At 39.6% G+C, this 144,179-nt stretch overlaps 1 protein-coding gene and 1 long non-coding RNA gene across 3 annotated transcripts; one reads left to right on the plus strand and one right to left on the minus strand.

Annotated features, from left to right (window-relative positions):
* Nucleotides 1-15,732: 15,732 nt before the first annotated feature.
* Nucleotides 15,733-69,113, minus strand: LOC131255411 (uncharacterized). Its single transcript, XM_058256122.1, has 5 exons — nucleotides 68,585-69,113; nucleotides 68,390-68,489; nucleotides 43,453-43,552; nucleotides 16,643-16,734; nucleotides 15,733-16,467 (listed from the first exon to the last, which is right to left on the minus strand). Exons 1-5 carry the CDS (start codon nucleotides 68,775-68,777, stop codon nucleotides 16,191-16,193), a joined length of 762 nt encoding a protein of 253 aa, XP_058112105.1. The 5' UTR covers nucleotides 68,778-69,113; the 3' UTR covers nucleotides 15,733-16,190.
* A 41,597-nt stretch (nucleotides 69,114-110,710) lies between these two features.
* Nucleotides 110,711-111,736, plus strand: LOC131256288 (uncharacterized). 2 transcript variants are annotated; one of them, XR_009176725.1, is made up of 4 exons: nucleotides 110,711-110,792; nucleotides 110,875-110,967; nucleotides 111,050-111,521; nucleotides 111,636-111,736. It is a non-coding gene; the product is annotated as an uncharacterized LOC131256288 (long non-coding RNA). The 2 variants fall into 2 exon arrangements; XR_009176724.1 differs by having other exon boundaries at nucleotides 110,717-110,967.
* Nucleotides 111,737-144,179: the final 32,443 nt, after the last annotated feature.

Below are 144,179 nucleotides of genomic sequence, written 5' to 3' on the forward strand. Positions count from 1 at the left end.
ATACATAATAAGTTGAATTTCATGGTAACACTCGAGAACTTTCAATAATCAGGTATTGAAAAGTTCGGGGTGTTACATAGAGTATTAGGAGAGATATTTACCTTTAAGTGATGATGATCGGGAGACTCTCGCTTATAAAAAGCCACCTAGAGAGGAAAAGGGAATTTAAGAGTTCTATTTACAAGAAGCCATATGTACATTTACCTTTTATACATGAATGGCTGAAAAAGAGAAACTTATTTTCTTTTCTTTTTTTAATTTTTTCAAAGGGATGAGATTATATACGAAAAAACAAAAATGAAATGAAAATTTTTACATCATGTCTCTGTGTGTGTGCTTGTATTTGAACTTGTGCCTGGATAGTGAAATCGGAACATTTTGGCTAAGCCCACGTCGAATCCGGTATTCTGAGTTGTTTATTAGGGATCCCAATTCCCTATGAGTATTGCGTACTGGATATTCTATCCCTCAAATTGGGCAAAGTCTAACAAAATTTTGATTAAAGACTTATCTTTTCATTACGCTTTTTTGTTTTGCTCGTTGCCTTGGCTTCCTCTTGTTGGAGCACGAAAATACACAAAATCTACATGAGATCATCTTATTGTGCGATCGCACAAAAAGAATGCGTTGCATGGCTGCGCAACATAGAGTATGTGCCCCAGAATGATGAACTAGAAGGCAGTTTGCCTAAATAAGCCATATACCTTATTGCGCGATCACGCAACAGGAATGCAATGCGCGACCGTGCAACAACACATTGTTATGCGGATTTGTAGCTCACACATGTGGAAGCCTATAAATACCCCCTCCCCCTCTCGTTTCATTCATTCACAAGTCGGGAGCTCCAAAGAAGTCAGAGAGATTCAAGGATTTCTTCGAAGGCTTCTTCAGGTTTTTCGCAGCACGATATGGGAAGAGAACAAGAGAAGGAGAGAACTTCGAGTTCGAGGCAAAGGCCTATTGTGTGGACGCACAACAAGTAGAGAGCACCCATTACATGACCGTACAATAAACACATTTTATGTGTATTTCGAGGTCCAACGATAGTCTTCCTTGATATATGTGATCTTCTGTGAGTTAGTCTTCTGTAATTGCGTCTTAAGCATATCGGTGAAGAACAATGGGTCTTCGGACCCGCACAACTCCTTTATCATTACAACGGATTCTTCGCAAGTCGGAATGTTACCGGAATTTCCATTTAAACTGATTCCCTTTCTTTCATTGTATCTACTAAATACACTTTGTTTTGGAATCAAGGGAAACACGAGAGGGATGTAATTAGAACCAAGAATTAATAAAATTAACGATGATGATCGTTCTTCTATCTTTCCATTGTTATTATTGAATGTGGATATTCCTATCGTAATACTTACTTTCTTGTCGAAACAAAATGGCGACTTTGCTGGAGATCAAACCCAGAGTCTTTAGTTGGAATATCTTTGTTTAATACTAACCTCAGAATAATCGAAAGACTGCTTATCATCAACTGGCGCCGCAATGGCGTCAAAATGGTGACTCTTAACAGGAATATCCTCCTCTCCATCTCTAAAACAAAGTGTATTATCGCTTAGCTCGAATCACTAATATGTTATCACTTCTTCAGGAACTTCAACTATTTGCAACTACAATGAATTCTCTCCCGATCAACATTTTTTACTTCACGCCTAACAAGTTTGCCGTTGACTAGGTTAATAATATGCAAACAACACCCAAAGGTCCAGTAAAGAGTAGACAATGGTAACATCCAGAAATAATGATGAAGAGTGGACAATGGTAACATCCAAATAATGGTATCGTCACCAATTACACAGAATAATGATGAAGAGTGGACAGGTAACGTCCAAAAAAGTGAAGGCCCGGTCTCCTCCAGCTAGAAGTCTGATCCCACTACGAACAGTCAGAGGGCGCATTACGTGTAATGCCACGAGACAGAATCATGCATTGGCTACACCTGCACTTTATTTAGGATAGGCCGATATTATCTCCTTTGCTTCGCAGGACTTTACGACTCTTCCAATTGTAGCTCCACGATGGACATGGGTTCCCTTGATGAACAAATCGTCGTCTCTAGGATTTACAACAACTATGCCACTGCGTACACTGACACTGGATATTCCCTCGCCAAGATCACCAAGATCACCAGGATCACGTGGGAGTGTTAACTCTCTTAACTCTCCTTCAGCAATGTATCCTCTCACCCCTCTAACAACTGGGTAATCAGGAAGTGAGGAAGCGACCCTTTACATGGTAGGGATGAGTCGAACTCGACTGACATCTACAGACAAAAGATTAGTTGAGATAGCTCATGTACAGACCATTTTAATGGAAGAGTGTAGGAACCTCACAAAAGCATTGGCCACGCTAGCTCGAAATGTGGCCCAGGTTACCGCCCCTCCCATGATGGCCACAGTAAATGGGCACGAACAACAAGCAAAGGGTTCCCAACCATCAAGGGCAGGATCAAACGAGCCAGCACTTGTGACTCACGCTATAACCTAGGATGAGATGCGTGTTCACAGCCCCAAGTGTAGGGTCACAATGTAGTAATAACTCGGTGAGACCGAGGTCGAATCCACAGGGACTAAAGTTGTACGTATTCTGAAAATAACTAGAACTAGAACTAGAACTAGAATAAGATCTAAATCTAAAATCTGGAATAAATTAGAGTAATTGTGAATGGCATTTTCATAATCAAAAGGAAACTAGAGCGTCAAGGATCCACTTGTAGCTATCAGGATGCTACCTTACTTGATTCAAGACACACAATTGAAATTGGAATCCTATCTTATCCAATTGGAAGATGAATAAACTAAACCAACTATGAAATTTTTATTAACCTAGCCACACATGAAGGAGTATTGTTATGATTGGAAGAGATTTGATCATCCTACCATGCCCAGGAGACGATGATGAACAACAAGATTTACCAATCTCACAACCTCAGAATGGAAAAGAAGATATTCAAAGCTATCACAACATCTATTGTAATTTGAGTCACAATAAATTATAGAAAACTGAAAATATTCCTTAAATTCAAACTAGAAATCAATGAGGTTGAAGAAAAAGAAGAATCAAAGCAGGAAAATCATCCCAACACGCTACAAGCTTCACCTCTTAGCCCTAGCTAAGAGGTTTAGCCAATCATAGGCATGATTGAAACAAAATCTCCTAAAGAAAGCATTAAAAATAAATAAGGAAGGAAGAAAAACTCTTGGGGGGCTACTCCACCCTTTAGCTCTGCTTCTTAAAACTAATTAATGTTTAGAACTCCTCAAAGTACCCATATTTATAGCCTTTATCCGATCGTCTTTGAAAATCGCCTCAAATTTACGCACTCTACATAACGCCTTTGATGTCATCAAACAACCTTCGATGTCATCGAACGTAACTTGAATTCGGAAGATGCACCTTTTCACACTGCGTAATGCCTTTCACACTGCGTAACTCTTCATGTCATCGAACCTTCCTTTGATGTCATCAAACAATCCTTCGATGTCATTTAATGGGTGTTCGATCAATCGAGAATGTGTCTAGAGTGTTCTAGCGAGTTGCTCTAGAAATCTTCAAAAATCTCGATGTCATCGAACTACCTTCGATGTCATCGAGCAAGTCTTCAAGCAATCGGACAGAGGTTCGATGTCATCGAGAAATCCATCCAATTTGTCCAGCAACCAAAGTTGATTTATTGTAATTCTGGTTACTAGTACTTAGCCATCCCCAGGTGTACTTACCATATCTCCCTTGTAGTAATACATCATGTCAAAAGGAATCAATTCTTGCTACCTTCCAACGCATCCATAATAACTGCATTTATATCTTAGAGAGCTCATTTGACGCCCTTCCATTATGTGCATTAACTCTCCTTTGCTTCATCTTGTCTATAAAATGGGAACTTTAGGCTTCAGGTCTTCATAACCCAGCAATCTCTGGCATACTTATCCTTATTTAATATAGATTTCCTCTCTCGGGTTTCAAAACCATAAAGGTGAAAACCACCTTTAGTCCAGCTCTTTCCAAAATTTTCCATGCCCATTATCTCCTTCTTCCTTCAGAGTACCAACGACTGTTCTGTAAATGATCGGCCAACATGGACAGTCACGGCGGCTTTTCCAAATTTCCCAACAATCCATGAATGACAACGCATCGGTCGAGTGTCGACCGCTTTACCATTTCCTCTCTCCCTCTAGATTATGGAATTCTATCAGCCCATCGAGAAATGGCTTGGTAAAATGTAACGGAGAGGTCCCATGGTCATGACTCTATTAATGAGAGGCCATGGTCGATGGGGCTTTCCCTTAACATTGTGGCTAGTGACTTGGCTCAAATCCAAGTGCTTTACCTAGGCCTGCCAAACATCGAAGGGTTGGTCTCATTGACTAGATCCCTGGTTACCTTTTCGGCCAAAAATTTCAATCTCCAGTGAGATTGATCATGTATAGGCTGAATAGGAGATTAGGGATCAGGCCATCTGGGGCCATTAATCTTGTCGAGAGATGGCTCAGCAGAACATAATGTATAAGGTCCTAAATAAAACTAATTCATGAGAAACATCATGTGTGGTAAGGGAGGTGGGCAAGCATCTGACCGAGAAGAGATGCATGGTTGAAGTACTAACCATTTTCTTTACCATAACTTGTCCCCTCCATCTTCTTATTCTCTATCTCAGTATCTTGTAATGAATCAGCTTGGGCCTTCATGTCATCCTTACTATTAGGAAGGTCCTCCAATCTTATGTAATCATGCGGTTTAAAACCATCAAAGTAATAAAATGAAACGACCCTGACCTGTCAAAACCCTTTTTATGTGTTTTCCTCACAGTCGTAAGAATGAAACGATCATGTCCAATCCTCTCATAACTTGGCATGACTAATAGACTAATTGGTCATTGGTATGATGAATGTAACTATTTTGGTGGAAGGTGGGTGGCCCTGTTCGTCTAGATTAGTCGCCGACCCTTAAGGAAAGCCATGGTTCCTTAGTTAAAACCATCTACTTTAATTGCGTACACCCATCAAATTTGTATGATGCATGTTCAGCGTTTCACGCCGTAGATACAACATTTAAACATTTCAAAACTTGTGCCATTATTTATGGGTAAGGCTCCGCTTATCCAGCTACCTTCCCACGATCCCAGGAATGGCTCCTTTAACCTCGAGAACCCATTCACCACTCAATTAGGCGTGCGCATTAATTGTCGTCCTTAAAACTTAGCCTATAAAAACAAGGCTTAAGAAACAAATAGGTTGACCTCAAAGAAAAATCATATCTCTCATGGATCACTCTACTTCATCCTTTAAACTTCTGAAGGAAATTGTAGACGAAGGTATATAAGCCTTCTTGCACTCCTCGACAAATGAACATTTCTCCTTTGTCTAGGACATCAGCAAGATCTCTGAGAAGGAGAGGTTTACTTAGGAAGTCTTGAATGCCTTCTCAGAACTCCTGTCACGCCCCAAATTCGGAAACCGGGATCACAAAATTCCCGATCGCCGAATCCAGCGCCAACAGCCTCCGTAGTACTCCATTCTCGGCTCCCGGCACCCATACACCAGGTTCTGGTCCTGAGATTCTACAAGGAGAATTTCTAACATGATTTTGATTCGTAATGAGCATAATCATAAGCATAACCTATGAACAATAACCACAAGAACAACATCACAAAATCCACTATGATAAAAAACTTTGAATACACTGTGTATGAAGAGAAATACAAGATAGTGATAACAATAGAAACTCCTTAAGCTCGACTGTATGCTCCAACTGCGGTGAGACTACAGCTGCGTCTCAGCGTCACCTACACGCATTAATCGTGCATAAGCTTATAGAAAGCTTAGAGGGCAGTGTAAGTGTGTGCGTAGAATGAAAGTGCTCAAAATGCAATGCCAGAGTAATGCGAAATCATGTTAATGGGTACATGAATGCAATCAGCCATACCAAGACTATGTGGTGCAAGATTGAATATTATCGGTCATATCGAGACCATGTGATGCGAGATGCAACTCAAGCATGTCAATCCTCATCCAAATCCTCATACAGCTTATCAGATATCAGTACGGTTCTCCTTCTGGATAATCACCAGGGTCTAGTACACTCTACACCAGCTTACCGCCACTATCCGAACGCACAACTGGGATAGTGGAAGAGACCTCACTATTCACCTACCAATATTGGGCCCAGCTCGTCGATAGCGGGCCCATTCCTTAAGTTGGTCAAACTCAACCTAGAAATTGCCCCCTCACTCAGGCCGGTAAGGTCACACTCCTTTCCAACTGACCACGACACAGTGGGAGACGCGGCCTACTGGTATACGGCCCTCGCGCACTCATGTATCCACTTGGTGTCGACGTTGGAGTCATCCTCTGGTACCATCGAGTTTAGAGATTTTCACCCAGGGACATTTATAGCGCCCTGATGCTAGAAACAGTATTTTCGGTATCCAATCCAGCCACCCACGATGTATCTGTGAGGCTATGGTCTTGATGTCGTTAGGGCATACAATAATCACAATCATACAAATGCAAGTGCATGAATCATCCTACCAGACATGCAACAATCCTGCGCGTACCGCGTGCTTATGAAGGGCAACTCCACCTATCAGGGAGCTCATAAACAATCTGCCCGAAGGCATATGCTATGATCAGTCACTCCTCATATCAAGCATACATATGTTGCGTATGAGCATGAATCATGGATCTATACTAAACATGTTATATGGTAATGGGCTCTGTTCATAATGACAATGGGCCTAGACGGCTTACACACTACAAGTATGGGCCTATCAATGGGCCTTAGGGAGAGTGACAATGCGGACATTTAACCAACATCATCCTTACAATGTGGACATCAAACCATCATTGCTCCCAAGGTGCGGCCTGCCATGAACATAATTACATAAACCATGGTGGAATCACACATTACAATGGGCCTTATGTACATCCCGTTGGGCCTCGACCCAGGGGCTCCAAATACATCACATGGGCCTCTTATATATCTAGGTGGGCCTCAACATCGGGCCTCATATATCACATCGGGCCTAATCAAATGGGCCGAGTTCAAATAGGCTGAACCCAACTCATCTATTTTTAGAAATCAATATATATATATATATATATATATAATGAATCATATCAAAAGATCAACTGGACTACACTCCAAGTAACAGTGGTGACAATGATTTCCACCATTAAAATCCTTAAGGCCCACCATAACATTTATTTTCTATCTGATCTGATCATAAGATCAAACAGACCTGAATAAAAAGGAAAACAATTTCCCTATTGGTCCGAGACTTCAAGGATCCAAGGGTTTCAATGGTAGATATTCAATCCCACTATATCTATAGTGTGGTCCACATGGTACTAGATCTGTCTTTTTTTTTTTTTTTTAATCTCAAGCCTTAAAATGAGCTTTCAAAATGGTTGGACGGTTTGGATGCAACACATGGATCATGGTGAGTCCCATAGGGATGGACGGCATAGATAAAGCACGTACCTCATGGTGGGGTCCCCTACTGTCCAGCAGCCCAACCAAAATGGCTGGACGGTATAGATAAAACACATACATCATAGTGGGTCCCCCGTCCAATGGTGTGGACGATGTGGGCAAAACACATACACCATAGTGGGTCCCACGTGGGGCCACCATAACGTTTATTTATCGTCTAATCTGTTGGTAAGGTCACACGGACTGGATGTAGAGGAAAAACAAATTTGATAATGACCCAAAACTTCTGTGACAACCTAAAAGGGTTTCAATGGCAGATGCTCAATCTACTGTTTCCCACTAGAGTGCCTCAAACGGCTGATTTTTGGAGGGAGCCCACTACCCTAAAGGGGTCGTCAACTGCACGGTGTGGATGTTCGACACACATCACGGTGGGGCTCATGGTTGGGACTCGTGCTCCCTAGCCTCAAACGCAGCAACTTCCTGCTGCAGCAAGCGCTGCATGCCATATAAAAAAATTGAAAAGGGAGTTTTTCCACGGTTTTTCATATGTGGGGCCCGCATCAGTGAATCTGACCCAACCATTGCATTCCATGGCTCAATACCGACCAAACAAGCCCAATATTCAGTATGTTCTGGGGTGTAGAAACACCAGAGTGGGTTTTAATGGTAAAACCACTGTTCTCTATGGTATGGCCCACCAGATAATCGGATTCACTTCAGTTTTCGGCTCAACGCCTAAAATGAGCTTAGGAATGGGATGGACGGCGTTGATTAAACTTATACATCAAGGTGGGGCTTGTATGAGTGGCCCACCCAATAAGCTTTGAAATTAAGCTGATATCTTTTTGGGGTTTGCACGTCAGTACACCACACTCTCAGTTCATACTTCACAGTGTAACAACGTCTAGCATCCCACCACACTCTCAGTTCATACTTCACTGTGTAACAACGTCCAGCGTCCCTGGACGCTGGACGGTTTGCACACAACACAAATTCAAGGTGGGTCCCACATGGACGTGGCCTACTTGATTTGGGTCAACCTTATATTTGTGTTTTTCCTTCCACTCAGGCCGCTAATGGGCTGGACAGTGTAGAACCAACACATCCATCAGGTGGGTCCCATGAAGATGGATGGCGTGGATAGGTCACATACTTCATGATGGGGGTTTATTCGAGTGGGCCACATGGCCACATCATCGCAAAGAAATAAGGAAAGAGAGAAAGAGAGAAAAATGAGAGAGACGACAATGGAGGGGCCCCACCACTATGGGCCCCTCATGATTACAACACATACATCATAATGGGTCCCACCTATAAGTGGGCCCTCAAATGCAAATTGACGGTAGATCACCCACCTATTGGCCTCCTTCTTGATCCCTTAGCCTCCTTGCTCCTTACCTTCAATGTTGATGAAGGTAAATGATGAATGAATGGTTGAGATGTGAGATGAGAGGGTGGGCCACACTTGTTGTTTTGGGAGAGCTTGGAAAGGCTTGGACGTGTGGTATTTTGGGTTGCTTGGGAGGTTTGAGAAATGAGAGAGAGAGAGAGAGAGAGAGAGAGAAGTGATGGCATGATATGGGATGGGTGTGATGGGTGATGGGTGGAGTGATGGATGAATTGATGTAAGAGTTGACTTTGGAGTAGCTTGTGTAAGAGAGAGGTAAGGGTAGGGTATGGGTTACTTGTACTTGACTTGATGTGTGATGTGTACTTGATTGATGGGATTGATTGATTGATTGATGGGATAGGTCGTAGAGATTCTCTCAGAATTCACAACGCGTGGCATTTCCCTCGAGATGAACATGGGCTCACATCTCCTGTCCTGGGTATCGGTTGGGTGTGCGAGTCACGGCATTGAAACTGCAGCGACGACATAGTCGCTAAGATACAAGTTTCGGGTTGAGTCGATTTAGGTATGCAGGACTCGACTTAGGATCGCGCGCAAACGTCGGATATGGGTCGAAGGTTGCCAGAATTCGACCGGAAGGACCGCAGAAGCCTACGGAACGGTACGGTCTAGGATACGGGCCTTACAACTCCGCCAGCTGGGGAATCAATATGTAGCAGCAGAAGCAATGATTGAACGATGAACGACCGCTTTTGACTGATTGTCTGCCCTCAGTGCTTAATGTAGAACTTTACCGGCCCGCTACCAGGAAGCCTGGAAGAACCACTTGCATTGGGCTCGTGAAAACGAGTTTAACCAATGGATGCCACAGGGTTTAAAGTGCTCGTTCGACCGACTCCTTGACGACCTGGCCGACACCAGCAGGATCTACCCCCACCGCGATCGGCCGAAGAGTACCAAGTTAATTGCATTTGTGGAGGCCCAAATATCTCTCTACGAAGAGCGCGTTGCAGTTAGTGATGGTGAAAAGCGCTCGGCCGATTCAGAAATGATCGACATTGACCATCATCTGAATTATGTGAACGTGCTACGGAGACACTTGTGAGTCAAGAAGCATCCTAGAGCGAAAGGAGGAACTGGGTGAGGGATGCAAAACTTGCTGCCGCTCGGGCCTTTGCCCATGCAAAGTGGGCTAAAAGGGCGACCTCGCCGTTAGACCCCATCCTTGTGTGTGTGTGTGTGTGTGTGTGTATCTAAAACTCTTCCTACTCCAATGTAGGTAAAACTTATGGCCTTTGGGCCTTTATTTTAAGCATATTCACTAGGCCACCCATTGGGGCTTTTATTTAACTGCAATTCTATTTTTCTTATTGAACTAGTTCAGCCTGATTTCTTATGACTTCCCAAAATGAAAGGAAATATTGTTTCAAAAATCGACCGTTTATAAGTGATGGAGCAACATTACCATTCAAATCTCTAAAGAAGATATGCTCCTACCATTAAAACTTGCTCAATGATGTATGGTTCATCCCATGTATGAGACCATTTTCCCAACGCTTGGTCTTTCTGACTGATGGAAAGGATCATTTTTCAAATCGTGCCTCCTTATTTAAAGGCTTTTCCTTTAACCATTTTGTTGTATGCTCTAGCTACGGCTACTTTATTAGCCATGATAGAATTTAACGCCTTGACACAAATCTCATTCAGTCCGTCAAGCTCGGCCAACATTTTTTCTGTAAATTCAGGCAAGCTTAATTGAGATTGATGGGCAATTCATAAAGATGGGACCATGATTTTCAAAGGTAAGACTGCTTCATCCCTGTAAGTCAGCATGAATGGGCTAACTCTTGTACTAGTACGAGGAGATATCTTGTAGGCCCACAAAGCTTTAGATAGTTTAAAGTGCCATTCTTGTGGGTTTCCTCGTATCATTTTCCTCAAGATATTTTTAATCACTTTATTGTTGGCCTCGGCCTGGCCATTAGCCATAGTGAGCCATGGAGTAGTTTCAACGGTGGGCCCCATGGTTGTTGGGCAGCAAACACACATCACCGGGGAGCTTGGAAGATCTTAATGGAGGATGTGATCATCACTGTTGCTCCTATGGTGGGGCCCATCTGAGGGATGAAACTGTCTCATCCTTGGACACGTGGATGGGCTAGAAAAAAGATGACCAATGTGGATATCAAATTCATACAAAAAGATGGGCCCTCTCCCGTAAAGTCTACGATGGTAGGGATTCAATTACCATTGTTCTCGTGTAGTGGGGCCCACTAGAGATATGCAACTGCCTTATACATTAAGGTGGGTCCACGGATGGTTTCAATAGTGGGTAGTCTCCCTGTGTTTTATATAGTGAGGCCCACAAAACTTCGAGTCTGAACTGGTACTTGTGCTTTCCCATCATCCAAGTCTATGTGGCCATATCAACATATAGGATAGAAAGTAAACATCATGGTGAGCCGCTAGCCACACCACAGTGGGCCCTACAGTGTGGGAACCTACTATCTCCACAGCATGGCCCACCCTGTGATGGGTCCCGTCACAAGATTAGGGAGGGAGGAAGAGAAAAGGGTGTAGGGGGGATGCACTCAAAATTAGGGGGTTTTTGGGTGTAGTGAGGGCATGCACGATGGGTTGGGTCGGGGTCGACTTGTCCCTCTTCATTCTCTCTTCTCTTCTTCCTTCTCCTCTTCTTTTCTTCCTTCTTCTCTCCGCTCTTTTCTTTCTTTCTTCTCTCCTTCCTCTTCTCATCTCCTCTCTTTCATTTCTTTCTGTCTCTCTCTTTTCCTTTCTTCCTCTCTTTTTCTTTCTTTCTTTCTTTCTTCCTTTCCTTCCTTCTTTTTTCTTTTGATTTTCTTTTTGCTCTTTTTTCTAGAACTCTAGGTGTAGAGAACTAACCGGGGTAAAAGGGGTGGGATTTAGCTAACTTAGGTCATGTTAAAGGAAGGTAGTGGAATGAGGTGGCAAGCATGCATGTTGTATGTGGGTGAGTAGGTGAGGTGGCTAGCAGACATGGTGCATGTGGATGAGTTTGAGAGGAGAGTGTGAGTAGAGGGTGTACTGGGGTGTGATGTAAAGTTGAGGTGAGGGTAAGGTCATGAGAGAGAGTTAGTAGATTGTGTTGGAATGGGCCATTGGCCCGTTCTTCAAATGGGTTTTGCTAGGTCCAATCCCACCTCATGGTGAGTGGGGGTGAGGCCAATGGTCTTCTCTTTGGTGCTCCTCGTGCACATGACAGGTGCATGCTCGCTCGCGTAGGTTCACATGGGGTATGGTCACGCATGTATGAAGGGTCGACTACACACATGGAGGTACAGTGTCACGCCCAAAAAGGGAGCCCAAGTCCCTGACTTCACACTTGGGATGCAAATGGAGAAATTTGGATGATTTTTTTTTAATACGATTAGTAGTGTTTCCCTCAATTATGACATTCACCATTTCAGATGATATATATATATATATATATAAACTCAAATTTTATTCCACTACGAAACATTTACAGGTACAATAAATACATAAGTTCCAACTACATAGATACATCATGAAAATCAGTGCATAATGTAAAGTCCATGCAAAGTTACTCATATTGTCTGCCTTACCCTGAAAAATATACTAAAAGAAGGCATGGGCTTTGGAAAACCTAGTGAATACATCTCTCATGTGTGCAATGTTTCTATTTCATGCTATGAAACTTACCAACATTAGAGTGCACAATGATAACCTTATGCAATGCAATATGATACAATGTCAAATGGTGCCAATAAACATGAAAGGTTATGAAATGCCAATGCAATCATGTATGTCATGCCTTCAAGGCCAAATGTCCAACACTTCTTAATATTGTTATCCTCTAGAAGCACCAAGGGTTGATACCCAAATACACCATCGTATATGGCCTTGCATACCTGCCTCGTCAGTTGGGCCAAACGCACCATGGCTGATAAATCACTCCACCCAGCAATCGATAGTGGACTCTATTGCAATCTTAACATGCCAGTGGTAAACCTGAAGACATTTCACAATCCTCACATGTTAGGTTGGCTAGACCTCTTCCCACTTGACCTCTGCAACGAGAGTTAAATGCACCATGACTATGTATCCACTCAGACCCGACAACAAGGTGCCCGATGGTACCAACGAGGTTTAGGGAATTTCACCCACAAGAGCCATAACTCTTTAGTAAAAGCAACAATTTCGGTGTTCTAAAAAAACCACGAATATAATTGTGGTATCCACATCACAGTAGTGTCTTGTATGATACAACATCATAACCAATGAGCATACCATGCAACATCCACATCCAGTAATGTAATACGCACCTCGTGGTATGTATGCATGCCCAATGTGCTCAATCAACCAAGGCTACACATCCTCCACATACCTTCCGGCATTCGTCATGTCCCCTCAATCCCTATATAAACTATTACACTATGAATTATGTCTCCTCAGTCCATGTATATACCTTACCAGAAATAACCATGGCCCATAAGTCCATATATAATCCATACCAACGTTCATGGCTACTTAGTCCATGCAACATGACCATTTTATGATCCCACAACATGCCACCATGCACATGACCATCTTAGCTCCATACTCAACATGCAATGCATCAAATCAACCATAATACGTATACATGCATGATTAGTATGCTGACTAGCAAGGATGATACATGGTGTACTCGGGTACTTCAAAAAATCGTTGATTAAGAGCATAATATAAGGTAAGCAAGCACGGTGGTTTGGTGTGCACTCTACACATGGTCGTGGAAGTTATGCTAGTTTTCATGCCTCCCATGTATACAAGTGGCTACTAAAATATACAAGATACATATTATAATGTAAGTCCATCTTCATTACTTAGCACATAAACACATCCCGGGATCACATATTTTGATGATCATCATAGCATAGTTAGGCTATACATTCTAGCATGCTTACTCCTAGTAAAACTTATAATATCACATGTCAAATATAGCACCAAGTTACATAATTAAGGGCTATATTTTAACACATCATTAGAAGGTTTAAGTACCTACACTTCCACATATTGTCATATAGTTTGGTGTCACAATTTATCACATTCATCTCATTGGCCATAATCCATCACTTTTCTACATAGGTATCAAATTAAAAGTTAAGTAGCCACATCTTTATACACTTTCATATGGTTAGGTAGCCACTATTCATTACATTCATCACATACTTAAGTAGCCATAATCTATCACATTCATCACTACTATTTAGCATATAAACAAGTACCCGAAATTATATGGTTCAAAAAGAGGTAATCGTACTATAACAAGCATAGTTAATCCATACAGTTAACATATTACTCATAGTGAAGCATCATTATTATACTATAACATGCTCAGCTAAACCATGCACTCAACATTTCACCCAAAGTGAAGCAGCATACATAACATACCATAACTCACTTCATATAGCTGAGTGGTCATGCATATATCATAGGTCCATTATCATAAGTTCACATGATCCTGTGGCTACTCCATTATCATAGCACATATAGTTAAGTGGCCACATAATATCATGAGTATACATAATCCTATGGCCACACAAATATCACAAGTTCACCTAAGTGGCCACACGTATCGCAAGTTCACATGGTTTGGTGACCGTACAAATATCACAAGTTCGCATAGGCTCACATAATCCATACAAAATGCACAAGTTCACATAGCTAAGTGGCCACCTAATTGTCATAAGTTCACATGGAAAAGTAGGCCACAAGGCCACATAGTCAAGTGGTCACACAAACTGATGTGGTTAGGTGGCTATACAAGTTTCACATCATCAAGTGGGCCACGAATATTATAACTTCACCTGGTTAGGTAGCCACACATATATCGCCAATTCACCTAGTCTAGGTGGCCACACAAACATTACAAATCGTATATGATTAAGTGGCTGCGCACCCATCATAATTTCACAAGGTTAGTGGCCATACATACAATACTATATACATCGCATGATCACATGATTAGTGGTCATGTATATGGTTAAGTGGCTATACACGCATCCAATGATCACTTAATGTAGCAGTCTAACACAACAATTTCACACCATTTAATAGAAAGATTTGTATCACATGGTCACATAGTAGCCCTTCATGGGTCACAAATTCATGTAATAAGGTGATCGACACTGCATACATCCTATGAGCACATGGTTGAGCAGTTATACCTAAGTAACAAATTCATAAGATTAAGCAACACTACCTGTGTTGTATAATCACACATTTAGCAGCCCTACATACATTGCATGACTTTATGATTCATGGTCAGTCATGCCCCAACAACCTACATGATCAAGTGGCCACACAATTAACACATTTTTCATATAGTTAAGTGGCCTCGCTCACTTAGGAAAATGGCCACCCACATAACTCGATTTCATATGGTTTGGGGGCCATATACATATCAGGAGATTGCAAGTGTCAGTGACCATATTTTCATCACTTTTACACATAGGTAGATGACCTCTCTTGCCATTATACTGCTTAATCAGTGGCCATTATACGCCTTAAGTTCATAAGGTCAAGTCAGCCACAACTTGGCAACCTTTCTTACAATTACATGGCTGCATTATATCACATCATCACATAGTCAGCCGGCATGCATACATCATAATATCACCCAATCAGAGGCCCCACTTTGGCCCTTAGTTCACACAATTAGGGGGCCACACTTAAGGTTTACAGCTATGTTTGCCCCACACATTCACAAGATCAAAGACCCAGATTTGGTGTCACATGATCATAGGGTCTAGGGCCACATTTTTCCACAAACAAAATTTTAGGGCATGGTCCATTTCAGGATTGAGTCAATCATATTAATAGCCTAGAAAAATGAACAATAGGCCCATCTCGTACAAATCAGGACCATCCACAGCCATTGTAAAGGTAACAATCACTCTATCAAAAGTCATCGCAAATATATATTCCTGCAAATTAAATCCAACTTTACGAATTGTACAGATGATTTACATGTCTTCCTGCAGACGCTCATCTTCATCATTATCCACCTCATCATCATCTAAGCCTTATTCCAACTAAATGTGTTTAGCGACATGAATCCTTTTCCATCATTCCACTTTATCATGGGCCATAACTTTAGTTACACTTTAGTCAACCATTAGGTCTGCCTACAGATGCTAAGACACAAATTACTGAATGGTAAACAATCCTCCTACCAAAAAGATTTAACCTTGACTATTTTCCCAATGTAACAAAGTTGGTGAGGGTTCCATCCACTGTCCCACAGTGGGCATGCACAAATTTTAAGTGTGGCCCATAATGGAGCTAACAGCCTGAATCAAGGGCCAGGCCTTCATTCCTCCTTGGCAGTGCATTTTTATGTTTAGGTCCGTGTCTATTTCAGTCCAACTCTTAAGCAATTCGCAACAAACTTTGAAGGACGAGGCCGCTCCTCTGTCCTCTTTCTCCTCATACACCACAACCTTGAGTATGTGAGCCTCCCCTTCAAGAAATGAACCAACTTGAATTCCACATGTCCAATGATAGCTTTCTTCTCATGGTGGTCACTTTTCTGATGATGCTGATGACATCCATCTGCCTCTGGGCTATTACCACCTTCATCGCTATCTTCACCATTTTCTTCACGGATATTTGATGATGCTCCTGACCTCCTTCAGATTATGAATTTTTATTAGTTAGTTTGATGTCTTCAAAAAATCCACTTGATGAATACATAGAATTCATTCAGGACTAGTAAAGAAAAAGGCATGCAGCAAGAAAATAGATTTTTAGTACCAATAGTTGTGCAATAATCAAGAAAAGGAACAGCCCAAGTCGAGGCCTTACACCGCATGTGAATGTTTGGAAGCCGATCTGTGATATTTAGTACGCCTCTTGATCGGATTATAGTTAATTGATAGATGCCTAATAAAATGAAGCTGCATAAAACAACAAAATGAAAACCGGGAAGTGGTTCTTCACTGGGTAAACAGAATTTCTTGTAAAATCAAGAGAACACCTTTTAGTTAGGATTTAGGAATGTAGCTGGATTTCAGAACTATATGATTTAATGAAGTTAATGCTCCGTACAATCTCAAGTACATTATCTATCAATTATTTGGAAAATTAGTTTTTGAAAATGAAGTCAAAGCCATTTCAAGAACAATTTTTCTGTAACAGATGAAGATTTTGAAAGGAACAACATAAACATTTCAGTGAAGATGAACAGTACATAAGAGAAGCCATGCTGATGTATCCTATAATATAATGGACTGCCAACTGCAATGAAAAAACTGTGTGACAAGATAAAAATAAGTTGAGGACATAAGAAAACACTGATGTAGGAAAATCCTCTTCCCTACATCAGAGATTACTTTAAATGCAAGCAATAATTCCTCTGCATGCCTATCATCCTAAACAAGGAATGCTCTTTTAAGCAGTTGATTGCTAGGAACAAAGCATTAGAAGTTCATTGAGTAAATCATTGTTCATTGACCCTAGAGTAATTAACACATGCATTATAGATGATGGATTACACCAGAGGAAAAGAATCCACTACCATATTCTAATCCCATGAAATTATTAAAGGGCTACTATTACTCAAAAAGGATTTCATATGAAATTTCAATGTGAAAAGACAGCACAATGTGACTTGGTGCTGTCTTTTGACATGGAAAACTTTCGAGTGGTTCTAATTGTGATGGTGGACCATCTTGATGAGACTTTGATGAAAAGATTAATACATTTCTATCATTCACTTTCATGTGTCATATGTGCAACGGTAGTGATAGAATGTAGGGCCATACATGACAGCTCTGATGTGGGCAGTGGTTTAAATATGATGAGACTTTGATGAAAAGATTAATACATTTCTATCATTCACTTTCATGTGTCATATGTGCAGCGGTATTGATAGAATGTAGGGCCATACATGACAGCTCTGATGTGGGCAGTGTTTTAAATATGAACGATATCAGCCGATATATCCCACGATATATCTTGTATACCACCTGTGCGAGTGCCGATATATCCCACCTACTCGATCCAATGAGCATTTTCAATCCATATTTTTGTTGTAAATCGAGTTAAACCAGTGTCAAATAGCTACAAATCTATGATTCTTCATGTTTTTCATGAAAAATCATAGATTTGGAACTTCGATTTCGAGATTTGGAGGATATGGGTCAAGTTGTGGAAAATTGAGAAAAATCTAAATTTCTCAATTGCTCACAAATAATGATGTAGACCGGGTCGCGGAGAGTTTCATGGCCAAGATGGATCAAAAAAGGTCCGGTCGACGACATAAGTGATCCGGACCGTTGGACCTTAGATCGGGTGTATCTCACAATCGGGAATGAGTTATCGGGAGTAAAATATATGATTTTGGGGTTGAACGAGCTACTTTAGCCAATTAACCCCGCTACGCCGGATTTGCGAAATACCCCTAGATCAACAGTCGTTTCCTTATTTTAATTCCGTTTTTACTATAAATAGTAAGTTTTAGTTTGATTATAACTCTTCATTCGTTGGGCTTTAGGAGTTGCGCCCAACGCGAAAAGAGCTTAGAAAAATTAGGAGAACAGCTTGGTGAAGCCAAATAGGACACTTACTATTTTTGGCCGAAAACCTTACGTACCAATAGACATCACAACCATCTATAAATAGTAAGTTTACTATTTATAGTAAGTTGCGAATTCTAGGAGTTTTAGTTGTAGTTTGCTTCTGATTTCTCTTCCATTGCTTGGTATTCCTATTTAAAGGGTTGTGAACTTGTTATTTCACTGATTAATCAATTTCGAATTTTATTAGAATTTATTTTGTTGCTTTCTTTCCTCGTGGATTCGAGAAGTCTCTGTGAGGAGTCCAAAGAAGCTCCGTGGATTCGGAGTAGTTATCCTTGAGGAAGACGGTGATCGACCTCATCACGTTCATCCCTGCGTCAATTGGTATCAAAGCGAAGATTCCCCTCAGGCCGATGGCAAACAATGAAGGTATGAGCCAAAATCCCATGGACGGTGATCCAGGGATTTGTGATCTTACGGAAAGAATGGAAGCTTTCCACCATGAGAGTCAGTTGACCATGCAAGGGCTGCAGGCAACCCTCGACCGGCTTGCGGATGCGCTACTTCCGCCCCAAGCCCTAGGCGGTGCTCTGCCACCTATGGTTGCTCCACCACCCGTGGTTGCTATACGGCACAACTCTGATTTTTGTAGAGCACTACCAGTGGCAAACTGTAGTGCCATACCAGATGATTCAAGTCCTAACGACGAGGATCTTAATGAAGGTTTTGTCCGACAACCAATCCATGGAGGTGATCATCTAGATCGTGTTGAAAGAGACTGCCAAGGTAAGGCTGAACTTCCTAGTTTTAATGGTTTATTACGCATGGAAGATTTTCTTGATTGGCTAGCCGAAGTAGAGAGATATTTTGATTATATGGACGTGCCAGATCATAAAAAGGTAAAATTGGTAGCGTTTAAATTAAAATCTGGTGCTTTTGCATGGTGGGAGCAATTACAACTCTCACGAGCCCACCAGAATAAGGCGCCCATCTCATCATGGCCACAGATGAGACGTCTTCTTCGATCACGATTTCTCCTCAGTGATTATGAGCAGATATTATTCCAGCAATACCAGAATTGCCGACAAGGAAATCAAACTGTCACAGATTACACTGAAGAATTCCAGCGGTTGGCAACATGAAACAATCTGTCATAATCTGAATCACAGAAGGTGGCACGATTTATAAGTGGGTTGCGACTGACAATTCAGGACCGAATTTAGATGTACCCAGTCGAGACCGTGGATGAAGCGGTTCAATTGGTAGGTAGGGCAGAAACGCAACTTGCAAGGGTTCCCGCTCGGCCCTATCTTTCAACTCGACCCCCCATGACAGGTCGCGCGCAGGATCCAGTGCTGGCACGAGGAAAAGAACCAGTAGGAGAACGTACTCAACCTCCTACAACCGCAAGCCGTGATACGGGGAGCGGCTCATCTAGACCTCAACATGTAGCACCCACAACAGCGAGCCCGAATAGGATTCCAAATCTTTATGCTCGGCCAAGGTCAACCAATTGTTACTGCTGTGGCCAATCGGGCCACTTATCAAACAACTGTCCTCAACGTCCCGCGGAACACTTGACCATAAACGAAGGGGACACTGAATGTGAGGCCACAAAAGAAGACCCTGGCTTTGATGAAATGAACAAGCCATTGAGGAAATAGCAGATGGTGATAAATTGACGAACAAGGATCGTGGCGAGTCTCTAGTTGTGAGGCGATTACTGTATACCCCACAAAGGAATTACATCCACAGCGACACAATATATTCCGTACGCGGTGCACTATCAACGGAAAGATCTGTGATGTGATCATAAACAATAGTAGTAGCGAGAACATCATCTCAAGAGTGATGGTGGACAGGTTGCAGCTACAAATGACAAAACATCCTTCCCCGTACTCAATTGGCTGGATAAAAAAAGTGAACGAAATCAAGGTAACTGAACGATGCAATATCTCGTTTTCAATTAGCAAAAATTATAAGGATCAAATACTTTGTGACGTGGTCGACATGGAAGCATGCCATATGTTACTCGATTGACCCTGGCAGTCGGACCGTGATGCGACCCATCGAGGACGAGACAATGTCTACATATTCGTTAAGAATAGTAAAAAAATAATCCTTACCCCTATAGCACCAGAGAATCACCCTGAAGATTCTAAAGTGGAGGGGAGTTCCCTCTTGACCATTCGAATTTCATGAAGGAATCCAAGGAAACTGGCGAGGTATACGCCGTAGTAGTGTAGGGTGAGGAATCGGAACCCTCAAACATTCCTCCAAGTTTAAGACTATTGCTAAACGAATTCAAAGAAGTCTGGCCTGAAACTTTACCGGATGGATTGCCCCCCATGAAGGACATCCAATATCACATAGACCTCATCCCTAGGGCTAGCTTGCCCAACCGCCCTCATTATCGGATGAGTCTCAAGGAGTGTGAGATACTTCAGGGGCAAGTGGAGGAATTGATCCGTAAGGGTCTCTTGAAAGCGAGCATGAGCCCATGTGTTGTACCAGCATTATTAACGCTAAAAAAAAGATGGAAGCTGGTGCATGTGTGTCGACAGCCAGGCAATCAACAAAATTACCATCAAATATCAGTTCCTAATACCACGGTTGGATGACATTCTCAATATGTTAGAAGAGGCCAAGGTGTTCTCTAAACTAGACCTAAGAAGCGGGTACCATCAGATTTGTATCTGACCCGGTGATGAGTGGAAAACGACATTCAAGACTAAGGAAGGGTTGTATGAGTGACTAGTTATGCCTTTCAGCCTATTGAATGCACCAAGTACTTTTATGCGTTTGACGAATTAAGTTCTAAAATCGTTTACTGGCCGATTTGTGGCAGTATATTTTGATGACATACTGATATATAGCCAGGATGAGATGGAGCACAGGAAACATCTCAAGCAGGTGTTGCAGGTCTTACAGATTAACAAGTTGTACCTCAACTTGAAGAAGTGTAATTTTTTAACAGACAGCCTGTTGTTCTTAAGATTTGTTGTAACATCCACGGGCATCCGTGGATAATGAAAAGGTGCGAGCCATTAGGGAATGGCCGATCCCGACAAACATTCATGAGATGAGGAGTTTTCACAGGTTGTCGACCTTCTATTGTCGATTCATGCGAAATTTTAACACAATAGTCGTGCCTATTACATATTGTATGAAAAAAGGACCGTTTCAGTGGACCAATGAAGCTGACAAGAGCTTTCATGAGATCAAGCACCGTTTGTCCACAACACCGGTCTTAGTGCTTCCTAATTTCGACAAGCTGTTTGAAGTAGATTGTGACGCTTCATACATCGGAATTAGAGGAGTATTATTACAGGAAGGCAGGCCAGTAGCCTTATATAGCGAGAAGCTCAGCGAAGCCCGAAAGAAGTGGTCGACGTATGAGCTTGAGTTGAACACAGTTGTTCAGGCGCTGCGACATTGGCGGCATTACCTGATTCAAAAAGAATTTGTTCTGTACACTAACCACCAAGCATTAAAGTTTATTAATAGTCAGACTAACGTGGATCGTGTGCATGCTAGATGGGTTGCGTTTTTACAGGAATTCATGTTCATTCCGAAGCACAAATCAGGGCAGCAGAACAAGGTGGCTGATGCACTTAGTCGTCGTGCATCACTACTTGTTACGATAAGCAATGAGGTGGTCGGCTTCAACTGTCTCAAGGAGTTGTATGTCGTGGACGAGGACTTCAAAGATTCTTGAGTGAAGTGCTAAGAAGGTCACCCCAATGACCTTCATATACAAGACGGTTTCCCCTTCAAAGGGAATCGATTGTGCATCCCCCAAAGTTCTCTGAGAGAGCAGATTATTCAGGAGCTACATGGAGGTAGCCTCGGTGGACACCTTGGGCTAGACATGACGTGAGCTCGTGTAAGAATGGTATTACTGGCTGCAATTGGTACATGATGTGAGAAAAGCGGTACAACGTTGTCATGTTTGTCAGACCTCCATGGGGCAATCTTAGAATACGGGCCTCTACACCCCGTTACCTGTGCCTGACAGTCCTTAGGAGGATTTATCTATGGAATTCGTCTTGGTCTCCCACGAACATAACGCGGCATGGATTCAGTGTTCGTGGTGGTATATCGTTTCTCTAAGATGGTGCACTTTATCCCATGCAAGAAGACCCTCAATACAATACACGTGGCGAATCTATTCTTCAGGGAGGTTGTACGGCTACATGGGGTCCTCAAGACCACTACTGATCGTGACACGAAGTTTATTAGCCACTTTTGGCGGACTTTGTGGACTCGATTCGATACCCGACTTCAATTCAGCAGTGCCTATCACCCACGGACTGATGGGCAGACCGAGGTTGTGAAACGCACATTGGGAAACCTTCTTCACTGTATTTCAGTAGAAAAACCAAAGTAGTGGGATTTGGCCTTGTCTCAAGCAGAGTTTGCATTCAACAACATGATGAACCGCTCGACATGGAAATCGCTATTACAGATTATCTACAGACGAGTGCCTCGCCATACGCTTGACTTGGTCCCTCTGCCCAAGCTCCCAGGCATGAGCATTGCAACAGAACATATGGCAGACAGGATCATGGGCATTCATGCGAAAGTATAGACCAAGCTACATGCCTTGAATGAGAAGTACAAGGAACAAATGGACAAACATCGGTGACAAAAAGTGTTCGAGGTGGACGATCGCGTTATGATTCATTTGCGTAAAGAGAGATTTCCAACTGGGACATACAACAAGTTGAAAAATAAGAAGATTGGACCCGTCCCAATCATCCAAAAGATCAATGACAACGCTTATGTTGTTGATCTTCCAGATAACATGGTGATCTCACAGACTTTCACGTCGCGGACTTGACCGAGTATCATAAACCAGAACAGGATAAGAACTAGAGGACGAGTTCTTTTGAAGTAGAGGGTACTGATGTAGAGCGGGTCGCGGATAGTTTCATGGCCAAGATGGATCAGAAAAGGCCCGCTCGACAATAGAAGTGATCCGGACCGTCGGACCTTAGATCAGGCGTATCTCACAATCCGGAATGAATTATCAGGAGTAAAATATATGATTTTGGGGTAGAACGAGCTACTTTAGCCAACCAACCCCGCTACGCCAAATTTGCAAAATACCCCCGGATCAACGGTCGTTTCCTTATTTTAATTCCGTTTTTACTATAAATAGTAAGTTTTAGTTTGATTATAACTCTTCATCCGTTGGGCTTTAAGAGTTGCGCCCAACGCGAAAAGAGCTTAGAAAAATTAGGAGAACAGCTTGGTGAAGCTAAATAGGACATTATTTTTGGCCGAAAACCTTGCGTACTAGTAGACATCACGACTGTCTATAAATAGTAAGTTTACTATTTATAGTAAGTTGCGAATTCTAGGAGTTTTAGTTGTAGTTTGCTTCTGGTTTCTCTTTCATTGCTTGGTATTCCTATTTAAAGGGTTGTGAACTCGTTTATTTCATTGATTAATCAATTTCGAATTTTATTAGAATTTATTTCTATTTTCTTGCTTTCTTTCCTCATGGATTCGAGAAGTCTCTGTGAGGAGTCCAGAGAAGCTCCATGGATTTGGAGTAGTTATCATTGAGGAAGACGGTGATCGACCTCATCACGTTCATCCCTGCGTCAAATAAGTTGCAATCTTTGTATCCAAACACAAAATTAAACATGTATGTAACCTGAACTTGTGATCCTTCTTTTGCATTTGAATGTATTGCTTGCGTTTTCATGTCTTCTTACATTTATAAATTATATGAATTGACATTGAATATACTTGCACTAGTTTAGTTGGAAAGAGCATATATTAAGACCCCATATGAAGGAAACCGCTATTATGTGCACTTTTTTTTCTGTAATTTTTTGATTTCTAAGTGTGTATTTTTGTCTTTTTCAATAACCCCTAGAATTTCATTGAAAGATTCGACCAATTTCCCAATGTTCCCATGTTTCCCAACAACGATACATTACGCAATACAACCGATATATTATATGCGATCACCAATATGTATCAGTATCCCAATGGTGCGATACATTACGTGATAATGATATTTAATGAAATTGCAAAGATACCGCTATAGTAGAAGTATGGAATTGGTCAAAGTATCCTAGAGGAGGGTGAATATGACTTTTCAAAAATTTTAATCTTACTATCTTGTAATGTTAATTAATCCAATATTAATTCAGTATGATTATCAGAGAATCATTTACATTCATGTTCTAAAACATTTTAAGGATCCAAGTTTATCAGAGCATAAATACTACATATTTAAACATATCAACCTATCAATCCAAATATGCAAGAATCATCACAAACATAACAATATATAGTGGTTCGGCTATGTGCCTACTCCACTCCCGACTGACGCACTCCACCCTAGAGTGTGCCGGATTTCACTATCTGATGGTTTTAAATCAGGTTAACCACAAATCTTCATAACCTACATAAGGTATTGTCTACACAAGACATATATATCCTACACCAGGAATTACCTACCAAAGGCAATCATACATGCCTACACAAGGCAATCAATCATGCCTACACAAGGCACAATAGATCCTACACAAGGACTCCATACATATTCTTCCGTCGGAGGCCTGTAAAAAGGTCTTGGTAAGATTGTGAGATACAACCTGAAAACCAATCCTACACAAGGAAGGATCCTCGAATTCTATGGACTCTAAAGACTTACTTGTAAGTAGGTGAGCCTCGATTCTAGCACATGATGAAGATGATTTCCCTTGATGATGATGAATCTTCAGTTCCCTTGAACCGCAACAGCTGTAGATGCTCTAATCCAAGTTGTCGGGGTTGGGTCAAGGTATTTAGAGGAATCTACTCTAATGGATGTTGATCTTTTGATGACAGAGAGATTCCAGGGTATTAGGCATTCAAGAGGTTCCAGCACAATGATTTACCATTAAGTAAGTTGCTGGAAGATACTTGAATGGTGAAGTTCATTCTCCAATCCAATCTATTAAATATTCAATGATTGCATTTAATAAAGGGTTGAAGGATGAACTCCCATGAGAAAAAGGGTTTATAATGGTAGGTAAGCAATTACTCTCTTAGAGCTCTCTCTTTTTCTCAATGCAAACTCTGAAAACAACCTTCCAAATATAAAGGCAAAAATCCCAACGGAAATAAAACGGGCAGAATCTTTCTGCATTTGATGTCATCGTCGAAGGCTCACCTTCGATGTCATCGAGTGACAGTTCGATGGTACGGGATTTTTATTGAAAAATGTTCAAAGTTTGCTAGACACTTTTCTATCTTAATTCGATGTCATTGAAACTTGAATTTCGATGTCATTGAATCGAGTTCGATTCCTCGAATTTTTAAGTGATTTACCTCCAGAGCTTGCTGGACATTATCTTGACATTATTCAATGTTATCGAATTTGATTCGATGTCATCGAAATTTGAATTTCGATGTCATCGAATAAAGTTCATTTCCTCGAATTTTTAAGTAGTTTTCCTTCAAAGTTTGCTGGACATAAATTGCTCAATTCTCAATGTCATCAAGACACCTTCAATATTGAAGGTTGATGTTCGATGTCATCAAAAAGTTGTTCGAGCCATCGAAATTTCAAGTGAATTTCTGCTTGAGCTTGCTGGACATCTGAGAGTCATTCTTCGATGTCATCGAGTCACTTTCGATGTCATTGAAGGTTGATGTTCGATGTCATCGAACAGTTGTTCAAGTCATCGAATTTTCAATTGAATTTTTGCTTAAGCTTGCTAGACGTCCGAATGCACTTATTCGATGTCATCGAGTCACATTCGATGTCATCGAACATGAATGTTTGATGCCATTGAGTCATGTTCGATGACTCGAAATTTTGGTCCAAAATGTTATGTGGATACTGGACAGCTCAAGTCCCTTATTCGATGTCATCGAGTCATATTCGATGTCATCAAACAGTGTTCAATGACTCGAAGGAAGTAGAAAACTGATAGAATTTTTATATAATTTTCCAACTTAGTTTTCTATTACCTAATCTATAAAACATATTTTCATTGTTGTTTTTTGAATAGATTAGAGTGTTTTTTAATGGGGATTATATACCTGAGGTGTTTTAGTCATGGGATGTGAGGTTTAATTTACCTTTGAAGATCTTAATCCATCCACTGTGTTGAGACTACATCTTGTTGTTCTTTCATTGTGGGGCTCACTGAACTGACTGACTCAACCTTCACATTAATTGACAAATAAGGGCACTTTCATTTAAAACATTGGATGCGGGGGCCTAGTTCCCACATAAGATGGCATTGTGAACATGCCACCTACCAAAAATCAGGGTAGTACACATCAAGTGAGCCAAACATGTATGTTGAATTTGGACCATTGAACTTATAATAATAATAATAATAATAATAATAATAATAATAATAGTAATAGTAATTATTATTATTATTATTATTATTATTATTATTATTATTCTCTAATAGCCATTTTTCTCATACAAGATTGATCTAACAAATCAATGCACTAACACTATGTTTGGTCCATGGCATGTTTACAGTGTACCCAACCTCATGAATGGCCTGGATCTTTGTGCTCGTTGATCCAATGGTAATTTCTGCCCCTCAATCACAACCTATGTGTAAATCATGAATCAGAATATTCCTGGTTTTCCTATTGTCTATTTTCTCATGGCAAGTTCATTAGTAAACCCAAAAGGCATGTCCATTCCAGATTAAAGGTGAGCACCAATTATTTGCCATTGAGTGCCTTTTCTGTGCATTGGTCCATTGAGTGGTTCCTTGCTGCATTGCTTAGTGTCTAACCTTGTGTTCCTAAAACCAGACGAGTTGAAAAACTCCCTCTGTAGGCTTTATTGGTTGCTTTGGTACACCAATCAGAGATTTTTCTATTTAGTTGTGCCAGAGTGTGCTGGACGGTTGTCATTTGGTTCATCTAGAAGATTTATCAGTTTCCAATAGGAGAATTCATTAAAATTCAAACTACAGTTTAATAATACAAGCACTCCAAAGAGTCAGCTGCAGTTTAACAGTATAGGGTATCATGTGTGATTGGGAGCATTTGTCACAGTAGACAATAAAATTACCACCAACGCCACCATCTAAGCCAGTGTTTTAAGTATCAGTATTGATGCCTGTATTGCATCCTTGGGATATGGAAACATATTGGTATCGCATGCAAAAATCACATGTCTGGGAATGTGTCATTGTCTGAGAGAACATTGAGGAAATGATGGAAATTTTCAATGGAACTTCTGATTTACTGTCAAAGTATCCTGTATCAGTATCGGTTGGCATAACGGTGCCCTCCGAAACCGAAAAAAATATGCGGGCATAACGGCGATACGGGGGCGTAACGGCGCAAAAAAAAATTTTGCCAAAAAAATATGAAAAAATATCGATTAAATCCGGAATATTCTAAGCATTCCAAATATGCATTCATTTATAAATTGGAACATGTTTATGGTGGTGTAACGGTCCACTCTTTGGTGAGAAGTTGTATCGGACTGTCTGATGAATTTATGAACCAAATAACCTGAATTTGACTACAAAATTCATATATTTAATTTTCTAACTATCTACTATTAATGATAGATATATTAGAATGAATGTAATATGAAAATATCTTACATTGGGCGTTTGCAATTATTTTTGAGGAATTTCTCGAACATACCTGTGGACGTGACTGTGATTCTTGTCTATGACTTGTCATCCTCAAGTCAAGAATATTAAAAAATAAAAAATAAAAAATTAGTAGTGTCTGATATACTCCCCTGCAACTTGATTAAGGATTACTTGATTGGTTGTCAGGGGAGTTATTTTAAATATAAGTTCGGTAGTGTCAAGTGTGTGCTTGGCTTCTTGCAATAATACTGTTATGAGCTGTCTGTTGCAAATGCTTACCTTAATACAAATATATACTCATAATCACAAGTCACCACCAAAATGAAAATTTGTTTTTTTGTGGTTGCTCGACCTCCACATCATCGTCATCGTCATCATTAGGCTGAGGCTGTCCAATAGGTGTAGGTTCTGCATCTGCATATCCATAATATCCAGTGCCAGAAGGAAATCCTAGATCAACGAAACCAGAGGATGACTGATCCTGACTAGGCAACGACTCTGACCCCGAGTAAGGATATCCACCAGTGCCCGTCGAATAGCCATACTGGTGCCCATACTCAGGCTGCTGAGAATCTTGAGATTGAGAGTGCGTCTACTATGATGAGTAACTTGGATTTGGATCTGGATATCTATAATCATATGGATATTGATCGGGAGGACTACTCCCACATGAATGTGATAGAACAGGCTCAGTATAACCACCATAATCATAATCCAATTGACCATAAGAATATCCATCATAATAACCAGGATCATGAGCCTGCTGATGTTCCGGACCTCCCAGACCCGGTAGATGTACCCTCCTCCAGCTGGCTGTATCGTGACTCAGTACACTCATCAGCATCGCGATCTGTAGACGGCTGTATAGGGCGCTGAGCAACACCAGAAGTGCCGGCACCAGGGGCAGGGGGATCATCGTCACAATCATCCGACACGGTCACGCTACCACTGCTCATACTCTTTTGTTGATCTTGACCCGTACTTGGCATAAACGCTGCCCCTCTTACTGGGTCCAACACATCTGCACAACTCTCTTATTGCGCTCTGCGTATTTCTGGGTCATCAATTTCCAATTCTTCACCATCCTCTTCAATTTGCTTTTCCCTTGTTTTCAAACCAAGGTAGAAGTGGGTCATCCGCATCATAAATATTGTCCAAGTTTATTGGACAGTAGTCTCCATCATCGGTAGCTGTAATGCTCCTATGATGTCGTCGCATTCTTAGTTTTATATTGTAGTGCATGAAGACTATCTAATATTCTAATCTGCAATCTATTCCTATTCTTTGAATGAATAAGCGCAAAACAACTCCAATTCCTTTTGCAGCTAGAGGAAGATGTTGTCTGGCTCAAAACTTTTACTTCAATTTTTTGGAGAGCCTTCGTACTCTCTCCGAAATTAATCCACCATTCGGCCAGTTGTAACCTAGATACTGCATGCTGTGCAAGAGCATCTCCAAAGCTACCAAGGCGATTTCCAAATGTATCTAATTCATTTAACGCCTTTATTTGTAGATCTAAGTCAGGCTCTAATCTCTTTATCACATTTTTTAGCCCGACACGAACTTCATCATCCGCAACAAATGATTGGGCATATCTATACCTAGGATTTAGGTAGTAACTTACTGCATGAAGATCATGATGGAGTTGTCTTGTATATCTCCTGTCGATCATCCTCCGATAAGACTCCCAGCTTTTACAATCACGTTGAATTGTCAACTTTGCCTTATCCATGGCATCGTATAGGAAGCCCATGGTAGGTGCTTCGTCGGTTTCAACAAGACGGAGTACCCTCATTAGTGGCTCCATCACCTTTAGGATTGACTTGACCCTCTTCCAATATTTGTTGTCCCGTATGGTGTTCGCAACTTCAACCGGTGTCCCTGATGTCTTCTTCTCATGTTTTGTGTTGACCCATTCTCGGGAAGCGAACATCTTACTCAACTCTCCCCTATGCTGGAATAAACTCTCTAATGCTATAAAGTTTGTTGCGAATCTAGTCGCCGCAGGCCTCAACAACTCCTCGTACTTTCGTGAACTTTCTCATTATTGCAACTACTTGATTATGGTTGTAAATAAACGTCGTCACTTCTTTTGCCCTTTCGACCATTTCCTTAACATTTTTCTTCTTCCCAATATCTTCCAATATAAGATCAATACAATGGGCAGCACATGGTGACCAAAAAAGATGTTTTCTCTTATTCATCAACATATGTCCTATAAGCTTATATGTACTTCATTATCTGTTACAATCTGTACTACATTTTCCCCTCCAATCTCTTCGACAACTTTATCCATTAGTCCAGTAATATAATTAGAATCTTTTGTTACTTCTGAGGCATCAATTGACTTGTGGTATATAGTTCCTAAGCGGCAGTACACCATGAAGTTAATCATGCTGCGTCTGGTTGGGCCAGTCCAACCATCACACATGATCGTGCATCCTCTGGCTTGCCATACATGTTTAAAGGTAGCCGTGTATGCTTTCACATCCACATACTTTGCATCTGTCCATTTCCCCCTAATCTCCTTAGTCGTGGGAGCTTTTATTCCTTCACCTGCTTCTGCTGCTGCATGAATTACCACCTGCCAATATGGAGAATTGGCTGCGTTAGGAGGTATGTTGGCATATATAAATAACTTTACTGCTGCTCTACCTAATTTCTCAATGGAAGTTCTACTCCACATTTGTTTTATCTTCTTTTGTTCAGTTGATTCTTTCCTAAACAGAATTGGATCAATAGAGGGTCTCCTATGCTCATTTACTTCTTCATCCAAACGTATAGGGGCATCACGTGAAAATGTCTGTCGTTGGCCCCCAAACACAGATCGTAACCCACCAAACCTCCCCCCCCCCCCCAACCTGCAGAAGCAATTGCACTCCACTCCCACTACCCCTCTGTATCACACACTGACCTATGCATGCCAAACATGCGGCGACATTCTTCCTCTTCACGAGCTAGACACAAGCTCTCTCTCCTATCTATAGTTAATTTCCGATCTGAATCTTTGTCAGAATCAACAATATCTTCATCACGAACGCCCATATATTCAGGACCAAACACCTCCTGTCGAGCTGCATCCAAAACATCATCTTTCTTCTTTTGTACAGCAGCACGTTTACCCTTCGACTCATCCAGACTAGCTTGCATTAAAAGCATTATCTCTTTCGGTACTCTAGAACATGCCGCAACTTGACCCTTTCGATGTGCCAAATGTTGTTTGAGACGGGCAATTCCACCAATCACAATTCTATCACAATACTTGCACTTCATTTGGTGCCTAGTACCACCAGCCCTCTCACAATGTTGCCATCCAATATCCTCACTTACTTGATGGCTAGACCCAGACATTTCTTTAGGTTTAGGTAGATACTAGATAATTAGATATAGATTAGATATGATTATGAGTGTATGACCTATGTCAATAAAGATGATTTTATGTTCTAACTAAAGTACTAAACCCTAAGAAGCTCCAAAACCTGTCCAATATAAGCAAATAAAAACATAAAGTCACTAATTCGAAAATAGAAAAAAATATAAAATGACACCACAAATCTGTAAAATGCACATTAACAAGTTCTACAATGATTAACACATCATATTCTATGATTAAAACAGCAAACCATTCATTAAAAAATGATTTTTTGAATTTTTTTTAAAAAAAGGCCGAAATTAGTGCGTAAATAGAAAAAAATATAAAATATATATATATAATGACACCACAAATCTGTAAAATGCACATTAACATGCTCTACTATGATTAACACATCATATTCTATGATTAAAACAGCAAACCATTCATTAAAAAATGATTTTTCGAATTTTTAAAAAAAAGAGTTGAAATTAGTGCGTAAATAGAAAAAAATATAAAAATATATAAAATGACACCACAAATCTGTAAAATGCACATTAACATGTTCTACTATAATTAACATATCACATTCTATGATTAAAACAGCAAACCATTTATTAAAAAATGATTTTTCGAATTTAAAAAAAAAAGCCAAAATTAGTGCGTAAGTAGACAAAAATATAAAAAAATATAAAATGACACCACAAATCTGTAAAATGCACATTAACATGTTCTACTATAATTAACACATCATATTCTGTGATTAAAACAGCAAACCATTTATTTAAAAAAATGATTTTTCAAATTTTTTTTTTTAAAAGGGCCAAAATTAGTGCATAAATAGAAAAAAATATAAAAATATATAAAATGACACCACAAATCTGTAAAATGCACATTAACATGTTCCACTATAATTAACACATCATATTCTATGATTAAAACAGCAAACCATTCATTAGAGAATGATTTTTCGATTTTTTTTTTTTAAAAGGGCCAAATTTAGTGCGTAAATAGAAAAAAATTATAAAAATATATAAAATGACACCACAAATCTGTAAAATACACATTAACATGTTCTACTATAATTAATACATCATATTCTATGATTAAAACAGCAAACCATTCATTAAAAAATTATTTTTCGAATTTAAAAATAAAAAGGCCAAAATTAGTGCGTAAATAAAAAAAAATATAAAAAAAATATAAAATGACACTACAAATCTGTAAAATACACATTAACATGTTCTACTATGATTAACACATCATATTCTATGATTAAAACAGCAAAACATACAATAAAAAGTATAAATACCTATTTTTGACGAATTTCTGAAAAATGGACCATGGAGCTTCGATTCAAGAAAATTCGTCATATAATATGTTTTTATCTCAAATATCAAGCCAAGATTGGTCGAAAATAGTAGTAGAAGGATTGAGTGAGAGTTTGGAAGCAAATGGTTTCAAAAAAATGCAAAAACAAAGCTTAAAAAAGTAAAAAAATTATAACCGTTATTCGACCGTTACGGGCTAGCCGTTATAGGTCAGTAACGGCCGTTATGGTACCAAAATCGGGACATCGCCTGTTACGCCCCCGTATCGCGTAACGGGCCCTACTGTTACCGTTACGGCTGATACGTAACCGATATGAGACACCTTGTTTACTATGGACTTCTAAGTATCGGCATTGATGCCCATATTTCTTTCCTCGGATATGAAAACATATCGGTATGCATGGGAAATATCACATGTATTGGGGAATGTGTCACTATCTAAGGAAGCATTGGGGAAGCATTGTGAAAATGATGGAATTTTTTAATGAAACTTCAAGATATGTTAAAAGGCACATGATCACACACTTAAAAAATTTACAAAAATAACTATGCATAATTGGTTTTAAAGAAAAACTTTGACAGAGTGTGATGGATGATATGTAAGTGCAGGCACTTTGAAATTACTGGGAAATTAAGAAGAAGAAGATGTGACAGCTTTTTAGAGCTCTTTAAGAAGATCCACAGGTACATTTTTACATTCGTATTTTTTCTTCTCCATGCTAAGAACGCACGCACATTCCAAAAATAACCACGCATAATTGGTTTTAAAGAAAAACTTTGACACTTCAGTAGAGCATGATGGATGATACATATGTGCAGGCACTTCGAAATTACTAGGAAAATAAGAAAATGTGACAACTTTTCAGAGCTCTTTAAGAAGAAGAAGAAGAAGAAGAAGAAGAAGATCCACAGGTACATTTTGGCTTCTGTTTTTTCTTCTCCATCCTAAGAACACATGCACATTCCATGACACATGTGAGGAGATGGTTTTTATTTTCTAGTTTTTCCATTTTTTATTTTTAATTTTCCCCCGAGTTTCATTGTTATCACTTGATACATTCGAACTATTGCATGTATAGGTTGATATGAGATAATTTTATGAAGAGAATGTTGCCAATACATTGCGATATCGAAAAATATCATGATATACTACACGATACATGCGATATTTACTGTGATATGAGGGATATTTTCAATTCCCCTTGTGTTTCGTAACAGCCTAGCGTGATACCAGTAATATTGGCAGATAATATCGACATTAAAAAAAAACAAAACAAAACTGATCTAAGCCTTATACCAACTAATTAGGGTCAACTACATGAATCTTGTTCTGCCATTCCACTCTATCAAGGACCATATCCTTAGTTAAACCATAAGTCATCAAAGTCTTTTCTTACCACCTCCACCATCTCATCTTGTAAGTCAAAACTTTGTCATCCAACATACACCATGGGACCTCTTCCTGTAAATGCCTAGTTAACTTGTCTATAACCAATGCAAAAAAGATACGGCTCAATGTTAACCCTTGGTGTAAGCCTACAATAATTGGCAAGGTATTTTGTAACAGTAATGGTGGTCATAATGGCCACCACTGTTACCTTTATGATGCGGACCATAATGCCCATTATGGTCTCTTTTTTTATTAAAAAATAAACCCGAAAAACCTGTATCTTCCCCATAACAGACTGTTATGGGGCTGTTACGGCCTCTACGCTTATGATACAAGCTGTAATGGCCATTATGATCTCTTTTTTATTGAAAAAATAAACCCAAAAAACATGTATCTTCCCCATAACGGACTGTTATGGGGCTATTAACGCCTTTACGGAGTCCGTAACGACAGTTTCGGGTCTTCTTTTCTGTAAGGACTGTTATAACCCCATAACACGTAAACGTTGCCATCGTTACCTTCATGTAACGGCCGGTACAGCACAACATAATAATTGGAAACTTACTTGTCTCTCCACTAGTAGTCCTAATGCAGGACATGAAATTCAAATATGATGTGTGAGATTTCAGGCTTAAGATCACGTTAATTCAAAAACAATTACACAAATTCCATATCCCACATGAAAGTCCAAACACTCAATTAAGGGGAATCTATGCGGGTCCAGGCCTACACATGTTAGGGCTGGATCAAAAAAAATTATGAACCAAACGATACTCAAAGATAAGAAATAATCATCCACACATACACGGTAATCAGTCCCTAATCCAAGGGATTCACTAATTTCAACTCAAGGAACCCTGGGGTGAAAAAAAAAAAAAAGGGGGGGCAAATAAATTAAGGACAATGCAATATAGGGTTAGGGTTTATGAAAATAGGTATGAAAAGGGAAAAATAAGAGAGAACCTAAACCAGGAGACAATTCAAGCGAGCGGACAGCAGGCCAGGGCCTGGCGCACGTGCGCACTAGCTTGGCTGCACGTGCGAGCGGGTCCCACACCCGGAAACCAATTCCTTGGCCCTGGTCAGCCAGGGGTGGGCTCCAAACCCCCAAAGTTTCAGGGCGATCTGAGCTACAGACTGTGCGAGGTGCTCCGCCGAAGTTTCAGCCCTCCTACATGGCCAGATTCTGAAAACTAGCTATAGGGAGAAGATCTGCTGCAAAACTGATGGATTCGAGGCGAGGATGGCTATAGGAGGTGAGATATATGAATGGAAGAGGGTAGGGGTGGATGGGGATAGATGTGGGTTCGCACTACGGTAGTTAGCCCTTCAAAAAAGGAGGGCTTCGCACCCACTTGAATTTTTCCACAACTCAGAAACTCAGAGAGTAGGAAAAAACTTGCAGGAATTTTTATTCAACTTTAATGAATCAAAATAAATACAAGGGATGCCTATTTATAGGAAAACCCTATACCCCAAAACTCGCGCTATGTGCACAACCTATTACTTGGCGATTAAGTAAACCAAAATAAAAACTAATCAAAGAAATATAAAGCATTCATGATATTCTAAATAACATAAATAATCAAAAACTAAAATATGAAATCAATCCGACTAGTGGGCCACGATCATGAGATCCCATGATGGGCTTTACTTGGCTATCGGGCCCACTCTCCTGAACCAAAACTCCGTCTTCTAACTAGGAGGCCCTCCTTGGACGTCGTCATCGAGCCAGATCGACGGTGGGGCCCTCCCTCTCCTTGCGAGCATGCATGGGGGGTGGCGTGCGTGCACGTGATGTCCCCATCAAGTCCTCACATTTGTTACCACTTCATTATACAAATCCTCAATCATGTTAATATATCCTCTTGAGAATCCTTTCTTTCCTAAAACCCACCAATTCAATAAAGACCATGTGCAGATTATTACTTTGCTCCCTATATTTCTCCATCAGTAAGATCTTGATAAAATGTTGGCATAAGAAAAAAATTTATTTTTTTATGCCATTTGTTAAGTCATGGATTATTTGAAAATTGGTTTAGCCACATTAAATTTGGGCTATCAAGTCTACGAGATCATACTCCTTTGGTTACACATCAAGCAATTCAATCATTAGTCAACATCTTTTCTTTTTTCTTAAGAAATTTGTCAAAAATTGGTTTGAGATAATGGATGGACAATAAGAATACTAATGTGCATCATGTCTTTCCTCATAAAAAAAGTGAAAGGATTGGTATTGAAAGGATCATTTTCCTTTGGTCACACATCATGTAATTGCAACATTACCTAGCACTTGCCTATTTTCTTAAGAAATTTGTGAGACAATGGTTTGAGATAGCGAAGGGACAATGAGAATACTAATGTGCATCCTACATGGGTTGTCAATTTTTCTCATTTTTTTTTAAAAAAAAAAAAAAAAGAAAAAGTGAAAGGATTCATACATCCACTTTCACTCAAAGAAAGGGATATGCACTGGGATATCTCTGGTATTTCACAAAGAATAGTAGTAAAAACCCATAGGGCCTTGTTTGGTTCCCACTTTTTAATTTCCCGAGTTCTTTTTTTTCCTAATCTTGTGGAAACTTAGACCTTGATTACTATTTCCTAGAAGCAACTGAAATCTGTTTTGTTCACATTGTGTTGTTCCTGTGTAGAGTATGTAATATGAACATTGTATGTTTCCTGGGAAAAAGTAGTGGCCCTACCATTAATTGCCTATGATACTCAATAATATTCACTTTAATTGGACAACTCTTTTCATTTTCCAATGGCCAGAAAAATTGATATTCAAGATAGATCATGCTGGAAAGGATAGTCATAGTGATGCAGGACATGAAATTAAACATGACATGTAAGATTTCAAGCTTTAGTTCATACTAATTTTAAACAATCACAAAATTCCACTTGCCCACATATGATCAAGTACTCAATAAGGGGAATCTACAAGGGTCCAAGCCTACACACGTTAGGACTAGATCAATTAAAAATTATTGACCAAATAATGCTCAAAGGAGTGTAGATTCATCCACTCTTGCAAAGGATTATTCCTCAATTCAAGAGATTCACCATGTTTCAATTCGGGAAAGCCTCGGATTTACAAAAGCGGATCGAACTTGGAATTTAGGATTATCTAGGGTTAGAGTTAGGGATTTAAGGCGAGAGATGAGAAGATTAGAGGAGAGAGAAGAACCTGTAAATAGTCCACACGTGTGGACAGCAATCTGGCCCAAACGCACGTGCATGGGTTACTGTCCGCACGTGTGTGGGGCCCATGAAGTCGAGATTGGCCACCTGGGGTGTGGTTGGCCAGGGATGGCCCACTCACACACCAAATTTCAGGCCGATCAGATGTCCGGTTTGTGCACAGTGCTCCACCGAAGTTTCAGCCCTCCTGGAGGGCCTGATTCTGCAAATCTGCTGTAGAGAAAGGATTGGTTGCAAAGGGGGGTGGATTTGAAGATTGGATGGCTGTGGGAGAGGATGGATATGGAGGGTAGGAGGTGGGGGCGATTTGGGATGGGTGTGGCTTCGCACCACGGTAGTTAGACCTTTGAAGAAGGGAGGGTTTCGCACCCAATTAGATTCCTCAACTCAGAGAATTAGAGAAGCAAGAAAACACAGAATTTTATTCATAATCTTCAATGAAAAAACCTACATGGGGTTGCCTATTTATAAGAAAACCCTATACCCCAAAAGTCGCACCATGTGCGCACACAAAGACTTAGAGACAAAGTAACAAAAATAACAACTAATCAACGCAATCAAAACCGTTCATGATATTTCTAATAGCAATAATAACCAAAACTCAAAATCCTAGATCATCTAGGGTAGTGGGCCCCGATCACGAGATCCAATGGTGGGATCCACATGATGATCAGGTCCACTCCAATGATCCATAGCACAGCTTCCTAGCTAAGAGGCTCTCCATAGATGTCGTCATCGATCCAGATCGATAGTGGGGCCTTCCTCCTCCTTGAGTACGTGCATAGGGTGGGGGGCGTGCATGTGCACATGATGCCCCCATCACATATCATAAGCAGTGTTTTAAATAGTGGATGGTGTGTAGCGTAGCATTCACCCTTTAAAGCATGAAGCGTAAGTTACATAGCGTGTAACATAATCAAGGTTGTGCTTAGTTTCACCAATTTCATGATATTCTTCACCAAATTTGACGGATTAATAATGAAATTTAACAAATTTCATGTTGTTTGGTGCAACCAAACGCAACCTAAAGTAATAGGAAAGGGCAATGATTAAGTATAAAGGTAAAGAAAGAGCAATGAAACTGATTTAATACTGTTACTTATATTATTTTACTAAAAGCATTAAAAAGATTAACTATTTTTTATTAAAAATAGAAAAATGCAGTAAATCATTGAAACATTAATTGATTTTAATATTGCAATGAAAAATAACTTGGGTTGTGAGATATGTAGTGTGTAACGTATCCTAATTATCATGTATCATGTAGCGTGGGTATACGTGACTAAAGCTATTTTCAAAAGCTATGTAGCATTAAGGCTAAGTTACACGCAATAGCGTAAGCTACACGCTACATAGAGTAGCTATTTAAAACATTGATCGTAAGATCCTATATTGCGGGTCTAACCATTAATTGTAGATCCCTCCTAAAGCAAGTTGATACCATCTGATCACTGCTAGGAAAATGGATGCCCAAATTGATTGCAATAGAAATTTCTAAACATTGACCTAGACTTTCATCATCTAGTACTCACCTTTGATAGCCCATGCAAATCAAGAATCATGAGATTCAAATTGGAACAACTACAGGTCATTTGGTAGCTTGGATTTTAATTCTTACCTAGAATCCAAATTTAGGACTTTTTTTTTACAGGTAACTGACTTATAATCCAAATCTTAGGATTTAATATCTCTAAGGCTTGGATTCTGTTAGCTGTGTTTGGCAACCTAGATTTTCAATCTCATGGAATCTAGAAACTGTCTTTGACAACTTGGATTTTCATCAATGGAATCCAGAAATTACATAGCGTGTAGCGTAATCAAGGCTGTATATTGACCCCTTATATTTCCAAGGTGTATATTGAAATTATTATTGAGTTTTCCCTATATTTTGTCTGCATAAAAAAATCGCTTTTGGAGAGGGCGATCCTACCCCACCTGATCACTATCCAAGAAAATGGATGGTCTAAAAAAGTATTATCACCAATTTGGATTGTCCATCATAAGAGCCCTACCTTTAATTGTCCATGACTCTTAGGAATCTCTATGATTCAATGACTCTAACCATCAGTTAATGGCCAAAAGTAATGGAAGGTTCCAATTGATCACATTGAAAAGGGTCCAACGATAGCCCATTCCTATCCCACTTTCGATCACCAATCACTATAGAAAATCACTCTATTGGATGATCCTAACCACCAAATCAATGGCTAAGTAATTGGGTGGGCCATATTGATTATACTAGAAAGGTTTTGACCATTGATCTGGACCATCTATCATGATAGGTTCCAAACATCTAATCAATGCTTAGGAAAACATATGATCAAGAATGATTGTATTGTAGGAAGGTCCATTCATGTATTTGGACTATCCATCATGTTGGCCCACATTTGATTTACATGAGAGAGAGAGAGAGAGAGAGAGAGAGAGAGTTGGGGTTTGATTTCCCTGGTTTTTCATCATAGCCAGCTTTTCATTTTTGGTTTTCCAAACAAGATTTAGGGTCCTAATCGGTAGTTTCATTTCCATGAAAAATTAATAACAACCAATCAACCATGTAAGAACCAATCAATTTTATGTCATTTGTTGGATCTGTTTTTTGGCTTTAAGTTAATATAACAGTTATTATAAGGGTTAGTGAACCTAACACAAGTTAAGAGTGATTGTCCAAACAAGATTTAGGGTCCTAATCGGTAGTTTCATTTCCATGAAAAATTAATAACAACCAATCAACCATGTAAGAACTCATGTAGTTAGGTTCACTAACCCTTATAATAACTGTTATTAACTTAAAGCCAAAAAACAGATCCAACAAATGACATAAAATTAATGTGGGGCCCACAAGACACTTAAAGCATTTTATCTTGTGTTCTCTCCTCCAATGTTCGAAATATCGGTATCGTGCTATGTATCGCACCCTTGGGATACAAATACGTATCGGTTATCGCACGGGATATATCGTTTGTATCGCATAATTTATCGCACTTTTTGGGAAACATGGGGAAACATTGGGAAAATGGTTGAATTTTTCAATGAAACTTCAGGGATTGTCAAAAAAGATCTTAATACAGTTTTAAATCATAACATTGCAAAAAAAAAAAAAAAAAAAAAAATTTGCACACAATAGGTTTCTTTTGTATAAGATCCCAAGCCAAGCGTTGCCTGATTGAACTAAGGCAACTATATTAAAATAAAATGCATAATATTTATAAATGTATCAAGAGATGTATAAAAACACAATTATTATTAAGGCAAAAAATTTCTAATATCTGATTAGTGGACACTTAATTGTTAAAAGAAAACCATTAGACACAATTATTATTATGTGGGCCACACCTCAATGTGTGTGTGATATATCTACACGGTCCATCCTTCTTGCCAATTCATTTTAGGACACAGGCCCAAAAATGAAGTAGTTCCAATTCTTAGGTAGACCACACCACAAGAAACAGTGGGCCTTAGGAAGTTTTTAATGGTAGGACCACACCATAGGAAATAGTTCTTAATAACCATTTAAAACCTTTTATGTGCCATAAAAGTTTTAGATCAAGTTGATATTGCATTTTCTTTCCATCCAGATCTGTATGACCTTATCAATAGGTTAGATGTTCAATAAACATTATTGTGGACACTAGGAAGCTTTTAGTAGTGGAAGTTCAATGATCACTTTTTATAGTGGTGTGGTCTACCTGAAACTTCTATCACCTTCATTATTTGGATCATATCCTAAAATAATATGGAAGAACATATGGATGGCATGTATGTATAATACATCTATAGAGGTGGGCCCTACGGTTAGGTCACCCATATGGCTACGGTTATAATCCGTAGCCATAGGTCCACAGAAACAAAAAATCACTTTGAAAAGCAGGGATATTTTTGTCCTCAAATGCTCTATTACGTGAAAGGTCTAAGTTGGGAAGGTAAGTTTTGGATCCTTCATAAAAGACGCTAGATAAAAGGTGGGTTCACAGTGGTAATTTGCTCCAAAATCAGAAGCGTATAGCCTACTGAGTAAACTCTGTGGGGCCCACCATCATTCATGCATTTTATCAATTTCGTCCATCCATTTTATCATATAATTTTAGGGCTTTAGACCAAAAATTAATCATATACAAAGATCAAGTGGACCACACCACCTGAAACAGTGTGAATTGAATTCTACCATTGAAAATTTCTTAGGGACCCACATAAGTTTTAGATCAAGATGAAATATGGGTTTTCCATTCATCCATGTCTGTTTGATCTTATGAACAGTTTGGATGACAAATAAACATCACTGGGTCCTTAGAAAGGTTTCAACGGTGGAAATCAATGCCTCCACTGTTTCCTTTGGTATGGTCTACTAGCTTTTGATATACTTAAATTTTGGGCTCAACCCCTAAAATAATATGCAAAAACGGATGGACGGCGTGAATAAACTACGTGAATTCACAGTGGGCCCAGCAGAATTTGCTCAGTACCATAGAAGCGTATTGCGTAACTCAGTACGCAATCTGATTTACTCAAAAGAAGAAACCGACTCTTCTTCCCCGTTAAAGGCGCAACCTGCCTGCGAGTTCAAATCCATTCAAAATCCCAAAAAATTAGCTATTCTTTCTTTCTTTTCTCAAAATCCCTACCCAAATCCCAAAAACCTCGACGAAAATCTAATTTCTTTCAAAGCGATTCTATCGAGAAGAAAAAAAAAAGGGTTTTAAGCTTATCCAGCTGGCATTGTCGACGATTGGCCCACCAAATCTAGTCAAAGGCCACCCCTTCAGGAAGATTTGAGGTAAGAGATTTTTTCCTATTTATTATTTATTTTTATTTTTCGAATTTCTAGAATCGTAGGTGGTTATGAAGATATTCCGACGATATTGTGTATGCAATCAAGGGAAAAGTCATGATAAATGCTGATATATCATCGATATCGGCAATATCGCATGATATTTTATGATATTTGTGCGATATATCGCACGATACATAGGATTCCGTATTTTTTTGCATTTCTGAGGGAAATCTTAGGGGTTTCGTATCGCCGACCATCGATAACGATAATATCGGCCGATAGTATCGATATTACGAACACTGCTCTCCTCCTTTTAGGGTTTTTGCCCTTCATCTTTGATGGAGGTTCATGGTCTACACCAAAGAAGATGTGAGGAGACTTTGAGAACATAGAAATAAGATGCTTTAGATTTCTTCAAATACATTTTATTTTATTCAAGAAGACTTGATTAAAAAAGAAATAAGATGCTTCAGATTTCTTTGGAAATCATTCATTATTTACTAATTAGGAAGAGCTAATTCCTCCTTACTATCATGCGCCAGGGCTTCTTTTTTTTTTTTTTCCTTTTTGGGTTAGCTTGTTAGTACACACCCATGTCAGTACACACACTCCATGTTAGCCACCCCCACTAGGGATCGATACCAAGACCTCAAGTGTTGAAACGAGGTATCTCCACTCAGTCTGCCAGTTGAGCTATGGATCCGGGTGTTATTAAGCCTTACAATGACTGTTACATTGAGTTGAAGCCAAAAACAGATCCAGTGCATCATACGAAATTGACATGGGGCCCACCAAGACACTAAAAGCATCCTATGTCTTGTGTTGTCTTCTCCTTTCAGGGGTTCTGATCTTCATCTCCATGTTTCATTTTTATTCCAAACATTAACAATGTACAAGAGATGCAAGGGAGATAAATTCAAATGTCACAAAAGATGAGATTCAACACCTCTTATTATGTTTGAATTTCAAATTCTCTACACATGAATTATTAACACCAGTTTTTTATCAGTTGAATTATTAACACCAACCTTAATACATGTTATACGTAACTCACAACCTAGGCACTATGGATATCACAAATCCAAGCGTACACAACTATAATGAACATGACATAAATAAATGAACTAAATGCAGTCTAACTTATAAATTTTGATTTGAAATTGACCTAAACCAAACAAATGGATACTCCACACAGGAGGAATAGAAACATCAAAGTTCCCAAAAGAAGCCTTGGTATTGCTGCCAACACCCAGCCCACCAGCCCTCACACAGACATCTGTTTAATTCCATAATGAGAGGCCACAGACATCCTCTGGAAAGAATATGTATGCAGTTTCAGAAGTTGCAAACTATATGTCTTAAAGACTGTTCTTGAATGATAAAACAAACAAGATATACATAGCTAGTGAAGCTTCAAGATATACTACAGATATTGCAAAAAGATTTTTGAGGCGCACCTGATCACCATCCTTAACTCCAAATGTCTGAAGAGATTCCTTATCATTGATTAATTTTTTGCCTTCATAAGATAAACAAAAATGGCCCCACACATGAGACCTACATTCACCAAATCAAATCCAATTATCCATAACAACTCAAGCCAAGAGGGGAAAAACAAAAAAAAAAAAAAAAAAAAAAAAAAAAAAAAAAAAACAGAAGAAGAAGAAGAAGAAGAAAAGAAAAAAGACAGAGAAGAAAGAAGCTACAAGATAAAAAGGGAAGAGAAACAAAACACCATAGCTAATTCAACACTATCCTAAGGGTCTTTAAGTCACAAATTTCATGAACGAATGTGTTTATGCACCAGCACAACATGCCCAAAACTTTAAAATTATACTCACTCAAAAAACAAGCTATACAAAACACGATGGAAACAACACCCAAACTTTAGGTAAGTTTCTCGAAGCATTCTATTTACAACTCATAAAATGGACCTTTTAGATCTCTAGGCATACAAATTTCTTCTGTATTCCATTCCAAATACAGAGACAGAGAGAGAGAGAGAGAGAGAGAGAGAACTTTGTCCTTTCTTACAAATTGAGAGAGAGAGAGAGAGAGAGAGAGAGAGAGAGAGAGAGAACTTTGTCCTTTCTTACAAATTTCTATAAATTAAGAAAGTTATGAGAAAAAAAAAAAAAAAACCAACCAAAATAACCATTCATAAGAGAGGAAAACATAAGATGCCACTCAAAGTTAGCCCAACATTTCAACTCAACACTCCCCTTTGTTCTAACTTCAGGTACCACACTTAATAGTATCTAGAATAATTCCGTCAAAGAAGAAAAGAATTTGAGAAAGAAGAAAAAGTACAATAGGGCTGGACATCTCTCCCTTATTTATAATATATGGAGAAAATACTAATAAATATGCTCATAGCACTTAAAGAAAGAAAAGATAGCAAAAGAGGAAAAAACATAACTTAAAAGAAAAATAACCCAACGACCAAAGGCCTATGACTCAAAAGGCCCAACAAGTCAAGGTATCCCGTATTGGTATCGGTTGGCGTAACAGTGCCCTCCAAAACCGATACGGATACGGGGGCGTAACGGCCCGTAACGGCGCAAATTTATTTATTTTTTACCAAAAAAATATGAAAAAATATGGATTAAATCCGGAATATTCTAAGTATTCCAAATATGCATTCATTTATAATTTGGAACATGTTTATGGTGGTGTAACGGTCCACTCTTTGGTGAGAATGCTATATCGAGCTGTCTGATGGATTTATGAACCTGAAAACCTGAAATTAACTGCAAACCTTTTATTTAGTTTTCTAATATATATATAAATTTACTATAATAAATGTAATACCAAAACATCTTATATTTTCAAGTTTTCCTTTTATTTATTGTGCTAATGCATTGCATACTTCGTGACTCACATACATTTCAATTCAATATATAGATTTAGGGACTTTTGTATCCTATTATGTAATTCATATACCTAACAATTTGATATCATTTTCCTCAATAGATCTTTATAAAAATTAAATTAAATTAAATTAGGGTAAATAGTATTGTCAATTCGGAGCTGATTAGGGGACCGTTTGATGCCCTAAACTAGCCTCAAATTAATGTAATCTATTGGCACTTATCCCACTAATGGATTGGTGGACATTTATTGGACAATGAAAAATGAAAAATATCAAATGGTCCTATTTCAAAAAACAAGTGTCTACAAACTAATAGTGAAAATTGTTCAAACAATTTAATTTTGGGATTGTGACTTAGCAACAATGGTCCCAAAATTTAATTGGTTAATTTTGAGTTGATATATACCTCATGTATAAACTTTTAGGGCCATGTACTTGGGGTCCACTCGATTATGTATTATATATACATGTCATCCATCCGTTTTGTCAACTGATTTAAGGTATTGGAAAAAAAAATAGGTAAATCCAGATCTTAGGTGGACCACTAGTGGGCCAGGCAGGCCACCTCGATATATTTGTATATCCATGCCGTCAATCCATTTTGCCAACTCATTTTAAGGCATGGTCTAAAAATTCAGGTAGATTTAAATCTTCAGTGGACCACTAGTGAGCATGCCTTTAAAAGTGGGGCACACCTCAATGCATTTGTTGTATATCCATGTGGTCCATCCTTTTAGCCCACTTATTTCAGGGCATGGACCAAAAAATGAGGCTGATCCAAATCTTAGGTGGATCACAAAATGGGTCTTAAGAAGATTTTAACGGTGGGCATTCAATCCCAACCAGTGTTTTAAATAGCGGTAGCGTGTTGCGTAGCGTTCGACCCTCTGTAGCATGTAGCGAAATAGCGTAGCGTGTAGCGTAAGCTACACAATACTTCTATTTTTTAATTTATATATATATATATATATGATAAATATTAAATAGTAAGAAGTTGATGGATAAGGTCTTATTATTTTTAAGTTAATACATGTCTCGTGTACAATTTTTTAAGGGCCCGAATTAGGCGGGACTCGGATTGTGAAGTGTAGCACACAAGTGTCAAAGTTTTTTGGGCTCCACCGTGATAAATGTGTTATATCCACACCGTCCATCCATTTTGCCAAATAATTTTAGGGCATGAACCCGAAAATGAGGCAAATCCAAAGCTCAGGTGGACCGCACCATAAGAAACAACAATAATTAAACATCCACCATTAAAAATTTATTGGGGGCTACAAAAGTATTAGATCAAGCTGACATGTGTGTTTTCCCTTCATCCATGTCAGTGTGACCTAATTAACAGGTTAGATGGAAAATAAACATTACAGGGAACCGTGTAACAAAATAGTGCAAGTGCACTATTCAACGTGCACCGCAGAACACAAAAAAAATAAAAATAATAATAAGTGCGTGGCTGTCAGTCTATTCCATTTTCGATGCCGGAAATGAAAAAGGAGGGGGAAACCGAAAGAAAAGAGAGAGAGAGAGAGAGGGAGAGAGAGAGAGAGAGAGAGAAGAAGAAGAAGAAGAAGAAGAAGAAGAAGAAGAATCCACGGCTGCGACCGCAACCGCAGCAGTCCGAGAAGAAGAAGAAGAAGGGGAAGAAGAAGAGGAAGAAGAAAAAAAGAAAAAGAAAAAAAGGAAGGAGCGTACCTATTTTTGTCTCAAGATGAGATTGAATCGCTGAAAACTGTAAATATTGAAGCTCCACAGCGATCGGTTTGCCTCTGGAAGTAGTTTTTCCAACTCACGATTGAAAAGTGGGGAGGAGCAACGTCAGCAGCGTCGGTTTGCGCCTGGCAGCGACTTTCGACCACAACATTGAAGGGTGGGGAGAGAATCAACGTCGGCAGCATCGGATCTGCTCTGTGAGAAGATTTTAGGTCTCCAAATGCAAGGGTGGGGAGAGCAGCTGCGTCGGCTGCTGCGGTTTGGGGGTGGAAGCCCTTTAGAATTAGGTTTTTTAACTTAAGTTTGCTTGTGGTGTGAGTTCACCACTGTTTCCTGCACTGGAAAAACAAAAAAAAAAAAAAAAATACAAAACAGGTAGCGTACGCTACCTGCGCTACACGCTACATACCTGTAGCGTACGCTACAACCCCTGTAGCGCACGCTACAGGGGAAAAACGCTATTTCTGACGCTACGTAGCGTACGCTACCGCTACGCTACGAACGCTATTTGATACACTGATCCCAACTGCGTGGTCCAATAGAGATTTTGATCCCTTCATTTCAAGGATCATGCTTTTAAATGAATTTTAAAAAATATGAATGGCATGGATTTACCATACATAAATCAAGGTGGGCCCCACCCCACGTAATAAAATAATGAGTGTGCACTATGCAGCGTGCACTACAGATTATACAAAAAAAAAAAAAAACTGCGTGGTTGTTTCGTGGCTGTGAAACAGCCACGCCATTGTGTTCGTTTTTTCTGGAAAAAGAAAAGAAGAGAGAGGGAAATGAAAAGAAAAGAGGGAAAGAAGAGAGGGGACCGAACCGAGAGAGAGAGAGAGAGAGAAGGGCAGCAACTGCTGCCGCAGCAGCGCCATAGCCGCAACCGCAGCAGCAGCAGCAGCCGTAGTAGCATCGCAGCCCCATGATAAGAAGAAGAAGAAGAAGAAAAGGAAAAAAAAAAAAGGTATGTTTTTTTTACCCTTTTTTTTTCATTTTTCTTTAGGGTTATGGACCGTAACGATTGTTACGGTACCGTAACGGCCGTTACAAACCGAAAAAACATAGGTGCCCCGTTTTGGGGCCGAATCACGTAACAGTTGATGCCATTATCGTTACGTATCGGCCGTTACGGCCAAAACATAACCGATTTGGGATACCTTGCAACAAGTCCACATGCAAATGTCTACAAATTCGAATTTAGCTTTTGGTGGCCCTTTGGTGCCTGTTTGGATTCGTGGAAAAAGGGGGGGGGGGGGGGGTAGTGGTAATGAAGAAATATGGGCCTCCAAGTAGGAGCTAAATTGTTGGGTGAATAATATTTCAAACTTAAAAAGGAATGTGGGAAGAGCTGAATATGTATCAACCCCTAACTACTAATTTGGAGAAATTAAGTCAGCAAAGAAGAGTTCCTACCTTTAAATATATATATATATATATAAACAAAGGCGAAGAGTTAAAAATATGCCTAGTTATATGAAGAAATATTCAAACTCCAAGTAGGGAGCTAAATTGTTGGGTGAATACTATTCCAAACTTAAAAGGAATGTGGGAAGAGTTGAATATATATCAACCCCTAACTATTGATTTGGAGAAATTAAGTCAGCAATGTGAAGAGTTTCTACCTTAAAAAATAATAATAAAAAAATTTAAAAAAAATTTAAAAAAAAAAAAAGTGAAGAGTTCCGAGTGACCAAGTTCTTATCCAGATGAAATGTGAATATGAACCAATTCGTGCCTGATTTTGAATGGCAAAGATGTATATTTAAACGAGGTGTATGCACGCCTCCGGTGTGTATCTTTGGGTTCTACACGTGGAGTCAACGACAACTTAGCTTTAGCATCATTCTTTGGCCAGGGTGGCTATGGTGGAAGAGCTGGTCGTGAAAGAAGTCGTAGACCTAGTAAGTGCACACATTGTCAGATCTCCAATCATTCTATTGAAAAATGTTGGGACTTTCATGGGAAGCATGCATGGACTAATCAAGCATCCTACACTAGAGAGAGCATGGGCCTCCTCTAGGTAATTCTACATTTACTGCTTCATAGACACATATGACTACTGAGTGAGATGGTTACTTTGACTCAAGAAGAATATTTGGTGTAGGACGGCCTAATCCAACCTTAAATGAATGCAGAATTTAAAAGGAGCAGATTTATGCAAGCATTAACAATAAAAATTCAGCGTTATACATCATGGACATCCATCATAAATAGGAAATTTGAATTTTTTGGATTGGGAAATCTGAAAATTTTAGAAAAAAATGGATGTTTCTTTGATTATAATTCAAATCTAGGGCCTTGGGTGATGGGATTTGAAGAAGATCAAAATATGTATATGGGGGGAGGGGGGCAAGATATTCCAAAATCTAATGATTTGAATTGAAAAGAAAAGGGATCGGCTTCTAGATCTAGAGAATTTAGAAAAAAATGAAGAAAAGAGTTTTAAAAAAGAGAATACCTTGAGAAAAGAAAGAATAAGAGAGAATAAGAAGATGAGAAATCACTTCCCTGGGCTTCACACCCTCTTCCAATCACTGAATGTCAAAGACGGAATCGTCCAACCTTGAAGAAGCAAAATCTCTCTTTTCATAAACATAATATAGCAACCTTTGAGGTTTAGGGCAAAACACCCAGCTAAATTCAAAATTACATTAAATGACCAAAATGTCCCTACTAAAAAAATTTCAAAAAAAAAAAAATCACATAAAAATTGTACACGCGTTGTCTCAAAACTCAAATAAATAAAATGTGCATAAAATAAACTCAAATCCAAGATGCCCGATGGGCCCCAATGATAGCGCAATGAAGGTGAACCGCAATGATCCAACGGTCCGATCACACCATCATCGCAATCCAACGGTCCAAATATCTCCTCCAAGCAACTTACATACGCCACGAACACATGTGTAAGGTCTTAAACCTCTAAAGACCCGACCCGTACCTGTTATCTAACCACATTGACACGAGTAACGCACAGCTCCTGTGTTGATATACCTTGAATGGTTTGATGTCCGCATCAACTCTCCTTGGCTGAAAAGAGCTCGACTCCGGTGAGATAAAACTCTTGTGCCTTTCTAACAAACTCTTATGCCTTTGCAACTCCGTTTCCGTTAATCATGTATAGTCGGATGATGGTGGATGTTCTTCCACTTCACCAACTACCTCTGAAATCTATCGTCTTGAATAGAAACAATTTGCTTATCCACAATTCCTTCAATTTCTTCTCTTTTCTCAGTATAGTGGGCATAGGTGGTGTAGGTTGGGAATAAATTTCAGAAATTAGCCAATGGTTTGGAACAAAATTAGGGTCTACAGGATGGTTTGAACGAGGCATTAGATCCTCCGCGTTGAATATTAAACTGATCCCCATGCGAGGTGGAAGATCTATCACATACTCATTGGATCCAATCTTTTTTAAAATCTTAAATGGTCCAGCATTGTGCACTTGTAACTTTTTAATGGTACCTTGTGGGAACCATTTTGGCCTCATCCTAACCATTACATAATCACCCTCATTAAACTCTTGAATTCTACAATATAAGTCAGCTGAAATTTTTTTTTTTGTTCATTACTAGCATTTATCCGCCTCCTAATCTCCGCATGCAACTCATGAATGTGATGGGAAAATCCATCGGTTGACTCTGAGGCCCTCTGGGTGACTGACATAAGTAACAAATCTGTGGGCAGTCTAGGTTTGTAACCACTAACAATCTCGAATGGACTCATACCTGTAGGCCTATTAACTGAACTGTTATATGCAAACTCGGTGACAGGCAAGACTAAGTCCAAAGTTTTAATTTGTTCAGCTACTAAATATCACAGCAAATTTCCAAGACTTCGATTCACAACCTCAGTTTGGCCATCAGTTTGAGGATAGTAGGCAGACGAAAATTGGAGTCTCGTGCCCATCATGTGCCATAATGTCTTCCAAAATAACTAGTAAATCAGACATCTCTGTCAGACATTATGGTCTTAAGCAAATCATGTAATCGAACCACCCCCTCAAAGAAAATCTTGGCTATGCTGGACGCATCTGAGGTTTTTGAACACGGGAGAAAGTGGGCCATTTTGAGAAACGGTCCACAATCACGAAAATGGAATCGTGCTTTTTAATTGTCTTAAGAAGCCCAAGCATGAAATCCATACTGGTGTCTTGCCACGGTGCATGTGGCATTGGCAATGGCGTGTACAATCCAGTATTCTGCTTATTCTGTTTTGTCAGTTGACATGTTCGAAATTGCCCTAAAATTTTGGCTACGTCTCACTTGATACTTGACCAGTAAAATCTATCCTCCACTAGGGCGATGGTCTTATCTCGACCAAAATGGGCAGCTATACCTCTAGCATGAAGCTCCCAAACAAGGAAATTCTAGAGGAAAATGCAGGGAATACAAGGTCTATCTCATTTAAAAAGGAAGTCATCTTTGAGCACGAACTCACCAAGGTGTTCCGTTGCAGTATCGATGGGCGTAACGGTGCCCACCGTTACCGATACCAATACGCCTCGTATCGGACGATACCAATACGCCCCGTATTGGCCAATACGAGGCCGTAACGACCGATATGGGGTGTGTAACAGTGCAAATTTTTTTTTGTCAAAAAATTATGGAAAATATCCATTAAATCCGGAATATTCTAAATATTCCAAATATGCATTCATTTATAATTTGGAGCATGCTTATGGTGGTGTAACGGTCCACTCTTTGGTGAGAAGTTGTATCAGACTGTCTAATGAATTTATGAACCAGACAACCTGGATTTGACTGCAAAACTCATATATTTAATTTTCTAACTATCTAATTTATATACTAAACAATTTGATATCATTTCTCCCAATAGTTCTTTAAAAAAATGAAATTAAATTCAGGCAGATGGTGTTGTCAATTTGGGGCTGACTTAACGAACCAATCAATGCCCCAAATCAGCCTCAAATTCATGCAATTTATTGGCACTTATCCCACTTATGAATTGGTGGACATTTATTAGAGAGTGAATAACGAAAAAAATCAAATGGCCCTATTTTAAAAAATAAGTGTCCACAAATTAACAATTAAAACTATTCCAATAATTTGATTTTGGCATTGTGACTTAGTAACTATGGTCCCATAATTTAATTGGTAAATTCTAAGTTAATACATGTCTCGTGTACAATTTTTTAAGGGCCCGAATTAGGTGGGACTCGGATTGTGAAGTGTAACACACAAATGTCAAAGTTTCGTGGGCCCCACCGTGATGTATGTGTTATATCCACACCGCCCATCCATTTTGCCAAATAATTTTTAGGGCCTGAGCCCAAAAATGAGGTAGATCCAAAGCTCAAGTGGACCACACCACAAAAAGCAGTGGGGATAAGGATGCCCACCGTTGCAACCTTCCTAGGGCCCACCATGATGTTTATTTGCCATCAAACCTATTCTTAAGGTCACATCAACCTAGATGCAAGGAAAACACAAATATCTGCTTAATCTAGAACTTCTTGGGGATCCCTAAAAGATTTCGATGGTAGGTGAACAATACCCTTTTTTTTTTCTTTTTTTGGCGTGGTCCACTTGAGCTTTGGATCTACTTCAATTTTGGGCTTATGCCCTTAAATGATTTGGAAATTTTGATGGACCGATTGGATATAACACATGCATCATGGTGGGGCCATGGAACTTTGGCACGTCATCACACCACCCAGGTTGGTGTGTGTTGCACCATGTCATTCGAGTCTAATTAGGTGAGGCCTTGAATGTGGGCCCCACCATGATGTATGTATTTTATCCACGCTGTCCATCCATTTTTCCACCTCATTTTATAGCATGAGACAAAATGAGGTAGATCCAAACCTCAAGTGGACCACACCATAAGAAACAACAATGACTACCATTAAAAACTTATTAAGGGCTAAGAAAGTTTTAGATCAAGCTGACACGTGTGTTTTCCCTTCATCCACGTCAGTGTGACCACACCATAAGAAACAACAATGACTACCATTAAAAACTTATTAGGGGCTACGAAAGTTTTAGATCAAACTAACACGTGTTTTCCCTTCATCCATGTCAGTGTGACCCAATTAACAGGTTAGATGGCAAATAAACATTACAATGGACCCTAAGAAAATTTTAATGGTGAGCATTCTATAACCACCGTTTCCTATGGTGTGGTCCACCTGAGATTTGGATCTTACTAATTTTTTGGATCATGACCTAAAATCATGTGGCAAAATGGATGGACGGCATGGATAAAACACATACATCATGGTGGGGCCCACAAAGCAGGGCAACAGCAGTACGTGGACCTTTTCTTAAAAAAAACTTGGGTGGAAATGAGCCACGTAGCCTCTTTGGAATGAAAAGAGAGTGAGAGAGAGAGAGGGCTCTTGGACTTCGTTGCGATTTCAAATGGAGAGAGAGATGCACAGGCTCTGTGCTCAAAATCCTAGTAGGGAGAGATGTGCATGGCTCTGTGCTCGAAACCCTAGCAGAGAGCAATGTTCGAAGTATCAGTATCGTTACAAGTTTCGCTAGCCAGGGATACGGAAACAATATTGATATCGCCGATAACATCGATAATAACCAGAAATGCAGGGAAACATGGGAAAAACCGATGGAATTTTATGCGAAACATCAAGAGATGTTAAAATGTACATATTTGCATTTTTAGAAATTTTAAAAAATAATAATAATAAATAATAATAAATAATTGTAAAAAGAATGCATACATAACAAATTTACATTTAATGGGGCCTTAAAAGCATGTGTTGTTGTAAGAAATCAGTCCAACCATCCCATTCAGCCTATTTAACCATCCAACCCTCCATCCAAACATCCATTGATATTGCAAAATATCAACAACACATGATATTTCACTAAGAAATCATCAACAATTGGAAAGGAAATGAAAGATTGTGGTCTGAATATCGCACGTGTTGTGATATCGATAATATCGAGATATAATCAATATTATCAACAACAAATTGAACACTACATACAACCATGTGCCTATGAAAAAAAAATTGAAAACAACTTTTTTTTCTAATAAACAAAATTTTGATGATATCAATACATTGGCGATATTATTAAAATATCATCGATATACTTATGATACACGCATTACATAGAATTTATATAGTCGAAAATATTGGTGACACATTGGTAATATTGATGCATTAGCAATACAAGCGACACCTAGAATTTACATAGTTGAAAATATTGGCGATTACATTAGCGATATTGATACATTGGCGATACTTAGCGATACATGGCTAATACCTGGAATTTTTTGTACTACTAGCGTTATCGGTATCGCTGCCAGCGTTATCGGTATCGCTGAGCTGGAGATAAAGATAATATCGGAGATATTTCGATAATATCGGAAATAATTCGAACACTAGCAGAGAGAGATGGTTCTCCGATTTTGAAACCCTAACAGAGACAGAGAGACGCTGGTCGGTTGATGGAGATGAGAAGAAGAAGAAGAAGAAGAGGAAAAGAAAGAAGAATAATCGGGTATGCCTTTGACCATTATCTCCTCTCCTCTTCTCTTTTTCTTTTTCTTTTTTCCCTTGAAGAAGACTCCCTTTTTCTTTGGAACGTTACGGGGTAACGGACGTTACACACTGTAACGGCAGTTAAGGGGCTCGTAAAGGTCGTTACACATCTCTTTTTCTGACCCACACCAATTCATACACGTATCATGTAACGGCCTAGGCCGTTACCGATACGTAACCGATTTGGAACACCTTGTAACTCACGGCCGATATGTAACCGATTTGGAACACCTTATAACTCACCCGAACTATGCTAGTCACCTAAGAGTGACACATATGTTCCCCCAAAATCTAGACACATGGGATACTCGTCTTTCAATTGCTCAAACCCGACAACTTCTACACTTAAGGAGTTGAGCAATGTCACTGTCCTACCAAGGGCATTGACTTGTTTATTCTTGATCAACTTTATGTTTCAGAACAAATGAATATTCCTGAAGAAACGTTATCCACTCGGTATGCCTTGGGTTGAGCTTCTTTTGGGAATTCAAATACCTCATAGCCTCGTGATCATAAAACAAAATAAATTCTTGCAGTAGAAGATAATGACGCCAATGATGTAGCGAATGCACTACCGCATAAAATTATTTGTCATGGGTGGAATACATTTGTTTCGCCTCATTTAGTTTCTCATTGAAATAGGCAACTGGATGACTCTCTTGGCGTAGTACTCATATACTTATGCCTGAAGCATCACACACTACTTCAGAGACTTTAGAAAAATCTGGAAGACACGTAATTGGAGCCTCTATCATCTTGCCCTTAATATCTTTGAACGCCTTAGTTGCGGCCTTAGACCATATGAACTCCCCTTTTTTAATGCAATCATTAATGGGAGCCATAATAGTGTTAAATCCTCGAATGAACCGACAATAAAATGTGGTTAAGCCATGAAAGCTTCTCACATCATGTATGTTCTGCGGTTCAGGCCAGTCATCTATGGCCTTGACTTTTCTGGATTTGCTCGCATCCCTATAGACGACACTATGAACCCTACAAAGACAACCCTATCAGACATGAACGAACATTTCTTAAGGTTCGCACATAACCTCTCCAGCCTAAGGACACTACAGACCTGCCTCAAGTGGTCGAAATGCAACTCTTTAGTGGTACTATATATGAGTATGTCCTCAACATAAACCACTAAGAACTTCCCCATGAACAGTCTCAAAACCTGGGTCATCACACATATAAAAGTATTAGGTGCATTAATCAAGCCAAAGGGCATGACCAACCATTCGTACAACCCATCATTCGTTTTGAAGGCCTTCCACTCATCTCCTAGGCAAATGTGTATCTAGTGATACCCACTCTTGAGTTCTATCTTGGAACAAGTGGTGGACCTAGCCATCATATATAACTTATCATCAAGCCTCGATATCGGAAACTGATACTTGACCATGATCTTATTAACGGCCCTACTGTCCACACACATCCACCACGTACCATCTTTCTTAAGTGTTAATAGTGCTGGTATGACACACGAACTCATGCTCTCCTGGATGAAACCCTTTCGTAGGAGCTCATCTACCTGCCTCTTCAACTCTACAGGATTTAGCCTGTAATGAGGAAGGTTCAAAAAAGTAGATCCTGAGACGAGTCAATGGCATGTTGGATGTCCCGCATAGGTGGAAGCTCATCCAGTAAATCCTCGAGGAATACATCACTGTACTCCTCTAAAACTAGGGTCACCTCAGGGGGTAACTCTACATGAACCTTGGGTGTAACTTCTCTAGCCATTAGGGCGTACACCGTCAAATCCTCCCCAGTCTCTTTCTCAAACTCTTCTGCATTTATGATATGCAGAAACTTCAGATTGGATTTCCTCTCCTTTCCTTAACTCACTCGTTTTCACATCCTTAGCGTTGTCCATGGGGCTCTTGGGTGGCAACGGATGAATCTTGATTTTCTTGCATACACACATTCGAGTGACAAAAAATCGTGATATTTTTATCGTACAACCATGACCTCCCTAGAATGATGTGGCCGACATCATAGGCAAAACATCACACCACAACATGTCTTTTTTATAAACCGATTTGGATGGGGACTAAACACTGCTGGGACAGGAGCATAGAAGACATGTCAACTAAAGAAACTTTGTAGGGTTGAGGGTATGGGACGAGCTTCAAACCCAAACGAGTGATTGCGCCAGCAGGAGACCACGTTGGTGCAACTACCACTATCTACAATGACTTTGAAATTTTTGTCACTACTCTTGATAAATGTGTACAAAATTGTGCTTCTACGCTAATCATCTCTCCCCTTGGCCTGCGCTAAAGCACATCTAACTACGGCTAGTGGTGTGGCCTCTAGTTCTTCTTTTTCATAATCACTAGCATCTATTTTTGGGCGATATTCCTCAACTTCATAATCACCCGTGTCATCCGCATTTTTATTTGACTCACCTATGACTAAGGCTTTCCCGTGAGTCTTTTCCGTGCACTGGTATGTGAAATGACATGTACCTTCGCACTCATAACATCTCAAGTGATTACCATTGCCAGGATTTGCACCAAGGACACCTTTGCCCTTATCATCCTTAGGCTTAGGAGGTGCACGAGCTTGCGCCCTAGGCTAACTTCTAATGTTAGGTTTGGTTCCGTGAAAACCACATCTAACATTAGTCTCAGGATTCAAAGCGTCTCGTGACAGGAGATTTTAGGTAATGCTCTAACTCTTGTATAAATGGTATGCCTGATCCAAGTCACCCACTACAAGGGTTATAAAGCCCACGGTGCAGATCCATGCGAAGACCCACCTCGAAATGCGCCAGCGTCACTAAGGGATCCTCCTGAATATCACACCGCATCATGTACTCCTCAAATTTTGTAATGTAATATGCAACCGACATATATCCTTGTCGTAATGCTTGTCGCTGACCTAGGAGCTTTTGACGATGAGAGAGAGAGAGAGAGAGAGAGAGAGAGAGAGAGAGAGAGAGATTTTTCCTTTAATAGCTCCATCTCTGCCCAGTATGCAACTGGGACACCTGATCTCTCGATCCTACGCTCCGTATTGTCCAAAACAATTTAGCTTGACCCACAAGCTTCATCTTCGCAAACTACACTTGTCGGTTCTCAAACATCTCATGCCATTCGAAATAATGGTCCATGTCCGCTAACCAATCAAGGAATGCCTTAGGATCAAGGCGCCCACCAAAACTACGAGCCTTTACTTTGACACTCTTTAAGATCCTCTCATCAGCATCATAATGGTCTTAATACTCAACTGCGAGTTGCGGATTTTGCGCCCCTCCAAAGCCTACCCCTCGGCCACATGCTCCACGACCTCTACCATGATTTCCTACCCGTTCCTCAACTACTCCCCCTACTTGTGACTGATCATCTTCTTCAATGTTGGAGATTTCTCTTAGAGATGCTTCTATCTAATCCATACGAGTATTCATGTTCCTAAATTGCGTCCCAATGGCGGCCAAATGTTGGTTGATCGTGTTCATCATCTAAGTCAACTGCTCCATGTTCAAGATCGAGTGTAAACCAAACCCTCTACCAATCCAAGTGGACATATAGTATAAGACTCAACTTAGGTTTCCTAAAACACTACTCCAGGAGACTGTTTTGACTCAAGATTATGGACACTGATGATCCTAACCTCTAGAATGATGCAAATGTGGAAACTTTCAGATCTAGACTCTTAATATAATGCAAATATGAAAATTTCAGATCCACACTCTAAATATGATGCAAATCTGAAATTTTCATATCTATATCTATATGCTATACATGAAATCCTAGAAAAGAAATCTAGACCCATGATAACTTGATCTAAGACGACCCAATGCAAGATCCTAGTATCTGATACCAAAAATTGGTGTAGGACGGCCTAATCCAACCCTAAATGAATGCGGAATTTAAAAGGGGCAGATTTATGCAAGCATTAACGATAAAAATTCAGCATTATACATCATGAAATAAGAAGAAACTAAGGAAAATTCAGCAATGATCACAGCCATCCATCACAAACACGTTGTATTGAACCTTAAAATCTGAATTTAGTCGGATTCAGCGAAAAATAGGACTTTTGTCTCACAATGGGTCCGTCCAACGATCCAAATGGATTTTCTAATCCAGGAAATATGAATTTTTTGGATTGGAAAATCTGAAAATTTCAGAAAAAATAGATGTCTCTTTGATTATAGTTCAAATCTCAGGACTTAGGTGATGGGATTTGAAGAAGATCAAAATGCATGTGGGGATCAAGATCTTCTACGATCTAATGATTTGGATTGAAAAGAAAAGGGATCGGCTTCTAGATCTAGAGAATTTGGAAGAAATTGAAGAAAAGAAGTTTAAATAAGAGAATATCTTGAGAAAAGAATGAAGGAGAGTGAATGAGAGAATGGGAACTCACTTCCCTGGGCTTCACGCCCTCTTCCAATCACTGGTAGTCGAAGATGGAATCGTTCGGCCTTGAATAAGCAAAAGCTCTCTTTTTCATGAACATAACATAGCATTACCTTTGTGGTTTAGGGCAAAAAACTCTTATAAATTCAAATTTACATTAAATGACCAAAATACCCTTACTAAAAAAATTCAAAAAAAAAAAAAAAAGATCGCACAAAAAAATTGTGCGCGCCATCTCAAAACTCAAATAAATAAAATGCACATAAAATAAACTCAAATCCAAGATGCCCAATGAGCCTCGATGATATCGTAATGAAGGTGGGTCGGGACAATTCAACGGTCCGATCACATCATCTTCGCAATCCAACGGTCCAAATATCTCCTCCAAGCAACTTACACACATCACGAACACGTGTAAGATCTTCAACCTCTAGAGACCCGACCTATACCCGTCATCTAACCACATTGACATAGGTAACACACACCTCCTGCATTGATATACTTTAAATGATCCGATGTCCACATCAATATTTCAAGTCGTTCAACAATCAACACAATCAGTTTATTCCTACTACTACAACTACTTGCACCCCTACGGCTACTTTCGTGACCTTAGCCTTAGCTTGTTTATGATCCAAGTTTCATACTCCATATGTAATCAACTCTGGAGAGTTGATCAGATGATAGGTTAGCCTTGTGTATTTTCGTTTATTAATAGCTCATTAACAGGCTCTTTTGTTACTCTGGAGGATGGTACCCAATCCAAAGTATGTGGAATGGGTACTATTTATACAAGTCCCTCTTTCATTATTCTCTGTTTTATTTGTTCCAAAATTTCCTTTTAAGTCTTCTATCTATTGGTGAACTTACCAAATATTTTAATCGTTGCATTACTTTCTATCATTCATATTGTGTTTCCTAGGATGAAAAAGATGATTGATGGAGGACATGAGCATGACGAACTGTACTATCTTGATCGTGACGTTGTGGGTGTAATAACATAAAAATACATCTTAGCTTATCAGTGGCACTATCGCCTCGGTCATCCTTCATTAAAGATTCTGAGGGTGTCATTCATCCCTTGTCGTCGATGTCATGTCTAGAGTGTGACATGTGTAAGTTGAGTAAGTATCACAATGCTACTTTTCCACCATGTGTTGAGAAGCGTCGTTTGATTCCTTTTCCTTTAGTTTATTCAAATGTTTGAGGTCCAATTAAAATCTTTAGTAGGTCCGAGTTTAAGTGTTTTGTTACATTTATTGATGATTGTTCAATAATGACATGGCTTTATTTAATGAAGATAGACCTGAATTATTTTCTATTTTTAAGACTTTCCATATAAAAGTGTAAAATCAGTTTAATTCGGAAGTGTTTGTGTTTTTTGTTTGAATATAAAGGGGAAAACATTAAAAATAAAAATATAAAAATATAAAAATATAAAAAGATGAAAAAGCCACATCATTAATTGCCTATACATGGGGGGCCCATTCCGTTGGAAGCCAATTGACCCAAAACACAACCTCATTCACCGAGCTACTCTTATTGGAGAATCATCTATCCTTCCACTCCTTCCAAATGGCCCAAAATATGTACATGATAAGGAGCCTCCATGTCACTTTACCATCTTTGCCCAATCCTCCCCCATGCCACATCCAAAGGACATCCTTTACTGACTTCGGCATAACCCAAGACATCTTCATTGCCACAAAGTAGTCCCACACCCTCGAGTGAAAAGGCAATGGATAAACAAGTGATCATTAGTCTCCGATTCACTCACACATCAAACAAACGTTAGGAAGGATGAGGGATCTCCGTTGGAGATTATCAATCGTTAGGACTCTCTTCCTTCCCACCAACCAGACAAACCGCCACTCTAGGAGGATCCCCATAGGACCAATGTTTGAAAGGATGAGATTGACCGGAAACTCTCTCTACAAGATGAAGACCAGAAAAAAAAAAAAAAAAAAAAAAAAATTGCACGGTAAATATCCCAGAAGAGTGGTGAGTCAACTTGCAAAGGAGAAGGGATCGCTAGCTTAAATCGATTTAGAAGATTTAGAAGCTCACACGCCTTTATATCGTATAGGTTCCTCCGACAAGGGAGATTCCAAACCACCGCACCATTGACAATAGAAAAACATCTGTCAACCATAATGGAATGGTTGGTAGCAAGGAGGACTAATCTAGGGAAGGCCTCTTGGAGCGCCACATCACCAAGCCATACATCGGACCAAAAATGAATGCGAGTTCCACTGCTCAAGGAGTACATGCCCCAAGCTTTTAGTCAGTTTTTTTTTTTTTTAAATAAAAAATAAAAAAAGGAAAATCTTACATTAGCCATTATACGTACACACCCACAACAAAACGGGGTTGTAGAAAAAAAAAAAATCGTCATCTCCTTGAGGTAACTTGTGCTCTCTTAATTCACATGGATCATGAATGTTCCTAAGAATTTCTGGAGTGGTAGCACATGTAGGATCCTCAACGAAAGGTGAAGGTGTTAAGTATAAAGAACATGACTCATCTCTAGCACCTTGGATGGTGCAGCCGAAGTAGATTATATGGAAGAGGTGTATCCAAAGGTTAAGGGGTAACATGATGAAGCTCATAACGAGCCTCCCCCTCATAGGAAGACGAAGAGAAATAAGGAATTTCTTTCAAGAATGTAACATTAACACAAGTATATACATGACTGGTTTGAAGATCAAAGCATGCGTACACCTTTTGTGTGTGAGAATACCGTAGAAAAACACACTTGGTAGCACAGTTATAAAGTTAATTGGATTGTGGGTCATTTTTCTAGACATACACTGTGCATCCAAAGACATGGGCTGCCAAAGGGAATGAAACATCATCAGGAAACGAAATAGAAAATGGTGTTTGTCCATGAAGAATAGATGATGGTTGTTGGTTTATCAAATGGCATGCTGCAAGAATAGCAGCACTCCAAAACTGTTTGGGAACATCCATGTAGTTTAGGAGAGATCTTGCTACCCCAAGAAAGTGTCTGTTCTTCTGTTTCGTAACCCTGTTCTGTTGGTGTGTGTAGGAACATAAAGTCTGATGCATAATGTTAGCAGTTGTGAGGTAAGCACTAAAGTTGTGTGACATATATTCCAAAACATTGTTAGAATGAAGACATTTGATTTCAGTCTGGAATTGATTTTTTGACTTTGGAATGGAATAACTTAAACATATCAAATACCTTAGAATGATCATGCATTAGAAATACCCATGTCATGCGAGAGAAGTCACCAAGAAAGGTAATAAAGTACTGAAATTTATGCATGTTGGATATCCGAATGGGCCCCCAAACATCAGAGTGAACTAATGAGAACGGAGAATGACTATGATTGATAGTCCTCGGAAAATAAGTAGATCTACATGCCTTGCTAACTGACATGCTTCACAATTAATTGAGTCTTTCTCTTGACAATAGGGGACAAGTTTCTTAAGAGATTCAAACAAGGGATGACCAAACCGGGCGTGCCATTATAGAGGTGATATATTCTTGTCATTGCCAGCACTGAGAGCTATTCCAACATCCCTTGGTTCAAAGTAGTAAAGACAATGTAGTTCACGCCCCCCACCAATTATTGCCTTTGTTTTGAGATCGTGAAAAACACAATGCCAATGATAAAAGGCGATTGAGCAGTTCATTGTTTTGGTTATCTGGCTGACAAACAAGAGATTTAGACAAAATTTTGGTACATAATGCCCAAAAGGCAGCTATATCTGTACTAGGCAAGACAGTTCCTTTACCAAGAGCAGAAGATGATGAACCATTGGCAAGAGACAGAGGTGGGCAAGAAAGGTAGGTGTTAACAGAAGAAAACTGAGATTTATTGCCTGTCATATGGTTAGTGGTTCAGAGTCAATCACCTGAGGTGATAAACTAGAGAATGCAGCTAGTGGGGGTAGAAAGAGAGTGTCACAGCGTTCACAGCGTGTTTTTATGTAGAAGTTTCTCAAGATCGGTGCAAGAGATTGTTGTAGAATCTGTCCATGTTTCAAACATAAATGTAAACTGTCCATGCAGATGCAGCAACAACGAAGCCACCATGTGCAATCAGCAAATGTAAACTGTACCACAGTCCTTGATCACAATAGCAATTAGGAAATTCCACAAAAGGTCTAGCGTCGAATTAACAGATACCACATCAGTACAATGTGAAATATCTTAGCACCAATAATCATCACCAAATAACATGCACATTGGCTGTTGTGTAGGATCAAATCAATGACCTAACCAGCAAACCAACCAATGAATAGCAGCGGTGGACAAATGGCAGTTAAACAATGCGATCAGAAACAACCACCCCCCGATCACAGTTGATCTTGATAGTCAAGATGATCAGAAACGGCAGCAGATGATCAGACTCAGTTCCAGCTATCCTGCTGGTCACGATGGGCCACCCCAACAACGATTAGAAACCTCAAAGGAGGAGATCAACGTATACCATCAACACAATGGAGATGTAATGGATCTGACATAGATCGAATGTGGGCCACTAAAGGAGCAAAAACAAAGAGACGATGGTGCGGACTGCAAATCTCCATGCACGAATGATGATCATGTAGTTGCAGAGAACAACACCCATGCATAGCCACAATCTAATGGATCCAATGTCGATCGAGCAAACACCAAGAGATGACGGTGCAGATCACAGAACTCGATGCATGAATGATGATAGTGTAGTTGCAGCAAACAATGCCCACCAGTACAGAACAACTAATGTCAGCAGCAATCAACGATTAAATCATTGTTGGGCAGTGACCATGACACGTCTGACGTGTGGGCCAGATGAGTCCAATGATGTGTCCAGTGAATACAATCAAGAAGCAGATGGGTCCAATCATACGAGTGGTTGGACAAATACAATTAATGATGTGGATAGATGAGTCCAGTGTTCAGATGAGGTGTTGAACTCCACACTCAGATGTGGACTCCACGAAAGAGGTTAGATGAGTCCAGCAATCAGTGATCATGGGACAAAAAGAGATCAGGACAGATCAGCGATCACGGGACGTGTAGGCCAGATGAGTCCAATGATCATGATCTCCTCAAATGGGTGTAGCAATCACGATTACGTGTGGGCCAGATTTGGCAGCAATCAATAAACGGCAAATGGAGCAGCCATGAACACTGATAACGTTGATAATAGATGTGTTCACGATCATCTAACAATGGTTATCACAAACAAATTGACGAGATCAACGCGATCATAGGTGTGATGTAGCAGCACTGATCTCGATCTTCAGATGGAAAGATAGTGATGAAGCAGTGATTTATGGAAGAAATCACCACAGCAATGTCTTCTAGTGTTTTAAAACTGGCCAGGCACACCAGCAATGGAAGCAGTAATGGCAACGGTGTCACTAGTACAACAATCACAGTTGATGGTGAATTGGTGATACAACGAACATAGGCCTTGCGATAACAAATTTGGGTCACACGAAGAAGAGACTGATCACACAATGCTGCTTCAGCCAGAAACAAGATGTCTCAAGAGATAAATATGCTTTCTTCCCATTTGGCGCAGTAAATAATTTATTTCAATAAGCAATACTTTCTTTGAGAACGTTCCATTTTACTCACCTCAGGAAGCAAGTTTACAATTTAGGGGGAGTCTTCCATCACTCACACTGGTCCTCTTCCTATTCTTTTTCTTGATACATTTTGATGAGGACATCACGTTACGTACACCCTTACATACGTATCAGAAGAGGAGGCAGGCCGCACCAATTTCCCTGTAGCTAGGCGAGTACCCGTGATCGTGCTGAAGGCCTCATGTGCATGTGCGAGCATTTGGAAGATCCCACACTGGGAAGATGCACATGAGCTGCTTTATGGAGTGATCCAGACCGTTGGATCAGAGGGATGCGACGATCGGGCCATTGGATCTGATGATTACATGATCAGGCCATTGATCATTAATTGTCCACATCAGTTTTACACTTTATCATCTTTTAGGATTTAGTTTTTTTATTATTTTATATTTGAACACATTATGAGTATTTTGGTTAATTTTATTTAGACTACGGCTATTTTCGTTAAGATTCACAAGACGGGGATTATTGTAATTTTTAGAACTTCTTAGATCTATAAAAAGAGGGAGGGCATGTGACCTCTCTCCCATTAAATTTTGTGATTTTAATATATATATATATATATATATATATAAGAGAGATAGAAAGAGAGAGAGAGAGAGAGAGAGAGAGAGAAAGCTCTTACTGTATTCTTCCATCTTCATGCGATTTGAAGATACTTTCATGCAATTTGGAAGGAAGATTAGTGCAAGGCTAATCTTCATCAACGAAGGTGTGAGGTCTCCATCTATCCCTACACCGTCATCTCTTTTCTCCCCCATTCAGGTAGTTTCATTAGGTTCTTCATTCTCCCCATCCCAGATCTTCGTCTTCTCCCAAATCCAATCTTCTCATACCCATCCACAATCCAAACCTTAACCGACCTAAACCCATCCTCCCACGCCAAACGTGTGACCGTAAGGCCACACGTGTAAATCCCAGCTACCCCTTTTGATTTATCACCATCGTTATCAAAACCCCTTTCTTCCATCCCAGAAACCCTAACCCTAAACCGAAAATTCCCAATTTTCCTACTTTCCCAAATTACCCAAACCCTAATTTTCACCCTACGTTGTATTAGGTTTCCTATTTTAAAATAGACTATACCCTATGATAATTGGATGTCCCTACATCCATTAGATCCTATTTTGTTTTTATTTAACTATCTTGTGTTATGATGTTGGTAGCTTAGGCTAGGATTATGCATGATATTTTTTTGATTTTTTCATGATATTTGTGATGATTATAGTGATGGTCTTTTTTTTTTCTTTTTGTTAAATACCTTAATTCGGCTACTTGGTCTCACAAGTTAAATGGTTCATGCATCGGTCCTGCATCACATTTGTTAGTGAATCAATCCCCTTCTTATCCAGTTAATGTACAACCGAGTCTTAGTCCCTCTTTCTGGCTTCTTCTCCAATCGTTGTTCTATCAAGGTATGCTGAAAGTACACAGACATATGTTCATAGAAAAGAAAGGGAAAGGACATTCCTTCATGATCACCTTCAATATGATGTTCTAGAGCCAAGTATGAGCTCTCAGATTCCTAATGCCACTCCTTCCAAAAATGATCTTCTTATTGCTTTGCACAGAGGAAAACAAACTTGTACATCTCACACAATTTCCAATTACATTTTCGACAAATCTCTCACTCCTCATATAAGGCCTTCACGTCTTCTATTTCTTCTATTATATTTCCTTCATGAGTTGGTTAGGCCTTATCTCATTCCAAGTGGAGAGAAGCTATTCTTGATGAAATGCAAGCTCTTGAATAATAATAATAATAATAATAATAATAATAATAATAATAAGACATAGGAGGTTAGGGTGTAAATGGGTCTTTACTTTGAAGTATAAACCTGATGGTGAAATACAGAGATATAAAGCTCAATTAGTAATGAAGCGGTTTACTTAAACCTAGGGAGTTAATTTTCATGAAACATTTGCTGCAGTTGCAAAGCCAAAAACATTGTTTGTGTTCTTCTCTCTCATTGCTAACAACTCATGGCCACCTTTTTTTTCTTTTTTTTTGATAGAGAGAGAGAGAGAGAGAGAGAGAGAGAGAGAGAGATACAACTCATGGCCACTTCATCAACTTGATGTCGAAAATGGATTTCTCCATGGTGATTTAAAGGGAAGAAGTCTGAATGAACCTTCCTCCTAGGTTCCATTCCTTTATTGGTTGGTTTGAACGATTCAGTGCATCCATGTTAAAGTTCAGGAATACTTGTAGTTGTGCAAATCACTCCCAATTTATCCGACGAAGCATTGGGATCACAATTGCCATTGTTTATTTTGATGACATTGTTGTTCCTTGTGATGATTTGGAGGGAATTCATGGAGGAACTACGAGTATCCTCTATGGAGACTCACTAATGAAATGGAGGAAGCATTTGATTTGTCGATTCAATTGTTGCCTCTTTTTCCCTCACACATTAGTCTGTGAACTCTAAGGCAGATTGTGTAGCTAAGGATGGTTTGCACCTAAGGGAGCTTTTGATCATTGAATTAGAGAGAGAAGAGTAGCAGTAGGTAGGGTTCCATTTGGTCTATGTTAGCTTTGTTGGTTTTAGCACTTCAGTCCTCTAGTTGTATTATGGATGTTGTATCTTTTACTATCTTCTTTAATAAAATTGAGCCATTCATGAAAAAGCTTGGAAACTTAGGTTGTGTCACGCACAATCGAAACAACACTCTCCACTTATATATTATATAGACCTTTGGCAGCTTTTAGGGATGTTCCAAAGCATTTACAATTCATTATAATGGATTTTCTTGAAAACTTCATGGGCGTACAAATGTCTATATACTTCTTCCCTAGTCCTCAAAAGACTTAAAAAATGACCAATTCTCTAGTCCTCAAAAGACTAAAAAAATGACAAATTGGCCCCTTCTCAGACCAAACTTCCACAAATTACAAGAATGGATATGAAAAAAGACCAAACTACCCCATGCATAATGGATGGAAGTTGTTAGTCAAAGTTAGTAAAATATTTCAATATAAGTGAATGCCATTTTAATTATTTCCTCTAACAAACAAGACAAAAAATAAGAAGCATAATGCAAAGACCAACAATTCGAAGGAATAGAAACAATAACTAGAAGTCAAGCATACAATGCCATGTCTTTGAAATGTTGTAGCTAGGGGCATCTTTGACTTTTTGAAGAGAAAGGCATAGTGGCTTAGTGAAGGATTATCGAAGAAACACTAGCAATTTGTTGTATTCATATGTGCATTGAATGCATAGGGGGATTTGGGCAAGGGGGATCCTCTAAACACTAAATCCTCAAAAAAATTGGAACAACGAGGCTTGATTATGGATTAGGTGCAAAATCAAATTAAAAGTATTCCCTTGACAATATGGTTGTTAATTGTGCACTAAAAAAGTATCACTCTAGATTTTAAATAACTCATAGGTCTTTAGTCCAAGTCTCTGAGGAGAAAAATGATAATTAATAAGAAAATGATACATCTAAGCAATGTCCCTTTTTTTATCCAGGTATTTCAGTACCTAGGTCAGGTAATCCAGCCACTTTGAAGGATATGAGCATCATAGATGGAGTATGCCCATGCAAAATGGAAAAAAAAATAATAATAATAATACTAATAATAAATAACAACTGAACTAGTTTGTCCTCACAGTTCCTAATGATAGAAATGCATGTATGCAACCCCATGTATTTGCATGTTCCATCAACTGTGCACAACGATTCCCATTATTTCCACCCATGGCACGTACAAAGCATCTAATTTGGTCATCCCTTGTTCTACTACAAAACCAGAGCTTGTCCAAAATAATTATCAGATGCGTATGCTTGTGATGCCAAAAGGCTTTCAAAAGAGTACTGCAAATTTCATAGTAAAAGCAGCACTTTTAAGAAGATTCAACCAGTTATTTCAAATCCAGTTCTGTTTGGCATTTTACCACACTGAAGCAATGCAACAATTGATTTTTTTTTTCCCTTTTCTATTAAGGAAATGGAATTAAAATATGTGAAAGGTTTGTGTGGGCACTGTATGCACTGAGGGTAGGCGCTCACATATCCCCCACCATCCCATATTGGTGAATGAGAATAGTGACATGCATTTCGAAATGCAGTCTTTTGAAATTAACATTTTTTTGAAATGCTTCCTAAATTCCACCATCTTCAAATGGTGGGAGATTCATGCTCACTACATTTACAAACTGTTCGAATTGAAGTGATGTGCTGTTGAAATAATCATCGGTCCATTGTGTAAGATGAGCATGTCCAAAAAATCATCATAACACAGCTTGTAAGCAGAACCAAGAAAAATGATGTAGCAATCACCATACCAAGAAATCTGGTCTTCGCCCTCCTTGGGTGACTGTCTAAAAACCTCCTCAACCGCTTGCTTCAGTTGCAAAACCGAGGCTGTCCTCGAAATCTGAACCTCTGGAAAAGGTGAAAACAGTCCGTGCTTAAAAAAGAAAAGGAAATAGAGCATAGGATTAGATAGAGATGAAAGGAGGGAGTGGAAAGGACATCACCGAAGCGAGAACCGTCCAATTTGAGGACAGAGAGCTTGAGGAGCTGCTGAGGGAGCTTATGGTAGGAGAAACTACGGCGATTATGATATTGGCGACGGGCGAGGATATCATTATCATCATCATCGCCGTCCCTGTTGACGGATGCCAAAGGGGTGCAGCTTCGACAACGCCGAACCTGAGAAAAGCTTCGCATAATCTCTCCTCCTTTCCAAACGCTCTCTTCCCCTTTCCTTTTTCTTCTCTTTCGGGATCAGACGACAGAGGCTATTTGAGATTGAAGGAAGGAGAAAGGAGATGCTTGAGACAGAAGAGCACGTATTCCTTTAGAAGGTGTCCTTACTTTTTAAAAAAAATTTATTTCTTTCGTCTTTGTGATTTGGGGTGGGTTCGCGAAGAAGGTAGAAAGAGGATTGCAGAGAAAGAAAGGATTAAAGAATCACATTTGCTTAATTTCCTTTGGTTCGTTTCGCTTGGAAAGCGGTCGGTTACATCGCATCGAGATTTTCGCCTCCATGAACCATCCAACGTTTAGATTTCAAAAATTAGGTGCTGCGATGACTGCCGACCGTTGGATGGAAGGCGTTCGAAATGAATTGCAGATGGCCCGAATATTGCCACTTCCGGATGATCATAGCCATCTAATTAAAGGCATGAAAGATAGGAACGGTAAGAAAATGGTACACCATCTGATATTTACTGTGTTCATCCCAATGCCAACTCTTGTGAAAGCCATTCATTGTGAGTTACGTGTGCTCTGGATGGAATTGCGCGGTGCACAAGAAGATTTGTGGGGATACGCGAGTAGGATTCTACGATGTTGATATTATAGCTGGAATGCATCTACCGATGTCATGACATTTATTAAATGGTTGATTGAAGAATGGTCATGTGAAAGTAGCCATAGGACAAATGATGAGAGTAAAAGCAAAGAAAGCCGTATAACGTTAAACGGTTGCAATAGTCAGGACATTGGGGAAGCATGCAAATGACCACGGTAATGATATAAATACCGAGGAATTCAATAGTAGATTTTGTCTGGTGCCAACCCAATCAAACTCAATATATTTTTCAATTATCCTCTTAATTACTCTTCATTTACATTCCTTGGTGTAATCACTCTACTTTTCTACCCAGCTAATTACATTTCTTAATATAAACCTTTACTTTTATGCATATTGTTTACATTCTATAGTATGCGTAGCAGTAATCAAGTATCTATTAATCTTAGCTATAATTTGGGTGTACGCTCATATACTGGATTCAACTCTCCTCTTAAGAAGATATTTCACAGCTGCTCTTCGCGATCGACTATAAGGATTCCTTTCTCGATTTTTTATTTGTATTGAAAAATCCTTTCGTACGAAAGGCAAAGGTGTAACCCATCATCAGATGACGAATCCTACCCTTTGAATATTGCTTGATCCTATTTACATACTGAGCGAGTGGCTGAATAGGTGGCCAATCTCATTCGATCTCGGTCATATACTGTGTATCTGCCTATCTCGGTGGTTAGGGTCATAATTGTTCAGTTTGAATTGAGCTGCAAATTCAATTTTAGCATACCCGCACTTATCACGTGACTAAATTGGAAAGAGAACAAACAACAAGCAACAGTTTGGCACGTCCAGTGGGACCCTGTCTCTAACTTACTGGCATAACATTGACAATTAGAATTATGAATACGAGTAATTGAATTGTTGGGGTCAAACCTTCCACACCAACTGCACCACCTCCGACCAAGGACGTGTCGGTTCAAGCAGCCCTTGAAGTGTTAAATTTGAATAGTATCCCAACACTCAATACCGAAAATTAAGAAGGGGCGTCGACCTCTTTGACCATTTCTCCTGAAGAGATAACGGTTGTACTATGAGATGTACAACTAAGTATCCAACATGTTCAGGAATACAGAAGAGCCCAGGTCGAGCAATTTTATATTCAAGTTGAGAACACTAACAGATACATGACTAGCCATACCAAAACCACATATCGATTAATGGCTATGATGACCGAAAGAATACCTGCGGCAACGCACTATAATGATGAAGGAAGCTCTATCAGTAATACGGTAGAGCCACCATCAATGCCTCCCCCAAAGTGAAACCAACCACCAATTCTAGTTCAAGAGATATGGAATGCTTCGCCACTCGCTGAACTCAGGTGACCAGAGCAGGAAGCTAGGAATTTAGTTCTTGAAGTTTGGAATTAGGATTTACCAATAGGGCATAATCTTCAACAATTCCCTAGGAACCCATTGTTCCAAGAGGGACCAAACCAAGTCCTGATCCACCACCGAATAATGAGCCTCAATGAGTGAATCGTGACCAAATCATGAAAATGGTCCAGGAAGTTGCAAGCCAAATACTTGACCACAATACTATTCCGATCTATGATAAGTCCTATCCTGAATGGATCGATCAGGAACATCCGCTGCCATGGAATTATTTACTAGACTTTGCCCTATTTTCAGGTGATCCGAGTTAATCGACTATCAAGTACGTTGGCCGATTTACCATGCAGTGTGGGGAGCTAGCAAATGATGACTATTATAAGCTGCAATTATTAGGTCATTCGCTAATGGCAGCGGCTTTCACGTGGGATTCCAACTCATTGCCAAATTCGATTCATACTTAGCAAGAAATAGAAGAAAAATTCTACGCTCAGTTTCTCTCTAAGAAAAGGGAAATAACCATGGCCGATCTCGCTTGTTTCCGACAGCTACCAAGAGCAACTTGGAAGAGCTAGATTGCCCAATTTAAAAGAGTGAAAAGTCAGTGTAAGGTCGTTAAGACCGAAGCCAAATTTATACAGCTTGCACAAGACGAGCTTGAACACAAACTCCATAAGAAATTCATTGGAATGAAGTTCATGAACTTGTATGACGTGACTAGGAAGATCTCCAGGTATAAAGAACTTCTTCAGGAGGGTGCTAGGCAAAAGAACTCGTCAATTGGAACATATTACCATGACCCAAATTACCAGGTTGCGATTGCCGAAGTAGTGGGTAAAAAGCCACTCAACTACTCGACATTGGTTAAGGCAGAATCGACCACGTCAACTACACAAAAAGCTCAAAAAGTATATACTTTCGATATCATATGGGCTAATGAGATATTTGAAAATTCTGTTGGTCGGGAAGTTTATCAAGATCCCCATAGACCATAATGAAAAATAAGCTACAGATGTCTTAGCTGGGGAGGGGGGATGAATAGGACTAAACCAATTCCTTATAATAAATTGTGAAAAATATATTCTCAATTGCAAAAGATATTGAAACCTTGATTTCAACTATGTCATAGGACAATTTTAGGCAGGACAACCTTATTTCACGAAGTCCTTGAAACCAATCTTTCAAAATAATAAAAAGCTGAGAATAAGATAAACAATCACCACAATACATAGAGAATTATAGTTGTATGGTGTTCAACACACACCTACTCCACTTCCAAAATTACTACTCCACATAATTTTGGCTTTCCACTATTTTCAAGGTTTTCATGGGATCACCTCAACAATCTCTTATAGTTCTTGTGATTTTCATACGCTTACCATAATAAAACCTCTTAGTGATTTTCACGGGCTAACCACTACTCAACCCGATGAGATTTTCGAGCAATCTCAATAAACACAAATGACAAAAATTTAATCAAATAAATACTTATTTTCTGAATACAAAATATTGATGCAAAAATACTGATGAAGTCGAAGCTTCAATCAATATAGCGATCTTCTTTCTTGGATGATGATGAATCAATGTATGCTCAACCAGAAAGAATATAGGGATCTATAATTTCTCAAAGAATAAAACCTTAAAAGTTGCAGATTCAATTATCTAATCTCAAGTAGAGTATTGCTTATTCTCTAATTGAATTTAAATCTAACTTGAGAAAGGGAATTGAATAAGCTAAAATAAAATAGGAATTATCACACAATTAGCTTTAGAAGGACCTGAATTTCTCTCTTTGCTCGAGGAAGATTTATCACACTTTTCGTATATAAAACAATCAGAGAAGACCTTTATTTCTAGCCAAAGGATTTGGTTATTCAGTCAGCCCAAAAATAGCTTTAGCTGGCCAAATTTCAAAGAAACTGTTCCAATGGCTATCAGATTTTGCAGGATGATATTTTATCAAAGATTCGGTTGGCCGAAACAGTGTTCGGCTAGCCGAATCCCCTTAATTTTATTTTTTTAAAAAAAAATTACTAATGGAAACTTAACCCAAGACACCTTCGAGCTAGCCTGAGCCAAGTTTGGCTGGCCGAACTTGCAACATATTTTTCAATTTGAAGTTGCTGCAAACTTGGCTATGGCTAAGGTTAGGCTGACCGAACCAAAGGTTGGTGTTATGACTCAAATATTGCATAATTTTCCCTATTTATATCTTGGTTTTATGAACATAAATCAGCTTAATGTTCTATTTTACTCATGTTTGTGTTGCAAAGTGAATTTAAGAGCTTGGATTAAAAAGGGTGTTAAAAGCATGAATTTGATGCTCAAGAATCACCAAGGCAAGGGATGGATCTTAGGAGATGTAATGACCCGAAAAATTTTGTGCCAAGACCCGAGTACTACCTCTATTCTTTCCTTAGTAGCTTTTTGGGGTAATTAGCGCTGAACTCGATTGTTTGTGAAATTTGCATCAATCACTTTAAATTGGATCTGCATGACTCAAAACCTGTAGAATCATTAGCACTAGGTTACTTTGAAATCTGGGATTCATCGCTAAATCCAGTTGCTCTTGAAAATTTTTGGAAGTTCTGGATTGGACCTGGACCGGGCGTCGAAAGTCCGATAGCGATGATCTTAGGCTGTTGCGGTCACCATATTGAGCTTGACCATCACCTCAAAAATCAAGTCTAGATGATGTTCTGGGTCAATTTGATTGAGTCCGGAGTGAAGAGTGTGTGAACGGTTGGAAATTAATTAAGATTTCATGAAATCTGAGTCGTGTCGCTTGCGCGACGTTTTTAAGCAATCTGACCGTTGGATTCTGACCCAATTTCACCCTCTGATCAGGAAAGGTGGTCCAGGCATGTCCTTGTGCTTGTGGACCTGATCGAGATTCGATGACCGTTAAATTGAGTGTGGTCCGCCACGGCTGATCTGAAGATCCGGTTGGTATGAAAACTCAGCTTGACCTAGATCCATGGTCAGTGAGCTTAAGTCCGACCTTTCATGGTAATAGGCCCACTGAAAGTGCTTCGTTGGATCGAGAGAGGCCTGTTTTGGTTATACCCTAAGTATACCTTGGCCCTGGGGTTATTCTCATCAATGTTAGGCCTATATATAGACCTTAAAACCCTATCTCTCTTTTCCATACGAATTTCCTAACCCTAGCTAAGAAAGAGAGAGGAAAAGAGAGAGAAAGTGAGAGAGAAGTTGGTGAATCATCTTAGATTCTTTCCTGTTCTTCTTCATCCTTAAACCTTCACTTTTGAATCGTTATTCCGGCGATTCTGAGTTCATCTTTGGGTAAGTTAACCTAACCCTAATCTGTTTTAGAGCTTAGAATAGTTTTTGTGTTGTTGTAGCTCATTTCTATTCTTGCTTCAAGTTGTCTTGTCGCCGTTGACGAAGACATATCGTCTGAATCAGTTCGGTGCTCTATTTCTGGTTTAAGGTGCGAACTTTAATCGTATAGGTTATGGTTTTCAAGGCTTTCAATGCCAGTGAATGGTTTATTCTTGCTATGGATGAGATTTCACATGCCAAATGTTATGTTTATTTTGCGTTCCTGATATGCATGTGATATATTGAGATTTGTGTATTCTACGTGTATGTATAAAGTACCGTATATGTATAAAATATGAACATGTGTTTGCCATGATTATTCATCGTGTACTTATGCTAATTGTATGTGCGGCAACTCCTTGGTAAAAGGAATTGTCTAAATGTGTGTATTTCAACATACGTCATGTATGTTGTATTACGTATTCTAAGTATTTGTAGAAATGTCTGAATGATCTAAAGTATGATATATCAACCTAGTATGGGCGTTGAGAAGTGATTCTCAACTCTCCCACTAGTGTGTATGATTTCCTTCTTGCAAGTTACATTCCTTGTTGTTTAATTTCAAGTATTACTTATGTGAAATTCCATGTTAAGTTGATATTCTTTAAATGCTCATGTACCATATGATTTGAGTTGTTGTTCCATTACTATTCTAAATTGTTGATATCAATATCTGTTATAGTGGAATGTGTTTGGGACTATGAATAGTCCAGGAAATCGGTAATCGGCCTTGAGTTCGTGGCTGAGGTTGCTTTCGCCACGTAGGACGTGATTAGACGAACCCGAGTCGTATTAGAGTTGTCGGCAGTAGTTTGGCCACGCGGAGTGTTTGCGCACTATATGTCGTTCAACCCAATGTGCGCTCGTGCTAGTCGAGTTCATCAAGTAACCCGATTGTCCGATGTATGTTCACCATGTATGGACGCTACTGTTTGAATCTAGGGTACCAAACTTACCGATGAAATTCTATTAACCATGGTACCTTGATCTGCTAAGACTCATGAGCCGGACATGGTGGTATGGGACACCGTGGTCGAGCTGTCGGCCTACGCTGGGGTGACGAGCCTCCCCGTAGTGACCAGTGAGCAACCAAACTCGTGAGCCGATTATGGTGGTATGAGACACTATATTCGTGCTATTGGCCTACATTAATTGGTGACGAGCCATTTGTAGTGACCTCGAGCATGCCGGGATACCGCATTGAGGACACAAGCCTTATTATGGTAACGAAGGTATGATAGGCGTGCATTGATTGGTGATGAACCCTTTACAACGACCTACAACCATATGATCGTATGAGATGTCTAGGACTGACGACCCTAGAATGGATCACTGTTTGGATGGTGATATGAAGAAGGTACCTTAGCTTCCCAATCCTGCTGTATGAAAAGGACTAATAACAACTTGGTAATCATGTTCATGCACCGCATTTGCATGTGCTTTGTAGACGTGGCACACTTTGAGGCGATGTCATGCGTAACGTAAGATGAAGACGCTGAGGGTGTACGCGCGAGGGCACGCATCATTCTGCATACATCTTTGCATTAACAAGAGTACTTAGGACATGTTTGATTGTTCTGCTTTATCATTACTGCTTGATTGAACTGATAACATGTTAACTTTTGCTTTATTGTTCCACTGAGTTGATCACTCACTCCCACGTTCTGGGGCAGTGTTAAACACCCACTAGACTCTGTCTTAGCTGCAGATGTTGATGAGACTTCTGAGGCAGAGCGAGAGATCGAGGATGATGAGGCTGCTTTCTCTTTTATGCAGTTTTCAGACGGGTTCTAGTGAGCCTCGTTCTGATGCGCGGGATTCTGGGATATCTTTTGAGAATTAAATGATGTAATTTTGATAGTAACACTTGTCAGTACGACCTGGTATGTATATGTATTTCAGGGATTTGCACATGAACACATATATTTCTTTAAGTCTTTCGCTTGCTTTCTTCACTTATCCCTGAATTATATTTGCTATTTGGCTTAATTTATTCCATGTTTTATGCACTAATACAGACAACATACATCCATCATTAAATATGTTACATAAGTGATGTTTTGGAACTCGGGAGCTGAGTTATGCTCGACCTCCGAATTTCAGGGCGTTACAAGTTGGTATCAGAGCATGATTTGAATTAAATCGAATCTGGGTTATGGTCACACACCGCACGCTGTCGCCACTTTAGTGTATTTGGGTGTGATTTTATCGTAGTTTGTGTGTTTGTGTTCCGTTGCTTCTATCGGCGAAAGTTTACTGAAAATGATCGCCGAGATCGAGTCTGTGCTCTCTCCTGATCACACACAGCGACCCGAAACCTTTCCTAGACCATCTATTAATGAGATTAGATGGTTTATCATCCCATTTTAATCCTTCAATCTGCAAGAAATCTATGTTTGTATCAGATTTCTGCTCGAATGGCCCGATAGGCGTCGAATCATGCAAAGGGGCCGATCGGGGCATTTTTAGTGGGGCTCAGGGGGGACCCACATCATTTTGGAGCTAAGGGACCAGGAGGACCTCGCTCGAATGGCGAGCCATCGCCGGTCGGTCTAGATACCGGCGATCTCATCGTCGGTTCGGCGAGGCCTCGCCGATCAGCTGGCCAGGCCGAGTGGGCCGGCTCTGGCCGACGAGTGTATGGCCTAGTGTGGCCCACCCTTCCACGGTTTACTGATTAAAACCTCTTCTATACCCTACTTCCTTCACAATATTCCCTCCCAAACTCTCTTTTCCTTCAAGTTCTTCTCCAAACTCCTCCAAATCTTCTTCTTCTTCCATTTTCGTGCAAACCCTACCAACCCATCCCAAAACCTCACCTCCCTTTGCTGTTTACATTCCTTTTCTTCTCATTTGGGTTCCTAAATCCATCTTTAGGATCTCAAGTGTGTGGAAGTTTCACCATCCTTCCTATTTCTCCCATTTCTCTCATTTTCATGGCCCTCTTTGAGTTTATCACGGCCATCTTTTCCATTTCCTCCCTTCTTTCTTTAATGAGGAAGAAGAGAGCGCCCGTGAATGAAGCCGGGCCTAGCCGCCCAACCTGTGCACGGAGGCCAAGAGGTGCCGCCGCGAGCACGGCTGCCGCTCGTGAATTCCAGACCAAGCGGGACCTTGATCCTCGAGCTCCCATTGGTAGAACCTTGTTGGCGGAGTTGTCGCATGGAGTCTATGAAGGCCGTAGGGTCCTTTTTGAGGCTCATGTTGATCCGCGGCCGTTTGGCGAGTTCCTGTTGTTGGAGCGTCTGGAAGGGACTGGTTGGTGTCCCTTGTTTGAGGGCGAGTATCGCACGAATGCAAGTACTGTTCGAGCTTTTTATGCCAATATTCATGATCCTTCGCTGGAGCCTCTGCAGTTCAAGATTCTTTGTGGTAGCGGTTGGGAGGCCACGGTCAACGTCGCTTTGATATCCTGACTCTTGAATGTGCCACTTGGTGAGGTGCATGCTAGTGAGAAGAATTTGAACAGTATGCGAGAGAGGGACCATCGCATCCGGTTCTTGTGTGGTCATCTAGTCGAATGACAGCCTAATAGAAGTCTTCTAGCTACCAACATGACGGACGACTTCCGCTTGCTTCACCACATGTGTACGTTCAATGTATATCCAAGGTGGAGCAATCGCTGCGAGTGTACGCGCCTGATGGTAAATTTTCTATATCAAGTGGGGCAAGAAGCAAAGTTATGTGTGCCGACGTACATCTTACGCCAGATTATCCTTATCGCTCATTCGACTAGGAGGACCGAATCGCTTCCTTTTAGCCGCCTCATTTGTAAGCTTGCATATGAGTTTGGCTATAAGCTTGGAGCAGAGAAGCCGGTTCTTATTTGTCATCTTAATCTGACGACCCTTAAGCAGATGGAGATTGGTCCTCATCGACAGGCCTCAGAGAGTGAGGATGAGTCAGAGAGTGATGAGGATGAGAGTTATGCTGAAGGTGGTGCTGAGATTGAAGAAGAAACAGAGCAGGACGAGGAAGAGGTAGAGACACAGGATATGAGTGAGAGCTCTCCTCCTGTGGCACCAGAGCAGAGCGTAGATCAGGTTGCCAGGGATGCCCGTATTGCTCAGCTTGAGGAAGGGTAGGTTGTTCTACGCCAGGATATTATGGATCTTCGAGGCCTTGTGAAGCATAAGTTTAAGAAGGTGACTCGAACTCTGAAGTCTATCCTGTGTTGCTTGCAGGATAAGGGTACCCCGCCTCCATCTCCTGATTCCGACGAGTAGTGTCGTTATTGTCGTCCTTTGCTTTGTTTTGTTGTTTCTTTTTGTGTGTAGCCGTTGTTGGCTTTTGTAGTTGGAGTTGTTTGAAGTTGTTTGTTGTTGTTTGAAGTGTCAGATGTTGTAGTTCACATGCTTTTCCTGTCGTGATTCATGTAATGCTACACTACTTGTATTGCGACAATTTTGTTTAATGGAATGCATGTTGATTATCTTTGAAGTTGTGCTGTGAATGCTGTGGATGGATTATGTAGATGTAAAATCTTACAGGTTACATCCTCTGTTAAATGTAGGGTATGCCTCCTAAGGGTTCGAAGACTTCGGCCCGTCTCTCCTTGGTTGAGTCGCTTGCTGGGGTTCCTCCCCTGAGCGATAGCCAGACGGATCCACAGTCGGGCCCGTCTCATGCCGGTGTTGGGCCGACACCTATGGCTCCTCCAGTCACGCCTTCGGTTCCTGAGCCGAGTCGTGCATCTTCGTCTGCTCCACCGTCTGATAGGTTTGAGTAGATGATGCTGTTGATGCAGCACCAGCAGATTCAGCAGCAGCAGCAGTTTCTATCTTCCATGGCTGGCATCTTTGCTCAGTCAATGGGGGCGACTCCTCCTGCTTCACCTATGCCCCCATCTGGGAGCGCCAGTGCGAGCGGCACTTTTGAGCGATTCCAGCGCTTACGACCTCCCACATTTGCGGGTTCTCATAGACCCGAGGAGGCCGAGTATTGGATTGATCGCATCTCTAAGATGCTGAGACCGCTGCATTGTTCAGAGGTTGAGCAGGTCGAGCTTGCCTCCTTTATGTTTGAGAAGGAGTCCAGTCTATGGTGGGACAATATTCTTTGCACTGTCGAGGAAGGATTTGAGTGGTCGTGGCAGGCGTTTGAGGCGCGCTTCCATGAGAAGTATTTTTCGGTTACGTACCAACATGAGAAGGAGAGTGAGTTCCTTCGCCTCCGCCAAGGAGGGCTGTCGGTGACGAAGTATGAGAACCGGTTCACTGAGCTAGGTCGGTATGTTCCTTTGATTCTGGGTGATCAGCCGATGAGGATGCGGTGCTTTTCTGAGGGATTGAGGCCTGAGATCCGATCAAAGATATGTTGTGCTAGCATTTCTTCTTATGTGGAGTTGGTGAGCATGTCCTTGCGAGCAGAGCAGGACGGGGACAGGTCATCCCGTATGCGAGCACCTTTGGTTCCTAGGCCACGACCTGACTTTCAGGGTGCACCTTTTCTCGGCAAGAGGCTGCGGGCAGATTCTCCTCTTAGGCGTTCAGTGCTGCCTGCTCAACAGATGCGAGCTGATCTTCGTTGTTCGTATTGTGGAAAGATGGGGCATTTGGATCGTTTTTACTTTTCGCGTATGCGGGCTAGTGGTTGTACTCCACCGCAGAGGATTAGCTGTCCGATGCCTCAGGTTATTTTTCCTCCACCTCTTCATTCAGTGCCAGCTCATCCATCCTTCAGACCTGCAGTACCTAGCTTCACGCCACCTCAGCGGCTCATGGTTCCTCCACCGAATCATCAGCAGCAGGCTCGAGTTCATGCGCTCTTAGCTAAAGCGCCTATGTCTGACTTGGTGCCGAGATCCTTTGAGGTTACAGCGCACATTGAAGGTATTCCCGTTTCTATGTTGGTGGATATAGGATCCACTACCTCTCTTATATCATATGCGGCAGTTAGGCGTTTGGGTTTGAGCACTGTTTCTATGCAAGGAGTGACGCTTACTACTGCTACGGGATTTCCTCTGCTATAAACAAGCGTTATATGGATTGTTTGGTTGATCTAGGAAGTGGATCGATCCTTGTTGATTTCTTTGTCGCACCTCTTTTTCATTACGATGTTATTATGGGTATGGATTGGCTCACGAGGATGCGAGCAGAGATTGATTGTGAAGCAAGGTCGGTGACCATCCATGGACCTGAGGGCGAGACAGTTGCTTTTCCAGTTCAGGTCAGTTACCCTCTTCGTCTTGATTATTATACTTCTCTGTTGGAGAGTATGGCTGAGTCAGCGTTTGATAGCACACCGGTAGTTTGGGAGTTTGAAGATGTGTTTGAGTCGATTCTTAGATTACCTCCTCAGCGCGAGATTGATTTTATTATCGATCTCATGCCTGGTGCGGCGCCCATTTCTTTGCCCACCTATCGTATGCCTCCGAGTGAAATGAAGGAGTTGAGGAAGCAGATAGATGGTTTGTTGAATTTGGGCTTTATTTGGCCTAGTGTGTCTCCTTGGGGAGCACCTGTCTTGTTTGTGAAGAAGAAAGATAGTTCCTTGCGATTATGTATTGATTATCGCAGGTTGAATCTGGTAACTGTGAAGAATAAGTACCCTTTGCCCAGGATTGATGATCTGTTTGATCAGTTGAAGGGGGCATGGTACTTTTCGAAGGTTGATCTGCAGTCAGGGTATCATCAGTTGCGCGTCAAGAATGAGGACGTGCAGAAGACCGCTTTCAGGACTAGCTTCGGTCACTATGAGTTCCTTGTGATGTCGTTTGGTTTTACGAACGCACTGGCCGTGTTCATGGATCTGATGAACAGGGTGTTTCGGCCATTCTTGTTTCGATTCGTCATTATCTTTATCGATGACATCTTGATATATTCTGCGAGTCGGGAAGAGCACGAGGAGCACTTGAGAGCGGTTTTGGATACTCTTTGGAAGAATCAGCTTTTTGTGCAGTTCAAGAAGTGTGATTTTTGGAAGGAGGAAGTCAAGTTCCTGGGACATGTGGTGTCCAAGGAAGGGATAGCTGTCGATCTTGCCAAGGTAGCTGTAGTGCAGGACTGGAAGCAGCCTGGTTCAGTTACTGAGGTAAGGAGCTTTCTGGGTTTTGCAGGCTATTATCGACACTTTATTCAAGACTTCTCGAAGATTTTCAGACCGTTGTAACAGTTGACACGGAAAGATTTGAAGTTTGCTTGGAATGAGAGGGCGGAGGAAGCTTTTCAAGAGCTGAAGGACAAGTTGACGTCCGCCCCTGTGCTAGTATTGTCAGAGCAAGGGGTTAAGTATATTATATATACTGACGCATCTCGCGTTAGCCTGGGTTGTGTCCTTATGCAGAAGGACAGGGTGATTGCTTATGCTTCGCGTCAGTTGAGGAAACACGAAGAGAATTACCCTACGCACGACCTGGAGTTAGCAGCTGTCATTTTCGCATTAAAGTTCTAGAGACATTACCTCTATGGAGAGGAGTTCGAGCTCTTTTGTGACCACAAGAGCCTTAAGTATATTTTCACGCAGCGTGACTTGAATATGAGGCAGCGCTGATGGATGAAAATATTGAAAGACTTTAAGTTCGATGTTTCTTACCATCCAGGCAAGGCGAACCTTGTGGCAGATGCATTGAGTCGCAAGAAGGCTATTGAGTTTGCGGCTCCGCTGATGATAGCAGAGTGGGATATGTTGGAGTTTATGTGGGACTTTGAGCAGAAGCTTACGGTGGAAGAGCCGTATGAGGTTATCGCACACATGCCACTACAAGAAAGAGGGTTTTTAGCGACGAAATTTTTAGCGACGAAACACATTTTCGTCGCCAAAAGTCACTTTTAGCGACGAAATAATTTTTCGTCACCAAAAGTGTACTTTTAGCCACTAGACTTTTAGCGACGAAAATTTTCGTCGCAAAAGGCTGCAAACAACTTTTACTAAAAATCGAATGTATTACTTTTAGCTACGAAAATTTTCGTAGCTAAAAATCGTGTGTGAGACTTTTAGCAACGAAAATTTTCACCACGAAAGGGTGTAAACGATTTACTTTTAGCTACGAAACTTTTCGTAGCTAAATATTGTAGATGAGATTTTTAGCGACGAAAAGTTTCGTTGCCAAAGGCTGCAAACAATTTTTCAAACAATCGAATGAATTACTTTTAGCTACGCAACTATTCGTATCTAAAAATCATGGAATAAACTTTTAGCGACGAAAATCTTCGTCGCTAAAAGCTACAGCATGGATTACTTTTAGCTACGAAACGTTTCGTAGCTAAAAAACCTGGATGTGACTTTTAACGATGAAAAGTTTCGTCGCTAAAGGCTGCAACAATTTTAAAAACGTGGATAAGGCTTTTAGCAAGGAAATATATTCGTCGCTAAAGACTTTTACCTACGAAATATTTCGTAGGTAAAAGTCTTTTTTTTTTTTTTAATATACACTTGTTAGAATATAATTCATCATATTCTTCCTGATATACACCTGTTATATAATATATTTCATCATATTCACATTCACATCCATCTAAACCCAAACTATGTAAATTCATCCAAACATAAACTGCATCCATCTAAACACAAACAATCTTATGGAAAAAAATAAATGAAAAGAGAGAGAACATATGAGAGGTGATCCAGACAAATGAAAAGAAATCAGCTTTAGGTTATAGGTTATAGGTTATAGCTTTAGGGAATTGAGAATAGGTTAAGGTTTAGGTTTAAGAAATCAGGTTCTAGTTCGGGTTCGGTATCGGGTTTAGGTTTGGGTTTTCAAGTTTAGGTTTAAGTTTAGGTTAGGGAGTTGACATTAGGATTAGGTGTAGATTTAGGTTTAAGGATTTGAGATAACATTTAGGTTTTAGGTTTAGGTTATATGTTTAGGTTTAGGTTATAAGTATAGGTTATAGGTTTAGGTTTAAGTTAGGTTATAGGTTAAGGTTTAGGGAATTGAGAATAGGTTAAGGTTTAGGTTTAAGTTAGGTTATAGGTTAAAGTTTAGGGAATTGAGAATAGGTTAAGGTTTAGGTTTAGGAAATTGGGTTCGGGTTCGGGTTCGGGTTTAGGTTTGGGGTTTCAAGTTTAGGTTTAGGTTAAGGAGTTGAAATTAGGATTAGGTGTAGGTGTAGGTTTAAGAATTTGAGAATACATTTAAGTTATAGGTTTAGGTTTAGGTTATAAGTATCGGCTATAGGTTATAGCTTTAGGGATTTGAGAATAGGTTAAGGTCTAGGTTTAGGAAATCGGGTTCGGGTTCAGGATCGGGTTTAGGTTTGGGTTTTCAAGTTTAGGTTTAGGTTTAGGTTAGGGAGTTGAGATTAGGATTAGGTATAGGTTTAGGTTTGGGGATTTAAGAATACATTTAGGTTTTAGGTTTAGGTTTATGTTTAGGTTTAGGTTTAGGTTTTAGGTTTTAAGTTTAGGTTAAGGTTATAGATTTAGGTTAGGTTTAGGTTATAGGTTATAGGTTATAGGTTATAGCTTTAGGGAATTGAGAATAGGTTAAGGTTTAGGTTTAGTTTTAGAAAATCGGGTTCGGGATTGGGTTTAGGTTTGGGTTTTCAAGTCTAGGTTTATGTTTAGGTTAGAGAGTTGAGATTAGGATTAGGTGTAGGTTTAGGTTTAGGGATTTGAGAATACATTTAGGTTTTAAGTTTAGGTTTTGGTTTAGGTTATAGGTTTAGGTTTTGGTTTTAGGTTTAGGTTAAGGTTATAAGTTTAGGTTATAGGTTATAGGTTAAGGTTTAGGTTAAGGTTATATGTTTTGGTTTAGGTTTAGGTTTAGGTTTTAGGTTTAGGTTAAGGTTTTAGGTTTAGGTTAAGTTTAGATTTAGGTTATAGGTTATAGGTTGTAGGTTTAGGGAATTGAGAATAGGTTAAGGTTTAGGTTTAGAAAATTGGGTTCGGGTTCGGGTTTAGGTTTGAGTTTTGAAGTTTATATTTAGGCTAAGGAGTTGGTGTTCGGGTTCGGGTTTAGGTTTGAGTTTTGAAGTTTATATTTAGGCTAAGGAGTTGAGATTAGGATTGGGTGTAGGTTTAGGTTTAACGATTTGAGAATACATTTAGGTTTTAGGTTTAGGTTTAGGTTTTAGTTTATAGGTTTAAGTTTAGGTTTAGGTTTTAAGTTTAGGTTAAGGTTAAGGTTAGGTTTTAGGTTATAAGTTTAGGTTATAGGTTTAGGTTTAGGTTATAGGTTATAGCTTTAGGGATTTGAGAATACATTTAGGTTTTAGGTTGTAAGTGTAAGTTATAGGTTTGGGTTTAAGTTAGGTTATAGGTTAAGGTTTAGGGAATTGAGAATAGGTTAAGGTTTAGGTTTAGGGATTTGAGAATACATTTAGGTTTTAGGTTTAGGTATAGGTTTTAGGCTTAGGTATAGGTATAGGTTATAGGTTATAGGTTATAGATTATAGCTTTAGGGAATTGAGAATAGGTTAAGGTTTAGGTTTAGGTTTAGGTTATAGGTTTTGGTTTAGGTTTAAGTTTAGGTTTAAGTTTAGGTTATAGGTTATAGGTTTTGGTTTAGTTTAAGGTTATAGGTTTTGGTTTAGGTTTAAGTCTAGGTTTTAGGTTTAGGTTAAGGTTATAGGTTTAAGTTATAGGTTTTGGTTTAGGTTATAGGTTTTGGTTTAGGTTATAGGTTTAAGTCATAGGTTTAGGTTAGGTTTAGGTTTAGGTTATAGGTTGTAGCTTTAGGGAATTGAGAATAGGTTAAGGTTTAGGTTTAGGACATCGGGTTGGGGTTCGGGATCGGGTTTAGGTTTAGGTTTTCAAGTTTAGGTTTAGGTTTAGGTTAGGGAGTTGAGATTAGGATTAGGTGTAGGTTTACGTTTAGGGATTTGAGAATACATTTAGGTTTTAGGTTTTGGTTTAGGTTTTAGTTTATAGGTTTAGGTTTAGGTTTTAGGTTTAGGTTAAGGTTAGGTTTGAGGTTATAAGTTTAAGTTACAGGTTATAAGTTATAGGTTAAGGTTTAGGTTATAGGTTTTGGTTTAGGTTAAGGTTATAGGTTTTGCTTTAGGTTTAGGTTTAGGTTTTAAGTTTAAGTTAAGGTTATAGGTTGAGGTTAGGTTTAGGTTTAGGTTTAGGTTATAGGTTATAGCTTTAGGAAATTGAGAATAGGTCAAGGTTTAGGTTTAGGAAATCAGGTTCGGGTTCGGGATCAGGTTTAGGTTTGGGTTTTCAAGTTTAGGTTTAGGTTAGGGAGTTGAGATTAGGATTAGATGTAGGTTTAAGTTTAGGGATTTGAGAATACATTTAGGTTTTAGGTTTTAGTTTATAGGTTTAGGTTATATGTTTAGGTTTAGGTTTAGGTTTAGGTTTAGGTTTAGGTTTTAGGTTTTAGGTTTAGGTTAAGGTTAAGGTTTAGGTTTAGGTTTAGGTTTTAGGCTTTAGGTTTAGGTTTAGGTTTGAGGTTATAGGTTTAGGTTTAGGTTATAGGTTATAGGTTAAGGTTTAGGTTATAGGTTAACGTTTAGGTTATAGGTTTTGGTTAAGGTTTATGTTTAGGTTATAGGTTAAGGTTTAGGTTTAGGAAATTGGGTTCGGGTTCAGGATCGGATCTAGGTTTGGGTTTTCAAGTTTAGGTTTAGGTTTAGGTTAGGGAGTTGAGATTAGGATTAGGTATAGGTTTAGGTTTGGGGATTTAAGAATACATTTAGGTTTTAGGTTTAGGTTAAGGTTTAGGTTTTAGGTTTTAAGTTTAGGTTAAGGTTATAGGTTTAGGTTAGGTTTAGGTTATAGGTTATAGGTTATAGGTTATAGCTTTAGGGAATTGAGAATAGGTTAAAGTTTAGGTTTAGTTTTAGGAAATCGGGTTCGGGATTGGGTTTAGGTTTGGGTTTTCAAGTCTAGGTTTATGTTTAGGTTAGGGAGTTGAGATTAGGATTAGGTGTAGGTTTAGGTTTAGGGATTTGAGAATACATTTAGGTTTTAAGTTTAGGTTTTGGTTTAGGTTATAGGTTTAGGTTTTGGTTTTAGGTTTAGGTTAAGGTTATAAGTTTAGGTTATTGGGTTATAGGTTATAGGTTAAGGTTATATGTTTTGGTTTAGGTTTAGGTTTAGGTTTAGGTTTAGGTTTTAGGTTTAGGTTAAGGTTATAGGTTTAGGTTAAGTTTAGATTTAGGTTATAGGTTATAGGTTGTAGGTTTAGGGAATTGAGAATATGTTAAGGTTTAGGTTTAGGAAATTGGGTTCGGGTTCGGGTTTAGGTTTGGGTTTTGAAGTTTATATTTAGGCTAAGGAGTTGAGATTAGGATTGGGTATAGGTTTAGGTTTAACGATTTGAGAATACATTTAGGTTTAGGTTTTAGTTTATAGGTTTAGGTTTAGGTTTAGGTTTTAAGTTTAGGTTAAGGTTAAGGTTAGGTTTTAGGTTATAAGTTTAGGTTATAGGTTTAGGTTTACGTTATAGGTTTAGGTTATAGGTTATAGGTTATAGCTTTAGGGATTTGAGAATACATTTAGGTTTAGGGATTTGAGAATACATTTAGGTTTTAGGTTGTAAGTGTAAGTTATAGGTTTAGGTTTAAGTTAGGTTATAGGTTAAGGTTTAGGGAATTGAGAATAGGTTAAGGTTTAGGTTTAGGGATTTGAGAATACATTTAGGTTTTAGGTTTAGGTATAGGTTTTAGGCTTAGGTTTAGGTATAGGTTATAGGTTATAGGTTATAGCTTTAGGGAATTGAGAATAGGTTAAGATTTAGGTTTAGGTTTAGGTTATAGGTTTTGGTTTAAGTTTAAGTTTAGGTTTAAGTTTAGGTTATAGGTTATAGGTTTTGGTTTAGTTTAAGGTTATAGGTTTTGGTTTAGGTTTAAGTCTAGGTTTTAGGTTTAGGTTAAGGTTATAGGTTTAAGTTTTAGGCTGAGGTTTAGGTTTAAGTCTAGGTTTAGGTTTAAGTCTAGGTTTTAGGTTTAGGTTAAGGTTTTAGGTTTAGGTTTTAGGCTTAGGTTTAGGTATAGGTTATAGGTTATAGGTTATAGGTTATAGCTTTAGGGAATTGAGAATAGGTTAAGGTTTAGGTTTAGGTTTAGGTTATAGGTTTTGGTTTAGGTTTAAGTTTAGGTTTAAGTTTAGGTTATAGGTTATAGGTTTTGGTTTAGGTTTAAGTCTAGGTTTTAGGTTTAGGTTAAGGTTATAGGTTTAAGTTATAGGTTTTGGTTTAGGTTATAGGTTTGGTTTTGGTTATAGGTTTAAGTCATAGGTTTAGGTTAGGTTTAGGTTTAGGTTATAGGTTGTAGCTTTAGGGAATTGAGAATAGGTTAAGGTTTAGGTTTAGGACATCGGGTTGGGGTTCGGGATTGGGTTTAGGTTTGGGTTTTCAAGTTTAGGTTTAGGGTTTAGGTTAGGGAGTTGAGATTAGGATTAGGTATAGGTTTACATTTAGGGATTTGAGAATACATTTAGGTTTTAGGTTTTAGTTTAGGTTTTAGTTTATATATTTAGGTTTAGGTTAAGGTTAGGTTTGAGGTTATAAGTTTAGGTTACAGGTTATAGGTTAAGGTTTAGGTTATAGGTTTTGGTTTAAGTTAAGGTTATAGGTTTTGCTTTAGGTTTAGGTTTAGGTTTTAAGTTTAAGTTAAGGTTATAGGTTTAGGTTTGGGTTATAGGTATAGGTATTGGGATTTGAGAATAGGTTTAGGTTAAGGTTATGAGTCTAGGTTTAGGTTATAGGTTATGGTTTAAGTTTAGGCTATAGGTATAAGTTTAGGTTATAGGTTAAGGTTTAGTTTTAGGAAATCGGGTTCAGGTTCGGGATCGGGTTTAGGTTTGGGTTATAAGTATAGGTTATAGGTTATGAGAATAGGTTTAGTTAAGGTTATGAGTCTAGGTTTAGGTTATAGGTTTTGTTTTAGGTTTAGGCTATAGGTATAGGTTTAGGTTATAGGTTTAGGGAATGGTTTAGGAAATCGGGTTCGGGTTTGAGATTGGGTTTAGGTTTGGGTTATAGGTATAGGTTTTGGGATTTGAGAATAGGTTTAGGTTAAGGTTATCAGTCTAGGTTTAGGTTATAGGTTAAGGTTTAGGTTTAGGTTATATGTATAGGTTTGGGTTATAGGTTAAGGTTTAGGTTTAGGAAATCGGGTTCGGGTTCGGGATCGGCTTTAGGTTTGGGTTATAGGTATAGGTTTTGATATTTGAGAATAGGTTTAGGTTAAGGTTATGAGTCTTGGTTTAGGTTATAGGTTAAGGTTTAGGTTTAGGCTATAGGTATAGGTTTAGGTTATAGGTATAGGTTTAGATTTAGGAAACCGGGTTCGGGTTCGGGATCGAGTTTAAGTTTGGGTTATAGGTGTGGGTTTTGGGATTTGAGAATAGGTTTAGGTTAAGGTTGTAAGTATAGGTTATAAGTTATAGGTTAAGGTTAAGGTTCAGGTTTCAGCTATATGTATAGGTTTAGGGATTTGAGAATTGGTTTAGGTTTAGGTTTAGATTAAGGTTATAAGTCTAAGTTTAGGTTATAGGTTAAGGTTTAGGTTTAGGTTATACGTTAAGGTTTAGGTTTTGGAAATCAGGTTAGGGTTCGGGATCGGGTTTAGGTTTGGGTTATAGGCATAGGTTTTGAAATTTGAGAATAGGTTTCGGTTAAGGTTATGAGTCTAGGTTTAGGTTATATGTTAAGGTTTAGGTTTAGGCTATAGGTATAGGTTTAGGTTATAGGTTAAGATTTAGGTTTAGGAAATCGGGTTCGGGTTCGGGATCGGATTTAGGTTTGGGTTATAGGTATAGGTATTGGGATTTGAGAATAGGTTTAGGTTAAGGTTATGAGTCTAGGTTTAGGTTATAGGTTATGGTTTAGGTTTAGGCTATAAGTATAAGTTTAGGTTATAGGTTAAGGTTTAGTTTTAGGAAATCGGGTTTGGGTTCGGGATCGGGTTTAGGTTTGGGTTATAAGTATAGGTTATAGGTTATGAGAATAGGTTTAGTTAAGGTTATGAGTCTAGGTTTAGGTTATAGGTTTTGTTTTAGGTTTAGGCTATAGGTATAGGTTTAGGTTATAGGTTTACGGAATGGTTTAGGAAATTGGGTTCAGGTTTGAGATTGGGTTTAGGTTTGGGTTATAGGTATAGGTTTTGGGATTTAAGAATAGGTTTAGGTTATGGCTGTAAGTATATGTTATAGGTTAAGGTTAAGGTTTAGGTTTCGGCTATAAGTATAGGTTTTAGGATTTGAGAATAGGTTTAGGTTAAGGTTATAAGTCTAGGTTTAGGTTATAGGTTAAGGTTTAGGTTTAGGTTATATGTATAGGTTTGGGTTATAGGTTAAGGTTTAGGTTTAGGAAATCGGGTTCGGGTTCGGGATCGGCTTTAGGTTTGGGTTATAGGTATAGGTTTTGATATTTGAGAATAGGTTTAGGTTAAGGTTATGAGTCTTGGTTTAGGTTATAGGTTAAGGTTTAGGTTTAGGCTATAGGTATAGGTTTAGGTTATAGGTATAGGTTTAGATTTAGGAAACCGGGTTCGGGTTCGGGATCGAGTTTAAGTTTGGGTTATAGGTGTGGGTTTTGGGATTTGAGAATAGGTTTAGGTTAAGGTTGTAAGTATAGGTTATAGGTTATAGGTTAAGGTTTCGGCTATATGTATAGGTTTAGGGATTTGCGAATAGGTTTATGTTTAGGTTTAGATTAAGGTTATAAGTCTAGGTTTAGGTTATAGGTTAAGGTTTAGGTTTAGGTTATACGTTAAGGTTTAGGTTTTGGAAATCGGGTTAGGGTTCGGGATCGGGTTTAGGTTTGGGTTATAGGTATAGGTTTTGGGATTTGAGAATAGGTTTAGGTTAAGGTTATGAGTCTAGGTTTAGGTTATATGTTAAGGTTTAGGTTTAGGCTATAGGTATAGGTTTAAGTTATAGGTTAAGGTTTAGGTTTAGGAAATCGGGTTCGGGTTCGGGATCGGGTTTAGGTATGGGTTTTGGGATTTGAGAATAGGTTTAGGTTTAGTATATGATATAGGTTAAGCTTAAGGTTTAGGTTTCGGCTATAAGTATAGGTTTTGGGATTTGAGAATAGGTTTAGGTTAAGATTATGAGTCTAGGTTTAGGTTATAGGTTAAGGTTTAGGTTTAGGCTATAGGTATAGGTTTAGGTTATAGGTTAAGGTTTAAGTTTAGGAAATCGGGTTCGGTTTCGGGATCGGGTTTAGGTTTGGGTTATAGGTATAGGTTTTGGGATTTGAGAATAGGTTTAGGTTAAGGTTGTAAGTATAGGTTATAGGTTAAGGTTAAGGTTTATGTTTCGACTATAAGTATAGGTTTTGGGATTTGAGAATAGGTTTAGGTTAAGGCTATAACTCTAGGTTTTGGTTATAGGTTAAGGTTTAGGTTTAGGTTATAGGTATAGGTATAGGTTATAGGTTAGGGTTTAGGTTTAGGAAATCGGATTAGGGTTCGGGATCGGGTTTACGTTTGAATTATAGGTATAGGTATTGGGATTTGAGAATAGGTTTAGGTTAAGGTTATGAATCTAGGTTAAGGTTATAAGTTAAGGTTTAGGTTTAGGCTATAGGTATAGGTTTTGGGATTTGAGAATAGGTTTAGGTTAAGGTTATGAGTCTAGGTTTAGGTTATAGGTTAAGGTTTAGGTTTAGGCTATATGTATAGATTTAGGTTATAGGTATAGGTTTTGGGATTTGAGAATACATTTAGGTTTTAGGTTTAGGTTAAGGTTATATGTTTAGGTTAAGGTTTAGGTTTAGGTTAAGGTTGAGGTTTAGGTTATAGGTTAAGGTTTTAGGTCATAGGTTTTGGTTTATGTTAAGGTTATATGTATAGGTTAAGGTTTAGGTTTAGGTTATAAGATATAGGTTTAGGGAATTGAGAATAGGTTAAGGTTTAGGTTTAGGAAATCGGGTTCGGGTTCGGGATCGAGTTTATGTTTGGGTTTTCAAGTTTAGGTATAGGTTTAGGTTAGGGATTTAAGATTTGGATTAGGTGTAGGTTTAGGTTTAGGGATTTGAGAATACATTTAAGTTTTAGGTTTAGGTTTAGGTTTTAAGTTTTAGGTTAAGGTTTAGGTTTAGGTTAAGGTTGAGGTTTAGGTTATAGGTTAAGGTTTTAGGTCATAGGTTTTGGTTTAGGTTAAGGGTATGGTCCCTGCAAATACAAATATAAACACGGCCATCCGGCGCAAATGGCCAGGCCCTTCTAATGCTGTCCATAAAAAATAGACAGCTTCATCATGGTCATAATAGCGGTTCCCTCTTTCCAGGGAACCCCGCTCTTCCGAATAGCTCCGACGCATATCCGGGTCTGCTCCATTAATTTCAATCAAATACATAAACACGGCCTGTCCAAATGGCCAGGCCCCTCCAATGCTGTCCATAGGAAATAGACAGCTTCATCATTGTCATAACAGCGGTTCCCACCTTCCAGGGACCCCCGCTCATCCGGATAGCTCCGACGCACATCCAGGTCTGCTCCATTAATTTTGAGCAAATACATAAACACGGCCTGTCTAAATGGCCAGGCCACTCCAATGGTTTAGGCTTTCCTTACCTTCCATTGTATGCTTTCAAGGTGCAGATGGCCATTGAAACACACATACATCTTGGGAATCGCTTCTCAAATCCGCAGACTGTTTTGTTTTGAAACTCGTTCATCTCACCTGAAAACCTGTCACATAACGAATAACTGTAACCACAATGATAACTATTGTGAATGCACTATAATGAATGAATTATTATTATTATTATAGATAACTGTAATTACAACATGGATGTTGGAGTCACTTATGAATGGGTAGAATGACATATAAAGATTATAATCGACCTTAGAAATATAAATGCCATTATAGATAACTGTAATTACAATATGGATGTTGTGTGTGTCTATTTCATATGCACCTCAACATATATGTCTGCGTGCATGTGCAGGTGTGTGTGTCCATATATTGTATTAGAGAAGGGAAGGGATTATTTAAATCATTAACAAAAGAAATATATGAATATTAAAAGATGTTGACTTCTTCATAAAATGCTCAGGCCTATAAAGAAATGGAACCAATGTCCACACCACCTGATTGATTTACATATAAAACAACCATATTACAACGAACTATTGCATGCTGAGGTTCACCATGATTTATGTATTTTATCCTCTATGTCCATCCATTTCAATAGATAATTTTAGGGCTTGAGCTCAAAAATGAAGCATATCAAACGCTCAAATGGACTACACCATAGGAAAAAGTGTGAATTGAACATCTACTATAGAGAATTTCTTAAGGGCCATAGAAGTTTTGGATCAAGCTCATTTTAATGTTTCCCCTTTGCCCATGCCCGTATGATCTTATGAATAGGTTGCATGACAAATAAACATCACCAGGGAGCCTAGCAAGGTTTCAACAATGGAAAACCCATTAATTAATTACCATGTTACTAGAACAAAATTTTCAAGCTCAGGTGCATGTGGATGATCAATTTCAATCCAAACCATCCATTAGATTCCTTCTTTTTGAAGTGGGCCACATATAATGGATGGGCTGGATTTGTGAAACTTGGTCTGACTACTCATCCAAGTGGGACACATATAACGGATGGGCTGCATTTGTGAACCACATCTTATTGAGCCCAACAAATGATCATGAATATTTTAATGGAGGGTAACCCCTCTCAACTTTTGTACGTGGTGTGGCCCAAAAAAGCCATGGATTGACTTGATTTTTAAGCCCCAGGCCCAACATAGAATGGTGCATTTGACTGATTAGGTAGATGTTCGACACCCATCATGGTAACACAATAGTAGGTGTTACCCTTGTCGTGGGCCCACCTTGATGATGTGTTATATATCCACTCTGTCCAACCATTTTTCCATCGGGATCTTAGACCCACCATGTTTGTGTTGCCGAGTTTTTCACTGAAGAAGTTTATTCTTAATGTTTAAATTGAGTTATTTCTCCATATTATAGATATTTTGAATTTGTAAGCCCACTTTTATAGCCCACTTGATGATTGGTTTAGATTAATAAATATCTCAAATATTCATCTTGATGGGCTTAACAAAATAACATAAATTGAGTTATTACTCCATACCTGTAAGTAACTTTCACTTGTAAGTGACTTACGGGTAAGTCACTTACAACTTAAAAGAACTTACAGGCATCTAAATAGGCCCACCAATATTTATATACCTCTCATTTTTGGAATAAATCCCTTATTTCATGTATTTTTTACTTTTGGACTGGTTGGATTTCAAATAAACATTGCGATGGGCCTTAAGATAGTTTCAACGGTGGTAATCATTCTCCCCGCTGTTTTCTATGGTGGGGTCCACTATATAGTTTTTATCTGCCTCATTCTTTGGCACATGACTTAAAATGATATCTCAAAATGGATGGACGGTGTGGATATAACAAATACATTGTAGTGTTTCCACACCATAGGAAACAATGGACCACACCATAGGAAACAATGGACTTGAACTTATACCGTTGAAAATTTCTTAGGGCCACACCAAGTTTTAGATCGAACTTACTCATGTCCTAAAATACTATAATGCTATAGTGAAATAGGTGAACCGCATGAATAAGTCACATATATCAAGGTGGATCTCAAGAATTTAAGTAAACTTTTTTGGAATTGATTTTTGAGGGAATATTCTCAACAAACAGGTGTTAGAAATCATAATTGGTTATTTGCTATAAAAAATAAGGTAATTCAAAAAATCAAACACACCTAGAAAAATAAATAAATAAATAAATAATTTTGAATTGTGAGTAGTAAAACCAAAAACATTTGAATTTGTAAACGTTAAACAGGCCCATCCCATCCATTCACTTAGATATTATGATCTAAGCCATTGATCATATATGGTTGGTCATCTTGCTTGTGAATCAGAGGGGTGGTTCTAATAAATTTCCACTCTACTAGTTGATTAGATGGGCAAATAGAAGTAGACTTGCAACATTCATCTATAAAATGTGAACAACAAAACCAAACGATGCATTTTACAGGTGTTTACAGCAACATAAAATATTTTTCCACTAGTGTAATGACTTAGGGTGTGATGCATTAGGCTTGTGTGGAGCAAGCCCTAGACATTATCCTTTCTTTTGTGATTATCCATGACTCTAGATCTGACACATAAAACTTCAGGTTCCAGTGATTTCCTTCTTTCAACTCTAGTTGCATCGGCCTACTTGGCTCAACTCCCATTCAACTCTTATTATACAAGAACAAAGCTGAATGGTGATTTCAAACTGGTTTGCCGGATAGAAAAAAATACATCAGGCGAACTGTCCATTGTACATGGTCTTTTTCAAATATTTGTAACCCTCAACCTCAATTAAGCATGGTGGAAACAGCGCTGAACATCAATTTTGGAGCTTTCCAAACACAAACTAATTATTGCAACTTAGTTCAGTAGTGCATCCAAAAGCAGCCTGAAACTTTTATGTTCAAATAGAGATTTATCAATGAGAATATAACTCACAGCTATAGGTGCCTCCTTCACTACAAGTTTTCCCTTGTGCCGGTCTATCTCTTCTGTGCAAGCTTTAATTGCATCCTTTAGAACTGATATGCCTTGTTCCTGCCAAAATGGAAAAAAAAAAATTTTAAAATTAAAAAAATGGCAAATTTTGAAGAACAATGGACATTGGGAAACAATAAAACTGATCCACAACCAAAATATAGCAATTTTCTTTTATTGGCAACATACAAAAAAGGAGTCCCCATCCATCAGCTAAAACATTGGTGATTGTGTTGGCCACTTGTATGAATACCGATAGGTTGCTTCTCTAGAATACGCGAGATATCTAGAGAATAATGAAGAATTACAATGGATGACAACAGAGGAATCCAATAATATGATAGACACTATAGATAAGCATTGCAACTCCGCTTACTAGTGACACTCTAGCTGGTCCCAAGCCCAGGCAAAGGAGAGTTGCTGTTGGGTGGACAGCCAGTGGTAAAACCTTTGCAAAGAAAATCATGAGAAACCGACCTCGAATAGCTAGGACAAGGTTATGATAAGGATGATGACGATGATGGCACCATAGATAAATAAATGGTTAGAAGGTTTTATGTTCAAAGGAATATATTTCTAAATGGAAAACAGATGCAGGAAAGGAAACATAATCCATTAAGATCATGAATAAATGAATCCGGTAATCAAAAAAGGTCTAAGTTCCATCCCTTAGCTAACACATCAGTGAGCATGTTGCCCTCTTATAGAGAACATCTGAGGGGCTAGTTCTCCAAAGCATACAAGATTCTAGAGATCATAGAAGAATTACAAAATAAAATATTAGAGAAATCCAAATGGTATGATAGACATTAGTTAAGCATTGTAATTCCACATGGTAGAAACAGGCCAACCATTCCCAAGGCAGGGTAAAGTGGGGTTGATGCCAGATTGGCAGAAAATAATCAAACTCGGTCAAACAAATCAAGGTAATCCAACAAACCTTGATTTTATGGAGAATTTGTAGAGATTCTCGTATTTTTCTATTACGGTCCTCTCTATTTGGCTAACATAATTAGGAAGAAGAAATTCAGACTCTCTGTTTGTAATTAGAGAACTAGGTATACCCAATTAGGACTACAACTTGGGTTTGAGACAACCTGAGTTTGGGTCATTTTGGCTGAGGCTGTCAAGGTCCTTGAGTTGGTTCGGTTTGAAAACAACAATCCAATTTGAATTCAGGTTGTGTTTGGGTTGAGCAAATGCAGGTTGAGTAAGGTCAAGTTCGGAATAATCCATGGAACTTGGGGCATTCAAACATTGGAAATCTCGAGTTCCATGGAATTCAACAGAGGATTCAACACATCCCAACAACGAGTAAGTGAAGAAAAAATAGCCAAATTCCCCATTGATGGTCCTTGACCGGATACAGAAGATGGCCAAACAACAACACCAACATTTTTGCATAAAACCATGCATGAAAAATCTTTGAGTGAATCCAAACTGCACAACTTGAGACCAAAGTTGCTCTTTCAAATCTGGAAGGTGAAATCCCTAATTCTAAAAATTCTCAGATTCCCAAAATTCTAAAACCCCCAAATCCCCAATTTATAAAATCAGAAAAACTCAAATTCAGGGTCCACATTCAAATCTGTAAGCCCTAAAATCTGCAAATCCCTAAATGAGGGTACACATTCGAATTGCAAATCCACAAATTACTAAATCCCCAAATTCATAAATCAACATTGAGATTGAGAGAGAGAGAGAGAGAGAGAGAGAGAGAGAGAGAGAGAGAGAGAGAGAGAGATACCTCACGTTCGTGGGTAGGGCGGGCGGCAACGGTGGGGTGGAGAGATCAGAGTGAGAGGAAGAGAGAGAGAGAGAGAGAGAGAGAGAGAGAGAGAGAGAGAGGGTGGAGAGATGAACTCATTAAGGAGCAAGAACATACCTCTTGCAAGCTCAAGAAGAGAGATTCAATCAATCAAAAATCTAAAAATTGTAATTTCATAGCCGTATGTATGCGGAAAGGGGGAAATCTGATTTTCTCCTTCATTTCAACTCCAATGCTCTTGAAAAAAACAACAAATGGACCCTCTTGCAAGCTCTAATGATCAGCCGAAATCTCCCCTTCAATGTCCTTGTGGATTGAGAGAATCAAAGAAGTGGAGGAGAGCTTGCGTCGCATGCTAGGGTTCAAAAAAGGGGTTTTCGAAAACCCCTTTTCAAGACTCTTTTCTTTTAACATGAGTTTTCTAGTTTGTTTATGGTGTGAGTTCAACACCAACTTTAACAAAGAAACACCACCATTTTAAGTTAAAATCAGTAAAGAAATATTCAGTGTCAACTTTACATTTTAAGGTTTTTAAAAATATGAGTTTTCAACCATTTAACATAAAGTTTTTTTTTGTCATTTACTACTACCATTGGATTTTCTGTTTTAGATTTGTTTTCTTCATGAAATACATGCGACAACAATTTATCTCCCTGCCATTCTTAAGGTTCCATTTTGGATCGGTTTCCATCTTGTAACTTAAACATTAGTATTGCAGTATTTACATCTGTCACCATCATTACCATAACCTTAGTAACATGAATCTTCTAAGGGCCCGTTTGGCCGGACAGATTGGAAGGGATTGGATGGTATTGGATGGTATTGGAAGGGATTGGAAGTTAAATCCCGGGATTGGTCGGGCAGGCCAAACAAACTGGGTGATCTGATCCCAGGATATAACAATCCCATGGGTCTTAAGATAATCCACTGACAACACCATCATTACCTTTAAATCCCATCCAATCCACCTTAAATTGTTCAAACTTGCCTGGGATGTGTTTGGTTTCAAGGGATTGGAAGGGATGGGAAGGTTTAATCCCAGGATTGGCTGGGTGTACTAAACAGACTCAGATATAGCAATCCCGCAATCCCATGGATCTTAAGACAATCCACTGACAACACCATCATTGCCTTGAAATCCATGCCATCCACCCTAATACCATTCAATCCCTTCCAATCCACCCGTCCAAATAAGCCCTAGCCGATCGGATTGGAAGGGATTGGATGGCATTGGAAGGGATTGGATGGCATTGGAAGGGATTGGAAGTTAAATCCCAGGATTGGCCGGGCGTGCCAAACAGGGCCGGTGATCTGATCCCAATCCCATGGATCTCAAGACAATTCACTGACAACACCATCATTACCTTTAAATCACATCCAATCCACCCTAATCCATTCAAATTTGCCTGGGACGTGTTTGGTTTGAGGGATTGGAAGGGATGGGAAGGTTTAATCCCAGGATTGGCTGGGCGTGCCAAACAGACTGGATATAGAAATCCAGGGATATAGCAATCCCATGGATCTCAAGACAATCCACTGACAACACCATGCCATACCTAGAAATCCATGCCATACCTAGAAATCCATGCCATCCACCCTAACACCATTCAATCCCTTCCAATCCACCCAGCCAAACGGGCCCTAAGGTGCTCAGTCTATTTGGTATTCTGCTTCTATATCTTGCGATCTGTCTCCCACACTGCATATCATGTGTCTGCTTCAAATCCACCTTTGTTTTCGTAAAGTGCAGTTATTGTTGGATGTTAAGTGTTTTATAAATTAAATTCTTGAAGATATATCAAATTAAAATTAAAAAAAAAATTAAACAGAAGAAGAAGAAGAAGAAAGAAAGAAAGATAAGAAAATCAATTCCATCTTAAAAGGCTCCCCTTTCCATCTCAACCAAAATAGTAGATATAAGGGTTGACCTCTACCATACCGGTGGCTCAGTAAGAACTGTCTTTGTGCTGCTTTTCGGACACTAGATATTTTATCAGGCTAATTCCTAGAGATCTATCTAATTGGCATCTACACAAGAAAACAAAATTAAAAGAATTCAAATTACAGGGCTCCCATTTTGATAGGAATAATGGGCATACTTGGCCCAATCAAGATGGTTGATATTGGGTTCTCTCTTCCATACATGTAGCTCATGTGTATGTCTGACAATATCATTATGTTGGTTCCACAATGATTAGTTCTTACTTCGTAGCTAAACATTGCACTGATTTATGATCCAAACTATCTGAACAAGGGGCTCTAAATGGATGATTAAAAAGTATAGGCAAAATTACACATTCAATATGTGTAAGTCCATTAATCAGTATACTAGGATCATTTGATCATATCAATTTTCAGGTTATGACCCATCCAAGGTGGGATCCAACTCTTGGACTGTCCGGGTTCATGTACACATGTATGAATGTAGGGGAGATGGCATGGGTATCAACTGTCATACTCATGCTGAGCTTGTTGTATTTCCTATAAATATTGTTGCATGAACGTAAAAATGAATAAATCTAATTCTTAGGTGGACCACACAAATGAGATTGACTGCCTACTGTCGAATACTTCTTAGGCCCACAACAGTTTAGATCAAGCTGATATTTGTTTTTTTTTTTTTTTTTTTTTTTTTAAGTTTTTCCCTTCATCCGAGTCTATATGACTTTATAAACAAGTTGGATGACAAATAAACATTATGGTGGGTCCTAAGAAAGTTTCAACAGTATAGTGTGGTCTACTTGAGTGTTGGATCTACCTCATTTTTTTATTTATAATCTAAAATTATATGACAAAATGTTGATGGGTTGCTTCCTACCACTATGACTTTCGCACTTGCTCCATTTAAAGTCCTATAAGACTATCTCCTATAGTGCTTGCCTGGTAACTTGCTCCATCTAAAGTCCTATAATACTTTCTCATATCGCTCCTCAATTGTTGTGGGACGATGATTTGGATGGTGTGAACTTATATACATGTATGGCATGTGTAATGGATGGTTGCCACACCATATGAAAACCTTAACCTTGGATATCCATCATTAATAATTCATAGATACTTTCAAAATCCTATTCATTTAATGGCCCACAGTCTTATCAAAGACGAGCGGATTCCGTTAGGTATCTGTGAGTTCTGACTGTGATTGTGGGGCCCACCTTGATGTATGTTCATGTTGTCTATACGTTTTGCTAGCTTATTTTAAGTGTATGAGCTTAAAAATAAAGCAAATTCAAATCTTAAGTAGACCATACCATATGAAACTCTGTAAGGCCCACAAAGCACGTGCTATCCACTCTGATCATGAGGTCCTCATGTTCATCACCCCTGAAAACTAGTATGACCCAAAATTCAGGTCCCGATGAGGGCCACCTGATGAACAGCTTGGATGTGGTGTTCTTGATGGACACTGGTACAACACAAAAACATGGTGGACCATGGAGCTTTGATGTATGATGGGAATTGTTAAGGATTCAAAAACTGGTTATGTTGGTTATGTGTGGCAACTACGAATGATTCCATTTTCATTCAGGGATTCATTTTCTGCTATACCTCGTTGTTGATTCTTTTTCTCTCCTGCAGGGGTTGGGTACAAGTACAGCTAATAATTTGATGTGTCGGGAACTTCTACGGAAGTTACAAAACAAATTGGTAAGACGATGTACAAACTAACTGCAAAAGTTGATGAGTATGCTCGTGGAATGATCAGTGGGTTTGGTTCAACCCTGTTTGAGGAGCTCATGGGAACTCCCCATGACGTTGAGCTGTGTTGGCCCCACCATGATGTGTGTCAAACATCAACACCGTGCATTTGATGGGTCCCTTTAAATTATGGGATATCCCAAAAATCAATCGTGCACTTAGTAAGGCCCCAACTGAAATTTGGATGCGTCTGAAACTTGGTATGACACCTCATCCAAGGGGCACACACATAATGGATGCGCTGGATTTGTGAACCTAAACCAATATGGGCCCAAAAAATAATTATGAATGTTTTAATAGAGGGTAACCCCTCTCAACTTTTGTATGTGGTGTGGCGCGCCATCGGATGGTGCATCCGATTGATGAGGTAGATGTTTTACACGCATCACGATGAGGCCCACAGAGCCATACCAGACCTCGGCCGAAATTTAGGGCATGAGCTAAAAAATGAGCCAGATTGAAAGTTGAAGTGGACCACACCACAGGAAAAAGGGAATCGAACACCCCACTGTTAAAAACTTCTTGGGCCACTGTTTACTTTGGTGTGGGCCACTTGGATGTTCAAGCTGCCTCATTTTTTGGCTCATGCCTCAAAATTCCATGGTAAAGTAGATGGCCGACACGGATATGTCATATACATCATGGTGGGCCCACAAATAATTATAAATGTTTTAATGGAGGGTAACCCCTCTCAACTTTTGTATGTGGTGTGGCCCACATAAGTGATAGATTGATTTAATTTTTAATCCCTGTCCCACTATGGGATGGTGCATCTGACTGATGGGGTAGATGTTTGACACGCATCATGGTGGGGCCCACAGAGCCATACCAGACCCACACAAAAAATTGGGAGCGCCCGCTTAAAATTAGGCGCCCAAAAAAATCCCCAAAATTAGGCGCTCTCCCACCCAAACCCCTCTTCCATCTCTCTGTCGCCCTAATCCCCTCCCTCTCCCCTCTCTCTTTATCTCTCTCTCTCTCTCTCTCTCTCTCTCTCTCTCTCTCTCTCTCTCACGCGGCTGCCTTCGGCTCTCTCCAGCCGCAGCAACGAGATAACCCATCAGGTATCTCTCTCTCTCTCTCACGTGGATTTAATAGATTTATAGCATAGCTTTTTACGCATTTTTTTGGTTGGGTTGCGTACATGCTTTAGCTTTTGAATTTCTCACGGTTTCACCCCCAAAATCTGATACAACAGCCCAAATTTTTTAATTTTTGAGCAAATATCCTCCTTGGATTTCATTTCTCCACTCCTCCAGATTTCATTTCCGAGCAGAAAATATACGCAGTTCTCTCCATCTCTGTCTTGCTTTTTAGGGTTTCCGAGGTTTTTCTTCTAGGGCTTTATGAGATTTCCTCCATCAGATAATTTCCCTATCTAATTTCATACTTTTTTTTTCCTTCAAATTTCAATTTATAAATCGAATTCCTCTATTTTTCTAAATTTTTGTAGATCTTTTTTCGAGCAGATTTATACACGTTTTCTCCATCTATGTGTTTTGTCTCTACGGTTCAAAGATTGAATTCACGGATTCTTGAGGTTTCTTAGGTTTTCAATTAGAGAGATATACAACGTTTTCTCAGTGGATATCCCTTCTCTTTCGCTTCGAGCTTGAATTTACAGACTGATACAATTTTTATTTTAATATATCGTTTCTTTGTATTTGCCTGTTCAAGCTCGAAATCAGAGGTTTCTGTTTTTTTATTTTTTATTTTTAAATTTTATTTAGGGAAGTTCCATGATTTTTGATGGATTCTACTTCTGCCAATGGTCGGAACAGTATCAAATTATCTAGAAGTCGGAAGCGCAAAAAGATCTGGATCGCAATCTCCGCATTCGTTCTTTTCATTCTTCTCATCCTTGGAATGTATTTGTTTCCCTGATCAATAAATGCCCCTCACAAAATTTTAGGTTACAATCTCACAAAATTTTGATTTTTCTGTATTTGGTTGTGTAGATTTGGTGTTGAATTTGTGATGGTTCGTTGGGTTTGATTCTGTTTTTTGTTTGTTTTGATCTGATTGCTGCAAGATATGGCTTTTAGGCTGTGAATGTGGGGTTGCTTGGGCTTCCTTTTGGGTTATTTATTTATGGGAATTTTAGTGATTTGGGGAAATTTTGTGAATTGGGTTATTTGTTTTTTGGGTGGTGGTGGTTGATTTTTATTTTTATTTTGTTGGGTTGCGTTGGACTTTTTGGGGATTGGTTTCTTTGTTTTGTTTGCAACAAGATATGGATTTTGGTTTTGAATGTGGGGGCTTGCATGGGTTTCTTTTTTGCTATGGTTTTGTAGTAATTTGGGGAGGGGGTTTGTGAATTTTGTTGTTTGTTTTTGGTGGGTGTGGTGGATTTTTGTATGGGATTTAAGTTTTTTTTAGCACTTATGTTGGATTTTTAAGTTTTTTTGGTTGGGTTGTTTTGGATTTTCAGTTGGGTGTTTGGTAGCTATGGAGATTTTGGGAATTGGGTTTTGGTTTTCTTAGTGAGGTTAGTTGAAACTGGATTTTCGCTTAGTTGGGATTGTGGTTGCTTTGAATTGGAATTGGGATTAGAGTTTCATGCCCCTCACAATGTAATTAACGGCCTGTGCCAGACCACTTCCCGGAATGTATTTGTTTCCTTGATCAATAAATGCCCCTCAATAGGGCATATTAGGGTTAATTTAATGGAGTCAATAAACCTTATAAAAAATTAGACATTCTTGTAAGCAAGATGTTTATTGTTCTTTCACTTCTATTTATTAGGTGACCAGTAAGAAGGCAGCTCTCATAGACTCCTTCAGTCAGTTGAAGGATAAGGTTGGACATCAGTGCATCCATTTCTCGAGGTAATTACCTCTTGAGATTGTAGTCCTTTTAAGAATTTTTTTTTTTATATATGTGTGGACCAGTTGATCAACAAGTAGATTAGGAACTACTTCCTGTAGAGGCGCACCGTGCATGTGCCTTATCCTAAAAAATGAGGCCGGCCCAATCATCTTTGAATGTAGACATGCCATGTTGTTTTGTTTCATGCTGTCCATTTGTTGGATCATGTTTCTAGCCACTTGATAAATGCACTATCTAGAATTTTTGCCTGAGCCAACTTGTGACTATTTCAGATCTGTACATTGCTGATTTTTAGCACTTCAAGACACTGATTTTTAGCATTTGATGGGTCCCCTTTAAATTATGGGATAATCTAAAAATCAGCTGTATACGGAACTCTGGTGGGCCATACCATCTAAAATCATGTGAAGACACACCTAAAACATATAAAAGCACTTGGTGGGCCCCACCTGAAATTTGGATGCGTCTGAAACTTGGTATGACCCCTCATCCCAGTGGCACACACATAATGGATCGGCTGGATTTGTGGACCACATCTCTGTGGGCCCAAAAAATAATTTAGAATCTTTTGATGGAGGGTAACCCCTCTCAACTTTTGTATGTGGTGTGACCCACACAAGTCATAGCCCGCCATGATTTTGGATTTATAGTTATGTCAATTTTGTCAAAGTTTTATACATTGTTCCCCTCCTTTTTCTGGAAATTTACAGTAAATAACTTATGGCCCACACAGTGTTTATGATGCTTAAATAAATCGACCTGGATGTGTGGTAATGATGTTAAGATCAACCCCCTAGAACATTTGCTTATGATGCTTAAATCAATCCACTTGATCATTTTATGAATGATGCTCAACTTAGTTCACTTGAACATGTGTGAATGATGCTCAACTTGGTTCACTTGAAAATGTGCGAATGATGCTTGACTTGGTTCACTTGAACACGTGTGAATAATGCTCGACTTGGTTCACTTGAGCATGGGTGTATGGTGCCTATGTTGTAATTTATAGATTTGTAAGTTAGATAATTAGTTACTTGTTTGAGGATTTCTATGGGCCATGCATAGATATGGTGTGTTTTTGGTGGCATAGAAATCGCTCAAATTGTCCCATTTTGGATAGTTCAATGTTAGATGGATAGTATGCTTTTATATAACCTATTTAAATGTTCATGCCTGATCCGCGGTTCATCTCCTCGCTTCTCTCTAGATATGTTTCTTCCGTTCTGTATCCAATGCCAAATATCTTTACGTTGTTTTAGATATTTGGCATCGGAATGTAACGTAAGATCAACTTATCTGGAGAGGCATGGGGAGATGCTACCGGATTTTTGGCGTGGACGTTTAAGTGGGAATATGAAAGTATTACAATCTATCCAACCTTGGATGAGTAACTAATTTAGGATTTAATTGTATCATCTCGAAATTGGAGTAGACCCGGATGTACGTCGGAGCTATCCGGATGTTGAGCGGGGGTCCCTGAAAGATGGGAACTGCTGTTATGACCATGATAAAGTTGTCCATTTCCTATGGACAGCATTAGAGGGGCCTGGCAAATTAGAGACGGCCGTGTTTATATCTGTATTTGCTTGAAATTAATGGAGTAGACCCGGATGTACGTCGGAGCTATCCAGATCTTGAGCAGGGGTCCCTGGAAGATGGGAACCGCTATTATGACTATGATGAAGCTGTCCATTTCCTATGGACAGCATTGGAAGGGCCTGGCAAATTGGAGACGGCCGTGTTTATATCTGTATTTGCTTGAAATTAATGGAGTAGACCTGGATGTGCGTCGGAGCTATCCGGATCTTGAGCGGGGGTCCCTGGAAGATGGGAACCGCTGTTATGACTATGATGAAGCTGTCCATTTCCTATGGACAGCATTGGAAGGGCCTGGTAAATTGGAGACGGCCGTGTTTATATCTGTTTTTGCAGGGACCACAACCTAAACCTATTCTCAAATCCCTAAACCTAAACCTAAACCTTAACGTATTCTCAAATCCCTAAACCTAAACCTACACCTAATCCTAATCTCAACTCCCTAGCCTAAACCCAAACCTAAACTTGAAAACCCAAACCTAAACCCGGTCCCGAACCCGAACCCGATTTCCTAAACATAAACCTTGACCTATTCTCATTTCCCTAAAGCTATAACCTATAACCTAACCTAAACTTATAACTATAACCTAAACCTAAACCTATAACCTTAAGCCTAACATATAACCTTAACCTAAACCTAAACCTATTCTCAAATCCTGAAACCTAAACCTAAACCTATAACTTAAACCTATTCTCAAATCCCAAAACCTATAACTATAACCTAAACCTAAACCTATAACCTATAACCTAACCTAAACCTAAACCTATAAACTAAACCTAAACCTAACCCTATAACCTTAACCTATAACTATAACCCAAACCTATTCTCAAATCCCTAAACCTAAACCAAAACCTATAACCTATACCTATTCTCAAATCCCAAAACCTATAACCTAAACCTTAATGTATTCTCAAATGCCTAAACCTAAACCTACACTTAATCCTAATCTCAACTCCCTAGCCTAAACCTAAACCTAAACTTGAAAACCTAAACCTAAACCCGGTCTCGAACCCGAACCTAAACCTAAACCTTGACCTATTCTCAATTCCCTAAAGCTATAACCTATAACCTAACCTAAACCTATAACTATAACCCAAACCTATTCTCAAATCCCTAAACCTAAACCTAAACCTATAACCTATACCTATTCTCAAATCCCTAAACCTAAACCTACACCTAATCCTAATCTCAACTCCCTAGCCTAAACCTAAACCTAAACTTGAAAACCCAAACCTAAACCCGGTCCCAAACCCGAACCCGATTTCCTAAACCTAAACCTTGACCTATTCTCATTTCCCTAAAGCTATAACCTATAACCTAACCTAAACCTATAACTATAACCTAAACCTAAACCTATAATAAGCCTAACATATAACCTTAACCTAAACCTAAACCTATTCTCAAATCCCAAAACCTAAACCTAAACCTATTCTCCAATCCCAAAACCTATAACTATAACCTAAACCTAAACCTATAACCTATAACCTAACCTAAACCTAAACCTATAAACTTAACCAAAACCTAAACCTATAACCTTAACCTATAACTATAACCCAAACCTATTCTCAAATGCCTAAACCTAAACCTAAACCTATAACCTATACTTATTCTCAAATCCCTAAACCTAAACCTACACCTAATCCTAATCTCAACTCCCTAGCCTAAACCTAAACCTAAACTTGAAAACCCAAACCTAAACCCGGTCCCGAACCCGAACCCAATTTCCTAAACCAAAACCTTGACCTATTCTCATTTCCCTAAACCTATAACTATAACCTAAACCTAAACCCATAACCTAAACCTATTCTCAAATCCCAAAACCTATAACCTAAACCTTTATGTATTCTCAAATGCCTAAACCTAAACTTACACTTAATCCTAATCTCAACTCCCTAGCCTAAACCTAAACCTAAACTTCAAAACCCAAACCTAAACCCGGTCCCAAACCCGAACCCAATTTCCTAAACCTAAACCTATAACTATAACCAATTCCCTAAAGCTATAACCTATAACTATAACCTAAACCTATTCTCAAATCCCATAACCTATAACTATAACCTAAACCTATACCTATAACCTTAAGCTTAACATATAACCTTAACCTAAACCTAAACCTATACCTATTCTCAAATCCCTAAACCTAAACCTAAACCGATAACCTAAACCTATTCTCAAATCCCTAAACCTAAACCTAAACCTTAATGTATTCTCAAATACTAAACCTAAACCTAAACCTATAACCTATAACCTAAACTCAAATCCCTAAACCTAAACCTACACCTAATCCTAATCTCAACTCCAATTCCCTAAACTTAAACCTAAACTTATACCTAGTCTCTATTCCCTAAAACTAAACATATAACCTAAACCTATAACCTAGCCTAATCTTAAAGCTATTTCCCTAAGCTGACTTTAGTCATTTCATTGTAGACATGGATAAGAGTTGGATGCGAGCTAAGAACAGGTTTAGCCCAGAGTATAAGCAAGAGGTTTAAGAGTTCATGGAATTTGTGCGAAATCGGGCAGATTCAAGGAATAGGATTAAGTGTCCATGTCGAAAATGTAAGAACATGATATATAAGACTTTAGACAAAGTAGAGGATAATTTGTTCATAGTTGGAATTGACCAGGGTTACACTTGGTGGATCTATCATGGTGAAGATATGACCCATAGAGTTGAGCCCTCCAAAGTCCTTGCTGACCAAATTGTGCCGGATGACGAGGATGAAGACGTTGACGAAATGCAAGATATCATAAGGGATGTGTTCAGGGGAACAGCTGCGGATACTAATTTTGCAATGACAAGCAGTAACCAAGATATTCCTCCAATGGGTGATGTCGAATCAGAAAAGTTTAGTAGGTTGTTGAGGGAGGCAGAATGTCCACTTTATCCGGGGTGTTAGAACTTCTCCAAGTTGAATTTTCTTACAAAGTTACTTCATTTGAAGACAATAAATCATTGGAGTAACAAATCATTTGACATATTGCTTGAGTTGTTGAAAGAAGCGTTATCGGACGGTGAGACATTGCCAAAGTCTCATTACAAGGCAAAAACATTGATGCGAGACTTGGGCCTTGGTTATCAACTCATACATGCATGTATAAATGATTGTTTATTATATTGGAAAAAGCATGATAAGGCTGAAGAGTGTCAAGAATGTGGAGACTCTAGGTGGAAGAATGACAGAGCCAAGGGTAAGAAAATCCCGCGAAAGGTGTTAAGGTACTTCCCATTGAAACCCAGATTACAAAGATTGTTTATATCTCGTAAGACGGCTGAAGATATGAGGTGGCATAAGGAGAAGCGCGTTCATGATGATAGTACACTAAGGCACCCTGCGGACGCTGAAGCCTGGTAAAATTTTGACAAGCAACATGGCTGTTTTGCGGAAGATTCTCGCAATGTTCGACTAGGCCTTGTAAGTGATGGTTTTAATCCATTTGGTAATATGAGTAGCTCGTACAGTATGTGTCCAGTGGTACTTATGCCCTACAATTTACCTCCTTGGTTGTGTATGAAGGAGTCGTTTTTCATGATGTCATTGCTTATTCCTTGACCGAGGTCACCTGAGAATGACATTGATGTGTATTTACGACTGTTAGTAGACGAGTTAAACGAATTGTGGAGTCAAGGTGTACAAACGTATGATACATTTGTAGGACAGACATTTCGATTGCATGCAGCGGTCTTGTGGACAATAAATGACTTTCCCGCATATGGAAATTTGTCTGGGTGGTGCACGAAGGGCAAGTTGGCTTGTCCTACATGTGGTATTGAGACCTGTTCATTGTCATTGAAGCATGGTAGGAAAACATGTTATATGGGCCATCGTCGCTTCCTTCCGAGCGATCATAGTTGGCGTAGGAAGACGATGATCTTTGATGGCAAACAAGATCATAGGCCACCTCCCAAAAGAGCTATCTGGAGAAGACGTGATACAACAACTGAGTAACATTGGAGAGGTTAGATTTGGTAAGACATCGCACTTAAAGAAGAGGAAACGTACAGTATTGGACTATAACTGGAGAAAGAAGAGCATCTTTTTTGAGTTGCCCTATTGGAGTGATCTGAAATTGCGACACAACTTGGATGTCATGCATATTGAGAAAAATATATGTGACAATGTCTTTGGAACATTGATGAACATAGAGAATAAAACAAAAGACAGTTTTAAGACTCGCTTGGATCTACAAGAAATGGGTTTAAGGAAAGAGTTGCACTTGCAACCACATGAAAATTCGTATACTATACCAGCAGCCTGCTACACGTTGACAAAACTAGAGAGAAAGCGTTTATGTAAATGGTTGAGATCGGTGAAGTTTCCCGATGGGTATGCGTCAAATATATCTCGGCGCGTAAACGTTACGGACTGTAAGGTTACAGGAATGAAAAGTCATGATTGTCATGTCCTTTTGCAACGCCTACTGCCGGTTGCGATTCGTGGATTCTTGAGCAAGGATATCAGTGCGGTACTGATTGAGTTGGGGATATTCTTTAAGGATTTGTGTTCGAGATCGTTGAATGTAGATGTTATTAAACGACTGGAGAGGGACATTGCCGTAATCCTTTGCAAACTTAAAAGAATATTTCCATCGGCATTTTTGGATGTCATGGTACACCTAGCGATTCACTTACCGCACGAGGCGAAGCTTGCAGGCCCAGTACAATATCATTGGATGTATCCAATCGAAAGGTGGTACCAATATGTTAAATTTTTTATTCATTCCATAAACTACATATATCTATGTTTTCATACATATAACATAGTGGTTTTGTGTATAGATACCTTCACACACTGAAACGATTTGTGAGGAATAAGGTACGACTGGAGGGGTCGATAGCTGAAGCGTACATTGATAATGAGTGCTTTACATTTTGCTCCATGTATCTTCGTGGCATAGAGACTAGATTCAACCGAGAAGATCGGAATGCCGATGAAGGGCAGGAGCATGAACAAGGACCCATATCTGTATTTGCACATAACGTTCGTCCTTTAGGATCCCCGACGTTTCAGGATATGGACCTTGGGGATCTAGCAAAGGCGCGGTGGTATGTGTTGCATAATTGTGAAGAAATAGAGTCGTACTTGGAGTAAGTCTTCCCTCGATTATTATTTTCTCTACATACGATGATCTTAATGTTCCTTGCTGATGACATGCCATTTATGTGTAGCGAACATATAGACGAGATGAAGTCCAAATTTCTCACAAATTATGATCGAATGCATCAGAATCATTTTCCAGAATGGTTCGCCAACCGTGTAAGATTTCACATTGTATCTCACCACACTTAACATTTTCGTTGTATTGCACATTATTTCAACTTATGAAAATCCCTAAACAATTATATTCTGTACATGATAATAGATGAAGACGTTGCGCACAAGCAACTCTGCGGATGCGTCTGATGCATTATACTCACTGGCATGTGGCCCTGATAGACGTGTATCTAGATATACAGGTTGTATTGTAAACGGGATTCGATTCCACACCGAAGAACGTGAAAAGTACAGGACCACACAAAATAGTGGGGTGGTTGTGAAGGGAACACATGAGGATGAAATTGACTTTTATGGCATTTTGACAGATATTATTGAGCTGAGTTATTGTATGAGAAAGTGGGTGTACTTATTTAGATGTGATTAGTGGGACATTGGAAATAAGAAGTTGGGAATACAGACTGACAACTACTTTACGAGCATAAATTTATCTCGGAAGTGGTTTAAGGACGACCCATTTGTCCTTGCCAGCCAAGCCGAACAAGTATTTTATCTCGCTGATACCAAGTTAGGCGGCTCTTGGCAGCCCAGGAACGTATTTGACGTTCCCATACCAGAAGTTGAAGATAGTGAGGACAGGAGAAATGACACGTTTATGGTTGAAGAAGCATATCAAGAAGACATGCCATCTAGGGATACATGGACTGATTCAAGTGTTGATATTGATGTGGTGCAATTAGATAGAGATGATGTGCCACCTGATCATGTTGATGCCTCAATAATACGTGATATTGTTACAGATGATAGCGGTTTCATTGATGACGACGTTACAGACAATGAGGATGAAATACTGATCAGTGATAGTAATGGTGAAGAAATAGCTCTAAGCGATAGTGATACAGACGACGATTATTAAATGTACACATCATTTACATGTCATTTTTCAATTCGAATAATTTATGTATTCCATGTATACGTGAAAATTACAAGTCATGATTAATTCTTTTTATTGATTTGTTTATAATCCACATTTGCAGTTGAGTTAATTTCTGATCATGTCCTCCTTAAACCGGAGCGTAACAGAATCACGCAACATACTTCATCAGCCACGAGGAGGCCGTACAGTCCGCACCGCTGCACGTGACCGATGAGGATTGGCGGATACTCTGCGATAGGTTTTCGTCTGATTCTTTTCAGGTAATATTTACATATTTATGATATCTTAACGTAATAATTAAATTCTCAATTAATAACAATGTATTATGAATAACGTGTTCAGAAGAGGAGCAAAATAAATTCTGACAATAGAGGAAAGTTAGAAGTGAACCACGTAGCTGGTTCAAAGTCATTTGTACGACTTCGTCACGACATGGTAAGAAAGTACTGGTAATTACTACGTTTATATATTCTTTCCATGCATTTATATTAATTCTATTGTCTTTTCAATTACGCAGCGAGATTCCGTCACTGGCCAGGAGCTCGGACCAGTAGACTTCTACAAAGGGACTCACTGTCGGCAGACGATAGGATCTTGGGTACATCCTAGAGCCAGCGAGATTTGGGTAAAGATCCTTACATTGTAAAATTTATTTGCATTAAATTATAATAATGTCATTTATTATGAAAATTCATATGTTTTCATTACAAGAGGAGATGAACACCTTACGCAGTCAGCCCACTCCCGATGGCACTCAGTGGAGTGAGCCAGAGATCCTGAGTCAGGTGCTTGGCACCCGTTCTGGATATGTGCGTGGGTTTGGCCATGGTGCCAAGCTCATGGCACCTGCTAGAGCTGCCTCCAGCCGATCCATCGTCGTTGGCGACAGCGCCGTACGCCGAGCTGATACTGTAGAGAGAGAGGTTCAGCAGCTACGGGTCGTCGTCGATGACATCAAAGATCAGCTAGACAGACAGAGGGAGGAGCAGGTGAGGCAAAGGGAGGAGCAGGAGAGGAGGATGGAGGAGGAGTTGGCGAGGCAGAGGGAGGAGCAGGAGAGGAGGATGGACGATCAGCTGGCAAGGCAGAGGGAGGAGCAAGAGAGGAGGATGGAGGAGATGCGGGTGGAGCATGAGCGACGGATGATGGAGATGTTTCAGGTTATCGCTGCACGCTTATCCACCGATGCCCTAGCGCCTCCGCCTTCATCTGTGTGATTTTTTTATATATTTGTTTATTGTGTTAAGTTTTGAATGAATGTGGTGCGGATTAGATTGTTTGTGTTTGGATGAATGTAATTTATGTTTGGGTTTGGATTAATTTAATTAGATGGATGTGAATGTGAATATGATGAAATATATATATAATAGGTGTATATCAGGATGAATATGATGAAATATATTGTTAACATGTGTATATCAGGAATTTTGAGCGCAATTTTAAGAGGTATATTAAAAAAAAGACTTTTAGCAACGAAAATTTTCGTAGCTAAAAGTATTGTAATTTTTAGCAGTGAAAATCTTCGCTGCTAAAAAGGCTTGTAAAGTTTTTTAGCAACAAAAATTTTCGTTGCTAAAGGCGAAACGAATTTTTTAGCAGCGAAACTTTTCGCTGCTAAAAGTCTTGTATATTTTTTTTGCGACGAAACTATTCGTCGTTAAAAATGGAAATACTTTTAGCAGCGAAAATTTTCGCTGCTAAAAGTCTTGTACAATTTTTTTTACAACGAAAATTATCGTTGCTAGAAAGGAATGAATTTTTAGCAGCGAAAATTTTCGCTGCTAAAAGTCTTGTAGAGTTTTTTTGCGACGAAAATATTCGTCGTTAAAAATGGAAATACTTTTAGCAGCGAAAATTTTCGCTGCTAAAAGTCTTGTAGAGTTTTTTTGCGACGAAAATATTCGTCGTTAAAAATGGAAATACTTTTAGCAGCGAAAATTTTCGCTACTAAAAGTCTTGTACAGTTTTTTTTACAATGACAATTATTGTCGCTAGAAAGGAACGAATTTTTAGCAGCAAAAATTTTCGCTGCTAAAAGGCTTGTATAGTTTTTTTTGCGACGAAAATAGTCGTCGCTAAAAACTGAACTATTTTTGGCAGCGAATGGTTTCGCTGCTAAAAGTCTTGCACAGTTTTTTTTTTTTGCGACGGATATTTGCGTCGCTAAAAGTAATGAATTTTTAGCAGCGAAAATTTTTGCTGCCAAAAAGTCTTTAGATGTTTTTTGCAACGAAAATATTTATCGCTAAAAACTGAATAATACTTTTAGCAGTGAAAATTTTAGCTGCTAAAAAGTCTTGTATAGTTTTTTTGGCGACGAAAAATTTCATCGCTAAAAGTAACGAATTTTTAGCAGCGAAAATTGTCGCTGCTAAAAGTCTTGTACAGTTTTTTTTAGCGACAAAAATTTTTGTCGCTAAAAGTCTTGCTTTAGCGACGATTTCATTTTTTCGCCGTTAAATTGTATGCACGTCGGTCTTTTAGCGACGAAGTTAGCGACGAAAATTTTCGTCGCTAAATGTTTTTAGCTACGAAAATCTGACTTTTAGCGACGAAAATTGTCGTCGCTAAAAGTGGTATTTTTTGTAGTGTGCGTGTACAACCCCTTATCGACGAGAAGATCGTTGCAGCTCAGGCAGATGATGAGCTTTTGGTGAAGATGAGAAAGCGGGTTGGTATAGATGAGAACTCCGACTGGAGTGTTAGTTCTGATGGGGGCCTACGATTTCGTGACCGGTTATGTGTTCCTGACATCCCTGACTTGAGACGGGAGGTTCTCGAGTTAGCCCATAGTTCTAAGCTTGTGATGCATCAGGTAGCACGAAGATGTATCAGGATATGAGGAGATCTTATTGGTGGGACAATATGAAGGTCTATATTGCTGAGTTTGTCTCTCGTTGTCTCACGTGCCAGCAGGTCAAGGCAGGGCATCGCCGACCTCCTGGGTTGCTTCAGCCCATGCCCATAGTAGAATGGAAGTGGGACTTCATCTCTATGGACTTTATTTCTGGGTTGCTAAGAACGAGGAAGGGATATGACTCTATTTGGGCGATCGTCGACCGATTGATGAAGTCGGCTCATTTCTTACCTATCAGAGTCACAAACTCTGCAGACGAGTCAGCTAGGCTGTATTCAAGGAGATTGTACGTCTGCATGGAGTTCCCTTAGAGATTGTGTCTGACAGAGACACGCGTTTTACATCTATCTTCTGGACTCGTATTCAGGAAGCGATGGGTGTGAAATTGAAGTTCAGCACCGTGTTTCATCCGCAAATAGATGGGCAGACGGAATGCGTGAATCAGGTCCTAGAAAACATGTTGCGAGCTTGTGTTTTGGATTTCAAGGACAGTTGGGATGATTGTCTCTAGTATGCAGAGTTCGCGTATAATAACAATTTCCAGGTGAGTATTGGCATGGCTCCCTATGAGGCGTTGTATGGTCGCCCGTGCAAAGCACCGCATTGCTGGGCAGAAGTTGGTGAGCGTAGTTTGCTTGGCCCAGAATTGGTGCAGGTGACTTCAGAGAAAGTTGACGTTATTCGACGTCGACTTTTGACAGCCCAGAGTAGGCAGAAGAGTTATGCTGATATGAGGCGGCGACCGCTTGAGTTTGAGGTTGGAGACCATGTATTTCTGAAGGTCTCTCCTATGAAGGGGGTTCTGCGGTTCGGTAAGAAGGGGAAGCTTTCGCCGAGATTTATTAGTCCATTTCAAGTTCTGGATCGAGTGGGAGCGGTAGCATACCGCCTTACTTTGCCCACACCTCTTGCGGGCATGCATAACGTATTTCATGTTTCTATGGTGAAGAAGTACGTTCTTGATCCTTCGCATATTATCAGTTGGGAGCAGGTGTAGTTGAGCGAGGATACCACATATGTACTGCGACCGACGCGTATTCTGGACAGGAAGGAGCAGGTATTGCGTAGCAAGGTTATCCCTCTTGTGAAGGTGCTATGGACGCATCATAGTGAGGAAGAGGCTACTTGGGAATCTGAAGCTGAGGTCAGAAAGAGCTACCCTCAGATCCTTGAGGAATATGAGAAGGTATGAGTTTCAAGGATGAAATTTTCTTTAAGGGGGGTAGATTGTAATGACCCGAAAAATTTTGTGCCAAGACCCGAGTACTACCTCTATTCTTTCCTTAGTAGCTTTTTGGGGTAATTAGCGCTAAACTCGATTGCTTATGAAATTTGCATCAATCACTTTAAATTGGATCTGCATGACTCAAAACCTGTAGAATCATTAGCGCTAGGTTACTCTGAAATCTGGGATTCATCGCTAAATCCAGTTGCTCTTGGAAATTTTTAGAAGTTCTGGATCAGACCTGGACCGCGCGTCGAAAGTCCGATAACGATGATCTTAGGCTGTTGGGGTCACCATGTTGGGCTTGACCAACACCTCAAAAATCAAGTCCAGATGATGTTCTGGGTCAATTTGATTGAGTCCGGAGTGAAGAGTGTGTGAACGGTTGGAAATTAATTAAGATTTTATGAAATCTGAGTCGTGTCGCTTGCGCGACGTTTTTAAGCAATCTGACGGTTGGATTCTGACCCAATTTCACCCTCTGATCAGGAAAGGTGGTCCAGGCATGTCCTTGTGCTTGTGGACCTGATCGAGATTCTGTGACCGTTGAATTGAGTGTGGTCCGCCAGGCTGATCTGAAGATCCGGTTGGTACGAAAACTCAGCTTGACCTAGATCCATGGTTAGTGAGCTTAAGTGCGACCTTTTGTGGTAATAGGCCCACCGGAAGTGCTTCGTTGGATCGAGAGAGGCCTGTTTTGGTTATACCCTAAGTATACCTTGGCCCTGGGGTTATTCTCATCAATATTAGGCCTATATATAGACCTTAAAACCCTAGCTCTCTTTTCCATACGAATTTCCTAACCCTAGCTAAGAAAGAGAGAGGAAAAGAGAGAGAAAGTGAGAGAGAAGTTGGTGAATCATCTTAGATTCTTTCCTGTTCTTCTTCATCCTTAAACCTTCACTTTTGAATCGTTATTCCGGCGATTCTGAGTTCATCTTTGGGTAAGTTAACCTAACCCTAATCTGTTTTAGAGCTTAGAATAGTTTTTGTGTTGTTGTAGCTCATTTTTATTCTTGCTTTAGGTTGTCTTGTCGCCGTTGACGAAGACATATCGTCTGAATCAGTTCGGTGCTCTATTTCTGGTTTAAGGTGCGAACTTTAATCGTATAGGTTATGGTTTTTAAGGCTTTCAATGCCAGTGAATGGTTTATTCTTGCTATGGATGAGATTTCACATGCCAAATGTTATGTTTATTTTGCGTTCCTGATATGCATGTGATATATTGAGATTTGTGTATTCTACGCGTATGAATAAAGTACCGTATACGTATAAAATATGAACATGTGTTTGCCATGATTATTTGTCGTGTACTTATGCTAATTGTATGTGCGACAACTCCTTGGTAAAAGGAATTGTCTAAATGTGTGTATTTCAACATACGTCATGTATGTTGTATTACGTATTCTAAGTATTTGTAGAAATGTCTGAATGATCTAAAGTATGATATATCAACTTAGTATGGGCGTTGAGAAGCAATTCTCAACTCTCCCACTAGTGTGTATGATTTCCTTCTTGCAAGTTACATTCCTTGTTGTTTAATTTCAAGTATTACTTATGTGAAATTCCATGTTAAGTTGATATTCTTTAAATGCTCATGTACTATATGATTTGAGTTCTTATTCCATTACTATTCTAAATTGTTGATATCAATATCTGTTATAGTGTAATGTGTTTGGGACTATGAATAGTCCAGAAAATCGGTAATCGGCCTTAAGTTCGTGGCTGAGGTTGCTTTCGCCACGTAGGACGTGATTAGACGAACCCGAGTCGTATTAGAGTTGTCGGCAGTGGTTTGGCCGCGCGGAGTGTTTGCGCACTCTATGTCGTTCAACCCAACGTGCGCTCGTGCTAGTCGAGTTCGTCAAGTAACCCAATTGTCCGATGTATGTTCACCATGTATGGACGCTATTGTTTGAATCTAGGGTACCAAACTTACCGATAAAATTCTATTAACCATGGTACCTTGATCTGCTAAGACTCATGAGCCGGACATGGTGGTATGGGACACCGTGGTCGAGCTGTTGGCCTACGCTGGGGTGACGAGCCTCCCCGTAGTGATTAGTGAGCAACCAAACTCGTGAGCCGATTATGATGGTATGGGACACTATATTCCTGTTGTCGGCCTACATTGATTGGTGACGAGCCCTTTGTAGTGACCTCGAGCATGTCGGGATACCGCATTGAGGTGACGAGCTTTATTGTGGTAACGAAGGTATGATATGTGTGCATTGATTGGTGACGAGCCCTTTGCAACGACCTACAACCATATGATCGTATGAGATGTCTAGGACTGATGACCCTAGAATGGATCACTGTTTGGATGGTGATATGAGGAAGGTACCTTAGCTTCCCAATCCTGCTGTATGAAAAGGACTAATAACAACTTGGTAATCATGTTCATGCACCGCATTTGCATGTGCTTTGTAGACATGGCGCACTTTGAGGTGATGTCATACGTAACGTAAGATGAAGATGCTGAGGGTGTACGCACGAGGGCACGCATCATTCTGCATACATCTTTGCATTAACAAGAGTACTTAGGACATGTTTGATTGTTCTGCTTTATCATTACTACTTGATTGAACTGATAACATGTTAACCTTTGCTTTATTGTTCCACTGAGTTGATCACTCACTCCCACGTTCTGGAGCGGTGTTAAACACCCACCAGACTCTGTCTTAGCTGTAGATGTTGATGAGACTTCTGAGGCAGAGCGGGAGATTGAGGATGATGAGGTTGCTTTCTCTTTTATGCAGTTTTCAGACGGGTTCTAGTGAGCCTCGTTCTGATGCGCGAGATTCTGGGATGTCTTTTGGGAATTAAATGATGTAATTTGATACTTGTAATTTTGATAGTAACACTTGTCAGTACGATCTGGTATGTATATGTATTTCAGGGATTTGCACATGAACACATATATTTCTTTAAGTCTTCCGCTTGCTTTCTTCACTTATCCCTGAATTATATTTGCTATTTGGCTTAATCTATTCTATGTTTTATGCACTAATACAGACAACATACATCCATCATTAAATATGTAGCATAAGTGATGTTTTGGAACTCGGGAGCTGAGTTATACTCGACCCCCGAATTTCAGGGTGTTACAGGGGACCAAGTTTGAAAATTTCACATGCTAAAGATCCAAGAAAACTAAGTGAGGAATGAATAAAATCAAAGATTTGAAGTGAATAAAATGAATCCTGAAATCATCCTGAAAAAGCATATTCTGAAACTCTGGGTTATTTTGGCAAACTGCGTAGAGTGAAGTCTATTTTAGCAAACTGCTCAAATTTGAGGCGGTTTCTAGAGTTTTCCAACTAGGTGCGAAAGTTGGAGTTCCCCAACTTATAAATAAGGCTTCTCAAGGCATTTCTAAGCATCATTCAAAGCATTCAATAGCAAGATTTAGGGTTTTTAGAGAGTTTTCAATTTTATTAAAGTTTTATAATTTTTTTTTCTTTTAGATCTTTTCTATTTGCATTTATTTTTTTCTTGTTGTTTTTTATTTTACAATTTAATTATGTTTTTCTAAGTTCCTTCTAGCCCAAGCTAGAATGGAAGCACATTGGTTTAATATTTTCATAGTTATGATGACTGATTGTTTTAATGATAAGAAGAATGGTGAATGCATGTTATCAGTTGTTTAAGTTTAGTTTTTTATCCTCATGTGAGATCTATATGTTTCCATCATATGAGATCCACATTGATGGATAGGCTTACCCTGAATCAATTATATTTCCTAGATAGGAGAGGTTCTCAACCCTCCAAAATTTCTGTAGATTTTCTATTTTTCTTTGAAAGTAAATTCAGTTGGGTCTTTCAAGCACTAACTGTGATTTCAAAGATCATCCGCTGAATCTATTTTCCAGATTAGCATAGTTTAATTTCTACATTAGTTTTACTTTTGTTAATTTATTTTTTATTTTTGCTTTGTGGTTTAAACCCTTATGGTCGGCTCTGCTGTAAGGCCCGTATCTTAGTCCATACCATTCCATAGACTCCCGTGATCCTCCCCGTCAAATTTCGGCAACCCGCGACATATAATCAGCGTTTATGCACGACCCTAATCGTATCCCGTGGATCTAAGTTGGCTCGACCTAAGACTTATACCATTACAATCGTGTCATCGCCGCTGTTCCAACACGACGTCTTGCGTACCGATGCGATACCCAGGTCAGGAGATGTGAGCCTGCATTTATCTTGAAGAAGCGTCGCGCATTTGCAATCCTGAGAGAATCTCTATTACCCATCCCATCAATCAATCAAATCAAGTACACATCATATTTATAACCCATACTTTCTTTCTCCCCAAGACAAGCAACCTACCCTAAGTCAACTCTCAAGTCAAGTACATCTATCACTCACATCCATCACTCACACCCATCACCTCTCTTACAACCTCTCTCTCTCTCTCTCTCATTCTCCACCCATTCTCTTAAGCAACTAAGAGAGGTGGACATCTAAGCATTCCCAAGGAGAGAGAGAGAGAGCTTTGTGTGTGGCCCACTTCCTGCTCCTCTCATCTCCCATCTCAACCCTCCAACCTTCATCAACCTCCATCAAAGAGAGAGTCATGGAGTTTGACATTCTATCAGACCAAAAAGATCCAATGGTGGGTGTTTTATAGGCTCATATTTTATGTTTTGATGATGGGCCAAGTGGGGCCTATCGATTGATGGTATGGATCTCACTTTGTACCCTAAGTGTGGCCGATGGCCCACCATGATTCATATATCCATCCCATGATGGGGCCATTCTCCATGGACCCCATCATGATGTTTAATTTCCTTTTATGAAAAGGGTCATCTAGACCTTACATTTTGGTAAAGAAGGGATCTCCACTGTTGATTTTGATTGGTGGGCCCACATGTAATGGGACCCACTTGATGTATGTTGTAATGCATAGAAGAGAGGGCCCATAGTGTTGGGGTCCCTCCATCACACACATCTCTCTCTCTCTCTCTCTCTCTCTCTCTCTCTTTCCCATATTCCATGGCCCACCTTGTTGTATGGTCCACGCTGTTCGCTGGTGGTGGAACCCACCTCGCTGCCTGTCTGTCTGGATAAGCCCAGATGAAGAGAAAAATGCAAATATCAACTTTGTCTCGAAGATGGTGGGTCCCACACGTGTGGAGCCACCTATGATGCATGTACCTTACATCTGCATCGTCCGACCAGACATCCAGGGCCTGGATGCTGGATGAAGGGGAAAACAGACATATCAGCTTGATCTAGAAATTTTGGTGGGCCACACTCACGTGGACCCCACTTGTTACAGCACGTGTGGTGCATCCACACCGTCCATCCACATGGGGACCACAATGATGCATGTATTTTATCAACCGTCCATCTACTAGATGAGCAGCCCAAGGCAGGCGTCAGCACATTATGTGGGTTTGATCCACACCGTCCACCTAACCCCATGTACTATGTGGGTTTTATCCACACCGTCCATTTGTGGACCCCACAACAGTAGACAGTTGTTGGGCTAATGCTAGCAGTTCTGTGGGTCCCGCATGATGTGGGTTTCACCCACACCGTCCATCTGTTTCATATCCAGACCATCCGTCTAATGGACGGTGGGCCAGCACCTGCAGCAAGATAGCTGCTATAGTGATGTCATCAAGTTCTGTGGGGTCCTTTGTGATGTATGTGCTTTGGTCCACACCATCCAGATGGTTGGACGGTCGGTCACAACGTGAAGTATGTGTTTTATTCCAATCGTCCAGGTGGCTGGACGGTGGACCACCGCTAATGTATCTGTGTGATCCCAACCGTCCAGATGGCTGGATGGTGGGCCACACCATGATGTATGTGTTATATTCAACCGTTTATCAGGTGGACCACACCGCAAAAACCAATGTGGGATTGATCGCCCACCATTAAAATTCCTTGGGAGCACAGAAGTTCTGGATCAATATGATATTTGTTTTTCCTCTTGATTCAGGTCTTTGTGACTGTATGAACAGATTAGATGGAAAATAAATGTTATGGTGGGCCCTGTGGAATTTTAACAGTGAAAATCATTATCACCACTACTATTTGTGGTATGGTCCAGATGATCTTTCGATCATTATATCCGCTGCTATTTATGGTGCGGCCCATGTGTTGTGGCCCACCTTGAGGTATATAAGGCCCGTTGTTGCAACCCATCTTGATGTATATAAGGCCCATGTGTTGCGGCCCATCTTGATGTTATGAGGCCCATCGTTGAGACCCATGTGATGCGGCTGAAAGTGCCCTGGTTTGTCAATTGGCATGACTGTTGAGTCAGCAAGACAAGTGGCTACATAGGAAGATTGTTCAAGCATCTGCCTCAACAGGATGTGTGCCCGAACTCGTCAAAGGTAAACCTTTGCCTCACATCCCATGTCCTAAAACACTAGGTATATAAAACCCTTAAAAATGGATAGAGCATCTTAGGGTTTAAGGTGAGAAAACTATTTGGTAAAATCAGGAAAATCTCTAAGTTTTCTGCCCTTGTCGATTTATTAATACGTGGTTCGATGAAATCGAACCCTGCTATCGATGTCCTCGAAACTCACTCGATATTATTGAATTGAGGACTTCAGATGTCCAGTAACTACAAAGAATTCTGGACTGAATTATCAATGAATCGATGGACTGTTCGATATCATCGAATTTTGAATCTCGAGTTCATTAAGACGGCTCGATAAAATCGACATCTGGTTAGTTGTGTCCAATATGCTGTTAAGGTAAAACATGTGATTCTCGATATATCGAAGAAAGCCTCGATATCCTCGAAATTGAAATCTCGATGATATCAACAAACCTTCGATGATATCGGATTGGGACACAAACTGTCCAGCGAGCTTATAGGAAAATTCCTTGAAAATATCGATGAATCGACACCCTCATCGATGTCATCGATATTCAAATTCCGATGATATCGAGGGATGCTCGATCATATCAAATACCTATTATGTTTCAAAGGCAACTACTCTCTTATTTTCAAATGTCGAGGAATCGAACCCTGTTTCGATGAAATCGGAGTTCGAATCCAATGACATCAAAGAGTTTTCGATTTCCTCGACTAGTTGGCAAAAAGGTTCAAAAGTGTTTGACAAATTGAGTTCGTGTCATCGATTGTCCATTCGATGCTATTGAGAGTATACGCTCGATGATATCGAACTCTGTCAAAAAATATGACTGTTTATTTCCGTTGGAACTTTTTGCTTATTTAATGTGAGCTTGCCTTAGGTTGTTGGTAGAGAAAAAATAGATAAAGCTTTTGAGTGTTTAAATCCAGATCATATACCCTAAGCCTTTTTCTCTCATGGGAGTTCATCATCCAATCCACCCTCATCATTGATATTCAATAGAGTGGATTGAGGAATGAACTTCGGCATTCAAGGATCTTGCAACTACCATCTTAATGGCAAATCAATGAGCTCGGATACCTTGAATGCATAGATGATTGGAATCACTCTGTTTCTAATATAGGAAAATATTTAATAGAGTAGGATTCCAACATAACCTTGACCTAACCCGTTGCCTTATATTGGAGCATCATTTGTGTTGCGGTTCAAGGGAGCTGAAGATTCTTCGTCATCAAAGGAGGAGATCTTCATCAATGTACTAAATGGGGCTGACTACTTATCTGTAAGTCATTGGAGTCCAGAGACCATTTTGATCATTCCTTTTGTAGGATTGGGTCAAAGGTGCTTCTCACCCCTTTCAGGTCCTCATAGGAGGCCTCCGATGGTAGTGTACATGGGGGTGCAGTGTGTTGACCCTTGCTTTGTGAAGAGCATAAACTTAGGTCCTTGTGTAGGTCCTTAACCTATGTGGTCTAAAATCTGGGTGTTGTGTATTGACCCTTTTTCATGGGAGCATAAATTGTCAGGTTCCTTGGCCTGTGTGGCCTAAAATCTGGGTACTGTGTGTTGACCCTTGCTCCTGTGTGGGGCATAAACTTATGTCGTGGAGACATATTAGAGTCAGCCTAGTGTAGGTTGTACTAGTTTGTGGTGAACCTGATTTGAAACCTCCATTAGTGAGATCTGGTACACTCAAGGGTTGAGTGCGTCTGCCGAAAGTGGAGTAGACACGTACTCGAACTATTATAAAAACAACTGTGTTTAAGATTGCCATTTACTTCTACTGCTTGTGTGATTTCTCTGATTGTTCTCATATTACATGTGTACATGATTATCTGGAACTAAGTAGAATCACACCTCACACACAATCACATCCATCATAAACTATGTTTCTTATCTTATCTATGTTTTGAATTGTTTTGTGATTGGATCCTCTGTTTGGCTTGGAAGCCCTTAGACTTACTTTGAAGAAATCCTGATACTTGCATATTTATTCAGGATAGGGTTGAGAGGTTTTTAAATTATCATAAAATATTAAAAAGTCGTATTCACCCCCCTCTAGGACATCTTGGCGTATTCCCACTTCGACTAAAGCGGTCATTACCACAATTTCAATTGGTATCAAAGCAGGTCACTCTTAAGGGCTTCACCGCCTAGAGAGTGATCTTGACTGAAGTTGGAATCATGTCTAATAGTGTAGGATTAAAGGGTGTGAAATATCAGAACAATTGCCTAGTAATCCATATTGCTCTGAAAGTCGGCAATAGTTCAAAATGGTATCTTGATAGTGAATGCTCCAGACACATGACCGGTGACCAATCTCATTTTTGTGAGTATTCAAACTTTGATGGTGGATTAGTCACATTTGGAGATGGGAGCTCTGCCAGAATTATTGGGCAAGGAACGATAGCTGGACCAAGACTTCCTAAAATTAAAAATGTTCTCTGTGTAGAAGGTCTAAAACATAAACTCCTTAGTATCTCTCAAATTTACGATAAAGAATATTTGGTCACCTTCTCAAAAGATGTGTGTAGAATCTTAGATCATACAGGAAAATCCATCATAAAAAGTTTATGCACAAGTGACAACTGCTGTCACGCCCCAAACTCGGAAACCGGGCTCATAAAATTTTCGATCACTGAATCCAGCGCCGACAGCCTCAGTAGTACCCCAGGATTGCCAGGTTCCGATCCTGGGATGCTACGAAGAGGATTTTCAACATCAGTTTGATTCGTAATAAGCATAACCAAAGGCATAACCCACAAACAACAACCAAAAACTCCATCACATTTCCACTATGATCAGAAACTTTACAAGTACAATGAGCATAAAGGAAAATACAATGATAATGGACAAAAAGCTCCAAGATGATCTGCTATGCGCTCCTACCTAAGCGCTGTTGCGGTCCAACGTCACCTGCACGCAACGATCATGCATAAGCTTATGGAAAGTTTAGAGGGTGGTGTAAGTGTGTGCGTAAGGTAGTAATATAATTATGCAGTATCGGAGTAATGTGAAATATGCTGATGAATCCATGAATGTTATTAGCCGTACCAAGGCCATGCGGTGCAAGACATGAATGATGTCGGCCATACCATGGCCATGCGGTGCGAAATGCAACTCAAGCATGCGAATCCTCATCTAAGTCCACATATCAATAATAGCTCAACTCTAGAATATAATAGGGGTCTAGTACACTCCAAGCCAAATTGCCACCCCATAGCGCGCAATATGGTGAGTGGAAAAGATCTCACTATTCGCCTGCCAATATCGGGCTCGGCTCGTCGATAGCGGATCCATTCCTCGAGATGGTCAAACTTAGCCTAGCTTTACCCCCTCCTCTCTAGCGGGTAAGGCCGCACCCCCTTTCAACTAACCACGACACAGTAGAAAGCGCGATCGTCTGATAATCGGCACTTGGCGCTCATGCACCCACTCGGTCTAGACGTTAGAGCAACCTCTTGGTACCATAAGGGTTTAGGAACTTTCACCTAGGGATATCTATATCACCTCACGTAGAACAAGATTTTCGGTATCCAATTCTGCCAACCACGATATGCCGGTGGAGGCTAAGGCCCTGATGTTGCTAGGGCGTACAGTAACCATATCACAAAATGCAAAATGCATGAATCACACTATCCAGTCAAGCGGCAATCCTGCGCGTATCGTGCGCTTATGTAGGGCAACACCACCTAACCGGGAGCCCTTAAATAATCTGCCCGAATGCATATTCTATGATCAATCACTTCTCATATCAAGCATACATATGATGCATATGATCATGAATCATGGAACTATACTAAACATGCTATATGGTAATGGATGCTGTTCATAATGGAGATGGGCCTAGACGACCTACAAGTATGGGCCTAACAATGGGCCTTAGGGAGAATTATAATGTGGACATTTAACTAACATCATTCTTATAATGTGGATGTCAAACCAACATTGCTCCCGAGGCACGACCGTTATAAACATTATTACACAGTCCCACGACAAGTGGGCCCTTAAATCACAAAACAAAATAAATAAGTGGAGATCCAAGATCACCCACCGTTCCTTCTTGCTCCCTAGGCTTCCTTTGCTCCTTAGCTTCGATTCCTACGGAGGAGATGGAGTTTGGATGGTTAAGATGGGAGATGAGGGGGGTAGGAAGTGGGCCACACTTGTAGCTTGGGAGAGATAGGAGAGGCTTGGACGTGGGATTATTTTTGGGTTGCTTGGAATGAGTTAAAAAATGGGAGAGAGAGGGTTGTAAAGAGAGAGATGCGATAGAGTGATGGATGGGAGAGAGAGGGATGGGTGTGTAAGAGCCTTTTTGACTTTTGTGGTTGCTTGGTGTAAGAAAGGTATGGGTGGTGTAAGAAACTTTTGACTTTGGGGTTGCTTGGAGATGGGTGAGAGGTGATGGTGTACTTGATATGATGGGATTGATTGATTGATGTGACAAGTCATAGAGATTCTCGGAATTGATTGATTGATGTGACAAGTCGTAGAGATTCTTTTGGAATTCGCACGCGCGGCATTTTCCTAGCACTGAACGTTGGCCCACATCTCTTAGCCAGAGTATCGGATCGACTCGCGAGACGCGGCATCAGAACCATGGCGACGATGCGGTCGCAAGGGTACAAGTCTTGGGTTGAGTCAATTCAGGTTGATGGCGTGTGACTCAGGGTCACACCCAAGTACCGGTTAAGGGTCGAAGGTTGCCGAAATTTGACCGAAAAGACTGCGGAAGTCCACGGAACGGTATGGTCTAGGATGTGGGTCTTACAACTGCTACATTATTAAAAGTAGGAATGAAAGTATATTATCCACAAAATGTATATGGCTATGAAGAGTGAAGCCAAATTATGGCACTAAAGGCTGGGACATATTCACTACCGAAACTTAACCAAGTTAAGTTCAAGAAATTTGGTTAGAGGACTTCCTAAGATTAGAAAAGAAGAAAAAGTTGTTTGTGGTGATTGTCTAAAGGACAAATAGATAAAAGTCGGTCACAAAAGACGACCACCATAGCAACAACAAAGCCATTGGATTTACTACATATGGACCTAGTTGGTCCCACTGAAGTTGAAAGTCATGGTAGAAAAAGATACTTCCTAGTGGTAGTAGATGTTTACACCAAATTTACTTGGGTTGCATTTCTTAGGGAAAAATCTGATGCTTTTGATGAATTTGTAATTTTAGCGAAGCGACTCCAAAATGAGAAAGGATATTGCATAAATCTCATTAAGAGTGATTATGGTGGTGAATTTGAAAATGAGCGATTTGAAAGGCACTATGATGAGAAAGGAATCCGTCATGAATTCTCAGCTCCAAAAACTCCACAATAAAATGGAATTGTTGAAAGGAAAAATCGAGTAGTGCAGGAAATGGGGTCAGTTATGTTAAATGGAAAAGATATCGCAAAAAGCTTCTGGGCTGAAGCAGTCAATACCGCCTACTACATAATAAATAGAGTATATCTCAAAGCAGGTTTGAACAAAACACCATATAAACTATGGTATACAAAACAAACTAGTGTGAAATACTTCCATGTCTTTGGTAGTAAATGTTATATCTTGAGAGATAGAGATCACCTAGGAAAATTTGAGTCTAAAAGTGATGAAGGTATTTTTCTAGGGTATGCCTTGAATAGTCGTGCTTATAGGGTTTACAATCTAAGGACCCTCCCTATTCAAGAATCGGTTAATGTGGTGGTCAATGACTAGCCCCATGAAGAAGAAAACTCCTTGAATGAATCAGAAGATGATGTGGATTCATGCATTATAGATAAATCAGATAACAAAACTCCATCATCTAATGAACCCCAACCGTCATCCAATCTACCCATCATTAAGGATCACCCTCGAGAGCAAATCATTGGAGATCCTAATGATGGTGTAAGAACTCGACGACAGATAGAAAATATCTATAGCCATTTTTACTTTACCTCAAAGATTGAACCCAAGAACATTGTGGAAGCTCTTCAAGATGAACATTGGATAAATGCTATGTAAGAAGAACTTCAACAATTCTAGAGAAATGAGGTATGACAATTGGTTCCTAGACCACTCGATACAAATATCATTGGAACCAAATGGGTCTTTAAGAACAAATCCGATGAATCTGGTAATGTGATCAGGAATAAAACAAGGTTGGTAGCTCAAGGATATTCACAGATAGAAGGCATTGATTTTGATGAAACATTTGCTCCTGTAGCTCATCTTGAGTCTATCAGGGTTCTCATGTCTATTGTATGTGTGTTAAAATTTAAACTATTTCAGATGGATGTGAAAAGTGCATTTCTTAATGGGGAACTTGATGAAGAAGTTTATGTGAAACAACCTAAGGGATTTTCAAATCCTAAATATCATCATCATGTCTATCGTCTAAGCAAAGCACTTTATGGTCTCAAACAAGCACCATGTGCTTAGTATGAACGTTTGACGAAATTCCTTTTGGATCATAAATTCTATAGGGGGAGTGTAGATAAAACACTTTTCACTCAAAAGACAAAGGATTCATTGCTCATTGCCCAAATCTATGTGGATGATATAGTCTTCGGTTCCACATGTGAAGATATTGCATATAAATTTGCCGATCTCATGAAGTCTGAATTTGAAATGAGTATGGTCGGTGAATTGAATTTCTTTTTAGGCTTACAAGTGAAGCAATTAAATGATGGAATCTTTATATGTCAAACCAAATATGCAAAAGACTTGGTGAAAAGATTTGGACTTAAGTCTGGTCGTACTTATCGTACTCCCATGAGCACCACACTCAAACTCTCCAAAGACATTAATGGTAAAAGTGTGGATCAACATCTCTATCGAAGTATGATAGGAAGCCTATTGTATCTCACAACCAGTCATCCAGATATATCTTTCAGTGTGGGAGTGTGTGCTCGATATCAGGCAGATCCTAAGGAATCCCACCTAATAGTTGTTAAGAGAATCATCAAATATATAACAGGAACAACCCCGTTGGCCTATGGTATCCATTTGAAACATCCACCATCATTGCTGGATATTCTGATGCTGATTGGGTTGGAAATTTGGATGATCGCAAATCAACAAGTGGAGGATGTTTCTATATAGGAAATTGTCTAGTTTCTTAGCAGAGTAAGAAGCAAAATTCAATATCTCTATCCACTACTGAGGCCGAATATATTGCTGTAGGTAGTTGCTGTGCACAACTCCTCTGGATGAAACAAATGATGTTGGACTATGGGATTGAGCAATCCATAATGACTCTCTTTTGTGACAACACGAGTGCTATCAATATCTCAAAAAAGTCCTATTCAACATTCTCAAACCAAACATATTGATCTCCGTCATCATTTTATCCGAGAACTTGTTGAAGAAAAGATTATTGTGTTGGATTATGTGTTTATAGAAAAATAACTTGCTGATATCCTAACTAAGCCTCTTGATACAAACAGGTTTAGTGATCTCCAGAAATCAATCAGAATATATGCAAGTTGATGAAAGACTCAGTTAAAATGATCTACATAGGAAAATCTTCAAACTGAGTATTATTGGTTAATTATAAACAAAATAGGCAAATCTTCATGAATTAACCATGTTACTTATGTCAACAAACATGCTGAATCTTGACATACTCGATGATATCAAGTCATTGTCGATATCATCGAGATTCAAAAGTCGATCATATCGAACAACACTATTGATGTAATTGACGACTCTCGAAAAGATAAGCTAGTGTCCATTGGAATTCCTTAACGACCGTTGGGCCTTCCTAACAGTCATCGACATGGTCTTCAACGAATTTATGAGCTTGTGTTCGATGTCATTGAAACCACTTCGATGACATTGACAAATCTGTTATAAAAGCCAAATGGAAGCATGAAAGGCTCACACATTTGCCTTCATTTTCTCTGGTTTCTTCCATTTCCTTGCTACCTTCCAAACATCACGAGGAGCAAGAAGATGGTTAAGGGCAAAGGTAAGGATCTCTCTTCCTCAAAATCTTCCAAAGCCAAGAAAGGGAAAAATGTAAACACTATAGGAACTCGATCACCTCCAAACCAATCGGATTGGGAACAAGTCATGATCGTGGATCGTATTATTCTCAATAGTGTTATTGAGCCTTATGGGGTGGATCTCTTGTTAGAAACAATTGGCTAGCAAAATATACTCAATATGGGTGGTCCCTACCAATATGAAATGCTCCAGCAATTCTTTAATTGTTGCCACATTGTTCGGGATTATCCGTCATGTATTCGTCTGGAATTTGTACAACAAACCAAACTCATTACTCCAATGGTTCTTGGATGTCTTCTAGACATTGGCGTGACTCGAATCCCAGTCACTGTGACAAGTCTAAATGAATTAGGAATGTGGGGGGGGGGGGGGGTGCGGGATCACGCGTGCACTGTACGAAGGTGCTACAATTCCTAGGAATGATGAAAACATACTTCCTGTAAAATATCTAGGAACCTTGTTCAAAATCCTCCACAGCATCTTCAATACGAACGTGTATCCATGTGACGCCAAAGAAACTGGACCAAACCTCTTTGTGCTAAATGTCCTGTATGATGTATATCAAGAGGTTCCTGTGTGTCTGCCAACTCTTATCCTAGAGAAACTGTTTAGGATAGTTAAGGGGGATCATATTGATACACTTCCATTTTCATCCCTCATCTGCAAACTTGCACACTGGGTAGGACTGTCGGCGACATTAGATAAAGTATATCCTGAAGTATGGTTCAACCATGATGTAGTTCAACAGGTTTACATTTCAGCCTATTCTCATGCAGATAGTCCTCCACCAGTAGGAGCAAGCAGCCAACAACCAAATGTACAAACACCTTGGGGATCTAATCAGACACCCCTCCGTAGTCTGAGTCAGTCATAAATCGCTGACATCATGTACTTGAACGCCATCTGCTGAATGGACTAGCCGGGATTGACGAGAGGCTCCACAACTATGAACGACGATTGTCAGCGATAGAGGACATGATGGACGCTCTCCAGCATACTATGCAACAGATTCTTGAACTGCTGACGGCTGGCGGACCTCGTGCGTTCTAGCGGGTGGAGGTGTAGGCATATGGATGTGTCCGGGCATGGACATTGTGATCACTTTTTACAAAGCCAACATACTTTTTTTTCCTGACCTTGCATACTTTGGGTTTGTTTTGTAAGCCCATGGTTGGGCTAGATATTGGATTTTGTTGGTTTATGATGGATGTTACTAGACTGCCAAGCTTGGGCAATTCTTATTCTGGATATTTCTGTTGTTGGCTGTTTGATAATTCATATATACTTGCTGTCATATCTCTTTCTGTTCTCAATTATCCATGAAATCCTATGAAATGCTGGTATAAATTGTGATTGCTTTCTCCTGCATATTGAGAATTGGTTTGTGATTTATGCCCTTTATCTCTATGCTGATATTGTCTGTTAAAATCACAACTCTCCTTTGACCTAGTATGCATAAATGGTTTCTATGCAAATAAGAAATGTCATTATCTGTTATACATCTATCTCTTACTGATTTTGCATTTTCGAGATGTATCTGGTATGTATGGTAATATCTGGGTCTCTATTAGTTTTCCCATATCGTTACGATTTAACTTCAGTCAACTAGTCTTGTTATATTTCCATTTGCCAATGACTGACAAAAAGGGGGAGAACAAATCCCACCACGGAGGAAAATTGTGTGTATCTATTTATTAATGGTGGTACAGGTGTTAGGGGGAGCACTTGCAAGAAGACAGGGGGAGCAGTTACTACTGAATGATACAGTCGTGTGTGTTGTGTGTGTGAACTCAATAGCATTGTAAAATTGTGTAAAGTTCAAGTACACACAATTTAGGGTGTTGGTCTAGATGTTATTCTAGGACTTCAGGTGTTTTGTCACGTAATTGACAAAGGGGGAGATTGAAAGTGCTTTGGTTTGTCAATTAGCATGAGTGTCGAGTCAGCAAGACAAGTGAGCTCCATAGGAAGATTGTTCAAGCATCTGCCTCAACAGGATGTGTGCCTGAACTCATCAAAGGTAAACCTTAGCCTCACATCCCATGTCCAAAAACACCAGGTATATAAAACCCTTAAAAATGGATAGAACATCTTATCGTTTAAGGTGAGAAAACTATTTTGCAAAATTAGAAAAATCTCTAAGTTTTCTACCCTTGTCGATTTATCGATATGTGGTTCAATGAAATCGAGCCCTGCTATCGATGTCCTCGAAACTCACTCGATATTATCGAATTGAGGACTTCAGATGTCCAGCAACTACAAAGATTTCTGGACTGAATTATCGATGAATTGATGAACTGTTTGATATCATCGAATTTTGAATCTCGAGTTCATCAAGACGGCTGGATAAAATCGACATTTGGTCAGTTGTGTCCAATATGCTGTTAAGGCAAAACATGTGATTCTTGATATATCAAAGAGAACCTCGATATCCTCAAAATTCAAATCTCAATGATATCGACAGACCTTCGATGATATCAGATTGGGACACAAACTGTCCAGCAAGCTTATAGGAAAATTCCTTGAAAATATCAATGAATCAACATCGTCATCGATATCATCGATATTCAAATTCCGATGATATCGAGAGATGCTCGATCATATCAAATACCTGTTATGTTTTAAAGGCAACTACTCTCTTATTTTCAAATGTCAAGGAATCGAACCCTGTTTTGATAAAATTGGAGTTCAAAATCTGATGACATTAAAGAGTCTTTAATTTTCTCGACTAGTTGGCAAAAAGGTTCAAAAGCGTTTGACAAATTGAGTTCGTATCATCGAGCGACCATTTGATGCTATCAAGAGTATACGCTCGATGATATCGAACCCTGCTCTATGATATTGAACTCTGTCAAAAAATATGACTGTTTTATTTTCATTTTAACTTTTTTCCTATTTAATGTGAGCTTGCCTTTGGTTGTTAGTAGAGAAAAATAGATAGAGCTTTTGAGTGTTTAAATCCTTATCATATACCCTAAGCCTTTTTCTCTCATGGGAGTTCATTCTCCAATCCACCCTCATCATTGATATTCAATAGAGTGGATTGGGGAATAAACTTCCGCATTCAAGGATCCTACAGCTACCATCTTAATGGTAAATCATTGAGCTGGAATATCTTGAATGCATAGATGATTGGAATCACTCTGTTTCTAATATAGGAAAATATTTAATAGAGTAGGATTCCAACATAACCTTGACCCAATCCGTTGCCTTTCATTGGAGCATCATCTGTGTTGTAGTTCAAGGGAGATGAAGATTCTTTGTCATCAAAGGAGGGGATCTTCATCAATGTGCTAAATGGGGCTCATCTACTTATTTATAAGTCATTAGAGTCCAGAGACTCTTTTGATCTTTCCTTTTGTAGGATTGGGTCAAAGGTGCTTCTCACCCCTTTCAAGTTCTCATAGGATGCCTCCGACGGGAGTGTACGTGGGGGTGCTGTGTGTTGACCCTTGCTCTATGGAGAGCATAAACTTAGGTCCTTGTGTAGGTCCTTGACTTGTGTGGTTTAAAACCTGGGTGCTGTGTGTTGACTCTTACTCATGGGAGCTTAAACTGCCAAGTTCCTTGTGTGGATCCTTGGCCTGTGTGGCCTAAAATCTGGGTGTTGTGTGTTGACCCTTGCTTCTGTGTGGGGCATAAACTTGTGTCGTGGAGACACGTTAGAGTCAACCTAGTGTAGGTTGTATTGGTTTGAGGTGAACCTGATTTGAAACCTCCATTAATAAGATCCGGTACACTCAAGGGTTAGCGCGTCCGCCAGAAGTGGAGTAGAAACGACTGTGTTTAAGATTGCCATTTACTTCTACTGCTTGTGTGATTTCTCTGATTGTTCTCATATTGCATGTGTATATGATTATCTGGAACTAAGTAGAATCACACCTCACACACAATCACATCCATCATGAACTATGTTTCTTATCTTATCTATTTTTTGAATAGTTTTGTGATTAGATCCTCTATTTAGCTTGCAAGCCATTGGAGTTACATTGAAGAAATCCTGATACTTGCATATTTATTCAGGATAGAGTTGATAGGTTTTTAAATTATCATAAAATATTAAAAAGTCTTATTCACCCCCCTTTAGGACATCTCGGCATATTCCCACTTCGACTAAAGTGGTCATTACCGCAATTTCAGTGGCCCACTTGATGTTTGGGGCCCAAATGAGATATGCTTGAGCTCAGTTGATGAGGCCCAATGTGATGTATATGGGGCCCATTGTGATTGTATGGGACCCACCGTGATGTATGTGTTATATATACACCGTCTATCCATTTTAGGTCGTGAACCCCACTGACTTATGTAGGCCCACCATGTCTGACTAGTAGGCCCATGCCGTCTAATCATCTCTTAGATATTTGGAGGCCGAGGGCCCCATTATGATTCTGATTCCCAAATGCACTGCGCCTTAGGACAATGGTGGTTAAATGTCCACTGTTGTAAGCTTTCCTAAGGCCCATTGTTAAGCCCATTTCCACCCTTACCCATTAGGCTAACCCAAACCGTTGGGCCCCCATTGATGATGATACTTCCCACCGTCCTTTCAAGTTGACCCTACTTTAGGATATACGATATGCTAGTAATTTGAATAGGTTATGATAGTCTAACATGGACCATTCCATATAGACTTTTATATGCCCAGTGGGGCGTATCATTCAGCCCCTACTCTTGTAAGTAGCACATCGATTAAGGCCGATCATCGCCTGTTATATTTGATAATCATGCTAGTATACTTACCCTAGTAGAATGCACTGAGAATATGCTTAGTATAGCATCATGATACATGCCCATACGCATAATTTGTATGCCTATTATGAGGAGTGTTTGATCATAGCATACACCATTGGGCTGAGACATTTATGGGACTCCTTATGAGATGGAATACCCCACATGATCGTGCGGTACGCGTAGGAGTGATGCATGACTGGATGGTGTGACTCATGCATTCGCATTCAGTGTGACATAATTCACTGTATGACCTAGCGATATCAGGGCCGTGGCCTCCACAGGCACATCGTGGATGGCCAGATTGGATACAAGAAATATTAAGTTCTAGTACTGTGGGCACATAGGATGTCCTTGGGTGAAAGTCGCAGAACCTTTTGGTACTAGGAAATTCTCCAATGTCTGACCAAGTGGATACATGAGTGCATGAGTGCCGAATATCAGTAGGCGCGTCTCCCACTATGTTATGGTCGGTTGGAAGGGGGTGTGGCCTTATCCGCTGGAGTGAGGGGGTTGTAAGCTAGGTCATTTGACCAGCTCACAAATGGGTCCGCTATTGATGAGTCAAGTAGGTATTAGCAGACTACTATCATGTAGATAGTGTGGTCTCTTCCACTCGCTGGGCTGTGCGGTTAAGGAGGCGATAGTTAGTGCGGAGTGTATTAGACCCCGGTGATATCCCAGAGGGGAACTGTATTGATATATGTACTTGATGAGGACTGCATGCTTGCGTTATATCTCGTATATAACATTTGGCTACATAGGCCTCGCATCGCATGGCCTTGGTATGGCCAATAGCATTCATACCTTGCATCACATAGCCTTGGTATGACTGATAGTATTCATGGAGTTATCAGCATATTTCCACATTACTCTGATATTGCATACTTAGCACTTGCCTTGTGCACACACTTACACCATCCTCTAAGCTTTTCGTAAGCTTATGCACGACCGTTGCATGTAGGTAACGTTGGATCGCAGCAGCATTAAGGCAGGAGCATGTAGCTGAGCTTTTGAAATTTTGATATTTATACTTATATGTCCCTTTCCGCATTGTACTTAAAGTTTTTGATATCGTAGATATGTGGTGATGTTGTTTTGTGACTTGGTTATGCTTGTGGTTATGCTCCAAAAAAATAATAATAATTTCATATTGAAAATCCTCCTTGTAGGATCTTAGGATCGAAATCTGACATATGGGTTCTGGGAGCCGAGAACGGGGCACTACAGAGGCTGTCGGCACTGGATTTGGCGATTGAGAATTCTGTAAACCCGGTTTCCGAGTTTGGGGCGTGACATTTGCCGCCTAGGTTGTTGATTTATTTTTGCTTTATGGATTTAACCTTTATGGTCGGCTCTGCCACTTAGGCTGTTGATTTATTTTGCTTTATGGATTGAACCTTATGGTCAGCTCTGCCACCTGGGTTGTTGATTTATTTTGCTTTGTGGATTGAACCCTCATGGTCAGCCCCGCCGCCTGGGTTGTTAGTTAAGTTTTTATTTTTATTTTAAGTATCATACTTGCTATTTGAATTAGTGGTATTTGTTGTGTGGTATTGATGGTTTATGTCCCGTTGGAGTAGGGATCAAAACAATCGACTCTCCTTCGAAGGCGGGACTAGTTTCCAGGCCTTGATCATTCACTTAGAAGAGGCACTCAACATCACTTGGATTCCATGGTAGACCAAGTTGATAATCCAAATCCAAATCTGCCAAATCTAATATAGAGAAAATCAGCACAATCCTCCTCTTGAGGATAAGAATGAAGTTCATAGGAATGTGTTAAACCAACCATAGACTTTACGTAAACGTCTACTGAAAGTGCCTTTGTTTGTCAATTAGCGTGACGGTTGAGTCGGTAAGTCAAGTGAGCCCTAGGTAAAGACAAAAAAAGATGCCATCTCAACTAGATGTGTGATTTAAGAACGTCAAAGGTAAATTAAACCTCATATCCCATGTCCAAAACCCCCAGGTAAATAATTCCCTTTAAAAAATGTAGAACAACAAAGGAATTTAATATTTGAAGACTTTGTGTAAATATGTAAACTTTCTAAAGTTCTCTGCATGTCACTTCGAGTCATCGAACTTGGTTCGATGACATTGAACATGTCTCGATGACATCGAAAAAGACTCCCATATGTCCAACAACTAAATGAATATATGGACGGGAAATTCGATTTATCGAACGTACCTTTGATGACATCGAACATGGATACTCGATGACACCGACAGTGATTCGATGGCATCGAAGAAAGTAGAGTTTCTATCCAGCATGCTTCTCGAAAAATCCTTTGGAAAATTTGAGGAATCGAACTAGTTTTGATGTCATCGAGATTCAAACTTTGATGACATCAAACACGGTTTGATGACATCGAAAATGGATACAAGAATGTCCAGCGAGCTTCAAAGGAGAATCTTCTAGAAAATTCGAGGAATCGAACTAGTTTCGATGTCATCGAGATTCAAACTTCGATGAAATCGAACATAGTTCAATGGCATCAAAAATGGATATAAGAATGTCCAACAAGCTTTAGAGGAGAATCTTCTGGAAAATTCGAGGAATCGAACTAGTTTCGATGTCATTGAGATTTAAACTCTGATGACATCGAACATGGTTTGATGACATTGAAAAAGGTCAAGAAAATGTTCATTGTGCTTTGAAGGAAAATCTGTCTAAAAGATCGAGGAATTGAACCAGGTTCAATGACATCGAGATTCAAATCTCGATGACATCGAATAAGGTTTGGTGACATCGAATTAGGACTCAAAATCGTCTAGCAAGCTTTGAAGTAAAATCACCGATAAATTCAAGGAATCGAACCATATTTGATGACATCGAAATTCAAACTTCGATGACATTGAATGTAGACAGGTTTTGATGATTATGTTACCATTGGACATTTTGCCTTTATATACAGAAGCTCAGTTCTAGTGTAAGGATTGAGAAAAAGAGTGAGTTCCAAGGGGGTAACTTCTTACCTACCATCATTAACCTTCTTATCATGGAAGTTCCTCCCCAACCCTTTCTTATTCATTAAATACTCAATAAATTAGATTGGAGAATGAACTTCAGCATTCAAGGATCTTCCAGCAACTACTTAATGATAAATCATTATGCTGGAATCTCCTGAATGCTTGGAATCACTCTGTCTCTTAATGATTCATATTTAATAGAGTAGATTCCACCAAAAACCTTGACCCAACCCAGGCTACCTATATTGGAGCATTTTCAAGTGTTGCGGTTTAAGGGAGCTGAAGAATCTCCGTCATTAAGGGAGATCATCTTCACCATGCGCTAAAGGGGCTCACCTACTTTCAGGTAAAGTCTAAGAGTCCACAGACCCTAAGAATCCTTCTTTATGTAGGATTGATTTCTCATGTTGTGTGTTACAGATCATCAAGACCTTTTGTAGGCCTCCGACTAGAGAATACGTATAGAGTCCTTGTGTAGGACTTATTGTGCCTTGTGTCGGCATATGTGTTTGCCTTGTATGTTGCCTTTTGTAGGCATGTTTGAGTCCTTATGTAGGACAAGTTGCCTTGTGTAGGCATTCTTAGGAACCTTGTGTAGGTCCTAATGTCAACCTTGTGTAGGTTTTAACGGTTTGAGGTAAACCTGATTTGAAACCTCCGTTAGTGAAATTTGGTACACTCAAGGGTTAAGTGCATCCACCGGGAGTGGTGTAGGCACATAGCCGAACCACTATATATGATTGTGTTTGGGATTGTTATTGTGTACTCATTTGATCATGCTTGTCTTGGATGCTTAAACTAATGCTTGTGAATGGTTTATAGGTTTCTCGTCCCACACACTCATATATTCTACATAGACTAATTACTTAAATTGTTCTACCTAAGTAGTTTATTGTTTGGATCCTCTACTTAGCTTGGAAGCGTGTAGAGTTAAGGTTGTTGTATCTTGATTAATTGCATATTAGTTCAAGATTAGGGAATTAGGTTTTTAAATTGGCATAAATTTTATAAATTCCTATTCACCCCCCCCCCCCCCCCCTAGGACACTTTGACCTATTCTATACTTATACTATAGCAGTCTAAACCGCAATTTCATCTACACCCTGAGAGATCAACTTTACCATCTTGCATAGTGTTTTCTGCTCACACAGGGAACATTGATTTTAAACCAAGTGTGATTCGGTTGATTCCTAAATTTCATGGCTTGGATTCTGAAAGCCCCTACTTGCACCTGAAGGACTTTGAGAAAGTAATTGCAATATTACAAGTAAACAATGACAATAAGGATGCACTTAAGCTTAGGTTATTCTCATTTTCTCTAAAGGATTGGGCCAAAGCATGGCTTAACTCTCTAAGACCTCATACAATCACTACATGACAAGCCTTAAGTAGAGAGTTTTTGAAAAAATTCTTTTCCGAGTACAAAACAAATGCATTGAAACAGGAAATCATGTCGTTCTCCCAAAAGGGGAATGAACTATTTTTCCAAGCTTGGGAGCGCTTTAAAGACCTTTTACTTGCTTGCCCACATCATGGTTATGAACCATGACACTTGATTGATACGTTTCGAAAGGGGCTCACTATGGATACCCGTCAGTTCATAGCGATGATGTGTGGTGGAACCTTTCTTAACAAAGATCATAATGAGGCTTGAGATTTTCTAGACATGTTAGTAGAGAATACTCAGACATGGGATGTCTCTGCTAAACCAGATCAAACTAGACTTATTCCTAGAGAGAAAACGGGGATGTATGTCTTAAGAGAGGAAGATGACCTTAATGCAAAATTCGCTGCATTGGCTAGAAAGGTTGAAGCCTTCGAAATTAGGAAGGTTGATATGGTTAAAGAAAATACCTCCTTAAGTAATTTTTGTAGCATTTGTGGTAGTGCAGACCATGATGCAAAGGATTGTCCAATAATCCCAGTTATACAAAATATCACGCATGAGCATGGCCAAGCAAATGCTATAAATAACTACCAAAGGTTAGTTATGCAACTAATGTGAAACATGTACAATTCAAATTGGTGTAACCATCATAATCTTAGTTGGAGGAATGAACCATAAATTAATGCGCTCAATGCACCTCAAAGCCCTCCATAAAACAACTTCTTTGAGGCATTTAACAATGCACCATATGTGCCCCCACCGAAGCGATCATCTGTGGAGGATGCATTGACTGCATTCATGAACTCTCAAGATCAAATGAATCAGTCTCTAATCCAATCAAATCAAGAATTAAAGACAGTCGTGGCTAGGATTGAGACTTAACTAAATGCTAAGGAAAAAGGCACACTTCCTTCTCAACTGGTGCAAACCCTAGAAATACACATTTCATTGGAGACTCAAATCCAAGTGAGTTACATCATGAACAAGCTAAGGCCATCATTACCTTGAGAAGTGGAAAAGAGTTGATAATAAGATAATGCAACTGGTAGAAATATTGGAGGATGAGCCACCATCTCAAGAGAATGATGAACCGGCTATGGTTCAAGAGTAATAAAAATAAAAAGATAAAGAGAGTAAGTTACATGAGCCTTCAGTTCCGTTCCCATATAGACTTTGGAACTCGACTGTCCCCATGAAATATCAAGAGGTGTTGGATGTGCTCCAAAAGGTTACTCTGTCAATATTTCTCTGCTTGATGCCATTAGACAAATTCTATCATATGCTATATATCTCAAGGACTTATGCATTGTAAAGAGAAAATTAAATGTGTACAAAAAGGCCTTCCTTACTGAGAAAGTGAGCGCTATCATTCAACAAAGGGCCGTACCCAAATATCCGGGGAGTCCCACTATTCCTTGTATTACTGGGAATTTCCAAATTGAGAATGCTTTGCTAGATTTGGGTGTAAGTGTCAACTTAGTACCTTATTCGGTTTACCAATAAATGGGGTTGGCGAGCTTAAACCAACCACGATTACACTCCAACTTGCTGATTGCTCCATTAAGGTACTAAGGAGAATTTTAGAGGATGTGCTAGTCCAAGTGGAGAAATTCTACTTCCTTCGTGGATTTTATTATACTAGACACTGAACCATGTGTAAATGCTAGCGCTCAAGTTCCCATCATTTTAGGCCGCCCACTCCTAGCAACTTTAAATGTAATCATAAATTGCAAGAATGGAATGATGAACTTGTATTTTGGTAATATGACTCTAAGCTAAATATTTTCAATCTATATAAGCAGCCCATTGACAATAATGAGATCCATGAGCTGAATTTCATGGACTGCTTGATAGAAGAAGAGGAATTGAAACCTAGTCTGACTACGGAATTGATTCAAGTCTTTGGGGACTTGAAAAATTCTGATTTAGAAAAAGTGCTTATTGAAATTTATGATGATAATGAGAGTATTACCACCCAAGACATTGGTATATACCAATGGAGACAGTGCACTCAAATCTTATCTATCGAGGACTCACGACCTCTGCCATCACCAACCAATGTTCCAAAGCTTGATTTAAAACCACTACCAAATGAGTGTAAGTATGTATACTTAGGTGAAAATAAAACTTATCCTGTGGTGATCTCTTCATTTTTAGACAAGGATCAAGAGATTAAATTATTGAATGTTCTAAGGGACCACAAAAGAGACTTAGACTGGACCATTTCTGACATCAAGGGTATAAGTCCTTTCATATACACCCATTGGATCCACCTCGATGAGGATGTCAAACCAATTAGACAACCTCAAAGGCGTCTTAATACAAACATGATGGAAGCTGTAAAAAATGAGGTGATCAAATTATTGGATGTGAGAATCATCTACCCAATATCCGATAGTGTTTGGATGAGTCCAACTCAAGTAGTCCCAACGAAATCCAGAATAATTATTATGCCAAATTCAAATAATGAACTCATACCAACACGCGTCACCATAGGTTGGTGTGTTTGTATTGACTATAAAAAATTGAATTAGGTCACAAAGAAGGACCATTTCCCTCTACCATTCATTGATCAAGTTTTAGAGAGGGTATCAGGTCACTCACTCTATAGTTTTCTTGATGGATATTCTGGATATAACTAAATAAAGATAGCCCTAGAAGACCAACAGAAAACCACGTTCACTTATTTATTTGACACGTTTGCTTTTAAATGGATACCATTTGGATTGTACAATGCCCCAACAACTTTCCAACGGTGCATGGTAAGTATTTTTTCAAATATAGTTAGGAAGTTTCTTGAGGTTTTCATAGATGACTTTTTTATATTTGGGAGTAGTTTTGAGGAATGCCTCAACAATTTATCTCTTATCTTGTCTAGGTGTGAAGAGAAACACCTTATTTTAAATTAGGAGAAATGTCATTTCATGGTTCAAGAAGGAATTGTTTTGGGCCATATTATCTTCAAAAATGGAATTGAGGTGGATTGCTCAAGACTGGACATTATAACTAATCTACCTATCCCTTGAACTGTTAGAGATATTAGATCACTTCTAGGACGTGCTGGTTTCTATAGAAGAGAAACACTTTGTTTTAAATTGGGAGAAATGTCATTTCATGGTTCAAAAAGGAATTGTTTTGGGCCATATTATCTTCAAACATGGAATCGAGGTGGATTGCTCAAAATTGGACATTATAACTAATCTACCTATCCCCCGAACTGTTAGAGATATTAGATCACTTCTAGAGCATGCTAGTTTCTATAGAAGATTCATCAAGGACTTTAGTACTATTACTAAACCATTGACTAATCTTCTTCAAAAGTATGTCTCATTTAAGTAGACAGATGAGTGTGCAAGTGCCTTTGACAAAATTAAATCATCCCTTACCACTGCACCTATCATGTGTCCACCAGATTGGACAATTCCTTTTGAACTAATGTGCGATGTAAGTGATTATGCTATAGGGGTTGTTTTGGGCCAAAAGAAAGATAAACGACCCTATGTTATTCACTATGCGAGCAGAACTCTAAACTCGGCCCAAGTGAACTACTCAACAATTGAAAAACAGTTACTTGCAGTAGTTTTTGCTTTGGATAAGTTTAGGCCCTACTTGCTGGGATCCAAAGTGGTCATTTTCATGGACCAATTGGCTCTGAAGTATTTTCTATCTAAGAAAGATGTAAAGCCGAGACTTTTGAGATGGATCCTCCTACTCCAAGAATTTGACTTAGAGATAAAAGATAAGAAATGAGTAAAAAATGCAGTGGCTGATCACCTTTCCAGATTGGTGTTAGATGATTCCACTAAGGAGATGCATATCCAAGACACTTTCCCTGATGAACAACTATTTGTGATCTCCAAATTGCCTTAATATGCAAATATAGTGAACTATCTTGTGACAGGAAAAATGCCATATCATTAGAAGTCACAAGATAGGAAGCGTTTTGAAACCATGGTTAAGAACTTTTTCTAGGATGACCTGTATTTATATAAATATTAGATTGATCATATTTTTAGACGTTGTATCATAAAGGAAGAAGTTCAGAGTGTTATTTCCTTTTACCACATGGAAGCATATGGTTGCCATTTTTCTACTAAGAAAACCACTATAAAAATCTGGTAGTGTGGTTTTTACTAGCCCACCATGTTTAAAGACACCCACACTTTCTATATTACTTGTGATAAATGTCAAAGGTTGGGAAGAGTGTCTCGGCGTAACATGATGCCTTTATCCCCAATTTTATCATTGGAGATTTTTGATTGCTAGGGTATTAATTTTATGGGCCCATTTCTATCTTCTTTTGGATTTCTTTATATATTAGTTGGTATGGACTATGTTTCCAAGTGGATGAGGCAGTTCCAAGTAGGACCAATGACAACAAAGTGGTCATACGATTTGTCACGCCCCAAACCCAGAAATCAGATCACAGGAATCCCGATCACCGAATCTGGTGCCGATAGCCTCCGTAGTACCCCATTCTCAGCTCCCAGTGCCCATATGCGAGGTTCCAATCCTGGGATTCTAAAAGGAGAATTTTCCAACATACATTTATCTCGTAAGAAGCATAACACAAGTTTACTTAAATTACAATGGCAACATCATCATCACATATCCACTAATATAAACTTTAAATACAATGCTAAAAGGGGAAATACATATGTTGAAAATCAAAGCTCCAGAAGTCCGCTACATGCTCCAAGCTCTACACTGCTGCAACCTAACATCACCTGCATGCATCTATCGTTCATAAGCTTATAAAAAGCTTAGAGAGTGGTGTAAGTGTATGCACAAGGTAAGTGTCAAGTATTCAATACAATGCCATAATCATACAATATCGAAAATACTGGTAAGATCATGAATCATATGATATCAGAGTAAGTGAAAATACTGACAAGTTCATGAGTCAATCAATATCAGAATACGCAATACATATTAGCTATGCAATGAGAAGTCATAAAGGGCCAAATATTAGATGCCGAAGATGCAATGCAATATATAATTCCTGATGAGTTCACGAATACCGTCAGCCGTATCTAAACCATATAAACATAGTAACACAAAATGCCATATGTCGCGGGTGTAATGCAATATGCAGTGCAAATGGAATGACCATGCTGGAGTATGAAATCAGGATGATAGTACGTAGTATTGCAGGCTACGAGGTCCACCACAAGGGACTTCTATCCAAACCAGTCCCATACTTAAATTTGGATAGTCAGACTTAATGTGGTAAACTCTTGATCTCATGTTAGTCGCGCGCCCTAACTGAAATCCTGGCCATTGCGAAGGTACATGTAACAAATAGATGCGCACCACTAGCTTGAGTGGATAGTGAATGAATAAATGAATGTGTATGCAACTCATGCTCAATAAGTCCACATATTAGTACGGTTTATCTCTGGGATCATCACCGGGGTCTATTACACTCTGCGCCAGCTTGCCGCCCCTATCCGAGCACGTAACTGGGTAAGTGGAAGAGACCTCACTATCCGCCTGCCAATATCAGGCTCGACTCGTCGATAGCGGATCCATTCCTCAAGTTGGTCAAACTCAACCTAGATATTTCCCCCTCACTCAAGCGAGTAAGGTCACACCCCCTCCCAACCGACCATGATACAGTGGGAGATGCGGTCTACTGGTATACGGCCCTCATGTGCTCATTTATATCCACTTGGTCTCGACGTTAGGGCGTCCTCTGGTACTAAGAGGGTTTAGGAATTTTCACCCAGGGCCATCTATGGCAGCCCGATGGTAGAATGAAACATTTTCAGTGTCCTATCTGACTATCCACGATATGCCTGTGGAGGTTACGACCCTGATGTCGTTAGGGCGTACAGTAATCACAACACATAATGCAAGATGCATGAGTCATACAATCCAGTCATGCATCAATCCTGCGCATACCGTATGCTCATGTGAGATATCCTCCGCCTATCAGGGAGTCTCATAATAACCTACCCAATGACATATGTAATGGTCAACCACATCTCATAACAAACATGCAGATGATGCGTATGGGCATGTATCATGATGCTATGCTGTCACATACTCATAATCGGTATCAATAATTGACATCAACAATCGGCCTCGACAATGTGGACATTTAACCAACATTGTCCCAAGGAATGGCCCACATAGAGCTTAA

Source organism: Magnolia sinica, chromosome 9 (genome assembly GCF_029962835.1).
Source record: "Magnolia sinica isolate HGM2019 chromosome 9, MsV1, whole genome shotgun sequence".
Classification (NCBI taxonomy): domain Eukaryota; kingdom Viridiplantae; phylum Streptophyta; class Magnoliopsida; order Magnoliales; family Magnoliaceae; genus Magnolia; species Magnolia sinica.

Excerpts from the sequence above, each read along its gene's own strand:
- LOC131255411 (XM_058256122.1), bottom strand. The coding sequence starts at position 68,777 with ATGCGAAGCTTTTCTCAGGTTCGGCGTTGTCGAAGCTGCACCCCTTTG. Across the intron at positions 16,735-43,452 it reads GAGTTAAGGATGGTGATCAG|CTTCATTTTATTAGGCATCT; the intron begins GTGCGCCTCAAA and ends TGTTTTATGCAG. Across the intron at positions 16,468-16,642 it reads TCCAAACATTCACATGCGGT|GAGGTCAGGAGCATCATCAA; the intron begins GTAAGGCCTCGA and ends CATAATCTGAAG.